A 144,179-nucleotide genomic window follows, 5' to 3' on the forward strand; every position below is an offset into this window, starting at 1 on the left:
TTAGGTTGTAGTTTCGCAATCACAGCTGCTCTCTTAGGGAGAAGGAAACTGCATCAGCTTTCAGATGCTGTGACCCTGAATGTGGGAGGAAGAAATTTATCCTGCAATACATAATAAAGTAACAGTCTAAAGACGCTTTGGCTAAGCCAAAGATAGCATGATGATCTCGCTTGGAAAGTTAATGCCTAGCAACAAATACTACTGTTGGCAAACTTCATGACACAAAAGGTTAGGTATCTGAAGAGCCAATGCCTGCTTCTAATTACCATTTGCAAACTTTGCAGGAAGAGGACATGACTCAGAGGTCTGGGTTGTTAATTTATCATGTTACTACAACTAACAACGTTTCTTTGAGCTAGATATGAAAACCCAGTCTTTATTTGTATCAAGTAAAATAACTTAGAGTGAACGACGTGCATATTCTGTATGGTGAATGTGAGTATCTTTGTCTGACGAAGGTCATAGAAAAACAAGAGAGAGGAAAGTGCTTCGCAGCTTCTTTAGCCCAGCAAACTATTTGATCATTCATGCAATCCATCCTGGAAAGATTCCGGAGAAGGATTCTGTGAAACTTAGATCCCTTGCTTCACTCACTCTGATATCACACTCGCAGAATCCAATAGCATAGAAGATGGCCATTCAGCCCATTGTATCTTTGCATGTTTCTTGAAAAAATTGTTTAATTTCTCGTGCATACAAACAAGGAACAAATGTAGGCCACTTGGCTCTTTGAGACAGAGGTACAACCACTGAATCACCTTGGCTAGAACTAAGGAACACAAAGTACACCATCAGGTTATTAGGTGTAGACTATGGACCACACAATAGTTGAAAGGTTGTAGAAGAACAAACCTGTAGGGTAATTACAGAGAGATGCCAACATTAGGGGATAGTTATAATGGGAGACTTCAATTACCCAAGTGTAGTTTGGTTAATAGTTATAGTGGGAGTGAGAAATGGGTGAACTGGATCAAGTATCATTTGGGGAATATTTAGGAGACAGTGATCACTGTATTGTAAGGTTCAGGATATTGGTGGACAATGATATGCAACAATCCAGTGTAAGAAAAATCAGTTGGCAGAGAGCAGACCTCAATGCGGCAAGAATAGAACTGGACAGGATTGACTGGAACAAAAGGTTGGCGGGAAAAATAGTAACTAAACTTCAAAGAGGATGTAGTAGGAACTGCAGATGCTGGAGAATCCGAGACAACAAGGTGCAGGGCTGGATGAACACAGCAGGCCAAGCAGCATCATAGGAGCAGAGAGGCTACAAAGAGGATGGTTTGGTTAGAGCCAAGGCATACACCCTTAAATGGGAAAGGTAGAACAAACAAATCTGAAGCTCACTAGATGACAAAGGAGATAGAAATTAAGACAAGGAAGAGAAAGTGTTCTTATGGCAAGTGTCAGGTAGAAAATAAAATTGAGAATCAAGAGAAACATTGGAGGTTTAGAGGGGAGATGAAAATCTAAATAAGAGAAGCAAAGAGGAATTATGAGAAAAGACTGGAACAAAACCAAAGTTTTGTGACCCTGGACAGGCCCGAAATGTTAAGTTTGTTTTTTCCTTCACAGATCGCAGTTCTTTTGGTTTTTATGAGAAAAGACTGTCTACCAGCATAAAGTGGTGTCCCAATGTCTTCTATGGTTATATAAATTCTAAAAGGCTGGTAAAACAACGAGTAGGGCCAATTAGGGACTAAAAAGGAGATTTATACCTAGAGGCAGGGGATGTGGCTAAGGTTTTAGATGAATACTTTGCGTCTGTCTTTACTGAAGAGTGAGGTGCTGCCCAGGCCATGACTAGAGGAGGGAACTCAGTCACTAGAGGGTTCAAAATTGATAGGGCAGATGTTATATTGATAGGGGTAGACTGTAAGTACGGACAAGACACCAGCACTGGATGAGTTGCATCTAAGGAGTTTGAAGGAAGCGAGAGTGGAACTTGCATGGCCACGAGCCACAATCCTTCATTCTTCCCTAAACTTTGGGGTGGTGCCAGAAGACTGAAAAATTGCTAACATTAAGGCCTTGTTCAAGAAAGGTTGTAAGGAGAAATTAAGCAATTACAGAAGGGGCAGATTAACTTCAGTTGAATGATTGAGGATAGAGTTAGTAGTTACATGGAAAAAGGTGAGTTGATTAAGAAGAGTCAGCTTGGCTTTCTAAAGGGGATATCATATTTAACTAACTTGCTGGAGTGTTTTGAAGTAAAGAAAGGCTAGATGCGGGTAATACAGTTGATGTGGCGTATATGGGCTTTCAGAAATTGTTTGATACAAAGCAGACTTGTGAGGAAATTTATAGACCATGAAATACAAAGATCAGTAGCAACATAGATGCAAAATTGGCTGAATGTTAAGAAACAAAGATAAATTGTCAACAGATATTCTACAGGCATGAGGATGGCTTGTTGTGGAGCTCCATAGGGATTGGTATTTGGACCCTTGCTTTTCCTGATATATATTAATAATCCAGATTATGGTGTCTGGGGGCAATTTTAAAGTTTGCAGATGACACTAAACTTGGAAGAATTGCAAGTTGAGAGGAGGATTGTGTAGAACTTCGGAAGGACATAGCCAAGTTGGTACCATGGGCCGATAGCTGGCAGATGAGTTTAACTGCAAAAAAAAGTGAGGTGATGCGTCGGAAGAACATTGAAAAACAACATAAAATGGGGGTTAAAATTCTAAATGGGGTGCAGGAGCAGAGGGACCTGGGTATATGTGTGCACAGATTATTGAAAATGGCAGAATAGATAGACAGAACAATAGGCAAAGTGCACATTATCCTTAGCTTTACTAATAGGGGCACAGATTATAAGAGCAAGGAGGTGATGTTGGATTTGTAATAGTCACCTATTAAACCTCAACTGAAGCATTGCGTACGGTTTGGGGTACTACATTATAGGGATGATGTGAACGCATTCGAGAGATTGCAGGAGTGAGCATGATGGAAAGTCTGGTGGGGTCAGGTTCAATTGAGACACTCAAGAGCACATTGGATGATAACTTGGATAAAAATAATGTGCAAGGGTATGGAGATAAAGTTGAAAATTGGCACAAAGGAATGATATTCTTTTAATTGGCTGGTGCAATCACAATGAAACAAATGGCCTCGTTTTTCACTCTAATAGTGCTGTGATTCTGAGGCAATTTGACTGAACAATTCAGAAAGGTATTTATAAATGGAATGAACACTTTATATCACTCTGGCAAGAAAATTTGTTTCAAGATTCTAAAGTAAACTAGTAACTTGTCTTTACATATTGGCCAGATATGATTGTGCAACCTTGGTTACTAGTACACAGGACAACAGAGAAGCAAAAGAAGATATAGTTCTATGAACTACATTTTACTTTTTTACTCCAGATGGTTTTGAGCTTTGAGGTTCTTTCCTCTTGACAGGTTTGGTGTTGAGATAAGATGAGACATGCAACTCCCATATTCCTCTCTTCAAACCTAATGACCGTTGTCATCTCGGTCCTAAGCAATGGAATCCCTTCCCTATACATGCCCACCTCTTTACCTTGCTCAATAAGCCCTCTTTGATGCAATTTATGGTCATCTGTCCTAATATCCCTCCTTTGTTTTAAGAGTCAATTCTTAACTGATAAGAGTTGAGATGTTTCATTACATCAAAGGCAAATTGTTGTATGTGATTCCTCTTTGCCAGGAAACAATCTTAGACTTTGTGGAATATTTGTTTCCTGGTACATATTATGTTTCTCAGTTATGCGCATAGACTTGGTGAAGGGAACACCTTCCATTGTTTACCCTGTGTTTCCAGTTTCCAGCTACAGTAGAATACTCACTCAACTGCTTGCATTAAGAAGTAAATGTTACATAAAGGATATTCTCCAACACAATATGGATGGTGGGGTGGTCGGGGCCATATCAAGCAATTTGTCAGAAAGCAAATAATCATGAGAATAAGAATGGAACTTTGAAGTTTTATAGCACGTTTAAGATAAAAAAAATACCCCTAGCACTTCACAGGTGGACATAGACAAAATAAGTGTTGAGTCAGAAAAGGTTTCGAGGGGTGCCATAGACTTGGCTCAGGAAATAGCTTTTGTAGAGAAGATGAGGGAGGTGGAGAGAATTCCAAAGTGTAATAGGCAGCAATTTCTACCACCTACAATGTAATGAAGGGAAGGAGATGGCAAAATAAGCCCACAGGCAGAGCAACAGAAAAATCTCATACGATTTTGTTTTAATCTCGAATTAGACTTGGTGTCTCCATCTGGGCCAGAATCTATTGCACATCCTGTAGTTGTTCTTGAGAAATTGGGAGTTATTTGTCTTCTTGAACCATTGCAATGCATGTGTTGTGGGTAGATACACAATGTGTATGGAGAGGAATCCAGGATTTTGACCCAGCGTCACTGAAGGAATGGCGATACATTTCCAGGTCAGGATGGTGGCTGGAATGGATGGAACTTGTAGGTGGTGTTGCTCCCATGTACGTATTTCACTTATCCATCCAGATTGTAGTGGTTGTGGGTTTGGAGGGTGCTGTCTAAGGAGACTTGGTTAATTTCTGTGTCAAACTAGTGTTGCCCACAAGGCCCCAGTATTACGGATCATTCCAAAGTGAACGATACTCTTGACCTGCTGTGGGACAATGATAAATGAAATTACAGCAAGAATTATATTCTGTCAAAACAAACTAGCTGTTAGCAAAGTGAGGCTTTTGTAGAATACATTCTCAAATTAAAGATCCTCTTTCATCGGTGTGGGTAAGACATGAGCCAAGAAATCAACTTTGGGTACAGGTTCATAGGAGACTTAAATACCAATAAGATCCACACCAGGCTCTTGAGCAAAGGCATCAACCAACATTTGGAAGGATGTTTGAAATTACCATGGAAATGACAGAGAGTCCAAATTACACAGTAGGTCTTTACCTGCACTGGTAGGGAAGTGCCTTAGATTTCAGTGACTTCTTGGCCATAGCAGCCATGTTCACAGTCAGATGTTTAGATGTTACCATCATTATTGTAGCCATCACTATCTAAATGTCCCCATTTCCTGCAAACACAGTGCCTGAGGGACAGTGAGTTACATTGAAGTGGGAGCTCCATGTTGTTGTTGTGGTCATTATAAAGTTAATTTAGGACTTTGAAGGTCCTAAAATACACAAATGAGGGATATAGAAACAAAAGTTGATGCTACTAAGTAGGAAGATCAAATAGTTGTGCTCAAAGGGCAAGTAAAGCAAAGACAGACACAGATGAATGATCCATTTTGGCTTCTTCCTGAGGTCTCCACAATCACACATGCAGGTGGCACAATGTCTCGGCGGTTAGTGCTGCTGCCTCACAGCACCAGGGACCCGGGTTCGATTCCGCTCTTGGATGACTAAATGTGTGGAGTTAGCACATTCTCCCCGTGTTGGCGTGGGTTTCCTCCAGGTTTCCTCCCACAGTCCAATGATATGCAGGTTAGGTGAATTGACCATGCTAAATTGTCCATAGTGTCCAGGGATGTGCAGGCTAAGTGGATTAACCATGGGAAATGCAGGGTTATAGGTGGGGGGTGGTTCTGGATGGGTTGCTCTTTGGAGGGTCAGTGTGGACTCGATGGGCTGAATAGCCTGATTTTACACTGTAGGGATTCTATGATTCTAAATCTTGAGCTAATCTGATTCACTCCCTTGATATCAAGAAATCGATCAAGCCATTGGATGTAGCAATGTCTATTGGCCCCAACAATATCCTGGCTGTAGTACTGAAGACTTATGCTCCAGAAATAATTGTCCCCCTCATCAAGCTGGTCTAGTAGACCCACAACATTAGTGTCTGTCCAACAACGTGAAAAATTAGATAAAAAAATTGAAAGTACTGCAGATGCTGGAGATCAAAAACACAAACAGAAATCTTCTGGATTCTGAAGAAGTGTCACTGGATCTGAAACATTAACTCCACTTTCTCTCCACAGATGCTATCAGACCTGCTGAATCTTTCCAGCTCTTCCTCTGGAAAATTAAACAAGTATTTCCAGATTAACAAAAGAGGGCCAATCCGATCAGGGTGATTGGTGAGGCCACTTTTAAAATATTGTGTCCAATACTGGTTGCCCTACTATATGATGTTGTTAAACTAGTAGCGGTACAGAAAAAAAAATTATTAGGATGTTGCAGGGACTGGAGGGTTTGAGTTATAAAGAGAGGCTGGATAGGCTCATACTTCTTTTTCCCTAGACTGTTGGAGACTGAGGGGTGGCCTTACAGAGGTTTATAAAATCATGAGGGGCATCGATAAGGTGATTTATCAAGGTATTTTTTCCAAGAATAGGGGAGTCCAAAACTAGAGGGCATAGCTTTAAGGTGAGAGAGGTAAGATTTAAAAGGGACCTGAGGGGCAACCTTTTCACACAGAGGGTGATGTGTGTATGGAATGAACTGTCAGAAGACGTGGTAGAGGAGGGTATAATTACAACATTTAAGAGACATTTGGACAGGTACATGGATAGGAAAAGTTTAGAGGGATATGAGCCAAATGCAGGCAACTGGGACTTGTTCAATTTAGGACACCTGGTCATCATGAACAGAGGGACAGAAGTGTTAGTTTCTGTGCTCTATGACTCTATAATTACTCACCCATCAGTCTGCTCTCAATCATTGTCAAAATGATGGTAGGTGCCTTCAATAGTACTGTCAAATAATACTTACTCAGCAGTAATCTCCACAGTGATGCTCAGTTTGGGTTTTGCCAGGGCCACTCAGCTCTAGACCTAATTACAGCTCTGGTCCAAAGATGGACAAAGAGCTGAACTCCAGACATGAGGTGAGAAGGACTACCCTTGATATTGAGATGACATTTGAACAATTATGGAGCATTCAGGACCTCCAGCAAAATTTCGGTCAATGGGTATAAGAAGAAAATGATCTATTAGCTAGAATCATGCCCAGCTCAAAGGAGGATTGTTGTGGATATTGGAAGCCAATCATTCTCAGGACTCACTGCACAGGGTTCTCAGGGACCCAATCATTTTCAGTTGCTTCACCAGTGACTTCTCCACCTTCATTGTTCAGAAGTAGCAATGTTTGCACACTAATTAGTAGCATTTGCAACTCCTTAAATTCTAAAGCAGTTTATGCCAGCATGCAGTAAGACAAGAGAAATTCAGACTTAGACTGATAAGAGCAAATAGTATTCACACCCAGCAATCACCATCTCCCAAAAGAGAATCTAAGCATTATCTCTTGACAATAACATCACAGACTCCTCCACTATCAATAGTCTCTGGATTGGACTTGATCAGAAACCTAATTGGACCAGGTCTTTAAATACTGTTGCTACAAAAGCAGATCACAGACACAGAATTCTGTGGTGAGTAACTTTCCTTATGACTCATCACTATCTACAAGGCATGGACAGCAGTAGATGTCAGAGGTAGGTCATAGGGCCCCAAAAGACTTTTACATTATTCAATGCCATCAGAGGCTGATCTTTGACTCCAACTCCATTTTCTCATCTACTCCACATAGCCCTTGGTTCCCTGAGAGACCTAGAATGTGTTTCCCTCAACTCTAACAAGGTACCATCCACAATATTTGACAATGGAGAAGTCCAAAAATTCACAATCCTTTCAGTGAAGAAATGTTTCCTCAGCTCAGTCCTAAATACTCACCCTTCTTGGAGTACTCTGACCCCCACCCTCCAAGCTCCAGCTTCTCAGCAAAGGGATCAAACCCTTAGCAGTGTACGCAGTTAAATCTTCCAGAATCTTGTATGTTTCAATAAGATCACTTCTTTTAATACAATTAGCGTTGGGTAATCAATGCTGCTAGTGCTTAAGTTCCAGGAACAGATTAAAAACAACAACCTAGGAGATGGTTAGCTTGTATTAGTGAATGTAAAAGTTCCAAGAGTACAATTAAAGATCAGAAGAAATATTAGCCAGTTATCTTGGACAACATATATTCAGCAACCAACACCAAAAACAAGTTGTTCATTAACTGAAGAAACAACTGCAGATGCTGTAAATCAGAAACAAAACAGACATGACCGGAAAAGGTCAACAGGTCTGGCAGCATCTGTTGACAGAAATCAGAGTTAACATTTTGTGTCCAGTGACTCTTCCTCAGAATTCCGATCTGAAGAAGGGTCATTGGGCCCGAAACATTAACTCTGATTTCTCTGCACAGATACCTGCTGAGTCTTTTGCAACAATTTTTGTCTCTGTTAATTGTTCATTGACTATTTTGTTTCCGTTGCAGGGAATGCAGTGCATAAATTGATTCCTATCTTACAAGGAAGGCTGCATTTCGAAAGTAATTCCTTGGATGTAAAGCACTTTGGAACATCCTGAGGTTGGAGAAGATGCGATACAAAATGCAACTTCTTTCCTGAGGCTTTTGTTAAAATGAAAGGTTCCAAGCACAGGTTGGGGAGATCAATTACAATGCTACTGTCGCCCAACAGAGGGTGCGATTAGATCGGAAATTCACTTCAACAACAATTATTAAACTGCAAGCAACTGGAACACATACGCGAAGTTATTGTTAAAAAAAAACTAGTGTTTGTTTAAATAAAAAGTCAAAGAAACCTTTAGAGACGTTGGTGATATCTTGAAATACATCTCACTTTGTTACTGGCGTGTGTCACGCTTGGTTTTTGTGGGCTGATGCTATGAGATGTATTTTTAGCCCCAATAAAAGGCTCAGTTTCAGTTTTGTATTTAATCAGTTTGAAGCTGCAATCGCCGATAAAGCAGGTTAAAAAGTGTCGCCGATTCTCACCATTTGCTTTGGGTCTAAAGAGGGGAAAATAGAGAGAGATCGACAACTTGTCTGGGTCTCACCTGGCCCCAGCTTCCAGGTGAGTGTTAGTAGCAAGGAATCCGTGGGAATTGTTGCGTTGGTAATGATTTGAGAAAGAGGTCTGTTCCGGCTTGTAAAGACGTAAAATATAAAATGGCTGCTTTGGTTATAAAAAAGAGGAAGTTTGTTAAACAGCATCGAAGACATTTTATATTTTCCTAACAGTACAATGTCTCTTTCTTCTATTTTAGTGCATTTTTCATGGTAAATATTGTTATCAGCGTTCCCTATTTTCGCCGGGGGGCACAGTTAACAGTGATGTATTCATATATTGTTCCATATTTGAAGGACGCTTTAGTCCCTCAATTAAATCTGGCAGAATGAGCAGTTCAGCTTTCAACTGAGGGGCTCGTGTGGTTGTCTCCCCCCTGATCCAGAGGTCTGTGTAATAAGAGGTTGATTAGAAAAATTTCTAAAGTTTTTAAACTGGAGTGCTATAACTGTGAAAGCTGGAGAAATTGTAAGGCTGATCCATGTGCTATTTACACACTTAGTTGTAGTGGAAACTTATGAACTATTTTGAAAATAGATGTTGTTTATATATTTTGAATAGGTGTAGTTGTGGTTGAGTGTTCCACTAGAACTGTTGTTGTAGATGCAACCTTTAGTATGCTCTACAGCTGTTGGCACCTACAGTACTCCCAGAATATAATATATAGACTTGTGGCAATATAGTGGATTTGAGCAGGGAACTGATCTGCCAATGCAATTTTATTTTCAACTGCCATTTAATCGTATTCAAAAATATAAATGCAACAGGTAATTTAGTTAGTAAAGTCCCATTTAGATCAACTAATTTAGTGTATTAATAATGTGTAACTTTAAACACAACAACATACAGTACCAACTACTGTATGGATGGATACAGTTGCAGTGTGCAGTTATGCAAATTACTGGTTTGTTTTGTATTATATGCACAGCAATATAATTCGTATCACTTTTGCATTCATGCAAAGTAGCTTTGAGTGCACATTGTTGCAGGAGTCTAACAAAGAAGTATGTTATTGCCTTGTAATAAAACCCAGTATACAGGTGACTATATGAAGCTAATTTAACTTCTATAGTTTGTTGGCAGTGGAAATTCAGCCGTAGAAGTCATGGAATTTGCAAAAAAACATTGAAACAGGAAATGCTGAAAATAGTAATTCGGGCAGAGAGAAATACTGCTTAATCTGTTAAGTATTTTTTGTTTTTTATCTTATCTGCTGTATTTTGCAGTTGGAACTGAAAAAAAAATTAGAATATTCCTTGTTTTAATTTCGGTCAGGCTAATAAATAAGCTGAATAGATTTAAGTGGTCCTGCCCCTAAAATATTGAATGAATACTCAAATCTCCCTGTATTTCTCATTGAATAATTGTTGACTCTAGATCCTTAAAAATTTTGTGTGGGAAAGACATGTCCTAAGTATTGAATGATCAGGCATTTAAGCGTTACACAGAAATGCTGAAAATTCTGCGCCTATACTATTCTGAAAGGACACTTTGCCGTACAGTGGTAGTGTCCCTACATCTGGGTTCAAGTCCCACCTGCTCTGGAAGTGTGTCGTAGCATATCCGAACAAGTTGATAGAAAATGTCTATACCACACTGAATTAGGACTCTTATGGTGCTGTGGTCATGTCCCTACCTCTGTTCCATAAGGTCTGCGTTCACATCTCACTTGCTAAAAGAGATATATGTAAGAATATTGATTTTTTAAAAATTACTCTGCGTTTCCTCTGTAGACTTTGTGAGTGAATGATTTGAAGGTGCTTAAGGATCTTTGCATGTTTCCTTATGGGATGGTCAAAACCTATTAGATCTGTGACTGTAAGACTTCTTGATCAGCTACTTGTGGCCTAGCAATTGTTAAAAGGTTTTTAGTGAACGTTTGCACTGCAGTTATTATTTTGAAAACTCAGCTTATCCAAGATTGACTCTCAATTTTTGAGTCAATACTAAAGCTTTGCCGAGCCAAGGTCTAAAGACTTCCTTGACTGCTGGCTCAAGACAGACCCTAAATCATTACTAAAGTCATTTCAAGCATTGGAGTGAGTCTCCCAGGGTAACACTTAACGTTAGTACATTGTTACAAACTTTTTTTTCAAACAATCATATTATTCAAATTTGCATCATAAAATTGCAACACTACTCATAATTTCAATTCATGGGTCCGCTACTCTCAAGGTGTCATTCTTTATAGGCCACTTTGATTAAGTTATAGGGAAAGGAGTAGGCCATTTAGCCACCTCAAGCCAATTCAACAGTTAATTACAGTGTGAACTAATTTGTATTTGAAATCTATTGATATGCCTTGACAGCCTTAGCCAATAAAAATCTCTCAATTTCAACCTTGAACTCTGAAAATGGAAAACTCAATCTTTTGGGAGAGAGCATTTCCACATTTCCACTGTCCTTTGTCGGAAAAATGCTTGCTAACTTCACCCCCGATAGCAAAGCTCTAGTTTCAAAATTGCACCACTTTGTGCTGCACTTCCCCAACAGTTACAATAACTTCTGTATTTATTCCATCAAATTCTTTTACAATTTTAATCAACTCAATTTGATCACCCATTACCTCAAGGATTTATGAAACAGGTTCATGCAGCATCTGCTCATAATGTAACCCTGGTGTAATTTTGTAAGTATGCTGTATATTTTATCCAAGACCAGAACTGAGTTTTCTGAAGTGTGATGTCCAGAGCTAATCTAGTATGAGGTCTGATCAAGGCTCTGTACAATTCAAGCATGGATTCCTCTCCTTTGTATTCGAGCCATGTTGAAGCAACGGTCAACTCCCCAATGACGTTTACATGTTGTACATGTAGCTTTAAAAGAGCTAATCTTTAAGGACTACATATGCTGTGTGTATAAAAATTTGGAAATCTGCCTGCCAGTTTGATTTACATTTGCAAGCTGTGCACAGAGAAATCAATTGATTTGTTGTAAAGTGTATTTCATACCTTATAATGTGTTTTACTGTGCTAAATAAACTAACCCATGGAGTTGCTCAATCCCCAATGAGCAATTGATTATTATACTACTTTCATTAATGTGACACACATCATCTTATAGTGATTTTGTAATTGAACACTTTTTGCTCAACTGTAGTTTTAGTTCTCTTGTTATTTGGAAAATGTATTGATGTGTCTACTTAATTTGAAAGTAAATAACTTCACACTTCCCCACGTTGTGATTTGGAGTTCAGTTTTGCCCACTGAATTAATTTGTTTAAGTCCTTTTATAAATTGCTATTTCTACCTGAAGAACAACCTTCCTGTCATCATTAGCAAACATGGATTTAAAACTCTGTGATCCTTCACTTAAGTCATTGATACAGATATTCAAAAGCTGAAAGCCTGATGCAGATCCCTGAGGAGTATCAATTGCTACTTTCTGCTAAACCAGTAAACTACCTATAGTTTTATTTCTGTATCTGGTTCTACACTTTATTCCACAACTTAATCCCATTCTCTCTTCCAGCGAGTACTATTGTGTCAAGATAATGGGGTTTAAGCAAAATAAACAGCAAAGCTGTTGGTTTACTCAATCTGCTTTTCTGAGTTCCCTTAAATGTTCAAGGGGATTACTGCCGTTGTCACAGTGCATACTGATTAAATGTATGTGGGATTCTGCTTACCATGCACAGGCTCATGTTTGCATTAAAGTTCTACATTAATCACCTACACTTATGCTACACTTTTGTGCCACTATTTTAGAATTAATCTCAATTAAGAGATTGTTCATGATCTAAGATAACTCGTGATATACTGATTTAGTGCGTTTCTTCCCTAAACTCTGTGATGGTCTCTGGAAGGTATTTTATTTTCTGTACAGTGGAACAATGTAAATACAAAGTGTTTGTTTATATCTATCAACAATGGGGAGAATGGATCTTTGGTTTGAACAGTGAAGGCGCAGTCATGGGAGGTGGAGGCTGTGATCTGTTTCTGGATGAATCAACTATGATGAATGGTTTGACTTTCACCATTTGTATCTGCAAAAGCTTCAGATAAAAATATGATGTAAATAAAGTCATGGCACTTGAATCTAACCTAGTTCAGTCGATTCTAAGTTACATTTAAATGGTTAAACCATTCTGTTTCAAATGTTTGAGCCATCTTAAAATACACTGCTCGGTTTACACAGTTACTTACCATATCGTTTAGACTTCAGAATTATTTTTATGGTAAATATGCAAATCCTAATACTAATTGACATTCATTTTGCTGGTAATCTTACAGTCATAAGCACTGTTCCACAGTAAAGAAGTCCAGCATTGTTGTCTAGTTAATATTTTAATTCTGTTTGCATTCATTGGAGTGTTTTTTTTCCAAATATATTTGTTAGTTTGGATAATAATCCAGTTGTTCAGGCTGCTTTCTAACCAGACACTTGGTCAGCTGAAATGATGTGTGATTGACAGCTTACAATTTCACCCACACACTGTCCGAAGAGCACAGACAGACCTATCAGGATTGCCAACTCTACACATATTTCTGGAGGTCTCAACACATAAGCCGTTGCCTGCAGCTGCCCTGCCCAGTCAAGTATTTTATTCCTACATATGTAATATCTCTATAATCAATAAAGAAAAATGTTCAAATACAAAGAGAAAACACATCTTTTTTTGAAAATGTGTCCTTCCATGATGATTCTCCTGTGTGTTGATCACCGCAGTTTAGACATCTAGGAACAGGCATAGGCTTTTCAGCCCATTTAGCCTGCTGCAGCATTTGCTATGACCATGGCTGATTGACTGCTTATCCTACACTGTCCCCATAACCTTGAGCACCATTGATAATCAGAAATTAATCAGCCTCTATTTTAATCATACTCAAAGACATAGCCTCTTTTGTGGTGGAGAATTCCAAAGGTTCACAACCCTCTGACCAAAAAATACTCTCTGCCTCTTGATCCTAAATGGCATTCACCTTATTTTTAAATTGTGACCCCTGGTTCCAGACTCCCTAACAAGGGGAAATATCTTATCTGTATCTACCACGTCTAGCCCTTTAAAGTATTTTGTAGGTATCAATGAGGCCACCTCCCCATTCTTTGAGCATCAGAGAATAGAGGCCCAGTTCCCTAATTTCTCTCAGAATAGTCCTGATATCGCAGAAACAAGTCTGTTCAACCTGTGTTGCACTCTCTCTATGGCAATATTATCCTTGCTGAGGAAAGGAGACAAAAAGTGCACAAAGTACTTCTGGTGCAGTTTAACCAAGCTTCTATATAATTGAAACAAGATTTCACTATTGTGTTCAAATCGTCAAGCCATAAAGGCTAAATGTTAGTCTTCAGTGCCATGATGTAAAGGACACAGAGGTCCCTTTCTACATCTACTCTTTCCAACTTCTTGCTATTTAAGAAATACTCTGCACATCGCTCCCTCCTATCAAAGTGGATAACTTCAATTTTTTCCGTACTAAATTCCATGCCATGATCTTGCCCATTCACTAAGCTTGCCCTAATCCTTCTGAAGCTGCTTTATCTAGAGTCATAGACGTATACAGCGCGGAACCAGACCCTTTGGTCCAACACGTCCATGCCGAACAGATATCCTAAACTGATCTGGTCCCATTTGCCAGCATTCGGCCCATATCTCTCTAAACCCTTCCTACTCATGTACCCATCCAAATGCCTTTTAATTGTTGTAATTGTACCAGCCTCCACCACCTTCTTTAGCAGTTCATTCCATAAATGTACCACCTCTGCATGAAAATGTTGCCCCTCAGATCCCTTTTAAATCTTTTCTCTCTTACCTTAAACTTATGCTCTGTAGTTTTGGACTCCCATACCCTGGGAAAAAAGACCTTGGTTGTTCACCCTATCCTTGCCCATCATGATTTTATAAACCTCTGTAAGATCAGCCCACAGCCTCCGATGTTCCAGGGAAAATAGCCCCAGCCTGTTCAGCCTCTTCCTTTAGCTCAAACCATCCAATCCCAGCAACATCCTTATAAATCTTTTCTGAACCCTTTCAAGTTTAACAATGTCTTTCCTATAGCAGGGAGACCAGAACTGAACACAGTATTTTAAAAGTGGCCTGAACAATGTCCTGTACAACCACAACATGATGTCCCAACTCCTGTACTCAATGCACTGACTGATGAAGGCAAACGTGCTAAATGCCTTCTTTACCACCCTGACCACATGTGACTTGACTTTCAAGAAATTATGCACCTGCACCCCTTGTCTCTTCATTCAGTAACACTCCCAAGGGCCCTACCATTAACTGTATAAGCCCTGCCCTGATATACTTTACCAAAAATGCAACACCTCACATTTATCTAAATTAAGCTCCATCTGCCACTTCTTGGCCCATTGCCCCATCTAATCAAGATCCCATTGTATTCTGAGATAATGTTCTTCACTGTCCATACATGACCAATTTTAATGTCATCTACAAACTTACTAACCATACCTGCTATATTCACATCCAAATCATTTATGTAAATGATGAAAAACAGTGGACCCAGCACTGATCTTGGCAGCACATCGCTGATCACAGGTCTCCAGTTCAAAAGACAACCCTCTACCAACACTTTCTGTCTCCTACCTTCAAGCCAATTTTGTATCCCATTATCTAGCTCCCCTTGTATTCCCTGTGACCTAATCTAGCTAATTAGTCTACCGTGTGGAACTTTGTCAAGCGCCTTGCTGAAATCGTGTAGACAATGTCTACAACTCTGCCCTTATCAATCTTCTTTGTCACCTCATCAAAAACTCAATCAAGTTAGTGAGACATAACTTCCCATGCACAAAGCCATGGTGACTATCCCTAATCAGTCCTTGGCCTTCCAAATACTTGTAAATCCTGTCCCTCAGGATTCCCTCCAACAACTTATCCACCACTGACATCAGGCTCTGGTCTATCGTTCCTTGACTTTTCCTTCCAGCCTTTCTTAAATAATGGCACCACATTAGCCACCCTCCAGTCTTCCGATACCTCACTTGTAGCTGTTGATGACACAAATATCTCAGCAAGGGGCCCAGCAATCACTTCCCTCGTTTCCCACAAAGTTCTGGGAAACAACTGATCTGGTCCTAGGGATTTATCTACCTCCTTGCGTTTTAAGACCTCTAGCACCTCCTCTTCTGTAATGTAGACATATTTTCAAAGCATCACTATTTATTTCCCCAAATTCCCTAGCTTCCGTGTCCTTCTCCACAGTAAATATTGACGTGAAATATTCATTTGGTATCTCACCCATGTCCTGTGGTTTCACAGATAGATGGCCTCTTTGATCCTTAAAGTGCCCTATTCTATCCCTAGTTACTCTTTTGTCCTTAATGTATTTGTAGAATCAGTCTCCTTGGATTCTCCTTAACGCTATTTGCCAAAGCTATCTTATATCCCCTTTTAGCCCTCTTGACTTCCCTCGTAAGTATATTCCTGCAGCCCTTATACTCCTCTAGGGATTCACTTGATCCCATCTGTCAAGTCAACAAGGCTGTCTTGGTTCATGTGGCTCGGTACCACATAATATTATATATCCACCCACTAAACCAGGGACAATCCTTTGATATTCATTGTAAACCATTTAGTTTAAAGCAACATTGCGATGGCTAGTAAATATTTTAAAAGTACCACATACACAGAATTAGGCCACTTTTGTTTTGAAAGTGAAAATTCAGGAGCTGATGTGTAAATACTTAAAATAATGCTGGCAACATGAATCTTCACTTTTCTGTTTGTTGAGGAGGCAGTACTGCAGTGGTAATGCCGTTGGACTTGTAGACCAGATGCCCAGACTAATATTCTGGGGTTAAGGGTTCAAATCCTCTGATGACAGATGGTGAAGTTTGAATTCAATGAAAAAAAAAAGTCTGGAATAAAATGCTAGCCTAATAGTAACCACATAAGCTGTGTCAATTGTTATATTAAAAAAACTATTGTGTCATCCTTACTTGATCTGGGCTAACACTCCAAATCCACAGTAATGTGGTTGTAATCTTAATTGCCCTCTGGGTAATGAGGGATGAACAATAAATATTTGGCCTAGGCAGCAACACCCATATCTCATGACAGAATGAAAATAATGTACTTCTTTAAGAGAATATATTGTTGTGGATAAGGGCAAGGGATCAAAGATAAGGAAAGGTAGACATGAGATTAGATTTAGTATAACTCGGAATTTAGATTCAATTGTACTAAAAGTTAAGAAACTTATACAATACTTACTAGGGGGTTGATCAAGTCTTCCTTACAACATACACTCCCATAAGACAATGTTTCATACAAAAATTTGGAAATAACATGTTTAGTCCCCACCCCCCAAATCATTGACATATATTGTGAACAGCTGGGGACCAGGTACTGACCCTTTGATTAAAAACAAAGATTGAGTTTTCACAATTAAATCAGGTTATAGTTACTGATGTCTAGCTTTTAATTTCCATTTTATTACTACAAGGTGCCATGCTGGGGATGATGTGACATGGTCCAAATACAATTTAATCTCTGTTTCTGATTACTTTTCCCCTCCCTCAATTTTGTATCATCTGCAAATTGGGAAATGTTACATTTGGTCCCACCTCATTGATATAGTTTTTGAACAGCTGGGGCCTCAGTACCTTGTGATACTGAATTAGACATAATCTGCCAACGTGAGAATGATTGTTTATTCCTCGTGTGGTTTTTGCTGATCATGCATTACCTCTAATCCCATGTGTTTATGCTTAGCTAGCAAACTCCAATTGGGGACAGCATTATGAAATACCTTTTGAAAATCCATCATATACCACATCCATCAACTTCCTTTTCTCAATTTTGTTAGTAACATCCTCAAAAAACTCCAACAAGTTTCTTAAACGTTATTTTCCATTTGCAAATCGTCGCTTTCTATTCCCAACCAGATCATTATTACCCAAGTGTCCATTTATTATCACCTTTACATCAGATTCCAGTATTTTCCCTCCTACTGGTGTAAGGCTAACATGTCTGAGTTCCATGTTTTCCCTCATGATCCTTTCTTAAATTGTGGCGGGACATTCACTAGCTTCCAATCTGCAGGAATTATTCCAAAGTCTGTGGAATTTTGGAAGTTGGTTGCCAATGCGTCAACTATCTCTACAGCCACCTCCTTCAACACTGTGAGATACAAAATATCAAGTTCTGGAACTTATCAACTAACAGTACAATTAATCTCTCCAGTACAGCTTTCCTACTGAAACTAATTTCATTCAATTCCTCATTCTCCCCGGTCACTTGAATCTCTAATTCTGGGAGATATTTTGTATCCCGTTTAGTGAAAACAAGTACAAAGTAATTTCAGTATTTTCTATTTCCTATTATGAATTCTCCCATTTGAGCTCTGATTAAGAGTCAAAATGTTAGCTTGCTTTCTTTCCATGGATGCCGCGTGACCCGCTGTGATTTCCAGCATTTTTTTGTTTTCAGTATAAATTCTCCCAGTGCTGCCTGTCTTGAACTTATATTTATTTTAGCTATAAATTTTCTTTTTGCTTGATTGCGTTCATATTCTATTTTCCCATTCCTTACCAGTTTCTTGGTCCTTGTTTGGTCCTCCCACTCCTCAGACTTGCTACTATTTCTGGTGACTTTTACCTCTTTTATTATCATACAAATGCTTAACCTTCTTTGCCAGCCACACATGAGTCCCCTATTTTGAGTTTTTGCATCTTGAGGATTGTATAGTTGCTGTAGGCTGTGTAATAGTCTATTTTTAACAATTGTCTATGTAGAGCCTTTTAATGTATTTTCCCAATCCACCCCAGTCACTTTGAGCCTCATGTCTTCTTAATTTACCTTCACAATTTCCCTCATTCAAATTTAAAATCCTTGCTCAGTTTGCACCACCTCATTTTCAATCACAATGTAAAATTCTACCATGTTGTCACTAAACCCGAAAGCTTCGTTTGCAACCAGATTATGAATTGGTCCTTTTTCATTACATAATGTATTACAGATTAATATGTACATAAAATCCTGGGTAATAATCTCTAATCCTAGTGGTATGGCAATCAATAAAAACCAGTCATCACAGTCTCTCTTCTTTCAAATCAAGGCCTCTGCAATTAATTACAAAATGATTTATTTCTCACTGGTTGTTAATGGAGTAATCATTACTTACGAACTACACTACTAGTAATGGTGGGAACCCTTTATTTGCATTAAAATATATGAGCACAGAGCTGAGAATGTTGCTATAAGAACATTTCAGCTACATTTACATGACAACAGCAATGTCCAATGTAAAGCTAAGAATTTGCACTGTAAATTTGCAATCAGAACAGCAGCTGTATCTGAATTTGCACCAAAATGAAGAGTATGAGCTACTCATGCAATGTACATTTAATTTTACAAAATGTCCAAATCGTGTCATTGTACAGTTTACATGGATCTGTACTCATTTCAAAAGCAGCTGTTGCTTCAAATGTTTCTGTCAAGGTTTAAATTTAAATCACACAAGGGAGTTTTTTTTTTAAAAACAGTTCAGCCGTGATGATGGTTTAGATGTCAAGAAAAGAGATTTGATGAATTCAGCCTTCTTTCAGCAATCTTAAAAAAATGGCAAAGTGGCTTGTTTATGAGTACTTTTGAGTTTGTTGAATTTGTACATATATTTCTCGGAAATCTGAAAAAAAAGTAGCAAAAATTTATATCTTTTAGAGGATGTTTATTCTGTATGAAACATCTTCTGTTTTTGATTTATTACAGCTTTTGGCAGAACAAGAAACACTGATTTAGGTCATATGTGCAGCTGAGAAATGTGACAGAAGCAGTAACTCAGGATTAACAGCAACAGAGCAGCTCTCCAGTGCAAAGATTCAGCACTAGTTCATAGTGCAGAGCCTGATAGTACTCTGACAGCTGTTCTGAGACTAACAACAAAAATTAATGACCAGTGTTTTGTTGTGTTACAGTTTTGGGCCCTAGGTGCATCTGGTCATCTACATAGTTCTTCTTTACAGTCCTAAAGTTGGAAGAAGTAATATTACACTGTATAATCTGAGTAAGATGAGTAATTCTTGAAATGTGCCTGAAAAGACAAGCCTGAATAAGAAAAGTAATTCCACTAATCAAATGAGGGATTCACATGAGACCACCAGTGCAAAGCTTGAGCAGCTTGTTATCTAGAGTCAATGCTTTTGCTGAATTAAATGAATAATTAACAAAGACAAAGCTAGTCATGATGATGTCGATTTATTATCAATTTAAACGCATCTGGTCCACTACTGCTCTGCAGGTAACTAAGTATTACCTGTCCTTACTTGGTCTGGACTACATGTGACTCCAAACCCAGAACAATGTAGTTGACTCTTATGAAACAAAGAACCGTGGATGCTGGAAATCTGAAACAAAAACAGAAATTGTTGGAGACACTCAACAGGTCTGGCAGCATCTGTAGAGAGAAAACAGGGTTAATGTTTCGAGTCCAGTGACCAGTTCTGAGAAGGGTCACTGAATCTGAAATGATAATTCTGTTTTCTCACCCACAGGTGCTTTCAGACCTGCTGAGTTTCTCCAGCATTATCTGTGTTTGTTGCTGTGGTTGACTCTTTACTGCCCTCTGAAATAGTTTGGCAGGCCACTCCATTCAACAGTGATTAGAGTTGAGCAACAAATGCAGGTCTTGCCAGGGACACCTATATCCCAGGAAAGTTTAAAACTAAGTTGTCTTGCATCCCTTAACAACAAAGAGCTTAAAATCTCCAGTAAGGTAAAGGTAAAGTCACTATTATCTAATCAGAGCATGGGGCTACTCTCTCATTAGAGAGAGATGACTACTGATGGTTTAATTTGAGGTTATCACTCCTCAGGCGAGGGGAGAGGTTGAGAAGGGGAATCCTTCATCATAACCTCAACTGGTGCGGGAATTGAACCCATGCTATTGGCATCACTCTGTATTGTAAACCAGTCATTCAGCTAACTCAGCTAACTGATTCCCAAAATTTCCAGTACACCATATTCTCATTTTATATTTTTTTTCTGTGATTGTTGAAGGAAATAATTCACATTGTTATGGGAAATTATTATCATGTAATATGCTGGACTAGTTGGAACATAACTGAAACTTTATATCAATAACATAGCATATTGACAATTGAGGACTCAAAACAGTGCCTATATAAAAGTGTGTGTGTGTGTGTGTCCTGGCTATGTTGACTGAGGTCCACTTCCCTAGATCTCTCAGAAGTAATGAAACTGCTTACTGTAAACTTACAGTAGGCAAAAATCCTGGCCTTTGACAGGGCTGAGGTGTTACAGTGACTGTTATACAAAATGAGCAATCGGTTCTATACGTGCTTGTGAACAATATATAGGACAAGAAGAAAGAAACAGCCTCTCTATAAATGACTGTCTAATATCATCATATTACTGTTTACTCTGCATCTGGAATGTGTGACAATTGCTGGTATGTTGGAATATGTTTAACTGTAATGTAATTTGATTGTTGCATGAAATTACACATTAGCTGACCCAGTTTAACTCTCAAGCATAGCTACTGGATTGGATGGGAGTTCCTGAGTTTATTTTTGAGAACTGTAATGAGAAATCTATTGCATGGTTATTACATCATGAAGGTATTCGGATAGAACAGATGGTAAATTGCATGATAACTTAAGTTAGGTACTGACCTTTAGCTGATTGCCATGTGTCTAATCCAGAGTAGGTTGATGGGTTAAAAACAGGATAGCTAGGTGAAAACAGTTTGTTGAAGGTTCAACCTGGATCCTAATAGGGAAGAAACTACAACACAATATTTGCCCATGTTCAGCAATAATTAACATTGTTACTCTTTTACAGTTTTTGGTGATAAATACCATATTAATAGGATGGAAAGGTATTTTCTCAGAAGCTCTGAAGCAAATTGGTGTTAGGAAAGCTTCATTCTTCATCTAATTGCTCCCTGCCTGAGCTGACTGTGCCTGGTATTCACAGGACATTTCCGTGTGTTCCATTTCATCAACATCCCTTGGCCCATGATGTACAAAGTAGCGTGAAAGTAAATTTGCTGAACATAGTGACAAGTCCTGAAAAATGCCATTATTTTCTCTGTAATAGTATTATAGTGGATCTAAGACAGAATCTCCAAGTTTGAGTCTCACTCCCAGGACTTGATGACCACAGAAGCTATGTTTTTCATGCGGCCAAACAGGCTGATGGTGACCGTGCAAATCCTTCCAACATGCCCAAGACAGGCAGTGAGAGGGATGCATGGTCAGCCGTGCATGATGGGAACTGGTGCCCTACAGGCACAGTCTCTAGATTGAGGTAAGTGATCTCCTGATCCAGGAAAAATGAGATATGGAAAGCAGACATAAGCACGTGCTCTGTCTGCCTCATGCATCTTCATGAGGAGTCTTCTAAGTTTGTATAATCAGAATTAATTTTGTACATTTAATAATGCTACCCCTGAGATGAAAGAAGATCAGTAGAAAATGGAGGGACAAGTTAGGATGAGTACGTAGGCTAATTATGGGCAAACTAATGGTTGAAGAAAAAATGGCAAACCTTACAGTAGGAATGAATGAGAGAGAGATTGGCGCAGGTCGGAAATCAAAATAGAAGGACCACAGTCAATTAGTATTCATCTCAAAGAGAAAAGTAAGACCAGTTAAGACTAACTAAAGGCAGTAAAAGATTGGACCAGAACTAATAGACCTGGGACTAGTAGGTTAGATTTTTTTCAGTCCTGTGTAAGATAATTTTATTTGTTTGATTTTATTTTTAAATTGAGAAAATATAATCTTGAACTGATCATTGAATGAGATAGCAGTGGAGGAGGATGGCTTACAATCAACCTGGACTAAATACATTGAATTATTTCAAACTGAGGCATCTTATATATTTGGTACAGATAGATCAACATGCCTGTTTAGGGAATTAAAGTGGGAGGCTGTCTCTACTGGCAGAACCTTTGATAAACAAGGAATGTGATTTAAAACAGGGTCTAAATCTAGTTAAACTGTGGGTTGTGACTCCCAGTGGGGTCACAGGCAAAACTGTGGGGTCACAAGCTCCAAGACAACAAAGCTGCTATGGAGCCCCAAGTGAAGTTAACTCTGTGAAACCTTTTAAATCATCATTTTTTTAAATAGTGGATGTCGCTTAACTGCCCAACCCTAGAGAACTGAATTCTGTTCTGAAAAAAAGAACAAAGCAAAGATTGGTTGCTTTATAATTTGGATTAAACAGCTTCCCCCTACACCTGGTATCATTGGGCTTTACACCCAACTCGCTCCTCATTCTCAGGTCTGGAGTCTTGGGCAACTTGCAAGCACCAGAATGGTTCACTATAAAAATAGGTTTGGGGAGCGCTGATTTAAGATAAATAGACAGAGATGAGAAGATATTTTAATGCAACTATTTGTCATCATCTCAAAAACAATGTCTGAAATGGTGATGGAGCAGATTCAATAATAACTTTCACCCTCTAAAGAAAACCACTGCTTTAAAGGGAACACTACCCTTTGTAAAAGTGCTGCCTCTTTAAATGCAATTATTAACTCACCGTGGTTTTTAAAACCTCAGTTCTTCCAGAACTTTGTAAGTCTCTACCTCAAACTATCATCATTGCATTCCTGTAAATTTGTAGCTGTATCAATGCTCATGTAAAGCAGTTTTTCGACTCTGTGACGTCACACGCCCACTGCTGTGTGAAATGAGTTGCATCTTCAGCTGTGCAGCCAACTTACTCAGATATAATAAGGGCTATCTTTCACAAAAGGACAAAAAAAAAGCTTCAACAACAACTTGCATTTAATCGCTCCTTTAATGTGATACAGGTCCCACAGAAAGCATTAAGAAACAGTGTATAATGGCGAGTCGTATAGAGAGATATGAGGTTAAGATGGCCATTAGCTTGATCAAAGTGTTAGCTTTAAAAGAGAAAGTGAGCTAAAAGCTGAGAGCAATGAGAAAAGATTTCCAGGGCTTGAGACCTAGTCAATTAAAAGCTACCAGTGATGGAGCAAATGTGCAAGAGGCCAGAATTATGTCATTGCAGATATCCTGGAGGATTGTGAAGCTTATTTCCGTTATGAGGGACAAGGCCATGGAAGAATTTGAAAACAAGGACGAGAAAGCTGTAGGTCAGTGAGTACAGGGATGATAGAGGAATGGGACTTACTGTGAATTGAGACATGGGCAGTTTTGGATGATCTCAAATTTACGTAAGATATTTGGTGGGAGACCAGCCAGGAATGTGTTGGAATAGTTGAGTCTAGAGGTAACCGAAGTTGTATTAGCAGTTGAGCTGAGACAGGCTTCTAAAAAAAAGGAAAATTGATATACTCTACAAAGTATCACATAGTCTAGCAACTCACCATAAATGTGTGTGGGTGGAAGGGGCTGAGCCAGAAGAAACAGAGGGTCAACCCAAGGCTTTGTATACATCATACTCATGGCTCTATAAATATTGTCTTTACAGTACAGGCCCTAGCACTTGACTGTGTGCATACGTCTGGATTTTCCTTGGCTGGTCATTTTTTTTCATACATATTTGATTTCACTGCTTGAAAACATCCCACGTTTGCAATAATGTTTTCAAAAATAAATGTTCTTTTTCATGCCTTACCTCAAGCAGAGACCTTTGGAAATTGGACCAATTTCTGTTGGTCAAATATACTCCTCTTCCAATTCTGTAAACCTCATGTTGTAATGAGGAGCATCATACTGTTCAGAGCTAACTCACTATTTTCGTACTTTACTTATATATGTACTCATGCATGGGATGTGAAGGCAGGAATTTATTACCCATCCCCAGATGCCCTTGAACTGAGTGGTTTGCTGAGCCATTTCACAGGTTGGCTAAGTGTTAACCACATTGCTGTTGGTCTGGAGTCACAAATAAGCCAGGCAAAGATGGTAGATTTCCTTCTCTAATGGACATTAGTGAACCAGATGGGTTTTTACAACAATTGGCAATGATTACTTGGTTACCATTGGGGTAGCTTTTGACTCCAGATTTTTATTGAATACACCTTTCACCAATTTGAGCTGAAGCCTGGATAACATTAACCCAGGGTTCTGAATTACTAGTTCTGTACCACAATGCCACTCCCTCCCCAGCAGTTTTGGTGTAAAAGGTGTTGGCCTCTTTTTTTTTGTCTGTAAGTTGGTTTAATGACAAAGCACTTAGCTATCCTTAAATACTTGAATCCATACCAACCTGTTGCATTGATCCTCTGGAGGTTCTTGATGATTCCATGCAAAGTCTTCCATGAGCTAATATTGGGAAACAGAATAAAGGATGGATGTCTTTCATGATTTTAGGATATCCCATTGTACTTTTTAAAAATGTAGTAATTGTTTTTACGTTGAGACCGTGTAAACAATTTGGGTTAAAGCAAGTTCCCACAGACAGCTATGTGATAACTAACCAGACAATCTGTTTTGGTGATATTGGATGAGGGATTCTTCTTTTCCACTTCGTCTTTGAATCTTTTACATTCACTCGAGAGGGCAGACAGACCCTCTGTTTAACAGCTCATCTGAAAGATGGAATTGCAGAAACTAGATGAAAGCCCAGGTCAACTGGGCGAAAAAATCCTGAAAATTGAAAGATATCTGGAAACAGGTCATCCTGAATAGTTGAATGGACTGTAAATGTGGGATCTACTGCAACTTTCCAACTAGGCAGAAGTAAGCAGCAACATATGTTTATGTGCATTAGTTATTATGGGTGACAGGACTGATTTGAGAGAGTGATTAATAAAGCATAGAGTGTCCTAAGCTTTATTAATAGGAGTCATAGGGAACAAGAGCAAGGGAGCTATGTTGAACTTGTATAAGCGATTACGTTAACCTTAGCTGGAATATTGCATCCAGTTTTGGGCACCACACGTTACAAGCGATTTGAAGGTGTTGGAGAGAGTGCAGAAAGGATCCATGAGAATACTAACAAGGAACAGGAGGAGGTTATTCAGCCCCTTGATCTTGCTCTGCCACGCAATAGGATCATTGCTGATCAGACTTTAATTTAATTTCTGCATTCTTACCAACCCCCTATTACCTTTTAACCCCTTATTTAACAAAAATCTATTTCCCTGTGCCTTAACTTTCAAGGACTCAATTACAATGTTTAAAAGATATTTGGATAAGTACATGAATAGAAACAGTTTGGAGGGATATGGGCCAGCAGCAGGCAGGTGGGACTAGTTTAGTTTGGGATTGTGTTCGACAAAGAGTGGGTGGACTGAAGGGTCTGTTTCTGTGCTGTATGACTCTATGACTCAGCTTCCATCACCTTCTCAAGAAGAATATAAAGACTCTCAGCATTTAAGAGACAAAGCATTTGCTTCAAGCCTGATTTTTAAACTGTGATCCCATGTTCTACATTCTCCTGTAGGAGGAAACGTCCTCTCTACATTCACCATATAAAGGCCCTTCTGGATCTTTATACATTTCAATCATGTTGCTTCTTTCTCTTCTCAACTCCAGCAGATACAAGCCTATCCTATCCAATCATTCCATATAATACAACACACTCATTCCACATGTTTGTTTGGTAGACCTTCTGTGAACTGTTTCCAATTTATTTATTATATCAACAGTTACAGTGACTGATACTGTGCGCAGTAGCCCAGATGTCGTCTCACCAGTGCCATGTAGAACTGAAGCATAACTTCCTCAGTTTTTGTATTTAATTCCCCTGTCAACTGATAATTACATTCTATTAGTTTCCCTAATTACTTGGTGTACCTGAATACTAATCATTCCAGGTGCTTTAGTAAGGAAGATAGGTTAGAGAGGTTAGGGCTGTTTTCTGATGAGAAAATAAGACTAACAGGGTAAATATGTTCAAAATCACAGGATGTAACAGACAGTTCAGATATGGAGAAATGCTCCCAGGATAAGAACAAGAAGGCACAGATTTAAAGAAGTTGGCAAACAAAGTAATAATGTTAAGTGAGTAAGTTTCTTTGGGCAGAAAGTGGTTAAGGTCTGGAATATACAGCCCTTCATGGCGGTACATCAGCTGTGGCTCTCAAGTGGGAATTGGGCTGTTACCTGAAAAGGGAGAATGTGTGGTGTGAAAAGGCAAGTGAATTTCAATAACTGAATTGCTCATTTGGAAAGCTGGTGCTGACATGATGGGCTGAATGACCTTTCTGTGCTGTAACAACTCTGTGACTCTCTGCTCTGTTCCTGTCTGTTGAGTCTAATGTGTTACCTTTATGGAGCCAGGAGAAGCTGGAGTGCTCCAACAAGCCTCAAGAGGGGATTGACAATCCTGACTACTTCAGAATTCTATCCTGCCCCTCTCCTCCCCTGAAATCGTCCCAAATCCTCCTTCTCTGCCACTGATCTAGAAGCTGCCAGGCTGTTACAGATCACCCTGCAGTTCACCTGAAGCTGGTGCTTGATCTCTTCTTCAAGCCCGCTTGGGCAAGGGAACATTGGCACTAAAGGCTTGGCAGTTTAAATTGGCATGGCCTTCTTCTGGCTCTATTATAAAATCATGAGGGACATGGAGAGGGTGAATAGTCATGGTCTTTTCTTCAGGGTACAGGCGTCCAACTTAGTGGGCATAGGTTTATGGTGAGAGGGGAAAGATTTAAAAGGACCTAAGGAGCAAACTTTACATATATAGGGTGATGTGTGTATGGAACGAACTGCCAGAGGAGGTGGTGAAGGCTGGTACTATTACAACATTTAAAAGGCTTCTAGATGGGTACGTGAATGGGAAGGGTTTAGAAGGACATGGGCCAAATGCTGGCAAATGGGACTAGATTAATTTAGGCTATCTGGTCCCGATGAGTTGGACTGAAGGGTCTGTTTCTGTGCTGTACATCTCTGTGACTCCATGACTGGGCCATTTACCATTGCAAACTAACTCCTCACCAAAACCTGCCCCAAAGTGAGTCTTCCCTCCATTGGGCTGTGGTGATAGTGTTGTTGTAAATGTGGAAATTCAGAGTGAAGATGTACAGCAACAGACAGTGATGTGTACAGCATGGTGACATGCAAGTAAGAACTATCTGACATCAATATCAAATTGAGCATTAGTGTCATCGGTGATACAACTTGCAGGTGACCCTGTTTATTTTGCGTGCCAACAACTGTCGCTGAAAACGATATTGAGCATATTTCAGGAGCGACATTTCTTCTTCCCTGATAAAAAAAGGTCCCACAATGACTGGCAGCCACCGCATTCCCCACTCACAACATGGCAATGCTGCTGTGATTACTTAGTGAAACAGATTTCTGCCCTAATTTAGTGTGGAGCATGCGGAAGGTTTGGGACTGTTTCTTACAAGTAAAGCACCTCCCAAAAACATGCAGGAGGTTAAGGGCATTTTTACAGGATACCTACAACCAAACACAGCAATGACTATGACAAGCACAGACAACTAGGGTCACACCAACTATCTGTTTGATTGCTTTTCATTTTCTTTTTATTCGTTCATGCAATGTGGTCAACAACGATTATTCCTTGCTCGTTCCTAATTGCCCTAGTGAAGGTGGTGGAGAACTGCCTTCTTGAATCTTGATGGGGAGGCAACAGCCTTGTGGTATTATTGCCAGGCTATTAATCCAGAGACCCAGGTAATGTTCTGAGGACCTGAGTTCGAATCCCGCCATGGCAGATGGTAGACTTTGAATTCAATAAAAATCTGGAATTAGGAGTCTAATGACGACCAGGAATCCATTGCCGATTATCAGGGAAGAAGAAAACCATCTGGTTCACTAATGCCCTTTAGGGAGGGAAATCTTACCTGCCTTTCTTACCTGGTCTGGCCTACATGTGACTCCAGACCCACAGCAATGCGGTTGACTCTTAACTGCCCTCTGGGTAATAAGGGATGAGCAATAAATGCTGGTCTAGTCAGCAATGCCCTCATCCCATCAGAAAAGCCTCGTGCTAGTTGGAAGGGAGTTCCAGACTTTGCCCCAGTGACAATGAAGGAATGCTGATATCGTTTCAGACCAGGATGAATGTATCTTGGAGGGAACTTGCAAGTGTTGGATGTCCGTGCATTCTTCTGGCCGATAAAAGTCATGAGTTTAGAAGGTGCTTTCAAAGGAGCCTTAGCAACTTACATGCCACTGTGCCTCAGTGGTGAAAGGGGTGTATGTTGAAGGTGGTGGATAGGATGCCAACCAATTGGGCTGATTTACCTGTCATGTCAAGTTTCTTGAGCTTTCTGTTTTTATCATTAGTTTGTTTATTCTATTGTTAGGTTTGTAGCTTGGATAACATGACTGCCAATGAGGTTAATAGCTCATGTGAATGAAACAATGAACAATAGTTTGTTCATTTTGTAGGTTGTACTTTTCTTTTGTTGCATGCCATGTGAATAATTTGAGGTATGCTTATTTATGCAAAGTCGTGAACTGTGGTTATTGTTTGTCATACTAGCAGTTTTATATTAAAACAGAAATTTTTGATATTTTTCAATTTGGAATCATTCGTTATATTAAATCCTTGTCTGACTTTACAGTTATAGGACCAGAATTTTACACTTCAAGCCTCCTTGGCGTCAGCCATGTCTACTGATAATTTACATCTTTCTGCATCAGGCGGTAGGGGTCACATCTCACTGCTTGGATGAAAGAAGACAATTAGGGTCAACCTTGGTACCCTAGCCAATATTTATCCTTCAATCAATAACATAAAAAGCAAATTAACTGGCTATTAGTACCTTGTTGTTTGAGCTCATTGTGTACAAATTGGCTTCTGTGTTTCACTTGAGAGATCCTGAGGCCATGACAGGTGCTATATAAATGCTTTGTTTTCTGGATTATATTTAGCCTCTATTTTGTTCATTTCCAGGATGTATTTGGAGCCCTCCGAGATTTGCTGGAGTGAGCCCAACTTCCTCCTTGTCTTACATACTTAGCTACATTCCAGGTCAACTTGGCTTGGATTCATTGTTACCTATGTATTTCATTCCCATGCCAAGGCATTCACTTTATCACCATGAACCTGAGAATATCTCTCCTTGTGCTCATGATGTTGACTCAGATACAAGAAAGAGCTGGCATTTATTCAATTTCATTCATGACCCTTCTTAAAACTTGTTCAAGGGACATGAGCATCACTGGCTGGACTGGCATTTACTGCCCCTGAATGGAGTGACTTGCAATTCTGTTTCAGAGGGCAATTGAAAGTCAACCACGTCACTAGATCTGGTCACATGAAGGCCAGACCCGGTCAGAATGTGAGAGTTCCTTCTCTAAAACAGCGGGTCCGCAAACTGTCAAGAGACTTAGTCGTGGCTTTTCATTTGCCCTAATGTCATTTGTCAGAAAAAATAATGCATTATTTCCACATGCTGATCTTAAAGAGGGCCATTTACAACAATAGTTGCTCTAGTCATCATTAGACTAGCTTTTTAATTCCATATTTTTATGGAATTCAAATTTCACAGTCTATCTTGGTGGATTTGACTCATTTCGCCAGATCATTGGCCTGAAGCTCTGAATTGTTAGCCTAGTGACATTAGCACAGGCTTTCTCAAAAGAGCTACAAGCTCGTTAACCAAAGTTCAGTATTTCCTGATAAGTTTTGAAGAAAAAGCCCTGCTGTGCCTCCTCTGAGTGGAAAATGTTCACTGATTTTCCAGTATTATGTATTTGATATCAAATATATGTTAATAGATAATCTCATCTCTCAGTCTGACGTTTCATTTCTTATCTCTCTGCTACAATCAGAGGCCCATGCAATCTGCACTGTTTTAAACATAGAGCAGTCAAAATGCTTTTCACCAACAGTCAAACCATGTCAGGATATAGTAGAAAGCTATAAATACTGCAAAGGCAGTAAAGCATGTTGTGCTTTGATAGTAACCACCTGGCTAACAGGGCTATTGAAAAGATTTGAGTAACAGGCATGTTGGAGACTATAAGCTCAAATGTGACACATGCCAGGAAAATGGAAGAAAATTGTGACTGTACTTGTTCAGGAGGAAGATATTCATTTCAGGAATGTACATTGAGATTCTAGCTTGAAGGGTGGGACTTACAAATGCAGTCTTGATTTGCAGATTTAACTACAAGCTGGACTTTCACTCCAGCACTTACTAATGAAACTTTATGATTAAATACACTTTTTTTTCCTCAATGGTGTGATCCTCCTTCAGTGCTGATGTGCAGCTCTCGCTGTCTATTTAAATAGAAGGTTCTGAGTAAAACTGAAAATGCTGGAAACACTCCAATCAGACAGCATTTGTGAAGAGACAGATAAAGTTAATGGGCAGAATTTGGAGCCCTCTGCCAAGGTCAGTTTGGAGGCAGCGGGTAATTAATCAGGCTAGAGGGCAGGGGAACCTACTATTGCCCTGCCTGTGTCTGTTCAGGGGGAAAGGCTTGTGGCTCCTTCCTGATGCCAATGAGGTCCTCAAGTGGAATTGAATACCTGCTTAAGGGACTCATCCTGGCACTGCTGCCACTCCATTTGTTGGGTTTGCTTGTAGGCTGCATTGTTGGCAGGGTGGGGATCGTAGGCCATCCTCATTGTCCGGCACTCGGCACTCAGCTTTGAGAAGGGGCCCCATGGAAGTTCACACCACCCCTGTCCTTTCTGCTGAATCCCTAGAGTGTAAATTCCCTGCAAACCCCATCCAGCCCTCACCCACTTGGGTCTCTTGGTGATGCCAGGCCTCTGGTGTATGGATTGCTGATAGTGACCACCAGTCTTGGTAGCATTGCCCATCATGGAGAGCGACTGCTCTGCTTTCTTGGTGGGGTGGGTGGGATTTCTACATCTTGACCCTGTAGGCCATCCACTGCTGGATATTTAGCTGCCTGTTTTGACACTTAATATGGCAACCCTTCCCCAAAGACTGTGAGGAGGACCCTGCTGCATGGATTAAATTCCATCCAATGTTTCAAGTGTCATCTAAACTAGAAGTTGTAGGAAACGTGGATGTTTATAAGGCAGAAGTGGGGTAAAGGTATTGTAACAGGGTCAGCCAGGTAGGCATCGTAGAATATGAGTTCCCTGATTTGGGCTGTTAGCCTGGTCCAATCAGGACGCCCTAGCTGACAGATAAGAAAAAGAGTGGCAGACGTCCTGTTCACTCTGAGAGCTGGCTTTGACTGTCAGGAACTTTCCACGTGTAAATAGAAGGTGACTTGGTGATGGGATACTGACCTTTTGCAGTTATTTCAGTTGTAATGAGTGAAAGGCACACTCCTGAAGAAATTTGGATTTCAACAATCGTCTTTGATTTGGGGTAAGCATTTCTGGCATCATGTTTTTATTTGGGAATTCACTCATTCAATCCTGCCAGTTATGATGGGATCATATTTTTACCAGGCAAATGACATTGGGGCAGATGGAAAGCAATGAATAAGTCTCCTTACAGTTGTGGGCCAACAACTTTTTCAGTTATTAGGACCATAACTTTCTCTGAGGCACCAGATGCTAAAATCTTTCATGAGTTGATGGATTTAGTTAAGGGATATTATGACCCCAGATCTCTAAATCTGAGGCACTCAGTTTTACTCAACCTGGATACAGTCCTCTGACGTTTCTCCCAGGTGGGTGTATGCCTTAGAAGAGAAAAATGTGTGTTCCTGGCACCCCAAATGACCTACTTAGGCTACAGAGTTGACAGGACAGGGTTACATCTTTGGAAGATAAAGTGGGGGCAATCAAAGGTGCCCCAGCTCACATATCTGTACCAGAGCTTAGGTCTTTCCTTAGGCTGGTGAATTATGACAGGAAGTTCACATATAACTTGGCCTCCATCCTGGCACCTTTGCATCAACACTTAAAAAAGACTCTGCCTTGCAATTGGTGGCATAGCCAAGCCATAGCTTTCAGGAAAGTGAAGAAACAGCTATCACCCTCTAAGGTGTTGGCACACAATGATCCCAAGTCAGATCTGGTATTAACATGCGATGCCTTCCAGTATGGCATTGGGGTAGTATTAACTCATAGGTGGCCCAATGGAGAGGAGCCCTCAATGGTGTATGCATACAAGACTTTGGCTAATGCAGAGTGTAAATACACCCAGATTGAGAAGGAACATTTGGGGGTCATATTTGGAAACAAGAAGTTCCACCAATACCTTTATGGATGTAAATTTGTCATAATAAGGGACCACAAGCCCCTGCTAGGTCTGCTTGAAGAGGACAAGACAGTGCCACCCGTAGCTTCAGGCTGAATTCAGTGATGGGCTTGAATACTAAGTGCATATAATTACAAGTTGGAACACCATCTGAGAGACCAAATAGCAAATGTGGATGCATTGAGCTGCCTCCCACTGGCAGATACACCACCGGGGGTACAGCCACTGGAGGAGTCGGTAATGGTTTTAAATTTTCTGGATACACTTCCAGTCACAGCTGACAATGTCAGACTTTGGACGCAGAAAGATCTGGTCGTGGTAAAACTGGTGGTGGTGATGGGGGGAACCAAAGGGCCGTCACAACCAGAACTGAAACCTTTTCTGGCCTGGAGATGCCAGATCCCAGCAGACGACGGCATCTTATTATGGGGAGCTAGAGTGATTGTCTCGAGCAAAGGTCACCGCCAGATACTGGCTGAATCCCACCAGGGTCATCCAGGGGTTTTCATCGACATCGACAAAACGTTGTGTCTGGCAGCCAGGATTGGGTGTAGACATAGCCACGTTGGTGGGGCAGTGCCCAGAGTGCCAACAAGGACAAAAATTACTGCCAGCAGCTGTCCAACGTTCGTGGGAATGGCTGGATAAACACTGGACTCGGTTACATGTCAACGATGCTGGTCCTTTCATGGGCTCGATGTTCTTAATCACTGTGGACACACACTCAAAGTGGCTGGATGTGCATAGAGTTCATTCATCAAACACAGGGACCACAATAGTAAAATTGTGCACATCTTTTGCAATACACAGTCTCCCAGACACATTGGTCACAGCATCTGTGCTTTTGTTTATCAGCTGGGTATCGCTCCATATCACCATCATCCAAAGGCCTGGCAGAAACAGCAGTCCAAACTTTGAAGGCAGGCTCAAAGAAACAGCCTACAGCTTCACTCAATACCAAACGTCTGCTTCCTATTTTTTGATAGGACCACCCCTCATGTAACTGCAGGGATAGTTCCAGCAAAGTTGCTAATGAGGAGAAGACTCCGCACAAGGTTAAGTCTGATCTTTCTGGATCAGCGGGTTGGGGGACGGAGGGTGAAATGGCATCAGGAACGCCAATGCACGACACAAGATGCTGCTATGTGATAGAGATGGTTTACTTCAAGAGACGAAATTTGGTGTAGGAACCACATGAATGGCCCTGCATGGGTAAGAATCAAGGTTGGTGCGAGATCAGGTCCAGTGATGTATAAAGTTTGGTTAGTTGCAATAGTCCTGAACAAGCACATGGACCAAATCAAAGCTGCAAACTTGCAAATGGTGTGGGAGCAAAACAGATTTTCTGACTGTTCCAGAACCTGTGCATTCTCCCTCTCCATCAAGCATTGATGATATGTTGGAATCTGAGATGGTCACGGATGCTTTCACTACCTTATGCCGCTTGAAGAAGAGAATGAATTTCTTCCCAGACAGTCCTGGTGTAAGATACTAGCTACTCTGCATTACATGCCGCCTGTATCAGAGTCAGATTTGAAGGAACCTGATCCAGTTCCAAAACGCCTCAGGAGGAGCTACACAACTAAGAACCAGCCTATGCCCGTCAACTCAGAGTGGGAGGGATGTAGTGATTGTAATGAGGTCAGCCAGGTGGACCTCCTGGACCAGATAAACAGCCCCAATCAGGAAGCCCTGGCTGACAGATAATAACAGGAGTGTCAGAGGCTCTGTTCACTCAGAGCTGGCTCTGATGCAGCTGGGTCAGTGTCAAGTGCTATGCACGTGCAGATAAAGGGTGACTTAGTGACGGGATACTAGTGTCTGTGGGGTTATTTCAAATCGGGCTTCAGTGAAGAGAATGGGTTAAATGGGAAAAATCATCTGAGAGTTGTTGAGAATAAGAATGATCAAATGACAAAAAGGGTGGTGGTATCGGGACAAGTAGAAAAACAAAAGATGAATGCAGTCACAATGTATATGGTTATGACAGATGGGATAGAATCTTGCAGCTGCTTACTGTAACTGCTGCCCTAGTAACTGCCATTCTTGGCACATAGTCAACTCCACCTCAAGTCAAAAGTAGACTCCAAAAGTGATTTGCGTGCTGACTGTAAGAGCAGCTGTCACAGCAGCTTGCTAATAACTTCCTCTGTTGGTGGGCAGTGAGCAGTGACCGGTTGTGCAAATACTCATGGCAGCGAGGCCTGATGGTGATGCAGAGACTGAGAGAGTCAGTCAGGATCTTCAAAACGATCTGAAATACTGGGAAGCGGACAACTCTGTGATCCCTTGTAATTTTTGTCAGTTGTCTGTAGCAAGTGCTGCGTGAGTTTCACTGTTAACTCACTCGCCCTTATCATTCTTCCCTCCATTTCACCTCCAGGTCAAACTTCCACTGTCACTTTGGTTATTGTGATGCATGGAGAACTGGAGCAATAATGGTAGCTTGCACAGGCCGTTCACATCCCTTCTTTTTCAGCAGTGGGGTTAGTAATTCCTTAATGTGGTTGTGGAGCGGGTCCCTGGGGCCTTCAGCATGTCTGCACTGCTCATTTGTTTTGCCTCCTGTCCTCTAGATTTGTGACACCATTGCAGTGATATTTGGAAATAAACAAATAAGGAATACCTTTTGCATTTGAAAGGCATGTTTCTTAACCCAGGGACATTCCCAAACACATCAATAAAGCATTTTTGAAGAGTAGCCACTACAGCCATGTAGTAAAAGGAAAAGAAATTCACACAGTCTGTGTCTTAGTTGGCATTCCAAGGTAGCTGGTCAGTGAAGGCAGGATAACCTGAGATCCTAGCACAAAGGCCTTGCATCTTCGCTAAGAAGCTGGAGTTCAGAAATAGGAGCTAAAAATAAATGTGGTACCTATTAATCCACATAGTATGATTAATTAAAAGGATCAATGTGCCCTCCCTTCCCACAGGGCAAAGGACATGCTCAGTATGGTGAAACAACATGGCACCTAAGCTGAGTTGCACCCAGTTTGGTGTGAGCACAGCTGACCCAACCCTGCCCCTTGAGAAAGCCATGTTGGGCTGTAAATTAGAACATGGTCACTAGCCTTTGGTCCTTTTGACTGGTTTCGGAGAACATCAACTAGGAGCCTCCTATTTGCCAAAGTTCCGTCAACTGTGCAAAGCAGTTTTCCCACATACTTTCCAAACTTGACAGACCTGATGGAATGCACCATACAATACTACAGAAGTAACTACAGAAAAGTGGAGAGACTGACAGTAACCACCCAAGAATCCTTAGATTCTGTAAAAGTCCCAGAAGATTGAAAAATGACCAATGTAACACTTTAAAAAAGGAAGGAGATAAAAAAAAGTAAGAAAGACCAGCTGGCTCAATGTCTAGTCATTGGGAAAATGTTACAGCCTGTTATAAAGGATGTAATAGCGGAGCATCCAGAAGTACGTAATATGATCAAGCAGAGTCAGCAGGGCTTTGTGGAGGGGAAATCATGATTGACAAATTTATTAGAGTGCTTTGAGGATGTAACAAGCAGAATAGGCAAAGAGGAAGCACTGGATGTAATATGTTTGGATTTTCAGAAGGCATTGGTTTATGCTACTTAATAAGATAAGAACTCTTAAGATGCTTTTCAGAGGATCGGTGTGGACTGGATGGGCTGAATGTCCTGCTTCCAAAACTGTAGAGGTTCTATGATGGTGTTTGAGGTAGTATATTATCATCAATACAGGATTAGCTAACAGGGAGTTGAGATAATGGGGGTGGGGGACATTTTCATATGGCAACAGGAAACTAGTAGAGCAACAGGAATCAGTGCTTGGGCCACAGTTATTTATATATTAATACATATGAATGAATTGGATGAGGAAATTGAATGTACTGTAACTGGGTTTGTGGACAACACCAAAAATAGGTGGGGAGGCAAATGGAGCAGATGACTCAGAATCTGCAGGGGGATATAGAGAGGTTATCTTAGCAGATGGAATATAATGTGGGAAAATATGAGATTATTCACTTTGACAAGAAGAATAGAGGAGTTGAATAATATTTAAATGGGGAAAGACTGCAGAAACACGAGCATGGTGGGATTTGGGAGTCATCTTGCATAAATCGTGAAAAGCTGGCATCAAAGTTCAGCAGGTAATAGGGAAGGCAAATGGAATGCTGGTCTTTAATTCAAAGGGAACAGTGTATGAAAATAGGGAGGTCTTGCTAAAACAATACAAGGCACAAGTCAGATCACAGCTGCAATAGTGTGAACAGTTTGGGTCCCCTTATCTAAGGAAAGACATACTGGCGATGGAGGCAGTTCAGAGAAGTTTCACAAGGCTGATCCTGAGTATGGAGGTTGGGTAGGTGGGGCTTGTACTCATTGGATTTTAGAAGAATGAGAGATGTCTTATTGAACCATATAAGATTCTTAGGTGGCTTGACATCGTAGATACAGAAAGGTTGGTTCCCCTTTTGGGAGAGTTCATGGTCAGAGGGCATAATCTTGGAATAAGGGGTCACATATTTTAAGACAGAGATGAGGAGGAATTCCTTCTCTCAGAGGGTAGTGAATCTGTGGACAACACAGTGTGGAGCTGGAGGAACACAGCAGGTCAGGCAGCATCAGAGGAGCAGGAAAGTTGACGTTTTGTGTTGGGACCATTCTTCAGAAATAGGGAGGGGGAAGGGAACTGGGAAATAAATAGAGAAGGGGGGATGGGGAAAGGTAGATGGGATGGTAATAGGTGAATGCAGGTCGGGTGTGGTGGGGATTGATCAGTGGGATGGGTGGGGTGGTTAGGTGGGAGAGAAGACGGACAGGTTGTATCAGGTCAAGGAGGCGGGGATGAGAGGGATGTTTGGAATTGGGATGAGGCCGGGGGTGGGGGCATTTTAAAACTGGTGAATTCCATGATTAGGTCATCGGGCTGTAGGTTCCCAAGGCGGAATATGAGGTGTTGCTTCTCCAGTTTGCATGTTGTGTCATTGTGGCACTGGAGGAGGCCCAGGATGGACATGTCACCCAGGAAGTGGGAGGGGGAGTTAAAATGGTTGGCGACTGGAAGGTGTTATTGATTGTTGCGTACAGAGCGCAGATGCTCCATGAAGTGGTCCCCGAGTCTGCGCCTGATCTCACCATTGTAGAGGAGGCCACATCGGGAGCAACGGATACAGAAGACCCAGTTGGACGATGTAGAGGTGAACCCCTGTCAGATATGAAAGGTTTGTTTTGGGCCTTGGACAGAGGTGAGGGGGGAGGTGTAGAGGCAGGTGTAGCACTTCCTGCGGTTGCAGGGAAAGGTGCCGGGGGTGGTGGATTTGGTGGGATGTGTGGAGCGGATGAGATAGTCGCGGAGTGAGCAGTCCCTATGAAAGACAGATAGGGGTGGGGAGGGAAATATGTCTTTGGTGGTGGAGTTGGATTGTAGGTGGTGGAGGATGATATGCTGGATGCAGAGGTTGGTGGGGTGGTATGTGAGGACCAGGGGGATTCTGTCTTTGTTTTTGTTGGGGGCAGGGAGTTTAAGGGCAGTAGTGTGGGAAATGCAAGAGATGTGGTTGAGGGCATTTTTGATCACCGGAGAAGGGAACGTTGCAGTCCTATTATACTGAATGTAGATTGGAGTCCATTGGGGATGATCCGGTTCCATAGACAGGTACTGAGAAAGGAGATGTGGCTGTAGTACCGGTTTAAGTACGCGGTCGAAGAGCTTCAGGGCAGAAGAGATTACCAGAGGGTTGCAGTGGGAGAGAGATCCATTGAGGTCTTTCCGAAGGGAGGAGGACTACTTCTTGAAGATAGGCATTCTTGGAAGAGGCTTTGCATGGGGTTATAAATCACTGAGATAGCAAGAACTGTAGATATTGGAGTCAGAGACAGCACAGTGTCTGCTCCTGTGATGCTCCCAGGCCTGCTGTGTTCCTCTGGCTCCACACTGTGTTGTCTCTGACTCCAGCTCTTGCAGTTCTTGCTATCTCCTGGTGAATCTGTGGAATTCTTTATTGCTGAGAGCTTTGAGACTGCATCATTAAGTATATTCAAGACTGAGATAGACAGATTTTTAATCAGTAAAGGAATCAAGGGCTATAGGGGAAAGGCAGGAAATTGGAGTTAAAGATTATCAGATCAGACATGATCTCATTGAATGGCAGATCAGACTCAATATGCTGCATGACCTACTTCTGCTCTATGTTTCATGGTAGTAAAGTTGTATGGTCTTTTAGTAGTATAACACAGGATAAGATATGGCAGATGATTGCATTTTGAATGAGTTGCTCTTGATGCATTTTCTCTCTTCCTCTAATGTACTCTTGCTTTTGAAGGAGCTGCATGGTTTATCATTATAGAATCCCTATCGTGCGGAAGCAGGCCATTTGGCCCATCGAGTCCACACTGACCCTCTGAAGAACATCCCACCCAGACCAACTCCCTACCCTTAAACCCTTTACATTTCCCATGGCTAACCCACCTAACCTGCACATCCCTGTACACTATGTGAAATTTAGCATGGGCCAATTCACCTAGCCTGCACATCTTTGGACTGTGGGAGGAGTCCAGAGCACCCGGAGGAAACCCACACAGACACGGAGAGAATGTGCAAATTCCACACAGACACTCGCCTGTAGGTGGAATTGAACCCACTGTGAGGCAGCAGTGCTAACCATTGAGCCACCATGCCGCCCATATTAGGTTGTGCAAGATGCAGCGTTCTTGGATGAGATACTCCCAGGAATCAGGGTCAATACTGAAACTACTAAGTGAAGCCTTCGGTCTGTTCCTGTAGTGTTTCATTTGACTGTTGTGAAAGCACATCCCAGACTCCAGTTCTCCATGGATTGTTCACTTTGGTCAGTGGGTAGTGGGCATTCTGCCAAAAGGACCAGCCCAATGCTGTTTTGACTGTCTCAGTATGGTGTGCTTGGCATTCCAGCTTAATTGGTACCTCAGTGTCTGTTATTTTGACCTGGCTTCTGATCTTCTGAAGCTTTCAAAGGCAGCTGAAACACTTTGAGCTCTTTAGCACGGCATTGCCACTGAGCACAAGTCTTGCATGTATAGAGCAGGGTGGGCAGTATTATTGCTTTTGAGGCTTTCAGTTAGGTCAGCAGCCCTACACCTTTTTGTTCCAAGGTTACAGTCCGAAGTCTGCCAAGGCTGCTTACTTTGGCAATTCTTTGCGTGTCATGTTGATACAGACAGCTGGAGAAAGTGTGCTGGTGAGATGACCTGTTGACATGTTTTATGCATGGACTGTAACGGTGGGCTCAATTCTATGGCTTTCCTGCAGTAGTTAATAGGATAGATGCAAAGAAATTCTTTCCCCTAATAGAGGTGTTTAGGACAATGTTAAAATTAGAAATATTCAGGGGAAATGTCAGAAAGCAATTCTTCAGCTAAAGGCTGGTGGAAATCAGAAATCCTCTCTCAAGAACCTATTGAGGATGGGGTCAGTTGAAACTGTCAAAACTGAAACTGATCAATTTCATTTGGGCAAAGGATATAGAATCAAGGTGGATAAATAGAGCTATGATACAACTCCGCTATAATTGGATTGACTGGCAGAACGGGTTTGTGGGACAGAGTGGCTTTCTCATGTAGGTTTGTAAGGCATGTTATCTCACTGCCTGCCATCATCTCAGCATGCCTTCTAATTTGCTGCTTTCTAAATGAATGTTTGCACAACATTAGGGAGGAAGTATGCCATAGTAGCTAAGTGCTTTTGTTATCTCACAGTGGTAAACCCGATATCAAAGTTATTGTTCCCCTTAACTAAAGAAAGAACATCAGTTCTGCTTAACAAGGAATGGGAATGGACTACCAGAAGAAGTCTCTTCACCAGTGGACTTCAGGGAAAATGGGTTAACGGAAGATATTCCAAGGCAATGCTGAGGGAGTGCTGCATTGTAAGGGTTATGGTCTTACACATGAGACATTAAACCTGAGTCACCGTCTGCCCTAGTATGTGAATGTAAATGATCTCCTCATCCTCTTATGAGGAAGAGTAATGGAGTTCTGCTAGTATCCTGGACAACATTTTGTTTGAGGGTGGCACAGTGGCTCAGTGGTTAGCACTGCTGCCTCACAGTGTTAGGGACCCAGCCTTGGGTGCCTGTCTGTGTGGAGTTTGCACATTCTCCCCGTGTCTGTGTGGATCTCCTCTAGGTGCTCCGGTTTCCTCCCACAGTCCAAAGATGTGTAGGTTAGTTGGATTGGCCTTGCTAAATTGCTCATGGTGTCTAGGGATGTGCAGGCTAAATGGATTAGCCATGGGAAATGCAGGGTTATTGGGTGGGTGTGAGTGGGATGCTCTTCGGAGGGTCAGTGTGGACTTGATGGTCTGAATGGCCTGTTCCCACATGTCGGGATTCTATGATTCTATGAATATTTATCCGTAACAAATGTCACTTTAATGAACTATTTGATCATTGTTATAGTGTTATTTGTGAGAGTTTGGTGACAGTATTTTGATTGTTGTGTTTTCTGTATGTTGCAACGGCGTCTGTGCTTCAAAAACACTTGGTTGGCTGCGAAGTGTTTTGGGATGCCCTGAACTTATGTAAGGTGCTATATAAATGCAACTACTTAAATGAAGAAAAATTTCTGCAGAAATTCAATTTTTATTAATTCTGATGTGGGTGATGACAATGAGCCTACCAATTTCCTTGAAGTTCTCACTGTAGGTTTTTATTTGGTCAAAAATTGATATATCAAATCATATTGCACTAAATCTTTTCTTGAGATACATTCATGGTGGTTGCTTGTCAAAGACTATTGAAGCATTTCTCAAACCTCCAGTTTTAATTCTCAGTGCCAAAGAGGAAACTATATTTTCAGTAATTAATAGACTAGACTAGCAAACATTCCTGGTGAGTTGTGTTCTGTTTAGGTAAACCCAGTTTCAGACAGCTATATACAAACATATTGTGCAGCATCCAGGATTCAAATGGCTCTGATTTCCTGCTTCTGAGTGCTTGCTCCCCCAGCCTTGGCCTCTTAAGAATCATCTGTATTCAATCACCAGCAACATGACATGAATTGCACGCTAACACAGCTACATATGGGAGAATTGGAAGGCTTTTAACACTTTGCGTGATGCAATCCCTGACTGAAATATCTGTGTTTAATTCAGCTACTGCTGGGTTGACTTTACCATGACCCTGTTTTGTCAAGGTTGTGAAATAAATAAAAAGATGGTATAATCACAGTATATCTTTGTCAATTTCACTTGTTAACCTTATTCTTTCTGGACACGTAACTCCTCTCCCCACCACTCTGTGACTGACATCGAAATAATATATAAACCTTCAAATCTGGGGCTTGTTTGATTCAGTGGTCATTCATGTTGCTGATCAAATTCAAATAAAGTCATTTTCACAAACTACATGCCCACACATATTGACACCACACTCTCTGGCAACCATTGACCTTTATCCCATCTGCAGAAATATACTGACACCCTGGCAGTCTCCCCATCTCCCTCTCTCTTACATTGACCCCTCCCATACTTGCACACACTGACTCCTTCCCCACCCGCTTAGAGTGACCCCTTCCCCACACACTGAGCCTCCACTCCCTCTCACTGACCCATCTCCTCCTGTATGGAAACCCTCAGTCCAGTGGCATGAGAACATTACCTGAAGTGGCAGTTCAGTGCTGGAGGAGTGAGGCATTTTTGGTGATGTTATCTACTGAATGAGGTTACACCAATGTCCGGCCTATCTTGTCTGATGTGTGTAAAAGATCCTGTAACACTATTTAATGAAGAAGGAGTGAGTTCACCTCGTGTCCTAGCCAGTATTGATCTCTCCACCAACACCACTAAAAGGTGTTAATTTACCTCATTGCTGCCTGTGGTGTCTTGCAGTATAAAATATTATGCGCCATATTTTCCTACAACATAACTGTGGCTATGTTTCTGAAGTTTCTTTGTTTCCTGATATGAATGTAAGGCATTGTTGTTTGAGTGTGTTCTATGCTGAGCTCTGTGCGTTCTGGTTTCTGTTTTGCTGCAGGCCACTACACACAACCTACTGTTGAGTCTGAATTTTCATTGCACACATGCTCACAGCCTAGTCCTGTTAGTTCCAGCTTAACGTTTGTCCCAAAACATGGCTGGTTGGCTCAGTTAGGTCGATGGTTAATTTGTGATGCAGAATGTCACCAACAGTCCAGGACCAACTGAAGGTTCTGCCTTCTCAGTCTTGCCCATAACTTCAGGTGTGGTGACCCTCAGGTTAAACCACCAGCAGTTATCTCTCCCTACTGCGAGAATGGTCTTCTGGGATTGTGGTGACTTTACCTCATGTGTAGTTTGTTGCTTTGTAAAGGGAAGCACAAAAACATTTGCAACTAGCCAGATGTGATGGTTAATGGTGTGATTTTTTGCTGGTTTTGTTGGTGAAATTTATGCTGTGCACAAATGAAGGGTTGACCACTTAGATTTCCATTTTAGCATTGACAAGTCAAATAAAAACAGTATGCAAACTTGTGTTGACTGAAGATGTGTACCTTGACCCTACTGCTCGAAGAAGACTGGTTCAAATTATTCTTGTGCAGATATAAAGCCCATATCTTATCAGTTAGCTGGGAGCCTTGCTCAGTGAAAGGAACAATCAGATAACTGGACAAAGAAGCCACTGTGGGCTAACTGAGTTTGCTAAAGTTTATCAAGGGTGGCAAAGATGGAAATCTCCCAACAAGTCTAAAGGTGAAAAGTCTGGGGTGTGTCTTTTCAGCAGCTGATGGACTGAGGCAGTTATAGAGATTGGCAATGTAAGGCAACTTGGAATAGGCTGTCATAAGATTGGAATATTAGGATAATAAAGCAATGGTGTGTTTGTAAGATACATTGGTTTGGCCAATAATAGTTTACATGCAACTTTGGATATTCCATTACAAAGGCCATTGAAGCCACAGAGACTGCACTGTGTAGATTCAGCAGTCAATTTGATGAACCAGTGGGGTTCATTTTGAATTGCTTCAACCACCATTAATAAAACAGAATATCTAGTCATTATCAAATTGTTTGTGGGACCTTAAAGTCAGGAGAACAATGGTGTTTGTGTGAAGTGCTGAGAGACGTTGTAATAAGTTGCAATGCAACCGTGATTATGACAAGAAACGTGATCCAGGCTCTGCATTAGACACTGCAGATTGAAAGAAAGACCTTGTTTTTCTCTGATAGCGCTCAAAACCTCAGGAAATGCATAACTTCGCAATCATTGACGTTCCTTCATGTGTAGTCACTTATAACGAAAAAACGCGGAAGCCAACTTTGCTTAGAGCAAGTTCTCACGAACTTTAATTTGATAATAGCCTTGCGTTATAATCACTTCTGGTGGTTGAGGGCAGAACAGTGCGCCGACCTTCCTTGCTCTTTCTTCTTAAGGTCCTTGGGAAGCTTGATGCCCATTCGAAAATGTGGATGAGGCTTCAGTTTCATGTTCGATATTAATGCAGGAATCTGTTGCCATTAGCCTCTCTGCGCCAAGCCTTAGCACTGTGCTTAGCTGACAACAATGGATTGGAAAATACAACCTGGGTACAACAGTACTGTCCCTTGCTGTCTTGTTACAAACGTTTCCACATCACATAAACTGGGACACGTTCATACCGACCAGGCCTGTTATTTCAGTTAAAAAACAACTTCCGGGAATGAGGTAGTACTATTCCTGTAAATCAGGAACAACAACAGCCAATGGTTTTGGGGTTGAGCTCACTCTGTTGCTGTGTTATTGGTTCAGACTTTTTGACTGCTTTCCAGCAAGCGAGAGCGAGGGAGGAGACTTGAGACGGAGCAGTTTTGTAGTTGATTTTTCTTAGAAACTGCAGAAGCCGTTCCCTCAACATTGGGAGCGGAGACTTGTTGTCGTGACGGTTCTGCTGTCGCCCTCAGGTATGTACACAACAGGTTTTACTGGGGTTTTGTTCAGTGCTCCAGCTGAGAGTGTGTTTTGACATCGTAAGGGAGAAAAACCAGGAAGCTGCAGGATAAATTTGTAAAGTTACTGGAACTGCTACTGTGTTAATTGTTAACTAATATTGTTCTCAGAATAGGAACATGTTACTTTCTTCCTTATCAAAGAAAAATCGTGATTGGATTTTTTTTTAAATTTTGAAGTTCGATGTTTTTTAAACCTCACAGGGTCTTACCCCACCCCACCAACCATGTAGTACGGGGTTGGAATCTGCGGCATTGTTAGACTGCACACTTTCCATCTTTGTGGGCATTTTGGTGAGATGTGATGCTGGTTAGTAGCAAGCTTGTTTCGGGTAAACACAGACCTTGTAACCTTTTTTATGATTTCCGGGAACAAAAGAGCGAAGCGTCTTGTCAGAAAACACCACTTCTGATTTAGAAACAGACAGTGACAGTCTCAACAGTTCCATCATGCTGACTGCGTGTATCAATGGTTCATTTTGAACGGGTTTTACTGAGGAATAATTCTGCCTTTGTAGTCCGTCCTTGGGAGCTGCACAGGGTAGTTGGAGAGTAGCTGTTCCCACTCCTTGAATGATTGAGAGTGTGATGGCAGGGACATAATTTGCAAAAGAAACAAATGCAAAGTGAGAATAAAAAAAAACCTTTCACACACTATGTGGTTAGGCTGCGGTACAGTGGGTCTGCAATGCACTTTCTGAAAGCATGGAGGCAGCTTCAAATGAGACATTCAAGACCAAAGATATAGCAACTTATAGAATCCCTGGGGCTGTATGTTTTGTCATGTATATGTACGGTATATAGTTCTTGTCATATTCACATTCATGTTCCAATTTCACAATTTGATTGAGTCTCCAAACAGTGCAAAGTGTTCACTTGCAGCATCGTACTATTTTCTTGTATTTTTCTGTTTTGTCTGATTTAAATTGTTTTGAAAGGGGCTTACATATTATTTGTAAACAAAGTTTTTTCTTCTTGCCAAAACAAAAAACCAAGATTGTCTCTATTTAAATAATTTTCAGGGTTGTGGGGAGAAGGCAGGAGAATGACACTAGTCATAATACTCATTCTGAGGGACGCAGAATGGATTCACACAATTAGTTTTATGATTTGCTGCAATGTCACTTTGCCCTCAGTGTTCAGTGCTGCTGGGTCATTGTTGTTCAAGGTGACTGTTCTTGCACTTGTGGCTGGCTATCTTAAACTTCCTCCAGTATGGCTTTTAAGAACTTGGATTGAACCCAGTGAAAACAGTCTTAAGTTCAGAAGGTGCAGGCAGACTGCTGTGGAAGTTATTTATTTCTGGGACCTAGTTTTCTACCCAGCCCAGACGTGATATAAAAGACTCTTCTCTCTGCCATTCAAAGGCTCCTAAGTGGAATGTGTGCAGGTAGTCTAAGCCCATTTCCTAGTTGGCACAAGCCCATAGTATACAACTAACAGCAGCTTGTAGGTATAAAGATGTTAGTTCCATACATAGAAACCACAGGCTGGCTGAAGGTGAGGGATATTAAATAATTCACAGTGGCCATATAGGCTTCTCTTGCAGGGTGCCAGTTAAGAATCATTTTTGGGTGAGTGACAGTCCACGCATCATCTGGTTTATGCCACCAACCCTAAGAGTAACTTATGGGTCTTAGTGTTAAAGTATTCAATTTTGAGCTATTGTGCAGATTTACCAAAATAAAATGGAAATGTCAGCATTAATTTTTTTTATTGAGCAAATGCATTTGTGAGACTGATAAGTTGATAAATTTAGACATCTTTGTGAGAAGAGCAGATTGGGCTGTGCAAACATATTTTGCACAGCTAACTCTATTGGACAGAAGTGACTTGTATGGAACATGTAAACTGATATGAGCTTGTTGGACCAAATGGCCTGTTGGTACTGTAAAGACTGTGTAACACTATTTTCTTGATTCCTTTTTTCCCTTCATTTCCCTGAAGTACCTAGTGCCTTGTAGTCAAGCATTTCCGTGAGCTTTTAGCTGTGCACTATCCTCTGTATATTGCCCAAATGATCATTATTTGAGAGTCAGGACAGTGAGTGCCATGGGTGCACCACAGCAGGGGCATCACAGCCAAATCCAAACACACCCCATTGTGCCAAAAATCTGACAGGGGCCATTAGATAGCACTTGGGAATGGGAACCATAACTCTCGATAACCAAACAGCACTGAGGCATTGTCTGAGGAGAGCAAACTCTGTTATGGCTAAGATTCCAAACTGACACTTTCTTTTTCCTGGTTGTTGTAGCTCAGGCAAACTCAATGTGTCACTGGGTGGAAAAAATATATTTCCCAGTGGAAATCAGTCTGGAACAAAACACATTAGCTATTGTGCCAAATTAGCCTGGATGAACTTCTGGTAAATTTGGCAGCAACAGATAAGCTGAACACACAAGAGACACCAACATACAGTTCCTTGCCTCTGTGGACAAGAAGATCTGTGCTACTAAACAATGTCAAATTGCACAGCTGAATTGTATAGGTGAGCTGAGGGTCCATGCCCACCCAGGGCTAAAGTAAAAGGGCAGAACCAAAGGCAAGCACCAACAACCCCTTATCAATGATGGTTGAGTACCTCAATTTTACTGTCTTTGGCAAGTTGTAGACCTGCCTGTGAATACTGGGTGCTCGTTAAGGTCTCCATTTATTTCTCAATGAACACACAAAACAGATTAATGATTAATTGCTCCTTGTGGGATCTTGCTGTGTGCAAGTCCGCTGCCAAATCTCTTTAAGTTACCACAGTGACTACACTCCAAATGTAGTTGTTCTGAGATGTGAAATATTAAGTCTTTTGACTTTCAACAGTAGCGAAAAGAAGTGTGTGAAGGATGGATATTGTGAGGCAGCAAGGATGCCATACATTAATACTCTGGACACTATTATCGTTGGGGTTATTTAATAAGGAATGCTGATAGAGTGTGGAAATTTGCCTATTTAATTCATCAATGGATGAGACTTTGGCGCTATCCAAATTCTGTTTGCTTTCCAAGTTTTACGCAGGAACCTGAGCACAAAATATAGGCAGGCACGCCAGCAGGGCACAAAGGCACTTCTGCGATATTGGTGGTACCATCTTTGAAATGAGATGTTGAACTGAAGCTCAGTTAAAAGCAGATTTTTGAGTCACTATTTCATGGCTGTTTGAGGGCAATGCTTCTATGTTTGCAATACTTCTTTGCAAAGTATTTTAAAATGTAACAGTCTGACAGTAACTACTGCTCAAGATTACTTCTTTGCTGAGTAGCACATTAGGAGCTCATGTTTTTCCTGTTATGAAACAACATGGTATGAAATTGGCAACAAGGCATGTCTGCTGGGAATTCCCAATGTAAAATGACAACAATTAACAGCTAAATCAAACCCTGAATACAGAGAATAAATCTCAGCAAGACTTAAAAAAAGCTGTGAGAAAATAGTGTTTGGACAATCTCTATCTTACAATGAAGAACACAGTTATTCGAAGGAAGTAGAGAACCTGGGATTGTACTTCTTCAAAGCAGAAAGGATAAGGAGAAAGATAACAAAGGTGTAAAAATTGGTGAGCAGCTTGGATTAGAGTCAGTAAGAAGAAACTTGTTTTCCATATGCAGGAGAATCAATAATTGGAGGGAGCAGACTTAACAATAATTTGCAAAAAAGCGAGATCTTTTTTGAAGTAGTGAGTTATGATGTGGAATATGTTGCCGGAAAGGGCAGATGCAGTTGTAACTTTCAAAAGAGAATTGGATATATGCTGCATGGAGGAACACGTTGTGAAAATGTTGGCAACAAGCAGTGGAATGGAATTTATTGGATGGCCCTTTCAAAGAGCTGGCAGAGCCATCATGGGCTGCATGGCCTCCTCAGTATGTGGCATGATTCCATGTCTTGCAACTGCAGATTGGTACCTCCCCAGTTGATGTGACTCATCACTTGGCTAAGAAGTCAAATTGAACTCCTACTTTGATTTTTATTTTATTTTCCTTTCTTTGGAATTTTATTTTTTTGCTTGCATTCCAGATCAAGTTGAAGAAATGGCAGTCAAACACTCATCTCGACACACTGCTGAATCAGACATCAGGGACCAACAGGAGCTCCCAATCAGCCAGATGGAGAGCAAAAGGTCTGAGATCAGTGAATACAAGCGCTGCACAAAGATGTGCCTCCCAGAGAAAGTTTTAACGGAAGGAACGGCAAAACAAGAAACAGATGAAAATGGAAGCAAATATTCATACATCGCACAGGCGACAGGTAAGCAGAAAATCCTACTGTGTTGCATTAGGCACGAATCGCATCACTCACTGAGCAGAGAGTTTGTAGAAGTCAACTGAAGATGTGACATGTCAGCACTTTTTTCATTCTATGGCAGTGACACTCATAGATGCCAAACCCTGAAAATGTCAAGAAGCATGCCTTTGTTCTCAAGTGATTTTATTTCTTTCTAAAAGGTTAAAGATTGTTAACTGTATAACTATAAGGATCTATTCTGAAATGGAAACAGAAATGAATCCTAACTCATCTTTTGTTATTGTGTCAACTGCAATAATCAGTCAGTGGGTTGTTGATGTTCAAGGGCACACCCACTGCTTCCCTTTATGACAGAAGCATTGTATTGTAGAGGAAGCATTCACATTCATTCTTGGGTTTTGAATGACCTAATTACAAGTACAAAGTCACTTTTAAAATATAGATTGGAGCAAAACCTTTTGGATGAGTGGGGAAAAGAATTATTGAGGGAATTAGAAATATGTATGAAAATATAATTCACTAAATGCTGAAAAATAACAAGCTACTCCTTGGGTCAGCAGGTAGCTGGTCACTGAACACGAATTATCTGTTACTGAGTTAGATATCATTTGTTCGAGAATTGCTCCCTACTTCCAAAATAACTCGCGATGAAATTGATTCCTGCCCAGTACGATTGACAAACTTAGTTTTGTTAGCTTCCTCTGTTTGGATTAATATGGTACTTCTAGGTAGCATTCGCTGCAGACACCCTTTGTGCAATGTGCAACAGATTCTATGTTTGTCTTTTTAGGTGTGGGGAACCAGAAGCTCATTCCCAGTTGTGAGAAGCCGCAGTTTATTGCTACACCTAACAGTTACAGGTAATGAGTGTTTGATTAAATACAGCTTCAATATAGTCATTCCTTGCTCAAAGGAGAAGGGGTGGCCTGGAACTAGACAAAAGTTATCCGTGATGGGATAACACAGTGACTCAGTTATACACAATTATTGAGTGATTAGCCTACTAATAGTGAAAGAAATATTTAGAAGAAAGCGTCTAAACCCAAGGGAATGCAAGCCAAATTTCAGAAACCTGTCTACATTAAGAATTACATTGAAAATAATTGTATGTAGACATGAAAAGTTGGATTGAGAGAGGTATCATTTTAAGTTGGTACTGTACTGTGGGCTGTGCAAATTAAACTGAAGTCTGTGAGAATACCACAGTAATAATCACATCAGTACTTATTTATTGACCATATATTTTTTGTTTCTTCAGTAACCATACAGAAAGGTTGAGTTTAGAAAGTATTCCAAATAATGTGGCAAAGGTCGTAAAAGGGCAGCTGCCCCGGATGCAACAGGACCATGAACTTAATAAACATCCCAGAAGGAAGCGTGGGAAGAGAAAATCCAAACATAAGGTCAAGGGAAAGACCAAGGCTTCACAAAATCGATCCAAGACTCCTGAGCAGGAGAGCTGTCCTCCTATACCAGTACAAGTATGTGGTAGCCTCTCTCTGAATCTCTCTTTATACTCCTGTTTTAGATTTATCCTCTGTGTGCTTACACTGTGCTCTTCAGCAATGATTACAGTTTCCAGAAATGAACTCCGGATTCCAATTTGTCACTTAAGCCAAGCAGCAAATGTTGGGAATACTCAGCTAGTCAGGCAGCACCTGTGAACAGAGAAACAGAAGTAACGTCTCAGTTGATACGTAACTTCACTTATCACTGTGTCCTCTCCAGAAAAGAGGACAGACTCTGTCAGAAGATCTTCATCTGACGGAAAAACAACCTTTTTCTTCCACCCATTCCTCACCTTTGTCAACTTTTTAAACAGCCGATTAGCCAAAGCATTCAATAAAATTAGGGGGAGGGGTGTTGACATGTTTTTAAAGTAACCCTATGAACTTTCTCTAGGATTGCTTGCTGAGGTAGCTGGGACATTAACCTTTGACTCCTGGAGACTCCAGGACAGGTTGGCATCATAAATTCTCACAACATCTAGTTTGATACGTATTTGATAATACATTTCTACCCTTCTGTTGCCGTGTTCATCCTAAGCCGACAAACAATGGCCTACCATTTTTATTGAAGCAAGCTTCGTGGTCTCTGCTGATTCTAGTCTAGACTCTGGAGGCCTCTTACAGATTTATAATGGAACTCGATCCCTGTGGTAGTGAAGTGTCATGTTTTGTATTTACAGGAAGACGATGCTGACAACAGCACCTCCGACTTTTGCAGCAGTACCACTGTCAGTGGCAGTAGCTGTTGTGAGCTTGAAAAAGTTCACCTTCGCACAGCCGAGAGAGATTCCCTCGGATTCTGTGGGTTGGGCCTGCAGAACCGCTTCCGTGAAGATGAAAAGATTGAGAACATATTCTACAATATTCAAAACTTTGAAAACACAGTGAAGAAGTCTAACGTTAGGCCTATACCCTCATCATCCATGAAGAATGGTGGCCATGTGCACAACATGGCTTTTCCAAAAGTGGCCAAGAATTTAGACTGGAAGTTACACATGGACTCAGTTCCACAACCTGAATTAAACCAGCTTGATCCAACTAAGACATTTAAAAAACAGGAACTATGTTTGAAAAATAATGCAGCTATGCTTTACATCAATGATGAGGGAGGAGACACTGGAATACGGATTCCTGATTCAATCAGTGCAGAAGAGACCTCTCCCCCACAGTTCTCTACCAGCCACACTGATGCTAGGAAGGGCTATGTGATCTCTGACAGTATAATGTACTTGGGAAATCATGCACTACAGTGGGAAAACTACTCGGAAAGGTGGAAACAAAAGGAAAAGCTTCCAGAAACCAACGAAGGTGTCCTTCAACATGAGGTAAAACACATTCAAGATACTAAATTATGCTGTTACACAGCGTAATGTTGCTAATCCAGTCTGATATATTGTCTTCACTTAACACATTGATGTATCTGGAATACCAAAGCTCAAAGCTTCTCTTATTCCAAGTAGGTTTCGCCTCTGATTCTTCATGTGCTAAACCCAGATCGAACTCTTAATTGAGATGAGGAATAGGCAATGGAAGCCATTTAATAGATCCAGAAGAGTCCCGTTGAAAGTGTCTACTCCATCTGCTTCAGAACAGTGCGGTCTCTCTTCCAAGCCTTTGATGGAGCTGTCCATTGAATTGTCAACCTAAGCGTTGACTTACCTCCTAATCATTGGACATTGAATGGTGTGAGCTGCGATGTAGGTTACCATTTCTCATGGGTTCTGACTGGTCTGTGATATTCAGAACACCTAAAAGAGAAAAGGTGGACATGTATTTTACACGGTACCTTTCACATTCTTGGGTTTCCCAAACAGTCGTGTCTCAGTTCTTTCTTGAATTGTAGCGAAATGAGGGAGCCAGTTTGCACAATAGATCTGACAACCAGCTATTGAAATGAAGAGCCTGTTTACTTATATCAGTGGCAGCAATTGAGGATAAATATTGGCCAGGGCAAGCTCCATGGTTGGATTCAGTGGAGTCCCATGGGATTTTCTGTCCATCTAAATAAATGAGATGTTCATTTCATGTCTCATTCTGAAGATCGTGCCTAAGTCAATCCCCAGTGTTACATTAGAATATCAGGTTGGGTATGTGTGGGTTCATTCAGCCCACATAAATGCCTAACTCTAGGGCATAAACTGATAAACTCGGTCAAGCCAACACTTGACTCAGCTGAGAAGCTATTGCCTCTTTTGAAGAGAGTATCTCTCAGTGTTTGAGGAAGGAGGAGTAGTTTGCATTATCATTGCTAGCAGTAGCATAGTAGGCTTTCGAGGCTTAGAATCTTGAAATGTGGAAGCTTTCTGTGGCTGACATTGTGTGTTTTTATAAATCAAACCTGCATTGAAATGGATTTCATTTTCACTGTTCAGAAATTGCAACCTGTGGACTCTGAGTACAAAGAAAACAGACAGTGGTCGCTCATCTCCAGTCCTCTGGGTGTTGGAACCTTTGGGGAAGTGTATGTTGCGAAGGATCACTCGACTGATTTCACCTGTGCTGCTAAAAGGGTAGGTTTGTACACTTGGAATTGTTATATTTTAAATGTCTAGGCAGTATTGTAGTCAAATGAGTCAAGAGTTGACTAGAGTACAATATGGAAAGAAACCATTTGTTTGACTCATTACATCTCAGTTCATTTATATGGTGAGCAGTTCACTTGTACGGACCAAGAGGGCCCCATTTCTGATTCCCCAGTCTGTACTATATAAATCTTGACCAGAGCGTCTCTGCTAGATACCTCTATTCTAAGGAAGGGGTAATTGAGCAAGGCTCCTCATCATGGTTAAGTGAGACACTGTCGAAGTGAGCAAGTTAGGCAAGGAGAGGACTCAGTTCAGCTCTGCTGTTCTCCGCAGTTGGACAGCTTTGCTGTCAAGACTTGTGTACAAAATGGCTAACTCAATACTATATCTGACAAGATATCACCAAATTAATAATAGATGGGGAGGTAATGTGTACTGATAACTTGGCCACACAGTATTCTCAGGAGCCTTGGGCAAGAAAGTGTGGCTAAATCACTTGATCTTTAAAAGTTTTGTGGCAGAATGGAGAACACTTTGAGAAACTGATACACATGGCATTATTAAAATAAAACTGATATTAAGCAAATCATTCTTGTCCAGGGTGATCATAGAATCCCTGCAGTGTGGAGGCAGGCCATTCAGCCCACATCAACCCTCCAAAGAACATCCCACCCCATCCTTGTAATTCTGCGTTTCCCATGGCTAACCCACCTAGCCTGCTACCTATGTGTGAATTAGCAATGGCCAATCCATCTAACCTGCACATCTTTGGACTGTGGGAGGAAACCGGAGCACCCGGATGAAACCCGTGCAGACACGGGGAGAATGTGCAAACTCCACACAGACAGTCGCTCAACGGTGGAATCAAACCCAGGTCATTGGCATTATAAGGTAGTAGTGCTAACCACTGTGCTGCTCTGCAGCAGTGAAATGGCAGTGAAACTCTCCAGCTCTTCCAGTTTACCATATTTCGCTTGTAAGACTTGTGTGTGTCAATAGCATTTCTTGTTTAATTCATAATAAGACAAGCAACCAAATGATGTTAACCTCTCAGCAACTCCTAATTTACAGAACAGTACTAATGGTGCTATTTGCACTGAATCCCTAGATTTCAGTCTGATAGTTCTGCCTTGATATAAGCATAACATAGAAACAAATAATGAGTCTGAGAATGCATTGTCCATCAATCTCCTTTTTCAGATTCACTTGGCTAACTTTCAGCCACAGGAATTGCTGACCTGGAGCAAGTTGAACTCGCGGCACATAGTTCCATTATATGGGGGAATACGAGAAGGGGAAATGATCACTCTTTTTATGCAGCTGATTCAAGGTAAGATGCAAACCCTGTTATAAACACCAGCCCCAGAATACAGAATCGTCCGCACACCAATTCTACCCAGCTCATTATTGCATTCAAGCAGTTAATATGGATTAATGTTCTACCCTGAAAGGGGACTGTATGTGGAATATATTGCGAGTTGATGTGATATGATACTATGTGCTAACTGACAAATGGAGGGATTTTGCTCTCCTTAGATAAATAGGGAAAATAATTGGGCAAGTTGGCACTGCCAAGGTGCCCGCACCTTTCCTGTCACCTCAGCAATTAATTTCTGTATGGGAAGGTCCATGGGCAGCCTTCCTGACTGACTGACTGCCAATTAAAGCGTTTAAATAAGCAGTTAATTGCCTCAACTCCTCACCAGTACCCACCTTCCTGGCCGGTGAGGAAAATGTCAGCCTTTCTGACAGGGAAGTCAAGGTGGCCAGCCTGCCTGCTGTTTAAAGTCACCAGCTACCTAAGTGTCTGCTCACCCCGATCCCATGATTCCCTTAACCTTCTTGCCATTGCTGCCCTTCAGTGTTGGGCCTAAGCCTCCAGAGACAATTGTAGTCCTGATGTTCCTGGCCTCTGATTGGCCAGCAGCATCTGGCAAGGTGGGACCTCATTACTAACACCTAATGGCCGAGAGGTCTGCCATTCAGCCCTTATGTGGCTGATCAGATATGGATGTGGCATTCTTTCTTGCTGGTGTAAGTGAGGCTTGTGGTCCTCCCTCAGGATGCTTCATGCAAAAAGCATTAGAATCAATAGTAGGAGAGAATCCAAGATAAATTGCCACTTGGTAGTTAGGGATGGTAAGTTCAGATTTTTATAAAGCCATTGCTTTTTGTTATTCTGATTGCCTCGATCTATTCTGTCATGATTAATGTTGACAGTCCATGTTGCTACAACTGGACCGGCTCTGGAGTTAAGTCCACATTTCATCAGGGTTGAGTCCAGGGTAGACTGGGATGTGGAAAATCTCAGTCAGCTGGTTTAGTCCAATCACCGGATAACGCAGCAGATGGTAACAGTGATTACTCAATTTGTACAATCCATTGTGTCACCAAATGTGAACAATTTTAATGTATTTTGTACATATCCTGGAATGTTATTTGTGAGATTTCTTGCTTGTTTTAGGTGGATCCATTGCACAACTAATAGTGAATAAAGGACCTCTTCCTGAAGCTCTGACTCTGCATTACACAGGACATGTCCTGGAAGCACTGGAACATCTACACTCACATGGAATTGTGCATGGAGATGTTAAAGGTAACATATTCCACTCTCTTCATTGCTGTTGATTCAAGTTTCCATCAGGAAATATACTTTTGATGTGTCATTGCCAGTGTTAATTTAGACATCATCATAAGATGATCTTTGTTGTTGCAATCCCTTTGATGTTATTGAATGTCTTAAAGTGAGCATTATTTTCTTGACTGGACAATGCACGCTGACCGCTGATCTAGCCAGTGTTAACCATTGCTGTGTTGTCTGTTCCTCAGCGGACAATGTGCTGATATCGCAGAGGGGCTTGGAGGTTTATCTTTGTGACTTTGGACATTCAACACAATTGAGATCAGTGGGCAAGAGCACACCACATGGTAAGAGCTAATTATATGGATTGGTTGGACACACTGAGATGGATCTTAACAAGAAAGTAGCTCAGAAAAGACATGGAGGCGGGGAAGCGGAGATGGGAGAGGAACTGGAAGAAGACAGTATGAGGACTGTTGTGAAACACGGTTCATAGCAGCTTATCATGGGCCTCAAAAGTCTATTTCAATTATGTGGTTGAATTGTTACGACACACACTTCTGTGTACATCACGTTCTGAGGGAGTAACTTGAACCCAGACCTTTAGGCCTATCACTTTGCCACAAGACTCATGGGCCACTATTTAAGGCTGCTGAACTACAGGTAGGAAAGCCAGAGCAGAATGTCTTTAGACTGCCAGGTTTCAGGGGAAAGTAGTTCTTCAGTGGCTTCCTGTGTTGGATTACGAGTAAAACACATCTATTATGTGCAGAGTTATTAGAGAAGCGGTCCTTCAGAACCTCATGGTGCACCTTTCAGACAATCCAGCTGAAAGCAGGCACCTACTGAGGAATATCTGAGAGCAGGCACATACTCCATCTGCAAGCAGTTTGATTGAGTCAGTCGGAACTTGTCTTCATTTTATCCCAAGTGGAGGTGGGCAGTCCATAAATCCTTCTGTACCGCTTGGATACAGCTCCTTCTCTGCTTTTGCAGCATGCTTCTGATAGAATTGTTAGTGAATAAATGTGTTTTAATTCCTTGTCTCTCTATAGGCAATCACTGCTTGGGTACAGTGACACACATGGCCCCTGAGGTTGTTGCGGGTCATGGGTTTGGTGTGAGAGCAGATAGCTGGAGTGTTGCTTGTATGATGCTGCACATGTTAACTGGCTGTCACCCCTGGAAAAATATTTCCACGAATCAACTGCTGCTTAAGGTGAGTTTTAAGTTTAAAACGGTGAATAGCAAAATTTACAATAACTGATGAGTCCAGTGGGCGAAGTTTTATAGGGAGGAAGCACCATGCCATATTAATTGGAGTATGTGTGCATGACTCTCCAAGCTTGAACTGCCAAAATCCTAGACTTGGATGGAGAGATGCTAAGCAGTTGTTTTTACTTTTTCGACACAATGAAGACTGAAGCCCAAATCAGCTTAAGCATTTATTCATTGCTCTGCAGTAGCCAACTGAAAGAATATTGTAGCATTGCCAAACTCCCAAAACTCCTCCATGCCCTTTCTCAATCTCTGGCACTGAAACTGGATTCGTTCTGTGCTGCCACAGAAAACAGTGGCTCGGGTCCATGTGAATATTTCCCATCACTCAAATAACAGTCTAAATGATATCTTGACACTTAACCTTGCCAGTTAACCTTCTGAATTTTAGTCAGCTTGTGTCAAACACATCTTCTGTTAGAGCACTTTTTAAATTAAATCATATTTTTTGTTATTGAGTAATTGTTTTTAAATTTAGTATCCCACAGTTATTAATGCGATTATGCATTGCCACTGCCTTCCTGACTTGTTTCCCAACAGATTGTGACGCAAGATCCTCCAGTGGATGAAATCCCACCCACGTGCAGTCCACACACGGCTAATGTCATCAGGGCTGGTTTGGTGAAAGACCCACAATGCAGAGCTACAGTGTCTGAACTCCATGCCCAGGTGCACAAAGCACTAGCTATACTGCGACAACGTAAGTAGAAGTTGAAGTCTGACAAATTGTCCTCCTTTAGTTGAAGCTGAATATGGTTGCATTAAAAATAGAGCTTGAGGAGGACAAAAGAAAATATAAAATCCTCAATTATTGGCAAAAACACCCAGGGGATGTCTGTGTCTTCCACCACCTGGGTTTGGGCTCTGTCTTGCCCAATGAGATGAAAATCTCCTCTTCCTGGTGTTAGTAAATATCCAAAGTGAGTTTGCAAATTCTCAGGTAAGAGATAACAAGGTCTAGAGCTGGATGAACACAGTAGGCTAAGCAGCATTAGAGGAGCAGGAAAGCTAACGTTTTGGGTCTGGACCCTTCTTCAGAAATGGGTGAGGGGAAGGTGATTCTGAAATAAATAGGGAGAGAGGGGGAGGCGGATGGAAGATGGATAAAGGAGCAGATAGGTGGAGAGGAGACGGACAGGTCAAAGAGGCGGGGATGGAGCCAGTAAAGGTGAGTTGAGGTGGGGAATTAGGGAGGAGATAGGTCAGTCCAGGGAGGACGGACAGGCGGAGACGAACTGTGCTGGTGTTGGGATGTGGTCGGGGGAGGGGAGATTCTCAACCAAGTTTCATCTTGCCTTCTGTCTGTATCTCTGAGCTGCCTTCAAGTGGCAGACAATTGTCAGTCTCACTTTGCAGTAACCTTGAGCAATAAGATAATGTTACATGATGCAGTAAGAAATGTCAGTCTGAGTCTAGGGATAAGGACCATTGTTGGTGAAGTGTACCTTGGAGGTCTGTGCATTGGAAAATATTATCAGAGCAAGTATTGGCTGGGGCTAAAATTGTTTACAATTTATATCAAAGACTTTGACAGAAGTGAATTTACTCTCACCAAGCTTTTCGATGATACAAAAATAGGTAGCAAGGCAAGTAAGTGAGGATGACACAGTGAATCTACAGAGGGATATATGCAGGTTAGGTGAGGAGGCAATAGCTTTAGCAGGTGGAATGTAATTTGGGAAAATGTGAGGTTATGCACTTGGTGTGAAGAGCGAAGGAGCTGAATATTATTTAAATAGAGAAAGCTGCAGCACTGAGAGAATTGGGGTTCCAAGTGCATACAATTCTAAAAGTGAGCAGCCATATTTCTTTCCCATAGGGAACATAAATAGAATGTTGACTTTTATTTCAAGTGCACATAATATACAAATAGGGAAGTCTTACTAAATCTATTCAAGACATTGAAGTAGCGTGAACAGTTTTGATCTCCTTATCTGAAGAAAGATACCATGGCATTTGACGCAGCCCAGAGAAGGTTCACTAGGTTGCTTCTGGGTATGGAGGGATTTTCTTATGAGGAGAGATTGAGTAGTTTGGGCTTGTACTCATTGCAGCTTAGAGGAATAAGTCAACATTATTCAAACGTGCAAGATTCTTAGGATGCTTGACGAGTAGATGCTGAAAGGTAGTTTCTCTTTGCGGAAATGTCTAGGACCAGAGGGCATGATCTCAAAGTAAGGGCTCACTCATTTAAGGCAGATGAGGATTTTTTTTTTTGTCTGAGGGTAGTGAATCTGTGGAATTCTTTACCACAGAGAGCTGTCGAGGATGGATCACTCAGTACATTCAAAACTGAGATATTTAATCAGTAAAGGAATCAAAGATTATAGGGAAATAGCAGGAAGGTGGAGTTGTGGATTATCAGATCAGCCATGATGTCACTGAATGGAGGAGTGGACATAATGGGCTCAATGGCCTACTTCTATGTCTTATGGTTATGGTCCATAGCCTTAAGAAATGGGAGTAGGAATAGGCCATTCAGCCCATTGAGCCTGTTTGCTCCATGACCATGTTGGTTGATCGGCTTGTCGCCTTTGCTCAATTTCCTGTCTGTCACATGACCTCTGATTCACCAGTTTGTCCAACCCAGGCATGAATTCTTTCAGTAACCAACCACAGTAACTAATCGCCTCCATGCTTTGAGCTTTTACTCCTCCACCCAGGTTCAAACCTTTTGAGGCTAGTTATTCCGTGAAGATTAAATAGTGAAGTACATGTGATTCACCCTATGTAACCATCTGGTCACATGTAGAAATAACCTTACATTGTAATGCCTTTGAAAGGATGTGACTAATGGGGTTAACCCAAAAGTGGGTGGAAGTTGCAGTGTCTCTATTAAAACAGTGACACTGGGACTGCAAATGTGTAATATTTGTTTATGTTCCAAGTATTGATATTTTAATTTTCCTCTCATTTGTACTGCAGGGGCTACGGGCGGCTCTCCGACTAATCCAGGTCAGAAAATGACTTGTGCTCCGAGGGCAGATGATGCCAGCTGTGATGGTGCAGGTACTGCGCTGGCAGGGGACCTGAATGCTGGGCACTGTGCCACAAAAGGCCGGCCTCCCCCTGGATCAGAGCAAGTGCCAGCCAACGTTGACTCCGACAAGCACAGATTCTGCTACCTGAAGGGTGGTCCACTTAACATGGGCAAAATGGGCTCAGTGGAAACTCTGACCAAGAAGAGTTTACCACCAGCCTCCCAAAGACGGCCCCGACCCAGAAACTTAATTCGACTGGCCTGTAACTTTAGCCAGCTGCTTCTACGAGATGAAGAGATTCAGATCCCTGAAGAAGTGACTGAGCCCTTCAGTGACGAAGAAGATCTATCCACTCCCTCACCACTGTTATCACTGCATTCACTCCAGAACAACGAGGCAGACAGGAGACTCTTGGAGGAATACGGGAACCTGCAAAGAGGTAACCTGAGCTGTTTTGTGTGTTCCGAATAATGATGAGAAAAACGATCGAGCTCGGAAGTATTGAAATGTTTTGGAAGGATTAGCTAATAAATTCTTTTGATTGTTTGGGCCATTTTCGTATGCAGCACTGTCAAGAGTAGCACCCCTTTTTGGAATATTTTTGTCAAATCTTATTACAAGAAACTTCATTCAGACGGACAGTACCCACCCCAAGAATCACATGGTGAGCAGATCCTTCAAATTCACTGGTCCAACCTGTGAAGTGTGATTCGTCGTTGCCATTCATGATTCCAGTTGCATTAAGTTCCTCACTTCAGTTGTTCAAAAAGATTCAGAGTAACACAGCAATTTTGATCACCAGACTCTCAGAACTTGTCTGGCACTGGCTAAGTGCTAAGTAACAAAGTGGCACTTGTTAATCAGGAGAAAAGGTGTCAGTGACTATACTTCAAGAATATATGATTTGCCATAAAGTGCTTTCTAAGAGACATTCTGAGGTGTCAAAGATGCCACATAATTGCAAGATTTCTTTGAGTGATTAAAAAGTGCAGGAGAGAGTAGAATTTGGGTACCTTTTGCTGCTTAGTTGTGAGTGCACTATTTTCCATCAGTATTTTCTTAAAAGAAAGCAATCGTAATCCTGTTCTTCGTGATCTATTTAGCCTAAAAGATGGTGTGGCTTGCTGTTAAAATACGGATTTAGCATCTTGTCTACTTGTTTTCCTCATAATCTTTTTATTTGATGTTTCAGAATTTCTACTTTACAACTTATCCCAAGTGTTTCCGGAAAGGTTGGAAGACCACATATTAGATGTGTTAAGCAGTGATGCATACAGCATAATGGAGGACTGTGATAAGGTAAGCTACTCCGTTACTAGACTGCACAGATCGATTTATATTATCAAGAAAATGTGGAGCTGGAGGAACACAGTGAGTCAGGCAGCATCAGAGGAGCAGGAGAGTCTGCGTTTTGGGTTGGGACCCTTCAAAGTTCAGGTCCTGGATGAAGGGTCCAGACCCAAAACGTCGACTCTCCTGCTCCTCTGATGCTGCCTGACCTGCTGTGTTCCTCTAGCTCCACACTGTGTTGACTCTGACTCCAACATCTGCAATTCTTGCTATCGTCAATTATCAAAGATTTTGTCAAGGGCAACAAGCCTGTGGGAACAATATGCAAATCAGTGTAATTTACAAAACTATATGGTAAGTGGTTAATATCATGTGATGTTGGGCAGAGAGAGTCAAGAACAGCGGAGAAATTTTAACCCAATCTACCAAATGGGAACCAACCTAGAGAATGCTGGAGAAACTCAGCAACGTCTGACAGCATTTGTGGACAGAGAAATGATTTGAGTTCGATATGACTCAAACTCAAAACATTAACTCAGTCTCTGCAGATGCTGTCAGACCTGCTAATTTTCTGTAGCACTTTCTGCTTGTTTCAAATTTCCAGCATCTGCAGTATTCTGCTTCAAACCAGTGGGAAATTGATTGGAGGGGGAGAGCCAACCAATGTATATTTAATTGTTTTCCTCAATAGGATATTTCCAGTGCTGCAAATAACATTTAACTAGAAATCTACTGAGTTCTGTTTTTTTTTTCAGGATTCCCAAAAAGGAATGACCAGCATGAGTGGTAACTATAGTTCTGGAATTCATTCAATGTCGTGGAATAGTCTGACTGATGGCCATAGTGCGAGCTTTAGTCTCAGTCAACGACTAGATCACCAGCAGGACATGCCAAGTCTTTTCAATGGTAAAATAAGCACATTCCCAACACCCATTTGAAAACTTTATATACAACAAGTGAAGGTCTACCATAGTATTGTCAGGATGTAACTTGAATTAGTGTTCAGATGACATAGTGAATCATCGATGTGTATTGATCTATATTTTATGTACCTTAAGGGAAGCAAAGATAAGAAGGAAAGATCCTCATCAAGGTAGAATACATAAAAGATAAAATTGGTCTTGAACAGAAAAGTGTAGAATGTGGAATTGTGAATCAGCTGAAAGAACTGCGGATGCTGTAAATTAGAAACAAAAATAGAGATTGCTGGAAAAGCTGGCAGCATCTGTGGAGAGATGTCAGAGTTAACGTTTCAGGTCGAGTAACCCTTCCTCAGTTCAGAATTTCACTCGTCAGTTCTGACGAAGGGACACTCGACCCAAAACGTTAACTCTGTTTTCTCTCCGCAGATGCTGCCAGACCTGCTGAGCTTTTCCAGCAACTTCTATTTTTGTTTGTGAATCAGCCGCTTGTTTTAGACCCGGCCTGATCTATATTCCGTTTGACTGCAGTCGAAAAATAATTTGTGTGAAGTGCAAAATGGTGGTTAGTTCGCTATCTCACACTGCTGAAGATTAATTGCACCTTTCATAAAAGTTTAGAGTGGTGTAGATGAGTAAACCTAGGATACCACTTTTCAATATGTTATACCGGTAGGATTTTTAGAAAGGCTTTAGATATGAGTAGAAACCATTTAAAACTGCTCTCAATATAAATATCTGAAATTAAATATTTGGAAAAAGTTGAGAGGTTGAACGACGCAAAATCCAAAATCCATAATCCATCTACTCTTTTATATTGGATATTAATATACAGAAAGATTGAATATTTCCTGATTTTAATCAGTGAAATAAATGCTGATAATGTGACTTGCATTATTTGATTCTGGAAATCTTGCTGAAATGGAAGGAAATTAAAATGGTGAGAAACCATTACATCTCTCTCCATTAGTTTCTCACACACAGTGTAATGGCCAAAGGCTATGGCACCTGTGGGTTCTTGTTAATAAATTAGACAAGTAAAGTTAACACTAAAGTAGGTTGATAAACATTTGGACCAATTTCAAAACATGTTGTCTTTAAGCATACTGCAAAACATATGTCTTTAAAGAAGCACTCAAAGTATTATGACCAATGAGTTTTTTTAATGCTGTTTGATGCTTCAAAAAAAATCACTCATAATATATTGGCCATAATTTCTTTCGATTCCTACTGTTGTATTAGTTGGATTGGTGGAAGGGAATCAGGAATTTTGATGCTGATAAATGATTCTGATTAGCATGGCCTGGTCACATTCTTTGTTTAGGTCTGTGTTGAGAAATAGGTAGGAACGTAAACGCAACTGTGCAATTAGCCTAGGGTACCGAGTTGGATAATAATCATATTGAATAGTGGGACAAGCTCAAAAGGCCGAATGGTCTATTCCTGTTCTTATTTTCTGTTTCTCAGCATTTGTTTCCTCCCTCTGAGGCCCCCTCGAGTCTATAGGGAATCCCAAGGGCACAGCTTATTGCTGACATCTTAAGAGGATGAATGGCTCCATTCCATTACACTGAAAGGAAACGGAAGTGAGAGGTCCTGAAACCCTTCCTCTGCGTCTATTGTGAAAGCTCAGACCACAAGATCTGGATGAATCATGAGTGCAAAGGTGTCAAAATCTAACCAAATGACTGAATAAGGTTAATGATATAGGAATGCAGAAGCTAAGCTTTTGGAGACTTGATAGCAATTGGTTGCTATTGCCCCTGAGTTCTTGTGACTAAATTCTATGATTTCTATTCTAGGAGTTGAAGCTAGAATTCACACATTCAGTGGAGAGTGTCTGATTGTACATGATATGCGAAGAGCTACTGTTGGCCAGGTGGCTACAGGTATCAGTAATCTGGTAAGTTTTTCTGAAGGAGAGTACAGTTTATCATGTTGATGTTCGCTGCGATTTAGGTTATGACGAAATTGGGTTAAAGATTTTTCTTAAGGTAGTTTGCGAGGGTGCAGAGCTGATAGGATATAGAGAGAGGAGCTACTTCTGCTGGTTGGGATTCTAGGTTTTGTCAAAAATTTAAGGGGTGAAATCAAGAAAATCTTCCAGGCAATGGCTGGTTGAAATTTCAAACTCCCTTGCTTAAATGGCAGTTGAAGCTCAATTAATTGTCAATTTTAAATCTTGGGATTGATAGATTATTGTTAACCAAAGTCATTAAGCAAAATTGGAAAAGACAGGTATGTGGAGTTAAGGTACAGATCAGCTTTGATCTCTAAGTGGTGAGATTCACTGTGAGTAAATATTCAAAACTGCACCCACTGTCTTTAAAACTTATATGACAGTTTTGTAAGATTATTTAAGTATTTGTGCAGGAAAATAAAATCCCAAATTTTAAAAAATGTGTTATAATTTATGAAGTTTAAATGTCTGGATTGTAGATTGAAAGCACTAATGTCTAATTCATTCCTCATTGACAGATCCAGATTCCTAGTTTCTCGCTGGTGAAACAAAATGGGCATCCTATTTCACCGGACTTCGAAATCCCAGATTCTGGAATTGACCTGCGGTGCACTCCAGCTTCCAACTACAGCAATTCCTGGACCTGGAGGGTTAAGGATGGAAACCTAAATTTCAAGTCTTAATTTTGTTTTTCTGCGTGTATCTTCTGTACTCTAGGATGATAACTCAGATTTGTCATTTCATTGTAATTTCATCACCAAGGCTCAGATTTCTTTAACCACTTGGATCCTCAAACCACATCAATAGTACAAACTAGAATCTGCTGTTCCAAAAATGGTTGTTTATGTTGAAGCATCTGGTTATTTTTCAGTGTGAAATTCCTGATTTGTTGTGTCCTTTTAAATCCTAAATTGGATTATTCATTACATAATTTTTTTAGTGCGAGAAAATAATTCCTACTTATTTAGAAACAGTAGAATCATTAAGAGATTGAGTATCTAATTGTTTGCAAGTACAGTAAATCCCTGTTCATAAATATGTTATACAACACTGGCAAATATTATGCATCTAAATATCTGAATAATTAGCACGATAAAATTGCTGAAAGCTTGCTATCATCAGGCAAATAGCCTGATACTCAACGAAGCACTTTGTTGGATTTCCGTGGAAAGTTACAAGGGGTTTGGTAAAGTGAATTACAGAAGACTGGGTAGCCAGAAGACTGAGATATGAGATAATTGGCATATGAACCAGGGAAGACATTAGGAGATTTTTTTTTTTTTTTGGCAGCTCGTTGTCATAATCTAGAATGCATTGCCTCAAGGGAGATTCCATAATAACTTTCAAAGAGAAATCAGGTCAACACTTGAAGGAAAAAAAATACTGCAGGAGATCTTTTGTATGTGTGGGAATAATAGGTAAGCTGTTTCAAAGAGCACAAGCATGAGGGGCCAAGTGGCCTCCTTCTTCTTTACACGATTCTGTGGTCATCTGCTGCAATAGCAGAAGGTCTACAGAAATACTGGGTAAGCTTCATTAACATTTACCCTATTTCTCCATGTTTTGAGAAAATGTCCATGGAAATCCAAGCCAGTGTAATTAAATATACTTAGATACTTAGTGTCTCGACAATTCAAGCAGGCTGCTAAATGAGTACAACAAGCATTCTAACATGGAACAACAAAGAGTAGGATTGCTAGTATATAATGTGAGGACCGGTTACAGTGGAAAAACCCTCTATCAAGCCACTGTAAAACTAACCTTCAGAAACCAGGGTGTGCAATTATCCCTGTGTGATGCTTAATATTTGCTGGTTTAGATTTCACTCGTCAGTGACTTTTAGTACACTTTCAAAAATCATTTCTTTGTTCAATTTGTGCAAATGGGTTTTCAAAAAAAGGTTTGAGCTAATGCTTGCTTTTTTGCTGCTTCAATTATAAATTTTACAATCACTTGCAGTTAGGGTTTAGTGTTATAGGTTTTGAATATAACATATGAATAGTGCCTTTCTTCCTTTAGATTGTCCTTGGTGTCTTAGAGAAATAGAATCACCTTCAGTTGATTCCAAAATAGAAGTCAACAGAAGGAGATAATACACTGGACATTTTGAGATAAGCTAAGCGTATTGGCTTTCTGGCCACTTCTCGCTGTTCTTGCCACTGATACAATTATTAACCTTGATAGGTCATAGTTCGGTTGTTTCTTGACGTTTTGTTCTCCCCCTCTGGTTGCGTTGAGGCTGCTGAAGCCTTTCACAATGTAGTGTTCAGTGGGGATGTAGCAGATAGTGCAGGCCGTGGAGGCTGAAGAGCAAACTGTTGGCCGCCATGTGGAGTCTGTCATCCAGTTGAGTGTGGCAAGGGGTGAGCTATTCCACCTCGTGTGGGGTCATGGTGATGCATTCTTTCCCCATGAGAAACATTACTTTGTGTCAGCTGTGGTACAAGGTGGTGACGATGCCACTGGGATCTGCATCCTGACCACCTGCCCCTTCCAAGAGGCAGAGCATTAGGAAACTAAGCTGCCGTGGAAAGGCAAGAGGGAAGATGAACTGAAAGGTCTCGCCTTTTAGGAGGACAAAACAATGGACAGCCATATTTTATTTATTTGTGTTCTGTGGAAGAACCAATATATTAAAGATTCTCGTGACAAATGAATCATTGAGGATCACTACAGATGTGCAGCTTTGGTTGACTGGGGAAGAGTCACTTCCCCATACATGCCCAGCCAAATGAGAATGACCTCTTTGCCACTGGTCAGTTCTAAAGGGATTTTCATTGCTGGAAAATGCTGAAGTGATTTGACCAAATTCATTTTAGTATGAAAAAGCATCCTTGGAGGTATCTTTAATAAGAAATAAGTGCCATGTTATACTTCTGCATGTTAATATAGAGTAAGATTCCTATCTGTAGCAAGATGAAGCATTACTATGAGTTGTGGAAACTGTGAGTGTGTTTTCAAATTCCTGGGATTTGTATCAGTCCTGAGATTTGTGTGTGACTTTATAACTTGTGTAATTTCAGAATTGTATTTTGTAAAATGAACCAAGGGCTGGGCACTGGGACTTGAAAGAATATCTCCAGTATTACCAGTCTGCAAGATTGCTCGAAGGTTCTTGTGTTTTACTCTGCCATACCTGAGACAGGACAGTTTATAAACTTACGGGGTTACGTCACAGGTCTGGTTTGTACTGAAATTGAAGCATTGCTATTTTCTCCTCAAAGTCAGAATGGTCAGTTTTGAAGTCATCAAATAGCATGGCTTAAGTGAATTTGAATTGGTGTTGATGGCTAGTGTGCATGCCTCAACTAAAGTCTTTGGCTAAGTAAAGTCTTTGGCTCACCATTAAAGAAAATTAATAAAAAGACTGGTCATCCATATAACCTGCTGTAAAGTGCGATAGCAGCAAATAACAATCCTCTTTCCCTGGATTGCGTTTGACTTGCTAATCGGATATATGGATCTTTTCTCATATAATATTTTAAAATATATATATATTGAAAAGTTGTATTTTTTGAATAGAAAATATAACTACTGTTATAAATAATATCGCTTTTAATCAGAAACAGGACCTTTGCTGTACTGTAGAAACTTGAGGAAAGTTATGCCAAGTACGGATTTTTGTGCAGCTGGGGGAAAATGCTGGGCAGGACCCAAAAATGGTAGTCCAACCCTCATTTCCAACAAATACAATTTTTGTAGTGTGGTTGGTTGGATTAATAGAGGCTGGTCTCGGTATTTGGTAAAGGATAACAGTTAGGTTCCAATTAAAATGGCTTGTTTGTATCCCAATAGGATGGGATATCTAATGAGTAAGAAACTTTAAGGAGAATTCAAACATTTTGACTTTATAATAAACTTTACTGATTGGCCAACAATTAATAAGCAGCTCAGAGAGTTCATGATAGTTAATACCAGTCATTTTCAGCATTTTAATGTCTTTATTTGTACAGCAAGCTTTATGATCTGGAAAGTGTAGTGGTAGCAGATTCAATAACTTCAATAGATAATTGAATAAATACTTGAAGGAAGAAAGGTTATGAAGAAAGAGTGATGGAGTGGAATTGATTAGATTACTTTTTCAGGAGCCAGCACAGATATAATGACTTCCTCCTAAGTGATGATTTTAAAACATACAGAAAAAATCCATATTTAGTTAAAGTAATTGAATATGTAACGTTCTAAATTCAACACCTGATATTGCTCCCAGTACTGATGTATCTATAATTATCTTTTGCCTGTTGGCATAAAGTTCACAAGGCATACTTTGAAACATATATTTGGAAGGGCAGATTGCACTGTAGAATATTTTGCATCTCTAAAGTAGATATATAGCTTGAGAGACTCCCACTGCTATTGTTAGGCTTTTACTAAAATGCTGGTGACAACATTACTGTGATTCTAGAGTTTATAATCTGGTTGCACTGGTGTTAGTGCCACATTTCAAGTCTTGTGCCCTTCCCTATGCTTTATTGAATGTCTCTTAAAATGCACCTGACTAATGAATGTAACCCTTGTTTGGATGATTGTGGTCGCAATAACTAAGTAGCTTGTATTTTTATCCAGTGGCTATCAATGGTAAGCTCATTTCATTTATGTGAACAAAGGGTATTTTGAAATGAGTTAATGAAATATCACCTTGCACAATATCATTGATTTGTACCCAGATAAAATAATAAAGCGTTTCTAATGTTGTACTTCTTTGTTTTGCGGTACATTTCTCATTTAATGATTTCTGATGAGAGGAGTTGAAAAAATACTAGGGAAACTCACAGGCATAAAGGATGACCAGTCCTCTGGACTTGATGTCCTCCATTTTCATCTTTTTAAGAGAAGCGATTGCAGAGAAAGGGTGAATGCATCAGTTGCAATCTTCTAAAATTCTTTAGCGTCTGGCATGGCCCAAGCAGCTGGGAAAACAGCAAATTTACCACCTCTATTGAAGAAATAAAAAAGGGAGACAGAAGTCAGGGAACTACAAGACAGTTATTCCAATGACACCACGATCAAGTAAGTAAGTTGTCAAGAGGAGCTAGAGAGTCTGCAAAGGGATATATATTATAAGATCAAATGAATGGAAAATGTCTTGTGGTGGAGTATAATGTGGGAAAATGTGAAATTGGCAGGAAGAATAGAAAAGTGGCATAGTAGTTAAATGAAACAAAAACAGCAATTCCTGAGAAAGCCACTAGATCTGGCAGCATCTGTGAAGAGAAAACAGCTGTTCTGAATAAGAGTCACTGGACTCGAAGCATTAACTGTTTCTTTCTCCACAGATGCGACCAGATCTGCTGAATTTCCTAAGCAATTTCCTTTTTAGTTTCAATAGAAAACTGCACATTAATGAGTTAATAAGGTTATTAATAAGGAACAATCCTCTTTAATAGGCAAACCACTGCTGCCTAGTAAGGATCTCACCTCGACACCCAGAATTTTGATTAAATGATGCAGCAAGTTGTTCCCACTGTTGAAATCGATCTTGCTGGAACTCTTACAACATTCTGCCTCGTTTCTTGCCAGAATCCATGTCATTCAGGCCCCTATGAGATTCCATCTGTAGTATCTGAAATGGTATCCGCCAACATTTTAAATATGGTGCCACAGCTTGGAAGCTACATGGCCCATTGTTGAGCACTTCTGTCTTGCTTACCAAGAGACTCACTGAGTAATGAGCCCAAAATTCTGACTTTCATAATTGAGGAGTGATCAGAACCGGCTTTGGTTGGAGATAAGGAAATAATATTTCTCACCAGGATCATTTGTCCATTGAATTATCTTCCCCAGGAAGTAGCGGTGGCTAAGTCGCTGAATTTGTTCAAGGCTGAATGAGATGGATTTTTGATAGACAAAGGGGTTATGGGAAGACAGACAGGAAAGTGGAGTTGAGACTGCAGCTAGATCAGCCATTATCTGCTTGACTGGCACTGGAGGGTCAAAGAGCCAAAAAGCCTGTTCTTGCTCCAGAGTCCTATGATTCATCCTCTGTGATTCGGGAAAATGCAAGAATTCATTATTAAGGAGGCAGTAGCAGGACATTTAGAAAATTGTTGTACAATTAGATGAGTGTGGTTACGTGAGAAGGGAAATTGACAAATTTATTAAAACTCTTTGAGGCGGTAATAAGTAGGGCTGAATGAGGCTATAATATGCAGAGCTGATAAGGGAGAACAAGGAGAGTGGCCTGTTCCCACACTGTAGGGGATTCTATGATTAAAAAGGACAAAATAAAAGGGGCAACATGGTGGCTCAGTGATTAGCACTGCTGCCTCACAGCACGAGGGTCCTGTGTTCAATTCCACCATTGGGCAATTGTCTGTGTGGAGTTTGTACATTCTCCCCGTGTCTGCGTGGGTTTCCTCTGGTTCCTCCCACAGTCCAAAGATATGTGTGTTAGGTGGATTGGCCATGTTAAGTTGTCCATCGTGTCTGGCGGTATATAAATTAGGTGGATTAGACACCTAAATTGGGGAAGTGCATGGTTATGAGGAAAGGGTAGGGTAATGGTCCTGCATGGGATGCTCTTCAGAGGGGTGGTGTGGACTTGTTGGGCCAAATGGCCTGTTTCGACACTGGGGGGGATTCAATGATTCTATTCTATACTAATTAAATATCTAAAAGGTAATCAATAAGATACCACAAAAAAAGCTTAAAGATAAGAGTTTATTGTAGGGGTTGTTATATTAATATAAGGATACATTGTCTTAACTTCAAAGGCTATAGTAATCTATTAAGTCATGGCCTGCACTTCTTCCTGCTGCTTTAGTCCTAGTTATAGTGGCTCTTGAGGTACCCCTTCCTCTGTACCTCTGCTATCATTTAGTAGGTTCATGATGAATCTTTGGATTAAATCCCTTTCCCTGGCTGCTAACGTTGAAGGCAATGTTGTTCCTTCCCTCTACACCTTTGTCTCTCTCCTTTACACATTTCATTGGCCTCCTCTCTGTCAACAACAGATAAAGGATGACATCTCCCAAATAGCTGACCTTCATCTTAAGAGTCTGAGCTTCACAGACCATCATGGCCATTTATTGGTCAGGGAGCTGGCAGCTCATGACACCCATTTGTGAAACTGAGGGCAACATTTGTTTTAATCCAGAGGTAAATTTATTTGAGTTAGTGCCCTTCTCCATCAATCTCAATGACCTCCCATTGTTTGCTTGTGACATCACTGTCTCCCCACAGCCCAATGGGATTAAATCCTTAGTTCCTGACATCAGTCTTCGTACTCCAGACTTCCCAATGGATTAGGTGACTTTTCACCAACAATTAGAACATTCAGGATCATTGTAATGGAAGGTTTTATCATATGGTGTTAATTGTTTATATGTTTTGTGATTTGGTGGTTATCAACTGCAGTCTGTAAATACTTCCCAAGAAAGTGATTTGTTCTGCTTTTTTACAAAAATCAGATGTTACATCAAGGTCATATTTTCCCCTCATTTTCCACTCATCTGATATCTGATTCCGCGGCGTCTCCTTGAGTGTAGACCTAAATTATTCAATGAAATAGTTGAGCATGCAAATGGACATTGGCCAGAGGCTGGTTAGAGGTAGGTCAGGAGGCAGGAGTGCAATGCAGCCACTGTATGTGCAACACAAAGTGAGAGAGCTCTCCGACTGAGGTAGACAACACACACAGACAAGTATTGGGAGAGATCGTGAGATAGAACTGCAGTCGCCAAATCTGATGTAGGGCTCAAGGTTCAGCATTGATCAAGAGAGATTTATTAAACAAATATATTTTGAGTTTAAAATGTGTTGTAATTTAGATAGGTGATCCACCAATACTAATCCATTTGGAAAGGGGTTCGTTCAACAAAAGAATTAAAAAAGCCATTCTTATAAGATTGAGAGGCCATCTTATGACAGTGGTATTGTCTCTATTCCTGAACCAGAAGGCTCAGTTCAAGTCCCACCTGCTCCAGAGATGTGTAATAACATCTGTGAGCACCTTGATTAGGGAAAAAAGGTTAAAAAACAATAAGAGGTTAGCATTTGTTAGCTTGGCTCAGCTGGGAGATCTGATGAACAGTCTGACATTTTCCTTACAAAAACTGACTAATTTGCTGTTTTCTTTTAGATCAGATGTTATATCAAGGTCATAGTTTGCCCCTTGTTTTTCAGTGATCTGATATCTGATTACATGACATCTCTCTGAGTGTAGGCCCAAATTATCTCCATCCACCATCCACCCTCCTCTGCCTTCTAGATTCATAGAGACAGACCCTTCAGTCCAACTCAGCACCTCACATTTACCTAAATTAAACTCCATTGGCCTGGCCCATCGAATAAAGGTCCCGTTGTAGTCTGAGGTGACCTTCTTCGCTGTCCACTATGCCACCAATTTTGGTGTAATCTGCAAACTTACTAACCATACCTCCTGTATTCAGATCCAAATCATTCATATAAATGACAAAAAGCAGTGGACCCAGCAGCGATCCTTCTTGCACACTGCTGGTCACAGGCTCCAGTCTAAAAAGCAACCCTCCACCACTACCCTCTGTCTCCTACCTTCGAGCCAGTTCTGTATCCAAATGGCTAGCTCTCCCTGTATTCCATGTGATCTAACCTTACTAACTAGTCTACCATGTGAATCTTGTATAACGCTTTGCTGAAGTCCAAACCAACAATGTCCACCGCTCTGTCTTCATCAATCTTCATTGTCACTTCTTCTAAAAACTCAATCAAGTTAGTGAGACACAATTTCCCACAAAGCCATGTCCACTATTACTGTTCAGTTCTTGCCTTTCCAAATACATGTAAATCCTAAGATTTTAGAGTAGGTTTGTAACTCGGGTTGTGGATGTTGTGATGATGATGACCACAAGACTCCTACGACCATTGGGCTTCAGAGTAGCACACAAACCCACATCAACCCTTCGCCAACTGCTCACCCAAACCAAAGACCCACTACCCATTATGGACAGGACCAAAGTCATATACAAGATTCCCTGCAAAGACTGTGAGAAACACTACATTGGACAAACAGGAAGGAAATTAACCACAAAGGTACATCATCATCAATTGGCAACAAAAAGACACGACTGATACTCACCCATCTCCATCCACATGGATAAGGAGAACCGTCAATTTGATTGGGACAACACCAGGATCCTGGGACAAGCAAAGCAGAGACAAGCCCAGGAATCCCTAGAAGCCTGGTACTCTACTAAGAAATCCATCAATAAACACAGAGCTAGATCCCACGTACACTTCATTGCGAAGTAAAACCGGAAGTGAGGTAATCCAGCTCAATGGACACCAGAGTTCAAATAACAGGTGGGAAAACACAATGGCGCTTCATCGGAGGCTGCACTGATGATGTTACCCAGCAGGGTAATGAAACGTCTGCGGAACAATGAACCAGCTCGGTGAGACAACCAACCACAACATGTAAATCCTGTCCCTCAGCCCCCTCCAACAACTCACCCACCATTGATGTCAGGCTTACTGGTCGATAGTTCCCTGGCTTTATCTTAACACCTTTCTTAAATAATGGCACCACATTAGCCGATGTCTAGTCTTCTGGCAACTCACCCGTGGCTATCAATGATACAATTATCTCAACAAGGGATTCAGCAATCACTTCTCTAGCTTCCCAAAAAGTTCTGGAGTACGCCTGATCAGGTCCCATGGATTTTTCCGCCTTTATGCATTTTAAGACATCAAGCACTTCCTCCTCTGTGATATGGACACTTTTCAAGATATCACTGTTTATTTCTCCAAGTTCTCTAGCTTCCATAACCTTTTCCACAGTAAACATTGATGCAAAATGCCTATTAAGTATCTCATCTATCTCCTGCAGTTCAACACATAAGCAGCCTCGTTGATCGTTAAAGGACCCTATTCCCTCCCTAGCTACTCTTTTGCCCTTAATGCATTTGTAGACTCTTTCTTTGGATTCTCCTTCATCCTATATATCAAATCTATCTCATGCCCCCTTTTTGCTATCCTCATTTCCCTCTTTAGTATATTCCTACTGCACTTGTACTCTTCTAGGAATTGACTCAATCCCAGCTGGGTGTATCTGACATGCCTTGTTGTCACATTGAGCAATTTGTCCTTTGACCCCACTCTCTTTAGATGAAATATGTTTTTATGGGAACCTGTAACTATGAGTCTTGTACCTACCTATCTTTTTCTGGGATATGTGAAAGATTCTTTGTTGCAGTCTATTCTGAACTAGAAAATCCAATCAACACTGGTTCTAATTCCCTTGCTCTTCCTTCACATAATCAACCTCAGGCACTTCCCTTCTCAAACACGCTCACCTATTTCTGGGTCTACGTTGTCAGCTACCTTGAGTTTATTTTCTCTAGTCCTGCTTTCTGTAAGGAATCTACTCCAATCTCCTTAATTTTCTGCTTCCATTGCATCTGTTCTGATAATGCAGTACTCTATAACAATGCTTCCTCTAGTACTTCCCTGTCTTTCAGCTAAGGATTCTCATCCACCTGGTGGTCTGTTCTTCTGTCTCCCAGAATCATGAGAAGGTTCTCCTTCCCCTCTCCTTTCACCTCATCAAGTCTGCATTTGACAGATCATCCTTCATCATTCCTGCCGCCTCCTCCATGAACCTTCTAAAAACACAATCCCTTTCCCCCTTCCTTTACAGTACAAGCACAACATCCCATTCCATCTCCCACACCCACTTGCAATGTTTGAGCTCAAGATGCAATGCAGCATCTACCATTTTATCTCTTCCCACCAAGGCCTCAAATACTTCTTCCAGTTGAAAGAGTGATTTGTTGTACTTCTTCTAAAACAGTGTGCTGCTTCATAGAATCCCTACAGTGTGAAAGCAGGCCATTCAGCCCATCAAGTCCACACTGATCTTCTGAAGAGCACCCAACTCCCTATCCTATCCTGTAACACTGCATTTCCCTCAGCTAATCCAACTAACCTACAAATCCCTGGACACTATGAGCAATTTAGCACAACAATCCACCGAGCCTGCACATCTTTGGTCTGTGGGAGGAAACCAGAGTACCCGAAGGAAACCCACGCAGACACAGGGAGAATGTACAAACTCCACACAGACAGTTGCCTGAGGGTGGAATTAAACCTGGGTCCCTAGTACTGTGAGGCATCAATGCTAACCACAGAGCCACTGTGCCACTTCTTTTGACTGCCTGTACACTGGGGACATCAAACGCAGATTTGGCCACTGAAAGAAAGCATGTATGCAAGTGCGGCAAGCAGTGAGGAAGGCAAGTGGGATGTTGGCTTTCATTCCATAAGTGGTTGAGTACAGGAGCAATGAAGTCTTATTGCAGCTGATAGGGACTTGGTAAGACCATTCCCTGAGCATTGTGTAGTTTTGATCATTCCAGAATATCTCGATTCAATTTACCATGTGACCCCAAGCTGCTGGTGGCCTTCATATAAAAAGGGGCCAAGACTAGGCCATTTGGCCCATTTAGCGTTCTACATGATCTTGGTGGATCCTTTATCTCAACTCAAAATTGCTGCTCTGTCCTCACAACCCTTGATATCTTTAGCTTCTAAAAATCTAGTTTCTTTTTTAAATATATTCAGTGACTGATTTCTGTGCTAGATATTTCCACACGGTCGTCAACGTTTGAGGGAAAACGTTTCTCTTCATCTCAGTCCAAAGTGGACTACGCCATATTCTGAGATCCCCTTGTTCTTAACTCCTTGGCCAGGAGAAACATTATCTCTGCATCCAGTCTGTCTAGCCATCTTAGAATTGTACATGTTTGAAAGAGAACTCCTCCTATTCTTCGAAACTCCAGTGAATACTGGCCTGGTCGACTCAATCACTCTTCATACAACAATCGTGCCAGCCTAGGCATCAGTCTGGTGAACACTTGTTGCTCTCCCTCTATGGCAAGTATACATTTTCTTAGGTGAAGAGATTAAAATTACACATACCGCTGCTCCAGGTGTAGTCTTACCAAGTCCCTGTACAGCCGCAGTAAGACTTTATTGCTTCTGCACTCGAATACTTTTGTAACAAAAGCCAACATACCATTTGCCTTTCTTACTGCTTGTCAGACTTGCACCCATGCTTTCAGTGTGTGGTGCACAAAGGCACCCTGGTATCTTTGTACCTCAAGATTTTCCAATCTGCTAATACTTAAAACATAACTTCTGTTCTTGTTTTTGTTTTTGGAGTTGATCGGCGGTATGGATCCTTGTGAGCGACTCAGGTGGTGGTCTACATAGAACATAGAACAGTACAGCACAGTACAGGCTCTTCGGCCCACGATGCTGTGCCGAACTTTTACCCTAAACCTAAGGTCTATCTAACCTCCACCCCTACCTTATACTATCATCCATATGCCTAACTAATTGCCACTTAAATGCCCCTAAATTGCCGCTTAAATGCCCCTCTTGTGGATTGCAATCTATCTGCTTCAGTCTAGGATAGTGGAAGGAAAGAAGATGAAGTCATTGGCATGGAGTCCATGCAAAGGGCAAGTTTATGAAAGAATTTTAAAACCTTTTAGTTAAACACTGTCATGGCAAAGAGATGATGAAGTGCTGAGGGAGCTAGTGCAGGGTAAAACTGGTTGCTACAGAGCTGTGGAGGTGACGGAAGGGGAGGTTCTTCACGATTAAGTGGCTTAAAATGGATAGGTGCAACAGGAAACAAGTGATGGCATTCAGAAAAATCTAGATAATAGGTAAAAAAAACTCAGCCGAAATTAGTGTGTGCAAATTTGTCAGCTTAAGAGAGGTGAGGAGGTTGAGGAAAGATATAGAAAATGGCATCTATGCCTTTGTTTAGGATGGTTTTGATGTTTCTCAAGGGGCAGAAGCCAGAGTGAGATAACTCCAACATGGAGTCGCAGAAGAGATGGCTTAACCCCTCCTAGATTATCCACAACTTGAAGTGGAAAGGGGTAACTCACTGTAACTGGAGAACCAATGAAAGTGGTGCTTTTGGAAAATGCTGGGAATAGCAGAAGGAACCTCATGACTATAGGTGAGCCTGGATAGTAAATTTGTTGGTTCAGTTTGTTGACTGGGAGAGGTCAGGCGGGACACCACTGTTGCATTACTTTATTCATCCGATAAAACAAAATAAAGTACTGCAGCAGCTGGCGATCTGAAATAAAAGTAGAAAGTGCTGGAGCAACTCAGTGGCTCTGGCAGCATCTGTGGAGAGAGAAACAGAGTTAACATGTCAAATCCAATATTATTCTTCTTCAGAACTGCCCACTTCATGCACATAACTTTCAGTCAGCATTCCTGAATTGTTATCAGGAGTGAATCCATCATCAATCAATTCCCTGCCTTCTCCTCAGATACTGAGAGAATTTTAAAGCCTCTTAAAGATAAGGTCATCACAGTCCTACTAGACCATCGGGCTGTCCTCTCATGAGAGAGAGACGACTAGTGGAAACTGAGGAGGAGAGTCCTTCATAGTAATCTCAGCTGCTGTGAGAATTAAACTCATGCTGTTAGCATCACACAGCATTGCAAACCAGCTGTCCAGCTAACGGAGCTAAAGTTGCAAAGTTAAGTGTGACTAGACCAGGAAAGACAATGGACCAAACTTGGGAGCTCCCTGGACTGAGCGACTTTAGTAGCAATCTCCACGTTTTTGACACAGAACTCAAAAACTGTTTTTCCTCATCAGGTTTCCCCATCTATTTCTCCTCAATCTTCTCTACCCCTGCCCCAACCTTCTACCTACCCAACCACCTGCACCTTCCTCAATCTTTCCCCTCCATTCCCTTGCTGTTCTTCTGAAAGCATTGGTCCTTTGCTAGTGTATGCCTCTTGCCAGATCCAGTTACCCCCTTCAGTATCTCACACAGAATCATTATTCACATCTAAGCCTTGACAGATTCAGCAGGTCACTTGACTGCAGCAGGAATTTCCAAGTCCAATTATTGCCTGATTTCAATTCCTATACGATAGTGATGCCTACCAGGACACTTGTCTCAATTTCCCAATCATTAATTTGACTAAGATGATTGTGGCACCTTTTGTCATTGTCCTGCCTGTGTTGAACTCTCACTGAAGATTGGCCTATGAGCTCAAGCGTGGGATCTTCTTAGCCTGTGTATGTCGGGAACATGACTTAACTCAGACGTCAAGAAAATTTTCATCGCTGTGGTGAGGTTTTGGCGGTCTGTATAGTAGTAACATTAAGGATCTGTTTCTACTAACAAGTGTCTAGAAAAGTGAAGTCGAGACTGGTCGGGTTTGATTGACCAAAAACTGAGTTTTGTTGCATGCAACTGAATCTCAACAGGTTGTTGGCAGAGCTGATTCAACTAGGCGAGGCAAAACCACTTTGTACTTGTCTTTGAATCATTGACTATCTTTATACACGGCCTAATCCGAGTCAGCTTCTGAAAATTATTTAACAAATTGGGTGGAAATGAGAGAGTTGACTTTGAGGAAAACGATTTCCATGAATTTGTGTGAGTGGAGTGTTTCCAAGTAATGGTTGCATTATTATTTCCAGATTGTTTGATAGCACACTCAGTGGGTGTGTCGATCTTCTGGTTTGTCTCACACAAACAGGAAAGGCAGAGTGGGTTTGGTGGTTTAATTTTCACTCACTGCTTACATGCTGAATATCTCACACAGACTGAATCAAGCACGTGGGCTACTTACACCCCTGAGAGAATAAATTGCTGGTTTGTCTTTGGTTAGTGAATATGTTGGTACATGACCACTTACAGTGGGTCACAGAGTCACAGTCATACTTGTAGAGGTCTACAGCATAGAATAAGGCCCTTTAGCCCATCAAACCCATCTGACTATTCTAATTCAGTTTCCCAGCACTTGGCCCATAGCCTTGTATGCCTTGGCATCACAAGTACACTTCTAAATACTTCTGGAATACTACGGGAGGTTTTCCTTCTATCACCTTTACAGGCAGTGAGTTCCAGATTCCCACCACCCTCTTTCCTCACATCCCCTCTAAACCTTCTGCTCCTTACCTTAAATCTATGTCCCCTGTTCATTGATCCCTCTATTAAGGGGAAAAGGTTGTTCCGGGGTACCCTGTCTACGTCTCTCATAATTTAATACATGTCAATGATGCCCCAATTCAGTCTCCTCTGCTCCAAGAAAAGCATCACCAATCTATCCAATCTCTCTTCATAGCTAAAACTCTCCAGCCCAGGCAACATGCTGGTAAATCCGCGTCGAAATGTAAACTCTGTTTTCTCTCCTCAGCTGCTGACATCCCCGCTGAGCTTCTCCAGCAATTTCTGTTTATGTTTCAGATCTTCAGCATCTGCAGGTCTTTGTTTTATTTATTGTCCTGGTAAATCTCCTCTGGGGTGCTAGCCAAATGAAGCCAGGTTAGAAAGTGGGATTGTGTCACGGTGAGGAAAATAGCACACTTTCATGACCTCAGGACTTTTTAGATGCTACAGCCAATAAAATACCTTTGAAACATATGGTCACTGCTGTAATGCAGAAAAGGTAGCAGCCAATATTCCCACAGCAAGTTCCCACGAACAGCAATGTAATAATGATCAAGCAAACTTAGTGATAGTGATCGAGAGATTAAAAATTGATGGTGAAATCCCCTGATAGATCTTTTCTGACCCCAAGATGACACACCGGGCCTCGATTTAGCATCTCACCAGGGGAGGTGACAGCCTAGTGGTATTATTGCTTGACTGTTAATCCAGAGACCTAGATAATGTTCTGGGGATCCAGGTTTGAATCCTACCACAGTAGATGGTGGAATTTGAATTCAATAACTAGAATAATGTCGAGAATTAAGAATCTACTGATGACCATGAATCCATTGTTGATTGTTGGAAAACCCCATCTGGTTCACTAATGTCCTTTGGGGAAGCAAACTGCCATCCTTACCTGGTCTGGCCTACATGTGACTCCAGACCCACAGCAATTTGGTTGACTCTTAACTACCCTCTGGGAATTAGGGATTCACAATAAATGCTGCCTGGTCAGTGATGCCTTCATCTCCTGAATGAAATTTAAAAAAAAACCCTTAAAAATGGCACTTCTGATAGGAAAGTGCCATCATCTCAAAAAATGAAGAAACCAACTCTTCAAAATCAAGGTACATGTTAAAAAATATATTTCTTTTAAAATAAATCACCAGCTGTTGACAAATGACTTAGAAACCACATTAGTAGTTTACCTAATTTCTAACATGTCAGAGTGCTTACAAACCACCGCATATGAAAATGCTTCACAAGAATGCTTAGTACTCTCGTGCCAACTGACAGGGAGTGGCCTCTGTATCTGCTCAGAGGCTAATTAGCCTGTAGCACAAGGCAGTCAATGCCAAACTCAGGGCAGACTGGTTAATGCCAGGCAGTGAGACAGGAAGATCACCATCATTTTGTGTGTTGGGCTAAGAGCTTGGCTGTTGTGGTGACATGTGGGTGAGGTTTCATTATCACTATCTCCAGGGTCATTTTCAGAAATTTCTAAATGTTTTGATGTGACGAAGTGCATTGCAAACGTGAGACTTAGGAACAGAAGTAGGCCATTCAGCCCTTTAATTCTGCTCTGCCATTCAATAAGATCATGGATGACCTGGTTGTGTCCTGAATTTGATATTTATCTTTGATTCTCTTGTGCTTCCTGTAGGAATCTGTTCCTCTCCACTGAAAAATATTCAATGTTCCCAAACCCTCCAAGAGAAAAGAGTCCCTTCATCTTTGCTGTAAAAGGGTGATCCTTAATTCTAATCCCCCATTTCTGGACTCACCCACAAGAGTGCACAACCTTTCCACTGTCACCTTGTCAAGACCACTAAAGGTCTTATAAACATCAATCAAATGACTTCACACTCTTCTAAACTACAGTGAAACCAATCCCAGCCTGTTTACTCTTTCCATTGTTTCATTGAACAACAGGCTCTGAGCCCTGGATGGCAGCATCATGGAATTGGAGCTTAGAGGTTTTGCTTCCTTTACTGTCCCCATATTAGAGGCAAAATGGACTGCATTTATCTAAGCCCCTCAATCACACAGGCACATAGGTCTGGCTAACCACTCCAAATGATCCCCCTCTTCCCTTCTTTCATGCATCTACCCTCCTCCTTCACCTCTGTTTCCCATCTCTTTCCAAAGAATATATCCAATTAAATCACCCAAATAAATAATAAAAGCACATTTAATTGACAACAGCTTTAAAACTCAGAACAAACAAGGTCTCCTCCAGTCTATGGATTACTTATATAAAACACTCAAATCCATCAATATAACATATCTCAGTAACAGAACGCCATATAAAGGAGAAATAAACATAGCTTTGACTATGTTACAGCATTTAATAATTGAATGTTGAGATAATTGTTTTATTTGTATTTATTTACAATATTTTATCATTCCAAATTATAGAATTGAAGTTAAATTAAGTGTACTTCATTGCAAAATATTGGTTATAGATTGATATCCACCCTGAAATCTGTATGATTATAAATGTTATTGCTTAATGTGACTGTAGGATGAGTTTCCATGTCATGCATTTTTCATACAAAGATTTGAAGTAGAAAAGTTGAAAAATTATTCAGTAGTTGTATTCTGCAAGTATTTATATGATTAGTGTGCATTGTACTTTCACCAATAATGGATAACGATATCTTTAAATGTGATGAATGTTGTTTTGTAGAAAGTAGCCAGGGAATGGGTCTGATTTAAAAAAAATAGAATTTTAAAAGCCAGGGCAGCCTTGGGGTCTGATGCTGTCTGAAATCAGGTCAGTCAGATCTTGTGGAAACCCAGTTTCCTGAGAAAATCAGCAGCAGAAAACAGAGTTAGCATTTCGAGTCCAGTGACCTTTCTTCAGAGTCTACAGTTAGTTCAATGCAACATGAATATTTTATCCCCTCAACAATCAAATTGTCTGAACTCTTAAAGCCCTTAAAGTGCCAAAGTGAAATGCTGGTAGTTTAGGAAATTGTGCTTTGCCATTCCTTTTGACAATACCGAGAGTTGGAAAGTTTGTACAATAGTGACTCATCTGGCTGGATGTTTCCGACTTACACAATCCAATCTGATCCCAAGTTGCTGTTTTCACCTGCAACAGTGATGGTGTTATACCATCAGGGAAAGCTGGTATGCATCAGGCTCTGGATTCTGAGGAGTTACCAGTGACCAAACGCAAGGAAATGCTCAGCTGGTGTGTGAGTCAAACAGAAACATTGAAAACAGTTTACCGGTGGAGAATGTTGAAACAAGATGAGTAAATTGGTATCAAATTACACACATTGAAAGTAAATGAATTTGTAGTTTAATCCATAAAAGATTTGCTATTTGTGAAAGTGTCATAGAGGTACTAATCTACCCAACAAGTTGGTTTAAAATAAAACATTGCGGTTGTGTAGTGCAGTGGCAATGTTCCTATCTCTTGGTCAGATGGTCCAGGATTTAGAACCCTTGCCCAGAAGTCTCAGAATGTGTCTGAACAGATTTTAAAATAAAAATTTCCACAGAAAATGGATACTGCCCTGATTTTTTACCTTGATAAGCCTCATCAATTAACATTTTTATCTAATACTTGAAATGAGGAAAAACTTCTTTATTCAGCAAATTGTTAGGATATAGAATAAGCTGTCTGGGAGAGAGGTAGCAATAGATTCCATAGGAGGTTTCAAAGGACAGCTGCATATATATTTGAAAGGGATGACGTTAGAGGGCTACGGAGATAGGGCTAGGAAGTGGGCTGGCTGGAAGTTGGTACAGACATGAGGGGTCGAATGGCTTCCTTCTATACTGTAAAATTCTATGATTCTACTTCTTCTCTACTACTTCTCTGATGATTGTCTGCAGTGAAATTAAGTGGATTGGAAACTTATCTTTAGGTGGATTCACAACCCACAAATTTTCTGTGAGTGAAAAGCTGCAGTTACTGGAGACTGCCATTAATGGTATGTGATGGCCTAGCTGATTCCAACTCAGGTCCTCCAGAAATGTCACTCTGACTGGAATCTTAGAAGCTTCTGAATGATGTGGGCTGTGGCAAGAAATTCGGCAGAATCACATGAGGCATCCAGAAAGGCCTATCTCAACATCGGGAATAGGGTTACAAAGATTGTTTAACAGGGTCAACACTAAAACCTGTCTAGCCTGGATCAAAGGGTTGAGGATAATGTCTGATAATTTAGGACTCACCGGTTGCGGCTGTTACTCGGGTCCCATCAGGGACCTCATACTCTATGAGCTCTAGCTGTCTGACCTTGTTACAATCACTACAGAGTACAGAAGGTTTTATGGCTGAAGGAGATAATAGGGATAGGAAAACAACGGATTAAGGAGATATTTGTAGAGAACAGAGGATCGATGAGTGAATAGCATTTTGTACTAGTTAGGGCACAGGCAACAGAACTTTGGATAGCCTCAAGTTCATGGAGGACCGAATGTGGGAGGCTGGTCATGTGTTCCACAGTAAGGTCCTGGGCCTAATCCTCCTCATGGTTGCTTCATCAATTGACCTTAATTCCATCATAAGATCACACTTGAAAGTTTTCACTAATGACAGCACAAAGATCAATACCATTTGCCACTCTTCAGATACTCAACCCATCTGTGTCTATTTGCAGCAAGATCTAGGTGGGGCTGTGAATCTTTGGAATTCTGTACTGAAGATCATTGTGGATGCACCGTTGCTGATTATATTTAAAGCTGAGATAGACATATTTTATGTCTCTTAGGGAATCAACTGATAGAGGGATTAAAGCCCAGGATCATACAAAATGGAACAGCAGTCTAGCGGCAGGGTGAATAATTCCCTCCTACACCTATTTCTTTTATTCTGAAAGTCAGATCAAAAGTTTAATTTGTCCATACTGTATGCTAATGTGACTCAATTTGAACCAAGTTACTTTCAGACTCTACTTAGTCACATTTCCAGAAGTCAGATTTTAATTTTGAAAGAAAAATGTATACTTGATAAAGAGTGGCTGATTGCCACTTGTGATAGGCTGGCACCTCCGATGCAACACTGAGAAAGTGTTCTTAACATGACATATACCACTAAGACCCTGTCTACCCTCTCAACTGTATGTAAAAGATCCAAAGCACCACTAGAATGGAGCAGGGGAATTATCCATTATATCCATGGCCAACATGTTTCTGCTATCCAATCATGTCCTTGTGTTATTGCTAATTAACAGGGCTACCACTGGGTGATAACGAGTGAGAAAAGATGTTGCAGGTAACAGTAAGAGTGGTAAATCATGAGCCTTTGTGGGAGGTAGATGCTTTAGCAGAAATAGAGAAACTGTGAGGTATTGGAGAGAAGGTGGTGGTAGTTATGCTGGTGGAGTGCAGAAGGTCATTGACCTCTTTTCTACAGAGCTGTGCCTTCCTCCAGAGGCTGAGGCTGCACTGACCCAGGTGCCAAACACAGGGCAGGCTGGTATCATCACCTCCTCTGCTGGTCTCGGGGGAAGAAGATGTCCCACACCTGCACCACCCCATTCAGCAGGTCATTAAAGTCCCTGCAGCAAACTGGTGCCAATATCACCCTGTGTCTGAGGCAAATGTGGGGACTTGAAGGGCAGCTGTGGACTGCAAGTGCACAATAGGCTTTTAAGGATGGCTCCAGCTCCAGGGATGCTGGCCCTTCAGAGGATATCCAGCAAGTGGTAACTTGTCCCGGGAATGACATGTGACAAGGTAGGGATAAAATTGGACACGAGGGACACCATAACAGTGGAGTAAGTAAGATATGGAGAGAAAGTTCACTATGCATCACAGCAAGAAACCCTCCGAAAACACAACAAAATTCACACCAACCCTCAAAAAAACCATAAGATTCAGCCCTGGGTTTCTTGCCACAAATGGTGACTGATCTACTGAGCTATGTACCATTTTCTGATTTTGTTCCTTTAAAATTGAAGGTAGAATCTCCTTCCATCACCGTTTATGTTAGCGATCGATCCCTATCCACTCACGAAAAGAAAAATGACCTCGTTCACTTCCTTCCAGAGGCAGACAGCATGTGGCCCAGATAGTATCGCACATTGATATCAGTGAAGAAACTCACAAGGGAGATATAGGTAGCCATCACTAACACTGTCCCCCCCTGAGCAATCTGTGCAACCTTTTATATCACTTTGGTGGTCCATACCCAAATCCTTTCTCTTGATGATCAGAATCAATCTAGGAGATCATATTTGATTTGATTTATTATTGTCACATGTTCCGAGGCACAGTGAAAAGTTTTGTTTTGTGTGCAGTGCGGGCAGACCATACCAAAGGTCAGAAGGATAATGGAACAGAGCGAGGAATACAATGTTTTGGCTGCAGAGTAGGTGCAGAAAGTGCGAGGTCAACATTAGGTTTGAAATTTGAAAGATCCATTCAGAAGTCTAGTAACAGTGGGGAAGAAGCTGTTCTTGAATCTATTCGTATGTGTGTTTAAGTTTTTGTATCTCCTGCCGACAGAAAGAGTTTGGAAGACATTAAAACTGGGGTTAGGGGTCTCTTTGATTATGTTGGTTGCCTTTCCTAGGCAACGAGAAATATAAATGCTTACGTTAAATATTAAATCACTTATTTTTTATATGTTGCAACTTTTGCTTCAGCCAGAACTGATTCCAGTCTCTCTTGAAGGCATATAGAGACTTATAAAAGGGAAAGCAATGGCCTAGTGGTATTATTGCTGGACTGTTAATCCAGAGACCCAGATAATGTTCTGGGGACCGGAGTTCAAATCCCGCCACGGCAGATGGTGGAATTTGAATTCAATAAAATATCTGGAATTAAGAATCTAGTGATGACCATGAATCCATTGTCAATTGTTGGGGAAAAACCTGTCTGGTTCGCTAATGTCTCTTAGGGAAGGAAACTGCCATCCTTACCTGGTCTGGCCTACATGTGACTCCAGACCCACAGCAATGTGGTTGACACTCTGGGCCATTAGGGATGAGCAATAAATGCTGCGCTGTCAGCAACACCCATGAATGAATAAAGAAGCAAATGTCACTCAAGCTAACAATGTCTAAGTCTCACCACTCACTAGGAGAAAACCAACTACCTAATATTAAGCCTATAAATGTAAGTTCTTTATTTCTACTTCCACACTGCATTTTTTCCGTACACTTTAGATTAAGAAACTATAATACTCTTATAACTAGCCACACAATCTAACCTTTTCATTTTTTCATTATGTCTCTTAGCAAGTCACTAGCAAGTCTACATTGTGTTAACTTAAGTAGTCCCAGTTCTTTTTGCATATCAGAATGAGAGTTGTGAAGGAAACACATCATGACATTAGTAGACCATTCTTGAACCCTGCTTCCTTCTCTAAGTTATTCTCAGAATAGTCATCCTCACCACACCATCTGGTGTAATTTCAATACCATTGGATGCCCACTTCACTCATTTGGCCCTGAGTTCAGGGCAGAAAGGAAAGATCCCTTCAGTATTTGTCCAAGCTGCTTTCTGGAGCAATAAGCTAAATCCAAAAAAAAAATCACATGATCCACCTGATCAACTCTTTAAAAAAGACAAGCAATAGAAAGCTGAGCTAAAACATACCAGCACTCTGGTCCAGCAACTAACTCCTTCCTCCCCACTGAAGACTATCTGAAAGGAAAAAGGAGAAACTGTGTTTGTTCATCTGTCTGTTGCTTGTGTGAATGGGGGTGAAAACAAAAGTTATTTCATTTAAATAATAGACGTTAAATATGTTGCTTAATATTGCCCTGCTAAAGTTGCTGTATTGTTAAGAAATTGCTAAGTCTTTCAGTTAAATTACAGACTCAGTATCTAGAATTGATTATTGACAAAAGTCTGGGAATGGCTTTGCAAAAAGTCTGGTTAGGAACCGTTGGGGTCAATTTAGAGGGTCTTTGAAGGTTTTAATTTTACTGTGTTGTGAATACAGAGGTCAGGAGGTCATAACAGTAGATAAATGATCAATTTGCAAGGCAAACAGAGTTAGCTCAGAAACAAATAAAAACAGCAAACTGCTGAAGACAGTGACCAAGACTGGAGGCATCTGGGGAGAGAAAACAGAGTAAACTGCTAGTGAACCCAGATCTGAAGAAGCATCACTGCACTTGAAACATGTTCTCTCCACAGACCTGCTGGGTTTTCCAGCAATTTCTGGTTTTGTTTATTTCAGATCTCAAGCATTGGCAGTTATCTTTTCCATTTAAGAGTAGATCAGATATTTGCAGCTGCTTAATGGTGCTTTGCTTTTGTGTGAATTCCTCAGATGAAATAACTTCCTTGGTTTCTTGAAGATGTTGTCACAAATGTAAATATTCAATTAATTTAATTGTCGGTTCTTTCCTTTGTTTATGTGATGTCATTCTTAAAGACCTCAGCACAATAGGATGTGGGTTCCTCTCTACACCTCTCTGCAAAGTGAGTTTCCAGATCTGGTTGGACTGTACACGAGGCAGAATACAAAAGTCAGGCTGAAGCATTTCTCAAAAAGGAAGGAGTGTAGGATGGAAATAGCGAGGCAGGAACGTAGGGGGATGATGTGCAATGTGACTTTTGCACAACACAAAACTGCAATGGGGTGCAATTGTAGCTGAGCATAGGCTGTTAGCTTGACCACATACCTGGGACTATGTTTCTCTGTAGGCTCAGAGACCTGACTTTCCAAAATGAACACCTGGCCCTTTACCTGGAACCCTTCCTTGTCTCTTCACACAGAGCGTTAATTTTTTTACAAGCTGCGATGGAGCTTGTGAAGAGGCCACTTCGAAGGCTCTCTTCAGCTCTCCAACATAGGAACTCAGCTATAGACATCATTAAAAGAGCTCCTGTACCTGAGATCTCACCCTCCTACCAAACCCACCTCCCCTCCATGCCACTATGTTCTCTCAGCATGCCATCCATGCTGTCTCCATGCCCCAACACCTGCCACTCTACTCCCATGCCACACCATGCCCCCCTCATATGACCCTCGCTGCTCCATGCCTCCTCAGACCACCATGGTGCTTCCATGCCTTGCCATCCAACTTTTAAACATGCAGTTCTATCCGTGATTTTTAAACAGATGAAATATTGATCTCCCCTCCCGGCAAATTGGTGGGTGCCAGGTTCAGGGATGCGACATCAACGACCTTCAGTGCTCTGACACCATTTTCACTAAGGCACTGCGCTCTCAGCGAAAAATTGGACCACCATTTTTGATACTGGAAAGGGAGAGAAAGAAATAAACTCACCCAGTAGAGATAGTAAGAACTGCAGATGCTGGAGTCAGAGATAACACAGTATGGAGCTGGATGAACACAGCAGGACAGGCAGCATCAGAGGAGCAGGAAAGCTGACGTTTCGGGTCAGGACCCTTCTTCCGAAATGGGGGATGGGGAAGAGAAATAAATCGAGTGGGGAGGAGTGGGGCTGAGGAAGGTAGGTGGGATGGTGATAGGTGAGTGCAGGTAGGGAGTGGTGGGAATTGGTCAGTGAGGTGGGAGTGGCGGATAGGTGGGAGAGAAGATGGACAGGTTGTGTCAGGTCAAGGAGGCAGGGATGAGAGGGAGGGTTGGTCATGGGACGAGACTTGGGGTGGGGAGATTTTGAAACTGGTAAAGTCCACATTTAGGCCATTGGGCTGTAGGCTCCCAAGGTGGAATATGAGGTGCTGCTCCTCCAGTTTCCGGGTGGCATCATTGTGACACTGGAGGAGGCCCAGGATGGACATGTCACCCAGGGAGTGGGAGGGGGAGTTGAAATGGCTGGCAACTGGAAGGTGTTGTCGTTTGTCGCGAACCGAGCATAGGTGCTCTACAAAGCGGTCTCTGGGCCTCCACTTGGCCTCACCGAGGTAGAGGAGGCCACCTTGGGAACAACGGATACAATAGACCACATTGACGGATGTGCTGGCGAACACCTGTCTAATGTGAAATGTTTGTTTGGTGCCTTGAATGGAGGTGAGGGGCGGGGAGGTGTGGGGGCAGGTGTAGCACCTCCTGTGGTTGCAGGGAAAAGTGCCGGGGGTGGTGGGGCTGGTGGGGAGTGTGGAGCGGACAAAGGAGTCGCAGACAGCGCGGTCCCTCCGGAAGGCAGATAAGGGTGGGGAGGGAAATATATCTTTGGTTGTAGGATCGGATTGCAGGTGGCAGAAGTGGCCGAAAATAATAGAATCCGGAGGTGGGGTGATACGTGAGGACAAGGGGATTCTGCCTTTGTTTTTGTTGGGAGGAGGGGAGAGGTGCGGAAACGCAAAAGATCCGGTGGAGAGCATTTTCGACCACTGAAAGGGGGAAGTTGCGGTTGTTGAAATAAAAGGACATCTGGGATGTTCGGGAGTGGAACGCTCCATCTTGGGAGCAGACACAGTGGAGGCAGAAGAAACATGTGATTGAGGGATGTGAACTGTTTGAAGCCTTTCTTGTTGATATTTGATTTGATTTGATTTATTATTGTCATATGTAATTAGGTACAGTGAAAAGTTTTATTTTGCGTGTAGTACAGGCGGATCATATCATACGAAGTGCATTAGGGCAATAGAACAGAGCGAGGAATACAATGTTACGGCTGCAGAGAAGGTACACAAAGAGCGAGATCAACATTGAATTTAACATTTGTGAGGATACTTTAATGGTGTGCTTCATTGACACTGTTGGAGGATTATAGGAACAATAGGTTTTTTTCGAAAACAGTTTTGTGAATGGATGTTTTTTGTTAACAGTTCCTCACATCTCATTGTTGCTATAGCATTTATTGGTTCTGTACATGACATAGGCTGAGTGGACGGGTATGAAAGACTACCTTAGTATGTGTTGAAGGGGGATTGGGGAATGGAGGACGCATGGGGACACGGAAAAGTCATTTTGTACAGACTGTTCAAAAGATCCACAAATCCAGACGATGGTCACGGCTCCAGAAAAAGATGTGGGAAGGCTCAAGGACATGTCTAGCCTCACAATGGAGCCTGCCAGGTTAGGAGGGCAGGTTTGTGCCAGCAGATATTAGGTTTGTCAGGAAGTGGGTTGGGATGCAATCCTCAAATTGAGCCTACCTGCCATTTTAAGATGGATCCAGAGATATTCCAACTCAACAAAAATCCAAACCAAAATTCAGTGCTTCGTTTCCCATTTGCACTAGAGGCGATGTAAATTCAATAATTTAAATCGGATAATGTGGAATCAAGATGCGCAGATTATAGAACGTACCAGTTCTGAGAAGGGTCACCGGACCCGAAACGTCAACTCTGTTTTCTCCTTCACAGATACTGCCAGACCTGCTGAGCGTTTCCAACAAACTTTGTTTTTGTGCGTAGATTATATATAAATGGTGAAGACAGAGTAGATAAATATAGATATGTAATAGAAGTAGATGGGTTAATTTGATCAAAAATCCCCACAGTGTAATGGGAGTCCCTGGCTAGTGTCTGAACAAAGTAGAAAAGGCTTGTACAGGAATACATGGGCACACAGAGAGTCTTGATCAGGGACGTGTAGAAGTAAAATTGACTCATTGGAGAGAACGCATAGATCTCCCAACACTTCCTCTACCTACACTCCAAACACAACCTGCCTCACATGTGGCAGAGTCCGAAGATCAAACATTGGACTTATTAGCCAGTGAACCCACTGAACCAAGTGAAGCAAATCATCTCAAACCCAAGGGACTGCCGAAGAAAAAGAGGCATAGATGCATATATAGATGTAACTGTTGATAGATGTGTGTGTCTCTGTCTCTTTTGGGGTGTGTTTTCTTAGTAGTGGGAAGTGAATCATTTTAACAATTTTCTTCGAGGTTGAAGGGATGTATTTTGAATAAACAGTGTTAAAATTCTTAACATAATTACCCACAAGTTGCTGCAAACCAATCACGAAGAAGTTAGACTTGTCCACTTAACATTGATGATATTTTGGGCTTTAAGTTGGAAGATGGAAATGATGTGGGACCCTCCCCAGCCATCTGAGACTGGAGTCAAAAAGACAAGCAATGTGATGAGAGAGCTGTCCATGCCACATTTATTAAATCAGGCATAAACTCTTTAAGAGTCAGGAAGAATGTGACCACATTCATCTATAAACTGGAGGTCATCCAGAATCTTGCTGCTTAACCCATGGTGAGTCAAATTCCCCTATCACCCTTGTGCTCACTGATGGATAACGGTTGCTGATTAAGCAATATCTTAAGATCTCTTGAAAAGTGTCCATTTTACAGAAGAGGAGGTGCTGGATGTCTTAAAATGCATAAAGGTGGATAAATCCCTGGGACCTGATCGGGTGTACCCCAGAACTCTGTGAGAAGCTAGGTATGTGATTGCTGGGCACTTTGCTGAGATAGTTGTATCATCGATAGCCATAGGTGAGGTGTCAGAAGACTGGAGGTTGGCTAATGTGGTGCCATTATTTAAGAAAGGTGGTAAGGAAAAGCCAGGCAACTATAGACCGGTGAGCCTGATATCAGTGGTGGGATGGTTGTTGGAGGGGATTTTGAGGGACAGGATTTACGTGTATTTGGAAAGGCAGGGACTGATTAGAAGAATCAACATGGCTTTGTGCATGGGAAATCATGTCTCACCAACATGTTTGAGTTTTTTGAAGAAGTAACAAAGAAGATTGACGAAGGCAGAGCAGTGATGTGATCTATATGGACTTCACTAAGGCGTTCGACAAGGTTATGCGCAGTAGACTAATTAACAATGTTAGGTAACATGGAATATAGGCAGAACTCACCATTTGAATACATGACTGGCTCGAAGGTATGAGACAGAGGGCGATGGTGGAGGGTTGCTTTTCAGACTGAATGCCTGTGACCGGCAATGTGCCGCAAGAATTAGTGCTGTGCCCACTGCTTTTCGCATTTATATAAATGCTTTGGATGTGAATGTAGGAGATATGGTTCGTAAGTTTGCAGATGACAGCAAATTTAGTGGTATAGTGGACAGTGAAGAAAGTTAATTCAGAGTACAACAGGACCTTGATGATATAGGCTGATGGGCCGAGGAGTGGCAGATGGAGTTTAATTTAGATAAATGTGAGGGCTGTATTTTGGAAAGGCAAATCAGGGCAGGACTTATATGATTAATGGTCAGGTCCTTGGGAGTGTTACCGAACAAAGAGACCTTGGAGTGCAGATTCAAAGTGGAGTTACAGGTCAGCAGGTAGTTTGGTATGCTTGCCTGTATTGATCAGCGTAGTGAATATAGGAGTTGGGAGGTCATGTTGCAGCTGCACAGGGCATTGGTTAGGCCACTTTTGGAATACCATGTTCAATTCTGGATGTTGTGAAATTTGAAAGGGTTCAGAATAGATTTACAAGTAAGGTGCCAGTGTTAGAGGGTTTGAACTGTCGGGAGAGGCTGAATAGGCTGGGGCTATTTTCCCTGAAGCATCAGAGTCTGAGGGGTGACCTTATACAGGTTTATAAAATCATGAGCGGCATGAACAGGGTGAATAGTCAAGGTCTTTTCCACAGGCTAGGGGAATCCAAAACTAGAGGGCATAGGTTTAAGCTAAAGGGGAATGATTTAAAAGGGACCTAAGGGGCAACTTTTTCACGCAGAGGGTAGTGCGTGTATGGAATGAACTGTCAGAGTAGATGGTAGAGGCTAGTACAATTACAACATTTAAAAAGCATCTGCATGGGTATATGAATAGGAAGGGTTTGGAGGGATATGAGCCAAATGCTGGCAAATGGGCGACTAGATTAATTTAAGATATGTGGTCGGCATGGACGATTTGGACCGAAGGGTCTGTTTCCGTGCTGTACAACTCTATGAGTGTATGACTCTATGTATTTTTAGCCTCATGTATGTTTCCAATTCTAATTTCTCAACCATTAGCACTTGTGCTTTCAGCTGCTTAGGCCCTGAGCCCTGGTGTTCCCTCCTGGATTTTTTCTCACTTCCCTCTTTTAAAACACCCCTTAAAATCTACCGATTGAACAAATTTTGGCCATCTCTAACATTCTTTCCCTCCTGAATGAAAAAGGAGATAGAAGTTAAGATAAAGAAGAAAGTGATCACAAGGCAGGGAAAAGACCAAATAAAATAAGCAAAGAGGGCTGATGAGAAAGGACAGATGGCTAACATGCAAATGAATTCCAAAGTCTTCTATTGGCACATTAATAGTAAAAGGGTGGAAAAAGGATGAATGTGACTGATTAGGGACCAAAAAGATTCTGATTTACATACATAGCCAGAAGGTATGGTTGAGATATTAAATTAATAAATTGCATCCGTCTTTATCAAAGAAGCAAATGTTACCCTGGCCGCAGTGACGGAGGAGGAAACTCAGAAAGGTTCAAGATTGATAAGAAGTTGGTTTTGCCTACTCTGGTGCTGACATTTGACAAGGCAGCAGTATCTGAGATTTACATGTAGGAATACTGAACTGAATTGAATTAGCTTTATTGTCATATTAGTACAATGCAAAGTCACCACTTAGGGTGCCATCTTAGGTACAAAGGTATCTAGCTACAAATTCTGAAGTACAAATTCTTATGGAAAAAAAATTAGAAAAATAAAGCAAGAAATAAAAAGTCCAGCATTACAGATGATAGGAATAAATTAGAAAATTAAGAAATAAAAAGTTCAGAATAACAGTCCTTCCAACTCAGTTGATGCTGGAACCTAGCCTTTAGTCTGCATTGGGCCTTGACTCCAGGCTATGCCAGGCTTCACTTCGAGGATCTCAAGGCTGGGAGACCACCCTGGAATCATGGAGAGACAGTATAACAGAAAGGATGTTACTCTAAAGGTTATGTTGGAGCAGGGACATCTGAATGTATGTCAATATAAGTCATTAAAGGTGATAGGACAGGTGGACAGAGAAGTTAATGGAGCATACATTGTCCTAGGCTTTATTAACAATGGCATAGAATGCAAGAAAAGGTGAGCTATGTTCAAGCTGTATAAGACACTAGACTTTGGCTGGCATACTGTTCATACTTGTGCATGCCACACTTTAAGGTGGTTGAAAGTGCATTGAAAACAGTTGTTGCAAAGTCGGGTCAAGTACTTGTAAATTGGAAGGCAGGATGTTAGAATTTGTTTGTAAAAATGATAGGGGGGAGGAGTGTGTGGTCCCTTTTCTAAGCTTGGAGGCAAAAAAAAAGATGTCTGCAAGCAGCTGCAGATACATAGACAGTTCTAAACTTGAAACATATGTATCAATTGGCTGTGTAGTTGGCAAACTATACTTGTTTTGATGTTAAGGCAACCAGCTTGAATATCAGCCAATTAATTTAAAGCAGATACTTAGGGACTGAAAACCATTTGAATTTAAATCTGATAGTGTTGACAACTTAGGACCAATCCTAATATAAGAAAATTGACATAAAGGGTATATAATAAGAGGGTTTTTGAAAATCAATGTGAGAGCCAACTGCATCGGAAGAGTAAAACTCTGGATCTCACAGAAATCTTTAAGGTCTCTGATTAAACACCATCTAAAAGGTACCATGACAATCTTAGCTAATATTGCTGACACAAAGATTCAACAAAGAAAGAATTCCTGACTGAAGAATAGTGGAAAACGCATAGAACATTCCAGAAGATGCATCCTGACTGTAGTTTTGAGAGTCTAATTTTTAATTAATTATTTTTCTTATTACTTTGGTTTATATAAGTGGGACTTATATTTATTGGAACAGCAGACCATTAGAATTTTGTTTATTGGGGAATAGTTGGTAGTTGGGGGAGTTGTTTGGTTTATTAGTAGTTTGGTTAATTTGATCACTGTTAGAATTAGATAAATAAATTGTTACTTGTTGATTGTACAGTGACTGTCAGGAATTCATTTTATTTCACCTTCCCTTTATAGCAGATTGGGAGATGAGAGGCAGGTTATATCACTTTTCATACTTCCTTTACCAGATAACAAGATGAGGTGAGCTCCTCTGGATGTTTTGGTTTAAATTGTTAGAGGGATTCAACCTTCTCTCCATAACACAGTGTACAAGAGGTTTGCAGAGCAGTTCCAGTAACAAGGAGCCTCTGTTATGAAGATAGATTGGAGAAATGGGAACTAATTTCCTTGAGGAGGAGACAGCTAAAGAAGACTTGATTGAATTCAAAATCATGAGAGGTCTGGACAGAGAAGACAGTTCCTGCTTGTGAAAAGGATCAAGATCCAGGCGACACACTTTTTAAGTGTTTTGCAAAGGAAGGAGGTGTTAGGTGAGAGCAAATCATTTCACACAGTAAGTGGTGCCAATTTAGTGTATAACACCTGGAAGTGTGCTAGAGGCAGATTCAATGGAGACATTACAAAGGGCATTTGACGGCTATTTAAATCGAAACAGGGTTACGGAGAAAGGAAGAGTGAATGGCCCTTGCAATAATGTTCTTTGTCAGATAGTTGACAGGTGAAAATCAAAATTAGTCCATCATTGAATGATTAGACTTGACTAAACTTACTGTGGTCACTTTGTTTTGAACCTGCGTTAGAAATACAATCATATCATAGCATTCAGTGCATACCATTTGTGAAGCGGACAGAAAAATGCTACTAATGGAAGAGGCCTACATCTCAAACCACAGCTTTCTAATTTAAATGTGCATATGCATTCACCTGAACTGGCTGTGACATTTGCTCACAGCTAATTGCCATTGCTCTCATCTCTTGGGGCAGAAACAAGTTGGTGAATTTCATTTGGTAGCTCAGGACTTGCATCATATTCTGAAACTTTAGACAAAATGTTGACAGCTTCTCCAAAATTGCTTTGCCTTCAGAAACAAAACTCTCATTCTGTATATTTTGATCAGTTTTGAATTCAAATCCCAGGGAAAAAAAGTAGTTTGCAACCTTATTTTGTTTAAAAGAATCTGTCTCAATGATCACATCAAAACTTTGAGTTAGTTGTATTATTTTGATCTGAGAATAAATAATACAAAGCCTGTAAGTCTCTTAACTTATTGTTTCACTAAGTATCACATATTTTAAAAATATTTTAGCAATGATTGATCTACTCTACCTTGGACTTAAAAATGTAGAAAGGTAATTCTAGCAACAATTTCCTCTATTCAGATCATGATCCAAATGGTTATTAACTAAAAAGAAAATGAAGGTTTGGGAGAACATATTTTTATCTCCTATAACAATAATATCTTTGAAACCACTTTCTGTTCTGGAAATAACCAGTTTCAGGTTGTTTTTAACTTCTGAACTAAGCTGTATCTGAAGGTGGTAGTGTAGTGGGTTAGTTAAATCCCACGTGTGAATTTCTTTATCTTGAAATGGTCAGTGTGGAAACTGCTAACACAGGCCAGCCATTGACAGTTAAATAAAGCACGCAATTAGGTACTGTCCCTCCTAAAAGCCATAGACAAAGAGCTAGTAACTGAGTTGACAATCTGGTTTTCTGTTGGGAGAATAGAAAAGACTATGAAAGATAGGCATGCAAGATGAGCTTGCCATGTTTGCTTTTCTCTATACCTATCCCACAGTTTTTTTTAACTGCGGCTAAAACCACAGCCTCCAGTTTGTCAACAGTGAGTTGATCATGGCTTTTGCTCAGGGAGGAGCATTCAAGCATGTTTTTGAATGTTTTGCTATTTCATTGAACTATGTTAACTTTCCAATATTTCTGTTTGATCGCTAGCAAAATCAATTCTTTTAGGATCAGATTTGAGGAGCTGACTGGCTCACACCTGTTATTTGTGTGTCCTAGTTTATATTATCATTGAGAGTCAGCTGAGGTTCCAGTGGTGGGGGTTTTTGGCTTTGATTCAGAGGGTGGAATTATCCTGGTCCCCTGCTTACCGACACGTCTCCCCAGTCTAAACCATTTTGCTGGAGGTGGACTCTAAGTGGCCACCTGATAACAATGGAACATAAGAACATAAGAAACAGGAGCAGGAATAGGCAATCCTGCCCATTGAGCCTGCTTCGGCATTCATTAAGATCATGGTTTATCTTTTTGTGGACTCAGCTCCACATATCTTCCTGCTCACCATAACCCTTAGTTCCTTTACTGCTCAAAAATCTATCTTTGCCTTAAAAACATTCAGTGAGGTGGCCTCAAATGCTTCACTGGGCAGGGAATTCCACAGATTCACAACCCTTTGGGTGAAGAAGTTACTTCTCAACTCAGTCCTAAACCTGTTCCCCCTTATTTTGAGGCTATGGCCCCTAGTTCTAGTTTCACCTGCCAGTGGAAACAACCTCCCTGCTTCTATCTTACCTATTCCCTTCGTAACTCTATATGTTTTTACAAGATCCCGCCATCACTCTCCTAAATTCCCATGAGTATAGGAAGCCTACTTGGGTCAATTAAGGACACACTGGTGGCAGATTCTGCTGCAATTCTCTCAGTAGGGGGAATGGCCTCCCACTTATTTCAGAGACTGGCATTAACTGGAAGGCAGCATCCTGGCAACAGGGTGGAGGGGCATCATTCCGTTATCTTTCATGTTCCATTATTAAATAGCATGTATGTAGAGGTTCGAGCCTGGGCCACGATCATTCCCATGGAAGGATATTCCTGAAACTGACATCCAATAATCAGAAAGTCAGTGGGCTTCCAAGGGTTGTTCTTTTTTAAGGTGTCTGCTACGTACCTCAGCAGCTCATCTTTCTTACCGATCTTTCATAGAGTTTGTGATTCTCCCATCAGAAAACCAAATTTTCAACTCAGCTACTAGCTCTTTACCCATGGCTTTTCGGAGGGACAGTATGTTATTACATGTTTTTTTTAACAGTCAATGGCTGACCTGTATTAATGGCTTCCACACTGACATGATAAAGAAAAACTGAAGATGGTGGAAATCAGAAGTAAAAACAGAAATTGCTGAATAAATTCAGCAGGTCTGGCAGCATTTGTAGAGAGAAACCAGAGCTAACGTTTCGGGTCCAGTGACCCTGCCTCAGAACTGTTACTGGACCCAAAATGTTAACTCTGATTTCTCTCCACAGATGCTCCCAGACCTGCTGAGCTTTTCCAGCAATTTCTGTTTTAATTCAAGATAAAGTCACACATGGGATTTAACTAACCAATTATCCTGTCAGAACTGTGATTAATCTCATTTTGTGGACCGGAGATAGTCGGAACTGCAGATGCTGGAGAATCTGAGATAACAAGGTATAAAGCTGGATGAACACAGCAGGCCAAGCAGCATCAGAGGAGCAGGAAGGCTGACGTTTTGGGCCTAGACCCTTCTTCAGAAAAGAAGGGTTTTCTGAAGGGTGTTCATCCAGCTCTACACCTTGTTATCTCATTTTGTGGACCCTCTGTTTGAGTCAACTGCCTCAGGAACAAGTCTGTGCTCCTTAAATAAATGGGAACTCCAGAAATTATCTCTTCATTGCCTGTCTTCCAGAAGATACCCCGGTCAACTCACCTCTGGCCAATCTGTCCCAATATCTAAAATGATCCACAAAACAGCATAATTAATGTGGATGCTGGAAATTGGAAATAGAAACAGAAAATGCTGGAGTGAGTCAGCAGCTCTGGCCGCATCTGTTGAGAGAGAAACAGAATTAATGTTTCGAATCTAGAGACGCTTCATCAGAACTGGAAGAGGAGTTATATTGGATTCCAAATGTTAACTTTGATTCCTATTCTCAACAGATGCTGAGTTTCTCCAGAATTGTTGTTTTGATTTTTATTGCGGGTTCATAGTGTATGCCAAAATCTTCAGCATGTAATCTAGGCTTAAATTTCACTTCTGTCTACAGGGAGTGCTGCACTGTTGGGACGCTGTCTTTCAGAAGAGGGGTTGGATCATGTCTGCATTGCCTTCATGTTCGCACATGAAAAATCCCAAAGCACTGTTCCAAAAAACAACAGGGGAGATCTCTTTTGTGACCTGACCTACATTTTTCCTCTAACCAATATCTTTAAAAGAACAGGCTATCTGGTAACTAGCACAATACCAATTGTGGGAGCTTGCCGTGTACAAATTTGCTGCTGCCCTTCCAACATTTGCCATACTGGCTATATTTCAAAGAGTCCTTAATTGGCTAGAAAGCAAAGTGCTAAGGATGAGAGAGTACAATAATTTTGCACTCAAATGAAATTGTGTTGTTTAATTTTTGTTTGCTGTGTATTACATATGAAATCTTCGGCCTGTAAACTAATGCTGACAAGAATCAATTTGCCAATTTCATCAAAACAGCAGACAAACTATTTTCATGAAAACTTGTTAATGTGCACTAGTATAACTTCCATGCAGATAGTTTTGAGTTGAATATTTCAGTCAAGTGGTAGTTTGACATTTGCAAATTGGAAGTGAAACTGAACTAGCTCTAAAGAGGAACTAGCTGCCAACGTGATTTAATTCCTAATGAAGTGGAATTTCAGTTTATATAACTTAGTTCCTCCCTAGCAAGAATTGTTGCTTCAAATTTCTCCTGGGTTCAGCAACCAGGCTTAGTTACATTTCAGCAACTAAAACTAAAAGCACAGTCCTCGTTTTGTATTTAAAAGTTAGAGAGAGGATTGAGGAAACAGATTTTGATCTAAATTGGGCAAACGCTGAGCTGTGTAGTGCAGTATCTCACAGCTGCAACCAAACAACATGAATAACCACTGGGATATTTCCTCTCACCCACACACTGTCTCTTGTGGCTTCTCAGAGAAATTCTGTTGGATCATAGCTCTGAAATGCTGATCCCAAGGGACATTTGTGTTTTGAACAATTCTCAGTTTTCAGTCCGGTTTTGCTCTACATTATATCTTTTGATTCAAGTGCTGTTTCTTTTTCTATTTTGAGCTTTTAAAGTGAGAAACATTTGGGATCTGGAGCTCTTTCAGATTCTAAGGATCTGGTTTCAGCCTCATGTAGTACTTAGTTCCTCTATATTGCCCCACACTCCAACGTTAACGATACAGATCTGAATCTGACCTTATTTTGGCAATGCATCATTTTTGTCAAATTTCACAGAGGGTTTCTCTCTGTGTGGTTGACAGTTTTCTCTTGCAGATACCCCAAATGTGACTCATTAAGTACAGATCCTGCCCCTTTTGTGCCCTGCTTGTCTGATTTTAGCCAATTCTCCCACTCACTGTAGCTGGAAGCATTCACCACTACCACCAAGATACGGGCATCTGTTGCATGGGGCCCATGTTTCAAAGGCTATTCTGTACTCAGACAAGCGCTACACTTCTGGAGTTCTCCTGCATGGCTGTGCTCACTCTCTTAGACACCATGGCAGATGAGGGGAAGTGGGCGCCCCACTTTGCAGACAGGGATCTTGAGGTCTTGGTTGGCATGGTGGTGCAGAGCAGGGCCATCCTCTTCCCTCAGGTTCATCAAAGGAAGCCATGCCACCAAACCTTGCCAACCTGGTTTGAGGTCACCACCCAGGTCACTGCAAATGCCATAGTCAGGAAGGATGCCCAGTGTTTTAGGAAGAAGGCCAATGACTTTCTTCATTCCACTAGGCCGCCATCTTCACTCTGCGACCTCACTCTACTAGCACATACCGTGACCCATGGTCTGCCACTCTCACCGTTACTTGCAACTTTTCCTTCACTGGCTCTTACCTATCCCATCCATTGAAAACCCTCACCTTGTTAACCCTGCATGGCCCCTGTGCCACCTACTCAGTCACTTGGATCACCTTACCACCCTTGCCGTGGATGCACCAGCACTAACAGTTGTGCCACCCGCTCCCACCTTACTCAATAACCCCGTTTCTCTCATTAGAGGAGACAATAGCCCATTGTAAGGCCAAAAGGGCCAGGGCATGCAGCAGCGTACCTGCCATTTGGCTCCTCACTCCCTATGTTGCTGAAGACTGGTGCTGGTCGCATGTGCAATGCAGAGATATCTATGTCCCGACAACCAAGTTAGAAGCATTGTTCATCGTTGTGCTATGCTCTCATTTCCCCAACTGTACATCTAATGTTGGCATGCCACAATTGTGAACCTTTGGTTACGATATTCCCCCCTTTGCGTCTTGCAGGTATAAGTGACACAGTGAAGACAGCCACCCTGAAAGACCTACCCTCCTCCCCCCTCTGAGGTAGAGAACATGGCGGCTGCCAAAGCTGCCTTCTGACCCCCCCCCCCCCACCCCAGCAGCTCGGATTCTGACACCTTGGTGGCTATGTTAGCTAGATTCGAATCAGGTGCATCTCCTGGTGAACACTTCACTGCCACGTATCCACAGCTGGTTGAGGGAGGAATGCCCCAAGTTGCTGGCAGTGGGAGAGCAAGCAGAGAGGACCCCATGGTGCCAGCGTTCTGTGTCTTCATAAATATACACAAGCACATACAGATAAGTTTGATGGAGTTGTTGACCAACTTAACACAGAGACTGCTGCAACATGATCTGGTTGCCTCCATGGACAGGTTGGTGGCTGCCTTGGAGAGCCAAGTCCAGTATCTCAGAGTTTGCTGAATATCGCACAGACCTGCACTCTATCAGCCTAACCATTGGGCCTCAGTACCAACTGCAAAGTAATGCTGGAAGGAGGGTCCTTGAGCTTACTCCACGAAGGAAGGGCAGTGCCAGTAGGTATCCAACTAGAGGAGGAACCACACATTGGCCCCTGCAGAAGCCTCCTCTCAGGACACTCAGAGGTAGCTTTACCTTCCAGTTGCTCCCTCCTTGTCATGAACTGACCTGTGGGAGTTCAAGTTGAGGAGGATGAGCATGCCTTTGGTATGGATAAACTCACTATATCTTGGCCTGTGAGACGCAAACACAGTACGGTTCACCCTGCCAAATCTCCAAGGACAGTGGACTCCATTGTTGGGCTGGCTTCATCCACTTCAGCTGCAGAACCTGGGATTTCACTGAGATGCAGTGAAAGGAAAAGAAAGAAGGTAACAGGTACAATTGGCGCCACACAAATGTCAAGCAATGACCATCTCTAGTAAGAGACAACGTAACCAATGCCCCTTGACATTCAATGGTGTTACCATCACTGCGTTCTCCATCATCAACATCCTGGGCACTACCTTTGACCAGAAACTCAACTGGACATGCCACAGTGGTTACAACAGTGTGTCAGAGGCTAGGAATACTGTGATGAATAATTGACCTCCTGACTCCCAAAGCCTGTCCACCACTTACAAGGTACATATCAGAAGTCTGATGGAATAATCCCCATTGGCCTGGTTGGGTGCAGCTCCAACAACACTCAAGAAGCTTGATGCCAACCAGGACAAAGCAGCACGCTTGATTGGCAGCACATCTACAAACATCCACTCCGTCCACTGCCAATGCTCTGTCACAGCACTATCTATAAGATGCACGACTGAAATTCACCAAAGCTCCTTAGACAGTATTTTTCAAACCCACGACCGCTGCCACTTAGAAGGACAAGGGCAGCAAAAAAATGGGAACACCACCCCTTCAAGATCCCCTCCAAGCCACTCACCATCCTGACTTGAAAATACATCACTGTTCATTCACTGTCGCTGGGTCAAAGTCCTGGAATTGCTTCCCTAAGGGCATCGTGGGTCAACCCACAGCACATGGACTGCAGCGGTTCAATAAGGCAGCTCACTGCTAATAACAGGCTTTGCATGTAAATGTTGAATTGGCTGCAGGGGTGTTTTTTACTGGTGGTAATTACTGGTATAAAAAAAAGCCATGGTGATTTTGGTGAAGGTCACTCAGGTGTGTGTAATAGCACTTTGGAGTATAAAAAAGAATGAAGCAGACTCAATGTTTCTAGTTATTTGAGAAAGCTTTTGCTGTGTTTTTGATTGAATTTCAGCCCCGCACTCCTTATCATTGGGCACCTGGTGCAGAGGGGCGGGGGTGGATCAAGGGACCTCCTCATGAGTCTGCTCCTGGACCTGGCCAGGTTGGCTATAATCAGGCCCAGGCAATGGGCCGTGGAGGGGGCTCTGCCAACTGCCTGGACCTCTTCCGCAGTTATGTCTGTGTTCTTTGGAGAGAGAGCATGTGGTATCCATTTTGATATCTTTAGAGTGAGGTGGGCATCACAGGCAGTTGAGTGCTTTGCCACTCCTTCTAATTCCATTTTGACTTAGCCCCTTCCTACTGTCCCTACCCCTCCCTCACTTTTGATGGTTTCACTGCCTTTAACGGGCTTTGCACATAAGTTATCAAATTGGAAATATGGATGATTTACTGGTGGTGGTTCATTGGGAAAAAAAAACACAGTGATTTGGTAATGGGGGAAGAAAAATATTTAGTTGTGTGTGTGATAACACTTCTGGATATGAATGTAAAGAAAAAGGAAACAAAGCTGACCCAGGGATGGGTGGGCAGAACTGCTTGTGCCAAGTTGGCACTAGCCAATATATGCCATGAGTACTGGTTCTATTTTGATTATCAACACTAATTGATCCTTCCAGTCACTTCCTGAATTATTCCAAGGAAAATGGACAAAATGCTTTTCCTAATTTTCCATGTACATTTTTGTTAGTTATAAGAATTATGGAAGTGGCAGAGCCAGCTATCTAACTGGGTGGAACTGCCTGAACAGGGGATCATGTATTTCAGCTTCCAGGAAAACAGCCAACCAGAGTTGGCAACCATAGTTTGTTGGCTTAGTCTTTCCTTGTTCCTGAACTATTTTGTAACCTTGAGTACTGTGAAGGAGCCAGTGTGAGCTGGAACGGTTCAGAATGTGTTGGCTCCAAGTTGTTATACAAATCAAACCTTCAAAAAGCAAACACACAAATGTAAAATATTTTCCTATTTTTTGGACTTTCAAGCCCTCAAATGATCCCAAAGTGTTTTACAGTAGAAATAATTAACTACATTGGAAGCATTATACGTAGGCAAATGTTGCAGAGAGCTAATTTCTGTCAAAATCACACCACAAAAACAGCAAAGGAATGAATTTCAAGAATATAGTTTTGCTGCGATTGTCTGAGGAAGCAATACTCGCAAAAATGTTTGTCAATTTACTGATTTTTCTTCAAAGGGGTGTTCAGCTGGGCAGACACACAGTACCTGACCTAAAACTCAGCAACTCTGACACTCAGCACTCCTACATTATGGCACAGAAAGGTCAATCTATGACTGATTATGCCCTCAAGTCTGTAATGACATATCACATCCGCTGCCCCCACACAGCTTCCCTTTTTGGGTTGCTAATAGGTCCTAATGTTTCCTTAAGTTACCTTCTTGACTTTTTGTATATTGTCATGATCCCACCTGATGGTACTATTGGACAAGTCAGATCCCAGAACAAAACCTGGGGTTGGATGAATGTTTTTTATTGTTTGACTATTATGGTGATCAGTCACTGAGATATATTCACATAGGCTTCAGATTTTCTTTAATAACAGAAGTTTAATACTCAAAAGAAGAACTATAAAATATAACTAGCTATCTAAATGTACAATACAATCTAGAAAAATCTTAAAACAACCAGCAAAATAAAATTTTCAACTCATTACTCAGCATCAACAATTTTCAGAGATTCAAGTCCAGAAAATTATCCCTCTAAATCAAATCTGTTGTTTCTATGTAGTTGATTTTCCCAGTTTCTCTCCTATTGTGAAGTCTTCTTAAATGATAACTTTAAAAAAATACTGAAAGTTTAAAATTTCTCAGCTTCTAATAACCTGCAGAATTCTAACCAACCCGTCATGGTTTGGAAGCTGCATAAACTAATCACCTGCTGAGGAAACCTATTTCCTGAACTACTCTCAAAATGCCTCCTTTTCAAGAGAAAAATTGTACTTGCTTCTGGCATGGTCAGATGCCATTGAAATGTTATAACGCCTTTAATATCTGGATTTTAAAAACTCAATTCAAACTTCCATTATTCTGACCTGGAAACAAATAAATAGCCTTCCATTTTTACCCTATGTATTGTAGCTCCCACATTATAAACATCTTCTTGCATTAACAGTCCATTGCAGTCACCTGTTCTCTGATATATATTGGATTAGGTCCTTATTCTAGAAGAACTCTCGAACTCTCCTTTTTTGATAAAAATGTTTCACAAAATTAACATTAAATTAGAATCCCTACAGTATGGAACCAGGACATTCAGCCCACACCAACCCTGCAAAGAGGATCTAATCTAAATCAATGCCTCTCCCCCACTATTCCTTTAACCCATAACTAACCCACCCAGCCTGCACATCCTTGGACACTATGGGTAATTTAGCATGGCCAATCCACCTAAACTGCACATCTTTGGACTGTCGGAAGAAACCCACGCAGACACAAGGAGAATGTGCAGGATCCACACAGACACTCACCCAAGGCTTGCATCAAACCCAGGCCCCTGATGCTGTGACACAGCAGTGCTAACCACAGAGCCACCATACTGCCCATCAAATTAACACACAAGTATCACTATTCCTACATATATGAATCATACCCCTTTCATCACGATATTTATAAACAGAACTTTGGATTTTCATGAAATTTATGACTTTCTAAGATAAATTGGGCACTGAAATTAAGTTTTTCCTCTTGCCAAGGCAACCGTTGTAGGACAAATGCTTGATATTGTTGAATGTACAATGAAGTCTGAAGATCAGAAAACTGCAGAAGAGCTGATTATGATATTAATCATGCTCTAGGTGTAAAAGAAAGACTAATTTCTCTGAAACCTCAAGTTTGCTCACTGCTGATGTTGGTGACACAACACATCCTGCTAACTTTCAGAGATGTTAATACCACTGAGGAATCAACTCACACTCAAGGAAGAGTGCAAAAAGAGCCCTTACCTACAGAAAGACAAATTCCAGTTGTACTAGCAGGAAAATCATAGCTTCTTCTTCAGAATATTCTTCGCTTTGTCTACTTGATTCATACACAAAAAGACACAATTCTTCACAGAAGCATCATTCCTCACAATAGAAGAGTTAGCAGCTTAATCTTTCTCCAGTGCCCTGAAACAAAAAGAAACGGAAAGCGAAGATGAAAATCTCTATCCATCATCTTTATACCGTGATTAAGAAGTGCCTCCTGCATTCTGTCATCCATTGATACCACAGATGGAGATTGACACTCCTGGTGCAAGGGACCATAAGGGCTTGGTGGGAGGACAATAGAACTAAGATACGAAGTAGAGAGAGTATACGGCTTTAATGAAAGACTTCATTGGAAGCTTAGTGTAAGGAGTTAATAGGTATTGTGCTAATTATTAGAGTGCATCTTGAGTGATGTCAGATGATGGCAGACCATATATAGCTGGAACCTGGAAGTGAAAGGTCCTGGTGAAATTCTGCAACAGTCTACTTGTAAATATTGGAACTATCCAGTAGATGTTTCTTAGTTGATAATAGCATGGCCCACAGCTCTCTTTTATTGAAAACATGCAGATCCCAGTCATAATATTAACGCAAAAAAAAAGAACTTTTCTAAATGAAGAGTGATAATATTGATTGTCATTTGGTAATACTGAGCTTGAATATTGCTGGAAAAAAGAGAAGTTGTATCAAAGATCTTCAAGCTGCTATCATCAGCAAAATTTACAAGAATATCAGCCTACAGAGAAAATAATCTTTTCATACTCTCTGAGAAAAAAATGTGCTGGTTTATTGGCAAGTGGATTCCAAATGGTAGAGGCGGTGCCATGGAGAATGCACCAGATAAATGATGACTGACAGTTAACCACCATGCATGGGGATTTGGGAGGAGTGTAGACTAGTTCAGCACCTTTGTGAAACACACTGGAATGGACCTGTACCACATAAAGCAGACTGGGAGAATGGATCTGCTTGAGAAGGACGGTGGTAGTGGGAGATAAAAACCAATGGAAGATAATCCCTTCAAAGCATGACAGCTAACATGTTTAATTTTTTTCCATTCATGGGATGTGGGCATTGTTGGCTAGGCAGCATTTATTATCCGTTCCAAATGCCCAGAGCACAGTTAAGAATCAGCCACATTGGTATGGATCTGGAGTCATACGTAGGCCAGACCAGGTAAGGATGGCAGATTTTCCTCTCCAAAGGGTGTTAATAAATTAGAAGTGGGGATTTTCCCCGTGACAAATTGGCATGGTTTTATGGTCATTGTTAGACACATATTTCCAGATGTTTTTTTGTAATTGAATCCCATGGTGGTATTCAAATACAGGTCCCTAGAACATTACCTGGGTCTACAGGATTAATAGTCTAACGATAATACCACCAGGACATCAGCTCCCCAAGATCACAGGGAAACAAGCGAAGTGATTGGTAGGTAGTTTATCAGTGTTTCTTTTGACCCAGAGCTGGCCACTCAAGGACCTTCAGCATTGAGTTGATGAGCTGGACTCTGAGCTGTGAACACTGTGACACATCGAGGTTTAGGGGAGTTGCTTGTGGGCGGGGATGTTGAGTGGATACAATTTTTCAGGTGAAAGTCAGGCCACTTAGATTAATTACATCAAATTTGATCTGTGGCCAGGGACAAGCAGGTGTGACTGTAAGTGAGGCCTGTATATGAGGATTTCAGGATTTAGCTTTGGAGGAGCATCGGACAACGAACTTACACAATATCCTCACCTTGCTCCCGTTGTGGATGAGGCACAGATTGCAGGGTAGATGAGTGCACTGTCCAAAGCCCCATGGTACAGAGCACTATTCAAGTGAGGTGAGGATAGACTAATGTAGAAGTAATAGGGGATTACACAGTTAGAGCAATAGATACTGTTCTTTGTGTTCCCTACCTGGCACCAAGTTTAAGGACATTTCCACAGGCTGGAGAGGAACTTCATGTGGGAGGGCAGGGATCCAGTTATTGTGTTACACATAGATACCAACGGCATGGGGAGGACTAGGGAAAAAGACTCTACTGAGAGATTGTGAGTAGCTCCAGACTACATTAAAAAGCAGAACCACAAAGGTAACAATCTCAGGATTACTACTGAGCCACATGCAAATCGGTTTAGTGTAAATAAGATTAGAAAGATAAATGTGTAGCTTAAAGATTGGTGTGGGAGAAATGCTTTCTGGTTCATGGGCCACTGGTACCAGTACTGGTGAAAGAGAGAGTTGTTCCTTTGGGACAGGCTTTATTTGAACCATACTGGGACTAATATCCCAATGAATCATATCACTAAGGCTGCAGATAGGGCTATAAACTAACTAGTGGAGGAGCCTGGTATTGGGGAATTCAATTGAAGCGATGTTTAAAAACAAAAAGATGGTTATGTTCACGCCTGGATGTCCTTGGAGAGGGAGCATGCAGTGTTCACTGGCACTCTCAATGCCTTTGGAGAGAGATAAGCACTAAGGGAGAATATAGTGCTTTATTTGCTCCTCCAACTCCATTTTGATTTAGGCCCTTCCCTCCCTCCCTACCCCTCACTCACTTTTGATGGTTTGCATTCCCTGCAACAGGCTCTGCATGTAAATACCTAATGGGCTACATGGGTGGTTCACTGGTGGCGGTTAATAGTAAAGACAAAATCATGGTGATTTGGTGATGGGAAAGAAAAACGTTTATTTGTACATAAGATCACCTCCAGATATAAAGAAAGTTTAAAAAAAAGAAATTAGAGGACATTGATGGAAGGCGGTGAAGAGGTGATCGATAATCAAGGTTGATGGGAAAGGACAGAAAATATAAGCAAAAGAATGTAGCCTAAGTTAGAAACAGAATAATAATAAAAAGTCAAAGTTTACTGCATGCAGGATTTGTAAAAAGATAGATGAATGAATGGCACAAATAGAAATATATTAATATGACTTGAAAGCTATTGTCGGGTCCTTATTAGGACGACCAGGACTGGGAGCTCAATGTGTTCGATGTGGCAGAAAACTCTCTGGATGAAAAAATGTTTAATCAAATCCACTCTAAGCTTTCTTCTCCTTGCTTTAAAACTGGGTCGCCTGTTTATTGATCCTTCTACTAAAGGGAAAGGATTCTCCTAATCTACCCTGTCTAGGCTCCTCAGAACTTTGTACACCTTAACCAGATCCTTCCTCAGCCTTCTTTTCTCCAAAGACAAACAACGCCCATTACATAGTTTCTCTTCATTGCTGAATCGGTTCAGTCCAGACAACATCCGAGTGAACAAAAACAAAGTTGCTGGAAAAGCTCAGCACGTCTGGTAGCATCTGTGGAGGAGAAAACAGAGTTAACGTTTCGGGTCCAGTGACCCTTCCTCAGAACTGATGGTGGCTGGGAAAACGTCAGTTTATATGCAGAAAATAGGGAGGTGGGTGGGGTAGGGAGTAAACGATAAGATAGATCCCAAAGAGGGAGAAAGACCGTTGGACAGACAAAGGAGTTGCTAACGATCAGGCTGTCTTCCTGTCTTGCTGCCTTCAAGGATCTATGGACATGCACCCTAAGGTCCCTCTGATCCTCTGCATGTTCTAGGCCCCTGTATTGCTGACTGCAGGACTCTCCTCCCAGTCCGTGCCCCTGTATTGCTGACTGCAGGACTCTCCTCCCAGTCTGCGCCCCTGTATTGCTGACTGCAGGACTCTCCTCCCAGACTGTGCCCCAGTATTGCTGACTGCAGGACTGTCCTCCCAGACTGCTTCACAGTGATTACAGGACACATACAGCCCAACATCAAATACTTTATAGTCACTTGGAGCTGTCAGTCAAATTACAGAGCCCCCATAATGATAATGGTAAATAGAGAAATCAGTTATGCAATTAATAAGATAGCCCTCAGGCTTACATGAAAAAAACAGCTAGTGAAATTGCAAGCAGTTACAGCAAACTGGTGTTGTAAATAATAAAAAAAGGCTGAAATAGCTTGGAGATTTAACAGCCTTGACAGTTTGACAATACCAATTCTTCACTTTTTATTCAGACTCATATCTACTTTTAAAAATCCCCAATGACGCAGCCCCTGGAATTATTCAAAAGGATCCCTCACCTCTTCCAAAAGAGAACTCTATATCTCTCAATTTAGATCTTTTGCTTAACTATCTAAAGTTCAAAAGTTAGGTTTTGTACTGCCCATGTTTGGAGTCACCTGCACTTTCACCTGCAAACACCTCCATGGCCTATGGATGTGAAAACATGACCCACCTCTGTGCCCCTCGGCAAAGTCGTTGGGTCCCAGATAGATGGGCAGGACTTCAGAATCAGGGCTCAGTCATACCTTGAGCAAGTCAGCGACTTCTTCCGAACCACAAAAATATGGCCCTCGGTCTTAATATGTATTGAGAAAGATACCAACTCAGGCGCACGTACTAGTTCTCCAACTGTGCAATTCAGCAACCAAATTCTTATTTCCTTAACAAGTAAGCTGACACAATTTAGAGTTAAATAATCCTTGATACATAGTTGGTGTCTTGATATTTATTTGCTAAAACTCTTTTTCTTGAACAGGCCAGAAAACTCAGCTCACAGCTATAGCATAAGTGGTCCCTTTGTAGTTGAGGGCTAGCATAATTGGAAATGGTCAATGGCTTAGTCCTAATACAGATAGGAACCTGAGCTATAATGTAAGTCACGGGCACAGTATGAGTCTTGGATCATGTGTGCATTGATGATGGGCATCATTGATCACAAGTGAACTTAACTGCTCAGAACATCAGGAAAATTATCTTGGAAGAAAGGCAATACGTAGGGTGCTTAGCGGGGAACAGCTTTGTACATTTGCTCTTAATGATGGCGTTAACTCATTTTTCTTAAGGTCCATTCGTTGCAAAAGCAATCTAAGGAAATCACTTTAATTCTATTGAGCACTCCTTACCCTAAATTCTCAGCCTGAATGGGTTCTAGAAATCATAGAATTCCTACACTGTGGAATCAAGTCCACACCAATCTGCTGGAGAACATCCCACCCGCCCTGCCCTATCCCCTGTCCCTGTAACCCTGCATTTTCCATGGCTAATCCACCTACCTACATATCCCAGGACAATTTAGCACGACCAATCCACCTGACCTGCATATCTTTGGACAGTGGGAGGAAATCAGAGCACCCAGAGGAAACTCACACAGACATGGGAAGGATGTGCAAACTTCACACAGACAGTCACCCGAGACTGGAATTGAACCTTGCTCCCTGGCACTTTGAAGCAGCAGTGCTAATGCTAAGCCACCATGCTACCCTACTTCTACTTTGAGCTGAGTCATTGATGGAGGTTGCCCCAAGGAAACCGAGCAAGGTTTGACTCATTGCTGTTAATGAGAGTATTTGTGGTGTGGTTGCCTTTATTGTTGTGGCTTCTTTGCTTTGCTGGGTCCTCTGGAGTTCACCAATCCCCTTTGACTATGGCTCAGGGGAATTCTGCCTCGCCTGAGCTAGTATTTGGGGTTTTTTTTCAGATTACCATGGGTCACCGTTGGTTGTTTTTTTGTTGTTTTTTTCTTGAAATTTTCCACTTGCCTGACTTCATAATTTTTTATGCGACAGATTTTTAATTTTAATATGGTAATGGTAGCCCAATATGTTGTTTATGTCGATTATTCTTAATTTTGCTATCTGGATTTTTTGTTATCATTTATAAATTTCAATGCATTATTGATCATTTGAATGCATTAGTTTTTAATTCAATTTCATTTTAACTTACTGACGGATGTTTTCCTCCATCCATTTTCAGAGCTTCTGAATGCCAGCTTCCTATTTTAAATTCAAACAATATATTACGGAAGATTAGAAGTAGCTCCATAAAATTGACCCAATCCAAAAGTCTGTTGCAGATAACCTAACTCACACCAGGTCTCATTCACTTTTTACCCCTGTGCTCATGGACCTAGTTGACTCCCTACCCATCAACACCTCCAGTTGAAGCTCTCATTCTGTGTGCAATTTCAACCATGGACTCACCTATCAATATTTTTGAAAACTCCCTCAGCCCTACTGCCCATTAGTTACCCTGCGTTTCTGTAATTCTAGCATCTTTTATGTCTCCAATTCCTTTCAATCCAGTGTTGGCAGATGTGTCTTCAGCTGCCTAGGTTTTAGCCTCTGAAAATATCTCCTGAAAACTCTTCACTCATTTTCCTTCTTAAATTTTTGATGAGAAAATAGGTGGGCAAGATTAGGGAGAATCCCAAAATATCCTACAAGTATATCAAAGAGAAGAGAATAACCAGGAAAGAGTAGGGCCTATTAGGGATCAAGGGGGCAATCTGTACAGGAAGTTGGAGGACATTGGTAGAGCATTAAATGAATACTTCACATCTGTCTTTACTCGGTGGGGTGGGGTTGGAGGAGAAGTACAGAATTTGAGAAGGTGAACTGCAAAGTTCTTGAGCAGATTGAGAGAAGAAGTGAAGAGGTTCTGGAGGTTTCGGAAGATTCAAAAGTGGACATATCCCCGTGTCTGGATGAGTTGTATCCCAGACTGCTGTGGGAAAGGAGGGAGGAAATTCCAGGGGCCTTGACCCAAATTTTTAAATTGTCTTTGACCGCAGCTGAGGTGTCAGATGACTGGAAGACAGCCAATGTGGTCCCACGTTACAAGAAGGGTAGTAGAATTGGACCAGGGAACACTGGACCAGCGAGTCTAACATCATTGGTTGGGAAACTATTAGAGAAAATGGTGAAGGAGAAAATTAATCTCCCTTTCGAGAGGCAAGGTTTGATCAGGGACAGTCAGCAAAGCTTTGTCAGAGGGAGGTCAAGCCTAACAAATCGGGTGGAAATTTTTGAGGAGGAGACCATGTGTTTGCATGAAAGTGGGGCGGTTGATGTAGCTTATATGGATTTTAGCAAAGCCTTTCACAAGGTTCCACATGGAAGACTGGTAAAGAAGGTAAAAGCTCATGGGATCCAGGGTAACTTGGCAAGTTGCATGCAAAATATGCTCAGTAACAGGGGACAGAAGGTGGTGGTAGGTCGCTGTTTAAGTGACTGAAGCCTGGTATGCAGTGGATTAGTGCTGGATCCCTTATTGTTTGTGATATTTGTAAATGATGAAGATGAGTATGTGGACCAGGTGTGTAAAAAGTAAGTTTGCAGATGACACAAAGATTGACCAGGTGGTTGACAGTGAGGAGGAAGTTGTTAGGTTACAGGAAGATAGGTTGTTCAGATGAACAGATCAGTGGTTGATGGAATTTAACACTGATTAATGAAAGGTGAAGGACTTTACAAGAAGGAACAAGACAAGGGAGTACTCAATGAATGGCAGGACCTTAGGAAACTCAGAGGAATCCTGAGATGTTTGTCCACAGATCCCTGTAGGTGGCAGGACAGGTTAATAGAGCTGTATAAGGTTATGAGGTGGTATGGACAGAATGAATAGAAAGCAGCTGTTCCCCTTAGTTGAAGGGTCAATAACAAGGGGGCATAATTGTAAAGGGAACAACAGGAGGTTTAGAGGGGATTTGAGGAAGGATATTTCACCCAGAGGGGGTGGGGGTCTAGAATGCACCGCCTAGGAGGGTAGAAGAGCGGGGAATCCTCATAAACTTTAAAAAGCACTTGACTGAGCCACTTGAAGTGTCATAGCATCAAAGGTTACAGGACTAGTGCGGGAAAGTGGGACTAGTATAGGTGATAGTATATTTTCGGTGGTACAGACTTGATGGACTATAGTACCTCTCCTATACTCTATGATCCTATTATCTATGATTCTGTGAAAGATGCTCCTTAAGACGAATCTCTTTGGCCACACTTTTAGCTGCTGCTTCTGTTTCCTGCTCTGACTTAGTGTGAATCTGATTTTACTCTGGTAATATGCTTTCAGTTGTTGTACGATATGCAGAGAGATATATAAATACAAGTTACTGTTATTTCTTGTACTGAGGCCAAAACTCCAACGACTATTACCAGCATTCATTCTCATTCCTCAATATGAGCTTGAAACCTGTGCCACAAATTAAAGACCTGAAAGTAACCTTACAAGGCCTGGCTTGTACTGGCACACAATCCTGCCTTGAACCCTTTCATCCTTTTTTTTGTAGGTTATTGAGAGATGGGGCAGGCTGCTAGCCAGACTCCCATTGACAAGTGGGAGCCTGCCAGTGCTCCCAAGGGGCACACACATAGAAGAGCAGTGTAACATCAGGAGATAAAAGGTCTGAAGAAGTCATATAAGGGCCACAGATTTCGATGACCAGATAAAGATACCAACTGAGACCCTGAGCCACAGTTTATTGTAATTTAGGCCGCTGTAGCATGTTGGAAAGAGAGGGGAAAATGCTGGAAAAACAGTATGGCAGCATAAATGGGAGGAATGCATTTCCCATTTAAGAGCCTCAATGAGAGGTACGAAGACCATTCACAGGATGTCCAGCCATGGATTTAATCAGGACAGAGATGAGTAGAGGGCACTGTGCCCATCTATTACTCTTGTTCCCCATTACATTTCCCTACCCACCAAAATCACATGAGGGAAGGCATTATGTTCCACGCAATGTTTCAGATAAATGAATTCTCATCTGAGCTGGAAAACATTAGAAATGTAACACATTTTAAACAAATACAGAAACAGGGAATGTGAGAAGGAAAATACAAAAGCAAAATTTGTATGGTAAGGAGGAGTAAGTCTTGCTGCAACTATACAAGACTTTAGTTGCAACACACCTGTATCCAGATTTGGTCTTTCGTACTGAAAAAATGATATGGAGGTGCTGGTGTTGGACTGGGGTGGACAAGCTCAAAAATCACATGACACCAGGTTATAGTCTAACTGGTTTATTTGAAAACACAAGCTTTCAAAGCTCAGTTCTTTCCTCAGGCATAGTGTGAGAGAGAGGGTATAAGACACAGAATTTATAAGCAGCAAGGTAACAACCCTAAAACTGGCTGCCTCTTGTTGAATCTTTAATCAGTTAGGAAGGAGTCTACTGTTTAAAATGCAAAATCCAGATCCTTTTCAAGTCATTATCCCGAGTTAATTAAAGGTTTTATCAAAGTATAGATGAGTTGACATCTCAGGTCAGACAATGCATTTTAGGTGTGAGGTTTTGCTTAGGATCTGTCTATATTTTAAACTGGGGTCAGGTTTTCTTTTTTTGAGCAAAACAGAATGTATCTGCAACTACACAAACATCCTGGATGAAATAATTCATGTGTGTGTCTGTGTGTGTGTCTGTTTGAGAGAGTGTGAGTGTGAGAGAGTGTGAGTGTGAGTGAGTGTATGTGTGTGAGGGTGTATGTATGTGTGAGCATGAGTGTGTGTCAGAAAGGATCTGAGTACATGTGCGAATGTGTGCGAGTGTGTGTGTGTGTGTGTGCCAGTGTGTGTGTGTGTGTGTGTGCCAGTGTGTGTGTGTGTGTGTGTGTGTGCGCGTGAGTGTGTATGCGTGTGTGTGAGAGTGTGAGTGTGTGTGCAAGTGTGTGTGTGTGTGTGTGCGAGTGTGTGCGTGTGCGTGCGCGTGTGTGTGTGTGTATGTGTGTGTCGGAGTATATAGTGTGTGGGGTCACCTGTATTTTAGATAGACTCATACAGCACGGAAACAGACCCTTTGGTCCAACTAGTCCATGCCAACCACGTCCCAAACTAAAGTAGTCCCATTTGCCTGCAGACAAAATAGGAACTGCGGATGCTGGAAAATCTGAGATAACAAGATGTAGAGCTGGATGAACACAGCAGGCCAAGCAGCATCAGAGGAGCAGGAAGGCTGACGTTTCGGGCCTAGACCCTTCTTCAGAAATAATTACAAGAGAGTTGCAGTGGGAGAGAGATCCACTGAGGTTTTTCCGGAGGGAGGAGGGTAACTTTTTCAGGGTAGGCATCCTTAGAAGAGGCTTCGCAGTGGGGTTAACATTGTTTCAGAGATAGTAGGAACTGCAGATGCTGGAGAATCTGAGATAACAAGGTATAGAGCTGGATGAACACACCAGGCCAAGCAGCATCAGAGGAGCAGGAAGGCTGACGTTTCGGGCCTAGACCCTTCTTCAGAAACCGAAGGGTCGGGGCCCGAAATGTCAGCCTTCCTGGTCCTCTAACGCTGCTTGGCCTGCTGCGTTCATCTAGCTCTGCACCTTGTTATCCCCCATTTGCCTGCATTTGGCCCACATCCCTGTAAACCCTTCCTATTCATGTACTTAGCTAGATGTCTTTTAAATGTTATAACTGTACCTGCATCCACTGCATCCCCTGGCAGTTCATTCCACACATGAACCATCGTGTCCTTTATAAATGTTTCTCCTCTCACCTTAAAAATATGCCTCCTGGTTTTGAACTCCCCTACCTAGGGCAAAGACCTTTGCTATTCACTTTATCTTGGCCCTTCATGATTTTATAAGCATGTATTAGGTCACTCCTCAACCTCCTAAACTCCAGGGAAGAAAGTCCCAGCCTATTTTTAATAACTCAAACCCTCTATTCCCAGCAACATCCTGGTAAATCTTTTGTGAAACTTCTCCAATTTAATAATATCCTTCTTATAACAGGACAACCAGAACTGCACAGAATACTCCAGAAGAGGCCTCTCCAACATCATGTACAACCTCAACATGATGCCCCAACTCCTACGCTTAAAGGTCTGAGCAATGAGGGCAAGCATTCTAAACACTGTCTACCTGTGATGCAAAATTCAACCCGAACCCCTTGGTTTCTCTGTTTTACAACATTACCCAGGGCCCTACCATTAATTGGATAAGTTTTGCCCTTGTTTGTTTTACCAAAATGCAATACGTTGCATTTATCCAGATTAAACTCCATCTGCCACTCCTCAGCCCATTGACCCAACTGATCAAGATTTCTTTGTAATCTTAGATAACCTTCTTCACTGTCCACTATACCACCAATTTTGGTGTCAGCCGCAAACTTACTAACCATGTCTGCTATACTCTCATCACAGCGACCACATTTCTTAAACTGCTATCTATTTGGTAATGAACAAGACAAAAAGGTACATTGAAATCTTCCCAGTTAGTCAAGCACTGAGTGTAAGACACTTTCAGTTACCTGGATCTCTTTACCCAGGGTTTCCTCCAGAAAATTCAACTGGGGTATCATCCACAACAACCTTAACACTGTCCCATGAACTCAAGATCACGATTGAGGCCATTCTCATGAGCTTGGAACTTGTCTATCAGCCTTTGCTTGGCGATTTTGCATTGTTGTGTATCTCGAAGTCCACCTTGGAGGATGTTAACCCGAAGATCGGAGGCTGAATGTCCCTGACTCCTGAGGTGCTCCCCCACTGGGCGGGAATACTCCTGCCTGGTGATTGTTGCTCACTGTCCATTCATCCGTTGTCGTCGTGTCCACATGATCTCACCAATATACCACGCCTTGGGGCATCCTTGCCTGCAGCATATGAGATAGACAACTTTGGCCGAGTCACATGAGTATCTGCCATGTACGTGGTGGATGATGTTCCCACGTGTGATCCATGTTGATGGTCTGACATGTCTTGCAGAGGTTGCTATGGCAGGGTTGTGGGGTGATGTGGTCGATATTGGCCTGAAGGCTGGGTAGTTTGCTGCGAACTATGGTGTGTTTAAGGTTTGGCGATTGCTTGAAGGTGAGAAGTAGAGGCGTGGGGAAGATTGTGGTGAGGTACTCATCGTCGTCGATAGTGTGTTGAAGGCTGCAAAGAACATGGCGTAGTTTCTCCGCTCCGCTCACACACGCACACACACACACAAAAACGTATGAATTATTTCAACCAAGATGTTTGTGTAGTTGGGGAAAAGTCCTGTGTTGCTCAAAAGAAGAGAAAATGTGACCCCAGTGTGAAATATAGACAGATCCTAAGCAAGACCTCACACTTACAATGCATTGTCTAACCTGAGATGTCATCTCATTTATACATTGATAAAACCTTTAATTAACTCAGGATGATGGCTTGAAAGGAATCTGGATTTTGCATTTTAATCAGTAGACTCCTTCCTAACTGATTAAAGATTCAACAAGAGGCAGCCAGTTTAGAGTTGTTACCTTTCTGCTTATAAATTCTGTGTCTTATACCCTTTCTCTCACACTATGCCTGAGGAAAGAGCTGAACTCTGAAAGCTTGCACTTTCAAATACAACAGTTAGACTATAACCTGGTGTCATGTGATTTTTGATGTAGTACTAAGAAAATGAAGAATGTCCTTGGAGGACCTTAATATTCTCTACAATGCGAGTGTTATCCAATGAGGTGGATTGCGTAGGATGGACCAGCACTTTCTGGAGTCTAGAAAGACGGGAGAACTCCTTCAAACATTTCGAGAAAGCTGAAATGCTGAAGTCTACATAACAGTTATTTTATAAAATGTACCATTTAGCTAAAGTGTAAAACACAGAATTCTGGATGGAATACAGAATTAGAATTCTTGATAATCACCACAGTTTGGAGACAAACCCATGTGATCTAGTTGCCATGGGAAAGGGAATTTACACAGAAACCCACTAAGATGTAACAGCAGTTTTTAACACCTTTCACAGTCTTACACCGAAAACCACAACTGTAGCTGAAGCCCTGTAGGAGAAACAAGAACTGCTTTGGGTTAATAATTGATCATAGAAACCCTACTGTGTGGAAGCAGGCCATTTGGCCCATCAAGTCCACACTGGCCCTCCAAAAAGCATCCCACCCTGTCCCTGTAACCCTGTATTTCTCATGGCCAATACACCTAACCTGCACATCTTTGGATTGTGGGAGAAAACCGGAGCACACGGAGGAAACCCACACAGACACGGGGGGAATGTGCAAACTCCACACAGACAGTCGCCCAAAGGTGGAATCAGACCTGGTTTCTGGTGCAATGAGGCAGCTTGGTTAACCACTGAGCCATCCTGCCACCAAGCAGTATATGTTTGAGAGTTGAGTTTCCAGTTGAAAAGCAAGGTAACAAAACTGATAAGGCTCTTGTTGATTAACGTAACCAATGATGTCTGCCTTGTTGATAATAACCATATTTCGGAAGACTCAGGCAGCACGAAATAATTGTCAGAAGACACTAGAAATTTTGACCAAGTATGGCAGGGAGAAGTGGGCTTAAACTGAAGAGCTGGGATTGATTTTGGGTCTGCTCCTTTAGGACTATGTGTCTGCCAGAGCATGCTGTACAGTAAATGAGTTTCACAAGACATATTTTGGTTGCTTTATTTCTTAATGTGAAAGTGCCTTTTCTCTAGATTGATGTATTGGTTGCCTGTCAAATAACACTTGATCTGAGTTGACCTTTATTTGTTAGTTGCTATGAAATTTTAGAAAATGAAATTTTGTCCTTTGGTTCTGTCTTTTGGTCATTGAGTAAATGATCTCTTTTTTGATGTTAATAAACTCCACGGGGATAATAACTGTCCTCCGTTCTGAGGAAGGGTCACCAGACCCGAAACGTTAACTCTGTTTTCTACTCCACAGATGCTGCCAGACCTGCTGAGGTTTTCCAGCGGCTTTGCTTTCGTTCCTGATTTACAGCATCCGCAGTTCTTTTGGTTTTTATTCAGGATTAGAGGACTGTCATTTTGGTCTGAATTAAAGAGAAAGGTTATCATTCAGTGGGCAGTAAATATTTTCAATGTTCTACTCCAGAAGGCAGTGGATGTTTAGTCATTGAGACGACTCAAGAACAAAAAAGATAGACTTTTGGAATCAGACTGAGTCTAGGCAATGAAGAGCAGGCTGGAAAGTTGTAAGGTCAGCCATCACCTTTTTAAATGGCAGAACAGACTCAAGGGGCCAAATGGTCTGCTTGTGCTCCTATCACTTCGTTCTTGACTGGAGATATCCATGATATGGACCAGTAGGTGTTAGTCTGACATCTGTTGTTGGGAAAATATAAGAAGTGCTCTTTATGATCACTGGGAAAGGGAAGTAGCTCTTAGAAATTTAGCACAGCTTTCCAACGAATTAGGCAAAGCTGAACCAAGATAATAGGACTTTTTGAGGAAATCACAATGTGCTGGCTCAGGGCTGCATCACTCCGCAATTCCACTTCATCCTCCGGCTCATTCATCGTGCTAACAAGAAACTTTTTCTTTTCCTTTCAGGCATCAAGGCCCACAAGATGCAGCAACTCAAAAATACCCATGGCCGTCTGGAACCTACCTCTCCTCCCCTTCCCTCTGAGTCTATCCCCTCCCCCAACGCCCCCCACCTCCTGTTGGGTATTCACCATCCCTCCTAACCTTCTGCTCTCTGATGCTGAAAGCTCTGTACTCAGCTAAGGCCTCAGCTTTATCCCTCTGCGTCCCCACCTTAACGAATTTCGGGCATGCCATGACGCCAAACTCTTCTTCCGCTGTCTTCGCCTCCATGTTCATTTCTTTGGACAAGAGTCCTCTCCTCATCCTACAGACCCCTTTGCCCAACTCCAACACTCTCCCTCCACCTGGACCCCTCCCTCCGGCCTCTTACCTGCACTCGATCTTTTCATTGAGAACTGTTGACGTGACATTAGTCGCCTCAATTTCACTGCCCCTCTCAACAAATCCAACCTATCTCCCTCTGAACTGACTGCACTCCGTGCACTCAGATCTAACCCTAACTTTGTCTTAAGCCTGGCGATAAGGGTGGTGCTGTTGTAGTCTGGCGTACTGACCTCTACATTGCAGAGGCTGAGTGCCAGCTCTCAGATACCTCCTCCTACCTTCCCCTGGACCATGACCCCACCATGGCACATCACGCCATTGTATCCACTACGGTTACGGATCTCATTTCATCCGGTGATCTCCCTGCCTCCGCTTCCAAGCTAATAGTTCCCCAACCCCGCACAGCTCGTTTCTACCTCCTGCCAAAAATCCACAAACAGGACTATCCAGGCAGACCCATTGTTTCAATGCTTCAATGCTCGTGCCCCACAGGACTCATCTCTTCCTACCTTGACACAGTCTTCTCCTCCCTGGTCCAATCCCTGCCCACATACATCCATGATTCATCTGACTCCTTACGCCGGTTTCAAAACTTCCAGTTTACCGCCTCCAGCCATCTCCTCTTTACCATGGACGTGCAATCCCTTTACACATCCATTCCCCACCAGGAGGGTCTTCGGGCTCTCTGCTTCTTCCTGGAGCAAAGACCTGAACCATCTCCACCCACCACCACCCTCCTCTGCATGGCCGAGCTTGTCCTCACCCTCAACAAGTTCTCTTTCAACTCCTCTCATTTTCTTCAGGTAAGAGGGGTTGCCATGGGTACCCGCATGGGCCCTAGTTATGCCTGTCTCTTCGTGGGGTATGTGGAACATTTCTTGCTCCAGTCCTATTCTGACCCCCACCTACAACTCTTTCTCCGATACATCGATGATATCATTGGTGCTGCTTCCCTCTCTCATCTGGAATTGGAAAACGTCATCAATTTCACCTCCAATTTCCACCTAATCCTCACTTTCACCTGGTCTATCTCTGACTCTTCCCTTCCCTTCCTCAACATTTCTGTTTCCATTTCTGGGGATAGACTGGCCACTAATATCCATTACAAATCCACTGACTCCCACAGCTACCTGGACTATACATCTTCACACCCCACTTCCTGTATATACTCCATCCCATTCTCTCAGTTCCTCCGTCTCCGTTGCATATGTTCAGATGAGGCCAACTTTGACAAGGGAGCCTCCGAAATGTCCACCTTCTTCCTCAACTGAGGATTCCCTAACTCCATTGTCGACAGGACCCTCAAACAGGTCTGACCCATCTCCCGCACTTCTGCCCTCACCCCTTCTCTTCCCTCCCGCAACAGCGATAGGGTTCCCCTTATCCTCATCTACCATCCCACCAGCATCCACATCCGGAAGATCATCACACGCCATTTCCGCCACCTCCAGCAAGAGGCCACCACCAAACACATATTCCCCTCCCCTCCCTTGTCCGCCTTCCACAGGGACCGTTCCCTCCAGGACACCTGGTCCACACTTCCTTCACCCCCAACACCTCTCCACAGCCCTACGGCACCGTCCCCTATAACCAGCGAAGGTGCAACACCTGCCCATTTACCTCCTCCCTCCCCAGTATCCAAGGGCCCAAACATACCTTCCAGGTGAAGTAACACTTCACCTGCACTTCCCAGAATCTAGTCTACTGCATTCACTGCTCACAATGTGGTGTCCTCTATACTGGGGAAACAAAGCATAGACTTGGCGACTGCTTTGCAGAACACCTATGTTCTGCTCGCAAAAAAGACCCTGAACTACCTGTTGCCTGCCACTTCAATGCACCACCCTGCTCTCTGGCCAACATCTCTGTCTCCGGCTTGCTACAGTGTTCCAGTGAAGCCCAACTCAAGCTGGAGGAACAACACCTCATTTTCTGCCTGGGGACCCTACAGCCCTCTGGACTCAATATTGAGTTCAATAATTTTAGGGCCTAAACTCTCCCATGTCCCAGCCCCCTACCCCACACACCAGGCCTTGTTACTACATAGTCATTACACACTCCCTGTTGTTAGTCACTAACAGTCCCCATTAACAACTACTCACCCTCCCAGCCGAATCGTTAGCAACTCCTTTGTCTGTCCAACTATCTTTCTCTCTCTTTGGGCTCTATCTTATCGTTTACTCCCTACCCCACCTATTTTCTGCATATAAACTGACACTTTCCCAGCCACCATCAGGTCTGAGGAAGGGTCACCGGACCCAAAACATTAACTCTGTTTTCTCTGTCACAGATGCTGCCAGACCTGCTGAGCTTTTCCAGCAACTTTGTTTTCATTTCAATTCCCGGGAATGGTTTTATGTAGATTGAGAATGGGAAGGGTAGCTGTGTTAGGGTAACATTCAATGGAATGAGTTGGAGACCATGTTTGGTCAATTTGAATTGAACTTTGGATTTTTAAAATTGAATGAACCAGGATAACAAAACATGCCACACATCATAGGTCCTTGAAACTTAATCTTTTTTTATTATGCTCATTATCAAACCATTGAATTAATAAACTACATTTGAATAAAAGCACAACTGTGTTTTTCACACTTCCCAATTCCATTGGGGTTAAAGATTAACGAACAAGTCACTTTTGAATTTTGAAATTTCCTTTTAATAGGCAATAAAACAATCATCTTGCTTTATTCAAAGTTTCTTTCTCTCTGTTTCATTTTCAACATAAGGGTTACTCAATGAGTTTTTGTCGTGAAGGGAAGGGAGCAGAATGGCAGCAAATTTTGTAATGAGCTGAGTATGTGCAGAACTAGCTATCGTATCTCAGGAGGGAACATTGTTTTCCTTGAGATAATGTGGTTAGTTGATTTTTTAAAAAAAAGGTCATTTATGGGATGTAGTTGGTTGGGCCAGCATTTATTACCAATGCCTTCTTGTCCTGGAGAAAGTGGTGGTCAGCTGCCTTCCTGAATGACTGCAATTGATTTGACACAAATACATGTGCAATGTCATTATGGTGGGAGTTCTGGGATATTGACCCATTACCATTGTAACACTGGCGATTCCAAGTCTCAGGATGCAAAATGAGGAAGGAAAGCAAGAATATGCATTTGCAAGGTGACTTTTACATCTTCAAGATACCCCAAAGTGCTTCATAACCAGTGGGTTGCCTGTGAAGAGTATCACTGTTATTTTGTTTTATTTTATTCATTCATGGAATGAGGGCACTGTCCAGTTAGGCCAGCATTTAATGCCCATCCCAGATGGCAGTTAAGAGTCAACTACATTGTGGTGGATCTGGAGTCACATGTAGGCCAGACTAGTTAAGGATGGCACTTTCCTTCCCTATTAATGAACATTCACTAGTGTTCCTTTTCGGGGATTAGTGAACCAGGTGGGCTTTTCCGACCATTGACAATGGATTCATGGTCATCATTTTTATTGAATTCAAATTCCACCATCTGCTGTGGTGGGATTTGAACCTGGGCCCCCAGAACATTATCTGGGTCTCTGGATTAACAGTCTAGTAGTAATACCACTAGGCCATTGCCTCCCCTTCTGTAGGAAAATATACTCACTATATATTCTCAAAAAGTTCCCAAGAAACAGGAACAGGTCAAACAATGGTTGAGAAGCGAAGTTAGAGAGGACAATGATGGTTCTGAAAGGATTCATATTTATGCCACATTGGTTCCAATTCATTCTGTTCATATCACCCACAGTCTGTAGTACAAACAAAGATTTCTGCTTTAGCTTTTGAAGGGAACAGCTGTATTTGTAGCATCTCCAAATGGTCTTGGTAATTATTCCTGACCAAATGTAATTGTACTTATTTCTATCATGCATAAAACTCCTTGTTATCTAAGAACAGTGCCTCTTCTGTAGATACTCTATCAGTATATCCTCTCTCCTTAATAGGCTCAAAACAATGCAAAGACAAAGGAGAATTGGTAACATCCAACTACATCAACCAACTCACACCCGTTGCTGTGGATGGCATTATATCTGTGCTGTGCATCAGCCAGGGGATTGTGCAATGTGTTAACATTGGGTAGATCTTGTTCCCCATAACCCAGTCTTGTTAGGCACCTGGACCAAGTACACTGGAGTACTCCTGGACACAGAGGTGTTGGCGGCTGCCAGGGGAGCAGGCACGCATCTTTAGGAAGTGGTGATAGTGATCACAGATCACCTGCATATTAATCCAATGGGACGCTGTCCTGATGATGAATTCTAGAGTGTTGCGATATGGCCCTCTCAGTGCCAGGTGTGTCCAGTTGATGGCATACTGCACCTGGGGAAAGCCAGCTATGTTTCTGAATCCTACTCCCCAGGCTGCAGCACTGACCTTGTCATGGAGGAGTGAAATGATCTGGTATGATCTTGTATAGATGGCATAAGTCACTGTCATGATCCATTTGTGGGAACACAACAAAGAGATCCCACACTGGTCACCTGTTGCTCCCTGGAAGGAGCCAATTGCGTAGACATTCAGTTCCACTGTCACCTTCACAGTCACTGGGAAAGGATGGTGTCCACTCCTGCAGTCCTCAGGTCCCACTGCAGCATCTGGCACAGTTCCATCACAGTTCCGGGATACTGCATTGACAGCGCGCCTTGCTCATCCCCAGGAATCAGAGTTGGGGCAGATAAAGTCTAGTGCACCTCATGCAATTTGACGGGCCTTGTGACCATGACCTCTTCCTGAGCTCGCTGGTCCTCCCCCTCCACAGCAGCCTGCTGTGCTGCTGGGTGTGTCTGCAGCCCTGGTCATCCTGCATCTACCTTCACTTTCTCAGGAGGGCAGCCACCAGCATCAAATCAGCAGCTGGGTACTGGACTCCTGCTGGAAAGGACCTACCTGAGGGACATAAGAAGTGACTTAGATTCATAGATCTTGTAACAGTCAGTGGTGACATATCATGTAGATGAGAGCTGTGCACACCCCTCCACATAGTGAGATATGCTACACCCTGATAATGAGGGCCATGTCTCCTTCATACAGCCACAGTCTCAATGTGTGCACCAACCTTGTGAAGGAGCCATGCTGGTTGACTGAATGATCCGTTACACTAAAAGGGAGATCTTGCTGTGCTTCTTTTCCCTTCCCATCCCAAGCCCATATCAATCATTTCATTTTTCACTACGTTCAGTACAAATCATGGTTAAACTTACAGGACAGATGATGAAGTGATACTTTTGCCTGGCACAGCATCCTTGGAAGTTGCACTAGTAATGGCTCACCTTTAACTGGTATTCTCCTCTTTATAGTCATTGCCACTAACCTCTGGAGATGCTGATGTTCAAGAGATGATTTGCAAAGACCAGTGAAATGGTCCAAATTGCCTTTGATCAGCATTTGAACCTAAAGCAGATTCACCCTGCATTCATTGCACATGGATGATGATTTGATTTGATTTAATTTATTGTTGTCACGTGTACCTACGTACAGTGAAAAGTTTTGTTTTACGTGCAGTACAGGCAGATCATACCATACAAAAATCATAGGATGATTGAGCAGAGTGAAGAATAAATGTTACAGCTGCAGAGAAGGTGTGCAAAAAGCAAGATCAACATTAGATTTGAAATTTGAGAGGTCCATTCAGAAGTCTAATAATAACAGGGAAGAAGCTGTTCTTGAACACTTTGCTACGTGTGTTTATGCTTATCTTCTGCCTGATGGAAGAGGTTGGAAGAGATTATAACTGGGGTGGGAGGGGTCTTTGATGATGTTGACTGCCTTTCCAAGGCAGGGAGAAGTATAGATGGAGTCAATGGGCTCAAATGATTGCAAATTGACCGTAGCTGCCAGTTGCAAATGCCTTCTTCAGGTATTTGCCCCTACAGCGACCTAACATTCAGCAGACATGGATCCCATGCATCAGACAGACATTGGTTCTGCCAACAGAATCCCAGTCATTTTCGAGTATCATTGCGCATCTAGAGAGCAGCCAGTGATGGCAGTTTGTGATGGATGATGTCAATACCGGGATCTGTTTGGGCGTCAGTTATCCCCTCTCCCAAATCTCCCTTTTTAACTCAAGTCAACTGTCAGCACGTTTCACCAACTAACCCCCACCCCATTCCCCATCATATTGAACTTCACCTCCAACTATCCTCCCTGACCCCTGGCATTACACTTTGTTCATGCCTACTTACTCCTTTATGGTCCCCCCATGGAGGCTACAGTGGTAGTCACTGTCAATAATCCCTCTATCCTGTAGCACTCCATACCCTTCTGACTGCTCTGAATACCTCCTCAAGAACTTTGAGTTGCCCCCTTGTTCCCACTTCAACAAATGCCTCCACTATCTACTCCCAGCGTTGACTCCCCCTTCCCTTTTGGCAGTGATCTCCATGCTGCCCTTACAGCTTACCACCTCCCCCCCTCCCTTGCTCCCTCTTTTATGATCAATGAATGGGCACCCAGGCTGTCTTTGCCCCTGACCTCAAACCGATGTTGATAAACATGACTGAGCGAGAGCCTTCACCTCTGTGGTGGGTGCTCCCTGGCTGACGGTATATGATTCCCCCTAACTGCTGCTGCTGCTCCTTTTGGGACTGACTATTTGCCATTCCCCAGGCTGCAATCGGACAGATCCCCTGACCAGAGTAACCCAAGCAGTCAACTGACTGTGGCCAAACCCCCTGACTATATGTGGACTGTGCCCATGACTGATGGCCCCCATTTCCCCTGTCCCCACACCCAGTCAGACTGAGGACTGGTCCCTACTCACTTTTCAACATGGCCATTTGGTTGAAAGGGCATGAAGTATGTTTGCCGCATAGGCAGCTGGCACATGTTGTAGCTGTTAGATTTGACGTTCAGTGTGCCATATATATCAAAATATACCCCACCCTATACTTGATCCCTACTGTCAAGCAGCCAGTCTGTGTGCCTGCGCCATAGAGCATGTCGATATATAGCAGTACTGATAGCCTTTGGCTCTGGATATAGTGCCAACATGCTAACAAGCCAGGCCAGGCGTGGATGCTGTAAGTGTGTGGTAGATGCTAAATGAGTGAGTGCCAAGACAGTAAGTGAGCCTCAGTGAGGTGTAGCCTGGTCCAGTTAGTGTGCTGGATGCCTGACATGAGTGCAAAATGTCCTTGCAGCAGCCTTCCTATGCTGGTTGCCAGCAGACCCTGCAATGCAGGCCGTATTTCCCAGACCCTGCACTGGAGAGGTGCTGCAAGTGGGTTGGAGAAGGATTGGTGGATGTCAATGAATGAGGGGTAAGTGAGGCTGGAACCTGTGGACCATTTTCATTGAATGGTGAGCAACATGGAGGCTCCTCACAGCCAGCAGTGAGCTGGAACTGGTAAGTCCATGCTCTGACTTCCGTGTTGAAAATTCTCCATGTCTAGCTTGTTCCTTAAGATGGGAAACTAAACATTAATGAGGCAAGTTGCAGCATTAATAAGGCATCTAACAACCAATAATGCTTTTTAACTGACAACTTGCCACTGCCTAGTGAGAAATGCACCTCACCACTCAGCAAATACATTAAAGATGCAACAAGATACTCCCAAGATCAAGGTAGGCCTCACCAGATTCCTCATGTGACACTATGACAATCTCACCATAGGCCAGAGATAGTAGGAACTGCAGATGCTGGAGAATCTGAGATAACAATGTGTACAGCTGGATGAACACAGCAGGCCAAGCAGCATCAGAGGTGCAGGAAAGCTGACGTTTGGATCTAGGTCCGAAACATCAGCTTTCCTGCAGCTTTGACGCTGCTTGGCCTGCTGTGTTCATCCAGCTCTGCACCTTGTTATCTCACCATAGACCACGCTGCTCACACCCTTATAAGATACTGCCCAATGTGTTTCTTTTATCTCTGGACAGTTGGGTAAAACTGGACCCAAAAACTTGCTTCTTTTGTACTTATCTAGGGATAAAGCATAGGTGTAATGATCATCATAGAGCAGTCACAGACATTTTCATGTTATTCCAGAGGTGGTGTAACATAGACATCAGGCACCAATGGGGTCAGGAGCCCAAAGTAGTCGCAATGTCTGATTCCTATCACTCATGAGAAAATTCAGCCCCTTCAGGAGATCAGTAAAGATGCCAATCCACCATCAGATACAAAAACGGGAGTCAGTCTGCCATCCCGAATTTCCGTAATTCTGTGGCATGGTAAACATGGCCCAGGATTTTATCTCACTGGAACTGGAAGCCAAATATTACAATTGTCAGGCATTGTAAACAATGGTGCTGACATTGTCCTTATTTCTGTCATACCAGTCACTCTATTATGGAAATTGCAGTTTGCCATTAAAAAGTGAGGTCAATAGTTTGTGATAGAGAGAGAGAAGGCTGCATTGCTGAAATGGGAAATAGAACAGAAAATTAAAAACAACTGAAGGAGGAATGAAAATAAAGCAAAAGTGTGGCAGTCATAAAACAAACATAATGTGATTTGATTTGTTCTGGCATTGTTGCCGATATCTAAATTATGGATAATTCCTTTTGCAACTCAAATAGAAACCTTGATTAACTCAAAGCATTCCAGATTGCTTAATGTTTGTTTGAATTCATTGCACATATTCAGCTCACTGAGCAAAGCAGGAACTATCAACTTCTTGAGAGCAATGCATGGAAATTGAAGAAGAAAGTGAGGTTCATGATCCATGAGGAAAACAAAAACTGAAAAATATATTATTATGGAAATAAAATAATTAAAATACTCTGGAATTAAAATGATAGTGTTCAAAGATGTTGAAGATAACGATAAGGAGAACGTCATATCCCACTGAAGACAATTCTCTTTCCCAGGAGAGTCTGGCTTTTTAAATTTAATTAAGGCTGAGTGGGATAGATTTGGGATAGATGAGTGAGTCAGGTTAATGGGGAACTGACTACAAATGAAACTAAGACCACAACCAGATTAGTTATAACCATGTTGAATGATGGAAAAGGTTTGAAGGGACACATGGCTTATCTCAGCTCCTAACTCTAATTCCTATGTTCCCATAGCATACAGTAGAGCACAGTTCTGAATCACAGAGCTGCTCAGGATGGACCTGACATAAACCTTTGCATTTCTTTTTAGACCAGTTTTATAAAGATGCATCCCACAAGGATTTAGCAATGGCTTCCTCCCCATCACAGTTCTACCAAAGTCAGTGTGCACAGGGTGTAACAATGGAGTGCAGGAAGGATCAAATGGGGCCTGTTCCACCATCCAAGCTGTGTTGGTGCTTGTTTTAAAGTTCTGGTGATGAGGCCTTGTGCCAAGTGTTTTTGTCAGTCTGCTCAGGGACCCATTTGACAAAATTTTATTTTCTTGCAGGACCTCAAGTTTGTAACATGTGGACCACTGTCTAATGGACCCAGCCATAAAGTTGTCTCCTGCCCACTAAGATAATGGCAACTTGTTATGATTATCATAGGTATAAGGCTCTAAAAGAGTTAACGTTGACTGACTTGGGTGGGAGAACAACTCTGGATCTCAAAGTAGATAGAACTATCATCTAGGTGTCCTTAATATTGCTAACAATAATGTCTTTCACACCAATGTCATTTTTACCTAATTGCCTCCAGTATCCCTAAATCCATTGATATATTTATCATCTAGAAATCTATCAATCTGTGTGTTGGATATTCTCAATGCCTGAGCCTTTCTAGGGTAGAGCATTCCAATGACTAACCACTGACTGAGTCAAGCAATTCTTCAGTATCTCACTCCAAAAATGGCTGACCTCTTGTCCTGACATTGCGTATCATAGTTCTAGACCTCTCAAACCAGGCAAAATATCCTTCTTGCACCTATGCTGGGCAACTCTGTAAGAGTTTCAAAAACAGAAATTGCTGGAAAAGGTCAGCAGGTCTGGCAGCATCTGTGAAGAGGAATCAGAGTTTACATTTCGGGTCCAGCGACCCTTAAGGGACCAGACCTGAAACATTAACTCTGATTTCTCTTCACAGATGCTGCCAGACCTGCTGAACTTTTCCAGCAATTTCTGCTTTTGTTTCTGATTTACAGCATCTGCAGTTCTTTCGGTTTTTATTCTGTAAGAGTTTTGTACGCTTCAATGAGAAGATCGCCACTTAATCTTGTAAACGTGAAAGAATTCTCAGCCCAAACTTTCAATTTCACTGCATAGGACAGTCCCAACAAGGATCAGTCTGGTGAAGTTTTGTACTCTTCCTCAATGGCAAGTTTATCTGCTTCCAGCTAAGGATGCCAAAGACCATTATCATAGGGTCAAAATGCTGAAACTCTTTTCCTAAAAGCAATGTTGGTTTAACTATCCTCCAAGGACTGCGGTGGTTCAAGAAAGTGGCACACTGCCACCTTGTCCCTGGCAATTAGTGATGGGTATACCCGCATACAATGGAAAAATATATATTTTTAAAAACTGTACTCAATACTCCAGGTCAAAAGATAGGAATTTTTCTTTCTGTTGTGCTCAGTTTGGTTTTTAGTGTCGACTGTGACCAGAATAGGTTCAGATTGTTGATTCTACTAGTTTGAAGTTAAGAAGTCAAACCTCTATCTCTCAGGTAGCTTCAAACATACCAATGAAAATTAAGCCCTCTCCCAGGTTAGGTTTAGGAACCTCTACCAAGTATTTTCTGGGGAATCATATGAGGATTTCTTTTCAATACAAAATTATCGAGGAAATCATAGAATCCCTACAGTGCAGAATGAAGCCATTTGGCCCATCGAGTATGCACTGACCCTTAAAACAGCACCCCATCCAAATCCACACCCCTACCCTACCCCTGTACTCCCACATTTCCCATGGCAAATCCACCTACCCTGTATATCCCTGGACACTATACACCAATTTAGCATGGCCAATCCAACTAACCTGCACATCTTTGGACTTCTTAGAGGAGATACTTGTTTCAAAAGTAAAACTCAACAGTAATCGGTATGAAAGAACGAAGTTTGCTTTGTTTTTCCTGATTTACTGCTAGTGCTGGACTTGGTTCTGTGGGACCAATTCTGTTTCTGGTGTAGGAAGTTGTGGTTGTGAGGGACTTGAATGCACCAATGTAGGTTAGTACTCCCAGAGCAATTAAAGCTTGAAGCCCCAATCAACTCAATTAGCCCAACGCGCGCGCTCACGCACGCACACACACACACACACACACACAGTACCACTCACTATGTCAAAGGGTACAGGAGAACTATATATGAAAAGTTATTCTCTCAGCAAAGTCCAGATGGAATCCAAAATTAGGGAACTATGTGGACTTTCCCAGAAACTGCATTTGCATATATCTGGTGAGTAAGTAGGTATCTGTTCTGTATGTGGGTGGATTTAAATAGAAATAATAAGTGCATAATTATCAAGTTGATTTGATCCCTTTCTCCAGCCAGGCTCAGTCTGAAAATTGCAGCAAAGCTGCAGAGCAGACTTGCTGGGACAGGCCTTATAGGTTGGAAACCTGCGTCTTACATTTTCTTGCATTCTCATTTCTCATTTCACTGATGACACTTTTGCCACATTGCAATCACAGAGCTTCAGCCTCCCATTCTTTCTCCATCTGCACAGCCCGCGGCTAGAGAGATCCTCCTCTCCATATCTAACCTTTAAGAATTTTGTAGGTTTCAATAAGGTCACCTCGTATACTTCTAACTGAAGTGAATAAAGGCTGAGTCTCCTCAATCTCTCCTCATAAGACAATCCTACCAAGCCAGGAATTAGTCTGATGAACTTGCCTTTGCTGCACTCAGTTTATGGCAAGTATGTCCTTCCTTAGGTAAGAGGATCAGAACTGGACACAACACTCGGTCTCACCAATGTTCTGTCCAATTGAAGCAAGACACCTTCGTTCCTGTACTCCAGTTCTTTTCCAGTAAAAGCCAACATACCATTTGACTTCTTTATTGCTTACTGTGCTTGCATGTCAGCTTTCAATGACTAATGAACAACCCTTCCCAATCTCTCACCACTTAACACCTCCATTTCTCCTACCAAAGTGGATAACCTCAAACCTAGCAACATTATATCTCGTGTACCATGTCCTTGCCCACTCATTCAAGCTGTCCAAATCCCCTTAAAGCAGTTAAGGCCAAAACATTGAATGTTTTCAAGAAGGAGTTAGCTATAGTTCTTAGGGCCAGAGGGATCAAAGGGTATGAGGAGAAAGCAGGAACAGGGGGCTGAGTTAAAGGATCAATCACAGTTATGTTAAAAGGACAAGCAGGCTCAAAGGCTCAAATGGCTCTTATTTTCTATGTTTCTATGTTTGAAACCTCTTTGCATCACCCTTACAACTCACATTCCCAACTAGCCCTCTACAAACTAACTAATATTCCAATACAAGTGGATTCAGCCTTTATAAGATTCTTCAGCCAATCAAGTCCCACAGCTCACATCCACAGACACTTCTATCCACTATGTGAAGAGTCACAGAATATTAATACATATGAAGATATGCATTAGGAGCATGACTAGGTCATTCAGCCCTCTTGAGCCTATACCCTTCATTGTAAGATCATGGTTGATCTGATTGAGGCCTCAACTCCACTTTTGCACCCACCTCTGTTACTCTTTGATTCACTTGTTAGTCAAAAATCTATCAACTTCTGCCTTAAAAATGTTCAATTTGCCTCCCTCCAATGCTCTCAGGGGAAGAGATTCTCAAAGACTCACAACTCTCTCAGTGAAAATATTCAAACAATCTCCCCTAATTCCAGTCTCTCTCACAAGGGCAAAAAAAATCTTTCAGCTGATCCTATGGATTTTTCATTCAATATAGAAGCTCATATGGTATTATCTATTACTTTGATCCTTCTGCTCTGAGTTTACGCACCAGATGCATCATGGCTAAAATCACTTCCCTCTTCTAGGTTCCAATTGAGGCAGAGAGTAGTGGTCAGAAACATTTTTTAAAGGTTAACAATTGAACGGAAACCAGATGAGATAATTTCTCCCATGACACAGTAGTTAAAGGCATTGTAAATTCTACAGACTATAAAAGTAGATCACTAATTAAGGCTGAGTGAGATAGATTTTGGATAGACAAGTGAGCCAGGTTATTTGGGAGCAGACTGCGAATGGAACTAAGACCACAACCAGATTAGTTATAACCGTGTTGAGCAATGAAAATGGTTTGAAGGGTAGCATGGCTTATCTCAGCTCCTAACTCTAATTCTTATGCTCCCAGAGCATATAGCACAGCACAGTTTCTAGTCAACTGTCAAGGTTCTTCTAAACTAATCCATCTCAGTGCGTATGTTAGTTTCATTTCTTATCTTTAAGAAGTGAAGCAAAATCTATTATTCCGGGTTTTTGCTCTTGGTTTGTTATCCTATAATCTCTAAAGGAAAGTAACTGTTCAGAAAAAAAACTTGCATTAACAAAGTGTATCTTAATGATCTGAGGATGACCCGAGAAGCATCTATGTGGGATGGGGAAGAAGCCCCCCTGCTTCTCCCATTAAACTTCTCAGTTAGCAGACAATCCCTGTGCTGGTTTCACTCTGTGTTGTCTACAATGGAGCTGTTTTGTACAGGAAACAAAGAGATTAATTTGTTCAACAAGGTGACCACTGGAATAGGCATAATATTGCATTCTTTTCATTTCATAAAATTTCACAAATGCAATGTGTGTCGATTGATAAAAATGTATCCGATCTTTTCCATTTGTCTGTTTTCTGCTCAACATCTCACTTGTGTTTTCAAATCTGACTCTCCCATGTCCTCAATCTAACACGCAGAATGCTGGAGAAACTCAGCAGATCTGGCAGCATCTGTGGAGAGAGAAACAGAGTTAACATTTTGAACCTCATATAAACCATTCTGAAGAAGTCATATTATGCTTGAAATTTTATGTCAATGACTTCACTTGCGTGCCCTCCAGCTTCCTCAATAGACAGGGGCTCTATTCAATTCAGGGGTGAAAGGTTTGCATCAATAGGTCTCTCTCTCTCGTGAGAGAGCAGCCAGTGATCTGGTAGGACTATGGCAACTTTACCTTTGTGGACTGTTGTAGGACAGTGGTAGTGCCTTTACCTCTGAGTTAGGTAGCCTGGGTTCAAATCCCACCATATGCCAAAGGTGTGTCATACCACAGCTGAACATGGTTGTACCTATAATCATAGAATCCCTACAGTAAGGAAAGAGGCTATTCGGCCAATCAAGTCTCCACCAACCATTCGAACAACATTCCACCCAAACCTAAACCAGCACCCCCCGCCCCCACCCAATCCTCTCCCTATAATCTCTTATTTCCCATGGATAACCCAACCAGCCTGCACATCCCTGGACACAATGGGCAATTTAGCACAGTCAATCCACCTAACCTGCACATCTTTGGACTGTGGGAGGAAACTGGGGCAGAAGGAATCCCACGTAGACGCTGGGAGAATGTACAAACTCCACACAGTTACCCAGGGCTGGAATTGAACCCAAGTCCTGGCCCTGTGAGGTAGCAGTGCTAACTACTGTGCCACCTTGGTGCTCAGGAACGATCCATGCTCCAGTTGAGGGGCAATATCTCTGGAAGCAATCACAACATGTTTATCCACTGGCAAAATGCTACATGCCATACAAGTCACTATGTAGATCCTTGACAACAAGAGTTATCTCTCAAACATGATGGCTACCACTAGTGAGAATGCCTAGCACTGACACAGAGACACAGTGCACTATTAGCCCTGAATCCATCTCGGCCGCATGTTACACCTGCGAGAGTTAGGAAATTATTGTGTTTTGGAACTTTAGGGTGAAATTAAAGTCATCTGACCTGCTGTGGGACCTGCCTGACAATAGTTTGGAGTCATGGTTGTTAAAGGGAGGCCTGTTCTCCTGGAAAGGCAATGGAAGGTGTTGATACTCAGAGACAAAGGCAGCATAGATACAGCAGCTGTTTCTGCATGTCTGCATCTACATCTGTGTCTCTGTGTCTGTGTCTGTCTGTGTCTCTGTGTCTGTCTGTGTCTGCGTCTGCGTCTGCGTCTGTGTCTGTGTTTGCAGCTGTGTCTGTCTGTGTTCGTGTCTGTCTGTGTCTCTGTGTCTATCTGCATCTGTGTCTCTGTGTCTCTGTGTCTGTGTCTGTGTTTGCAGCTGTGTCTGTCTGTGTCTCTGTGCCTGTCTGTGTCTGTGTCTGTATCTGCGTCTGTGTCTCTGTGTCTGTCTGTGTCTCTGTGTCTGTGTTTGCAGCTGTGTCTGTCTGTGTCTCTGCGTCAGTTTCTATCTGTGGCTCTGTGTCTGTGTCTGTGCCTGTGCCTTTGTGTCTGTGTCTGTGTCTTTGTCTGTGTCTGGTGTCCTGCTCGTTGCTTGTAAACACCAGCTGTATCACAAACACACAAAGATGACCGTACCTGTGCTGGTGGATGGTATGAGTGAACGATGTGACCCGCTCTCATTCGCACTGGAATGCAAGGGTCACCACTGTGGCCATTCTGAGTCCTATGTGGAGTTACACTACAATTAGCTCCAGAGGCGCAGCGAAAACCCTCACTGTTATGTGTATCATGTGTCTCCTTTGTGCCCACAGGGTGACACCAACTTCCAAGTCCTTCTCATTGGCATCACCTCTGTACCCCTGTAATGGTGCAGCCTCCTTGATTCCCCACCACTTTCAGTGCCTCTAATTCTGTTGAGGTGTGATCTATCCCTGGCACTGTGGGTCCTTTACTCCTGCAAGCAGAAGGACAAAATGTGTCTCCAGACAATTATAATTTCTCATCCTAATTGCCTAGGATTTTTCAAGTTCATAAAAGGGCCTCAAGATTGGGCCTTGTACATGTACAGCAGGAGTGGGTCTAGGGACTTACTGTTACTGTGAGATGAAACCATACGATCCACATAATTCATTGCCCAGCAGACACTGTTCCCAGGATATTTATTTCTATATCCCTCTCAAATGATTCACACTCTTCCAGCACCACCAACCCCACACTCACCCCTTTCCCCACCCCCAACCCCCAGCCTGGCTAATTCATGAAACCGCTTCTTTCATTAACATGAAATTTCAAGACCAGGCTTATCTTCACAGTTCACATGAGAAGGAGGCCATTGACTTATATGCAACATTAGTCACACTGCAGGACACCATCACCAATGGCTTCCATAGCAATCTCTGATCAGGCTTCCTCAGCTAACCATGATATCCATCTCTTCCCATGTGCAGGGAACTAAATCTCGGTCTGTCCCCTGACTGCCTAAAGAAGAATCTACAGGCACCCATTGCTTTGGAGAGTTTGGCCATGGTCAAGCATTCCTTGATATTCTCTCAGGTTCTTCTTATAAAGTTTGAGTTACTGGCATCTCTCTGCTTCGACTGGTGTGCACTGCAGGAAGTACAACATGCATTTCCAGACCTTTATCATGTTCAGCTGAAGTTTGATGCTTCTGTACTGCTGATCAAAAATGGTTGTCAACTGCAAGACAATCCCACAGCAACCATTGCAAGCAGGACTAGCTGCCATTTAAAAATGGCACCATACAACATGATGCCAGCCACTGTATTCGAGGTTTACCACCTTCCTGCCTGCCCCTGACACGTGATTCTGTGGCTCACACACATACCAGCTACCACCTCATCTCCATTGGCTGATGGTTTCCCCTCCCAAGGACTTTGTGGCCCACTTCCAATACCATCTCCATGGCTTGTTCTTATTAAACTCCGCTCGAGGTCTTTTAACAGAGACATTAAAACAAGAGCCATTCTAACCCTGCACTTAGATACAAAACATCCCATGCTCCATGTCAAAGAACAGCATGGGATTCCCCCAGTTGACTTGTGCAATATTTATCCTTCAAGCAAAGGTCACTAAAGCAGATTAACTGCTCATTCCCTTCTTACAGTTTATGAGACTTTGTTGCGCACAAACCCGGTTTTGAGATTACTACAATGAGCATACGTCTAAAACATATCTTTGGAAAGCCCTTTGAGATGTTCCGATGTCATGAAGGAACTTGGGAGTGGCATTCAAAACTCCTGCTCCTTGAGGAACCCCTTGCCAGTTCTTTCACGTTTGTGAAGTTACAAGCCCAGTTTATGTCTTTATCTGACCACTACTACACAAGCAATCTCTCCTCTGGCCAGAATTCTTTTCACCAGTTTTCAACTTTCCTTTGGGCTGTGAGCAGCATTAGGTGCACTCTCTGAGATTGCACTATGTTCCTCATTTTTCCACATTATTATTTCCTTATGCCAATCCATAGATCTCAAATTCTGTTCCTTGTTTTGCACATTCAGCCAGTTTTTGTGGCCTTTCCTGATCTCCTTACCATTATGGCTTCCCTCTGCTCACTAGCCTGTTTTGGCATAAATGCCAAGCTAATGCCAATATTTGTGATAAATGGCCTCATCCTGATATTTACCATTGTTGCATTATCACACCGATCTCAACAAGACACTATACCTTTAAGAGATCTAGATGAAATCACAACATATGATGCTCTGGTGTGAAATGCCTCTTTCTTATGTTCAGCTCTCAGTGAGTTGATCTGTAGTAGTCAGTCATTCCCATAAATTGGTACAGTTCAGTTCAGTTATTTAGCTATGTATATAGTGTTAGAATAATCTAAGTTGGCTTACCTACAAATTACGATTTACCAGCACAATCATAGCTTTTTGCCCAGAAAATGCAGAAGAAATATTTTTATCCCAAGCCACAAGGTCTATTACTACAGTGTAAGTAAAATCTTTTGACAATGGAAGAATTATTATCGGTCACAACTGTTGATGTTCTACTGTGCGTCATATTCCTCTACACAACAAATGTCACATTTTTTATAGATATCCTTGGTAAGTTTAATGTATTCCTCGTCCAGTACCCCTGATTCCTTCAACAGAGTCTGTAACAAAAGACAAGATGGATGTTCAAATTAGCATTGAGTCTTTGAGATAATTTATTTCTTTTCTGTTAAATCCCTATTCCCAGATGTCATTAATACTCTTTAACATTCTGCCAAGTGATAATAGGCCTTGTTAAGGGAATGTAAGAATGTCCTGAATGTAAAGTATAGATCTGCAGATCTCCTAAACACAATTGCTTTGTCATGTTCCATTTCTAACATCGTTTAGGCCTTTTTCATTCAAGGTTGACTTATGAACAAAGGCATTTCACTGGATACTATGAACAGATTTATGACTTAACCTCGCTGTCTTACATGAAATTGTTGCTCCTTTCAGTGAATTCAATGTGTTATCATCAGTAAAAGTATCAGATTCTTTGACCTTTATTTCAGTCATATTTATTTAATGAATCCATGTGACCCTAGCAAGCTCATTCCTTATACCATCAATATAAACCCACTACCTAGAATTGCACAATTGAATCAACCTACAATTATGATGCTCATTACTGGACTGAAACTTCTTGTGACCAATACAATTCCATCTGATCAGTCAGTCTCACTGTCTTTCCCTCTGCACCTTCTATGTCGAATGTCATATCAATTACACTGTAATTCCTTTCTGGGCAATTCTGCACATGTTGATACTTGGAGTCATATCTGAAGCATCTATTAGCCACCTCTTGGTTATTTCTCTGTGCTTCCCTGAATGCCTAATGCCTGCCATCTGTTATAGCTGTCAGAACGGTTTCCATCCTCAGTCTTTTTAACTGTGATTCTTCCTTACAGCCATTTGGACCCAACATTCAAAACCTCGAAATGCTGCTAACATTGTATCCTTCATTTTTGGTATCACTGCTAATACGCCTGTTTGGGCGATGAACATGATGGGAAATGAATGCCTCCCCATAACACCAAGAGTCTATCTATGTTATACATCCTGGCTCAAACCAACAATGTGAAGGTCATTACAGACGTAAGGGTTTCCAAGTGGAATCACTGGGCTCTCACATAGTGTCAAACTCCATGAGGTATTCTTCACTGGCAGAACCATCCCAGCTTTCTGAATTCATCAAAGTCTGAGATTCGATAAATAATCTGTCATGTAGATTTTACCCATAATATTGTTGAGTAATTCCAAATCTTAGAATTAGAATCAGAATTAGAATTAGGTTCGTTGTCACATTCACTCAAGTACAAAAGTACAGGAGTACAGTGAACAACTTTACAAAGTTCAGAAATCTTCTTACTGTCTGCTTGCTGAGCTTCTGGTTCCAAAACCCCTTTGCAGATGCTTGTTTCTGGTGGGAACTGAAAGTTCTACAGCAATTCCTTGCTTTCTCTTCAATGGAGGCACAACCTTTATTTTCCGTAAGTTTCCACGTCATAAGATTGTGCTTCACAAAATAGCAGGGTAAAGTCATGTCCTGACATTTTATTCCCAATTTTAGCTATCTTTCTTCAAAGATCCTCCGTTCACAGCCTTCTCTCAAAACAAACCCTCTAAATCACACCCTCTATCTGAAAGTAAATCTCAGTCTCCATCTTTCAGTTTTAGTCAACCATCCTCGCTACCAAAGTCAAAGGTCCTCCAATCCAATTGTGAAGAGTACATGGGGACTAGAATACTTTGGTGTAAACTGTTTATCTCTTACCAAGATTTTATATGTCCACTCTAAACAAACTCTTCTTCATACACACATTTAAATGTATATGTTATATATTGTATGTTATATGTTATAGGAAGGATATTATTAAGCTAGAGAGGTTCCAGAAGAGATCTACCAGGATGTTGCCTTGAATGGAGGGTTTGAGTTATAATGAGAGACTGGATAGGCTGGGACTTTTTTCACTGGAGCATTGGCGGTTGAAGGGTGACCTTACAGAGGTTTATAAAATAATGAGGAATATAGATAAGGTGAATGGAAGGTGTCTTTTCCCTAGGGTGGAGGACTTCAAGTCTAGGGGCATATTTTTAATGTGAGAGGAGAAAGTTTTAAAAAAGACATGAGGGGCAATTTTTTTATACAGTGTGGTTCGTACATAGAATGACTTTCCAGAAGAAGTGGTGGGTATAGTTACAACGTTTAAAAGACATTTTGATAAGTATATGAATAAGAAATGTTTGAAGGGATATGGGCCAAGCGCAGGTAAATGTGACTAGTTCAGTTTGGGATTATGGTCGGCATCGACTGAAAGGCTCTGTTTCTGTGCTGTACGACTCTATGACTATTTTTGTTTTTGGAAAGTTGCAAACTGCTCCTTTGCACCTGAAAGCTCACTACAAAGATCATTAGGTTGATATTGGTGCATTGTCTTATAATTCCAAATACTGTTTGTGATTTTTAAAATATACTATTTAATCAACCTGTTCAGGGATGTTATTACACATCTCTGGAGTTGGTAGAACTTGAACCCAGGTCTCTTGGCTGAGAGGGGGAGGCAACAGCCTAGTCATATTATTATTGGACTGTTGATCCAGAGACCCAGCTAATGTCCTGGGGCCTCAGGTTCGAATCTCACCATGGCAGAGGGTGGAATTTGAATTCATTGAGAATCTGGAATTAGAAGTCTAATGATGAGCATGAATTGATTGTAGGAATAACCCATTGGGTTCACTTTTAGGAAGGAAATTGCCATCCTTCCCTGGTCTGGCCTACCAGCAACTGCAGATCAACAGCAATGTGGTTGACTCTTAACTACCCTCTGGGCAATTAGGGAAAGGCAATAAATGCCAGAGATGCCCTCAGCCCATAAATATTTTTTTTAAAAAAAGTAGGGACACTACGACTGCACCATAAGAGCCCCTCACACATCGAAATGAAAATTAGTTTTAACCAACTTCTTCAAACATATTATGACGCATGTTGTAAGACTGATAGGATTTGACCACTGTCTGCCAAGTAAGGAGCCCCTCACATATTTAAATAGACATTTTCCTAATCAACTTGTTTTAATGTGTTGCAATACATCTCTAGAGAAAATATGACTTGAACTCAGGCTCAGCCACAGAGCACTTGCGTACATTTCCTAACCAACCTGTTCACAAATGTTATTACATCCCTGTGGAGCAGTGGCATTTGAACCCAGGTCTCCTGGTTGAGAACTAGGGACACTATCACAATTGGGTGGTATGGTGGCTAAACGGGTTAGCACTGCTGCCTCACAGTGCCAGGGACCTGGGTTTGATTCCACCCTCGGGTGACTGTCTGTGTGGAGTTTGCATGTTCTCCCTGTGTCTGCGTGGGTTTCCTCTGGGTGCTTCGGTTTCCTCCCACAGTCCAAAGATGTGCAGAGTAGGTGGATTGGCCATGCTAAATTGCCCATAGTGTTCAGGGATGTGGGTTATAGGGGGCTGGGTCTGGGTGGGATGCTCTGAGGGTTGGTGTGGACTTGTTGGGCCAAAGGGCCTGTTTCCACACTGTAGGGATTCTATGACAACATGAGCCCTTCGAATTATTAGGACAGTGATATTACTGTTACACCAACAGTTCCCCACAACAGTTCTTACATAATTAACTGATCATTACCCAATTGCTGTTTACCTTACTACCTTCAACTATTAGGCATAAAGTATAATGAACAGAACCTATTACTTACTAATGTTTGGGTCTGAGATGAGGAGCAATGTCTTCACTTTGAAAGTTGTGAGGTTTTGGAACTCTCTGTCTCAGAGGGCAGAGAATGAATGGTGTTTTCCTGTGGATTCTTCAGATCTTCAGTCAAGATCACACCAAGCTTCTGGTGGCTGTGTTCAAATAATATTTTTATTAACAATGATATGAAGGCTACAGATTAGCATGCTCTGTGCTGTAGAGTTACACTTTCCAGCGTGTAACTACTGTGGTCACCGTGTAAAGGCCATATCTTTTTATTTTTCACTATTTTGGATTAGGGACTGAAATGGGAAAATAACTGTTTAAAAACAGTTGTGGATTGTAGATGGGATTGCTGCACTTTTCAAAAGCAAGTAACCAAACATTTGTTGTAAGATGTAGTTATATCACTGCCATTGGGAGTAGATTACTGTAGAAGAGCTGGCACTGAGGACATGTAGAAAGTGAGATTTCACTATCAACAAAAAGCTGATTGGTCAGTGAAATGGTGATCGGTTGTTATTGATAAAGGTCTTCTGCCTGCCTACAGCTAAGTGATAGGCTCGTAGGTAATTGAACAGCTTGTGGGTGTGAATGATATGGGCAGAAGCCTTTTGGCCACTTGAAAAGAGAGGTGGCATCTGTCTCTCTTTCTTTGTTTCTGCATTAATACTGAAAGCCTTAAGAAAGCCAATTTATTTTCCTTCACTGGTAGCTGTAAACTATAGCTTTTAACCAGTAGTTAAGGGACTTTGCAATTTGTGAACCAGTCACTCTGTGCCTGCTACAAGAAAGTGAAAGATACCTGTGTAGAGAGATTAATAAACAACAAGTCCTAACAAGTAAAATAGCATCTCAGTGAACCCTGCCTTCCTAGATTTTCCCTCCACCCATAAAAACACCAACTCCTTTTTGACTGTATGTGTTGTGTATAGGTGAAGGTTTATAAGGGACTTAGAGTTCAAACTAGTCATGTTTATGTCAACAATTCTTGTTGTTTACCTATTTATTTATAACAAAAAGTCATTCTTGTTAAGTATAGAAGTTAAGTCCAGAGACCCAGATAATATTCTGGGATAGTAAGGATTGCAGATGCTGGAAGTGAGAGTTGATAAAGTCCTGATGAAGGGTCCAGACCCGAAATGTTGACTTTCCTGCTCCTCTGATGCTGCGTGACCTGCTGTGCTCATCCAGCTCCACATTTTATCGACTCTAACATTCTGGGGATTTGAGTTCAAATCCTGCCACAGCAGATGGTGGAATTTGAATCCAATTAAAAAAGGGTTGGAATTAAGAGTCTAATGATGACCATGAAACCATTGTCAATTGTTGGAAAAATCCATCTGGTTCACTCATGTCCTTCAGGGAAGGAAATCTGCCATCCTGACCTGGTCTGGCCTACATGTGATTCCAGACCCACAGCAATGTGGTTGACTCCTAACCCCCTCTGGGCAACAATTGCTGGCCTGGCCAAGACACCCTCATCCTGTGAATGAATTAAAAAAAAACACTCCAGGAGTCGTGGAGCTTGATTTCCAGTGCACACTCCAGTGAGGTGTGACGAAGTTACATCACAGCTTACCTCTGCGGCTTATCTACATATTCATTAAATCTTTACAAATTACATTTAGAACAGGGATCGGTAGATTTTTGGACCCTAGAGTATTGAGGAATAAGGGCATAAATTGGAACTGTGGAGTTGATGTAGAGATGTATCATGATTCTAATGAAGGGTGGAGTAGGTGTGATCTGGTACGACGGTATGTTCTAAACATGCTTATTTGCAGAAAATGCGTCATGGATAAATTCACTTCCCCCTTCCAGCTTTCAACTGACAACACATGCATGATGCAGAGAGTAATGGTCAAAAACTATTTTTAAAAAGTTAACAATTTAGATAAAAACAAGTACGACAGTTCCTCTAATAACCAAGTGGCCAAAAGTGGATTATAAACCATAACACGTGGCACACTTCTGCTCCAGTGCCCAGCTTCTGTTGGCTTAGTTTATCTTAGTTTGCTCTCTTGACTTAGAAAGGGAAACAGAACATATCTTATCATTCCTGTTAGAAAATATATGTTAAGAAAGTCTTGCACTGATATATGGCATTTTCATAGCCTCATGACATCCCAAAAGGCTTGAGAGCTAACTAAAAATTTTTGAAGTGCTGTCACTACTATAAGCTAGGAAGCCTGTGGACAGAAAGTTGCCTCAAAAAGTGGTGAAATAATGACCACATAATCTGCTTTCATGATGTTTGTGAGGAATAAATGTTGGCCAGGAAACTAGTTTTTTTGAAGTGGGAATTTTTTTCACACCCAGTGGAGTAGGAGGCAGTAGGTTAGTGACCCATTTAAAAATGGCACTCTCTCAGAAGGACACAATGGTAACAGCCTGGATTATGTGAGCCAGACTTATGGAGTTAGATTCAAAATTCTGAGTTAGAAACCAGATGCCTTCACCTTAACCACCAACTGAGAACAGAGTAAATATTGACTGTGATACTGTGCACCTCACACGGCCAAACAGCAGGATCATGGTCCTTGAGACAATTGAGCCACTGCAAAAATTAGGGAGAAAATAGGAAAAAAGAAGCCTTGGAAGTAGGAATGGTGGTGGGAATCATAGAATCCCTACAGTGTGGAAGCAGACTAATCAGTCTGCTGAGTCCACACAGACCCTCCGAAGAGCATCCCAACCTGACCCACCCCATCCCTGTAACCCTGCATTTTCCATGGCTAATCCACCCAGCCTGCACAACCCTGGACACTATGGGCAATTTAGCATGGCCAATCCACCTACCCTGCACATCTTTGGACTGTGGAAGGAAACTGGAGTACCTAGAGGAAACCAATGCAGACACAGGGAGAATGTGCAAACTCCACACAATCGCCCAGGGGTGGGATTGAACCCAGGTCCCTGGTGTTGTGAGGCAACAGTGCTAACCAC

At 41.8% G+C, this 144,179-nt stretch overlaps 1 protein-coding gene across 2 annotated transcripts; it reads left to right on the plus strand.

Moving 5' to 3' along the window:
• The first annotated feature begins 8,691 nt into the window (after positions 1–8,691).
• map3k14a (mitogen-activated protein kinase kinase kinase 14a) lies at positions 8,692–68,704 on the plus strand. Of its 2 annotated transcripts, none has more exons than XM_020510192.2 (16): positions 8,692–8,830; positions 48,737–48,967; positions 49,755–49,824; positions 50,223–50,445; positions 51,153–51,797; positions 52,845–52,982; positions 54,198–54,327; positions 55,462–55,593; positions 55,827–55,925; positions 56,634–56,797; positions 57,397–57,556; positions 59,782–60,276; positions 61,030–61,136; positions 61,883–62,033; positions 63,850–63,950; positions 64,526–68,704. In XM_020510192.2, the coding sequence occupies exons 2-16, from the start codon at positions 48,751–48,753 to the stop codon at positions 64,688–64,690; spliced, it is 2,997 nt and encodes a 998-aa protein (XP_020365781.2). In that variant the 5' UTR covers positions 8,692–8,830; positions 48,737–48,750; the 3' UTR covers positions 64,691–68,704. The 2 variants fall into 2 exon arrangements, with proteins under 2 accessions (XP_020365781.2, XP_048470519.1); XM_048614562.1 differs by lacking the exon at positions 8,692–8,830 and adding an exon at positions 44,466–44,680.
• Positions 68,705–144,179: the final 75,475 nt, after the last annotated feature.

This window comes from Rhincodon typus, chromosome 30 (assembly GCF_021869965.1).
Source record: "Rhincodon typus isolate 14 chromosome 30, sRhiTyp1.1, whole genome shotgun sequence".
NCBI lineage: Eukaryota > Metazoa > Chordata > Chondrichthyes > Orectolobiformes > Rhincodontidae > Rhincodon > Rhincodon typus.

Excerpts from the sequence above, each read along its gene's own strand:
- map3k14a (XM_020510192.2), top strand. The coding sequence starts at position 48,751 with ATGGCAGTCAAACACTCATCTCGACACACTGCTGAATCAGACATCAGG. Across the intron at positions 55,926-56,633 it reads GGGCAAGAGCACACCACATG|GCAATCACTGCTTGGGTACA; the intron begins GTAAGAGCTAAT and ends GTCTCTCTATAG. Across the intron at positions 63,951-64,525 it reads CTACAGGTATCAGTAATCTG|ATCCAGATTCCTAGTTTCTC; the intron begins GTAAGTTTTTCT and ends CCTCATTGACAG.